The sequence below is a fragment of the Wyeomyia smithii genome, chromosome 3 (genome assembly GCF_029784165.1).
Source record: "Wyeomyia smithii strain HCP4-BCI-WySm-NY-G18 chromosome 3, ASM2978416v1, whole genome shotgun sequence".
Taxonomy (NCBI): domain Eukaryota; kingdom Metazoa; phylum Arthropoda; class Insecta; order Diptera; family Culicidae; genus Wyeomyia; species Wyeomyia smithii.
Genome location: NC_073696.1, coordinates 7,908,001 through 8,046,798, shown reverse-complemented (window position 1 = coordinate 8,046,798; position 138,798 = coordinate 7,908,001). Strand labels below are relative to the sequence as shown.

The 138,798-nt window shown below is 39.8% G+C and overlaps 12 protein-coding genes across 25 annotated transcripts; 8 read left to right on the top strand and 4 right to left on the bottom strand.

Moving 5' to 3' along the window:
- Positions 1-2,211: 2,211 nt before the first annotated feature.
- LOC129729390 (maternal protein tudor) lies at positions 2,212-9,884 on the top strand. Its single transcript, XM_055687938.1, has 8 exons — positions 2,212-2,374; positions 3,003-3,089; positions 3,381-4,709; positions 4,768-5,375; positions 5,453-5,611; positions 5,677-6,323; positions 6,391-6,613; positions 6,670-9,884. The coding sequence occupies exons 3-8, from the start codon at positions 3,423-3,425 to the stop codon at positions 9,170-9,172; spliced, it is 5,427 nt and encodes a 1,808-aa protein (XP_055543913.1). The 5' UTR covers positions 2,212-2,374; positions 3,003-3,089; positions 3,381-3,422; the 3' UTR covers positions 9,173-9,884.
- Positions 9,885-10,179: 295 nt separating this feature from the next.
- LOC129729410 (protein pelota) lies at positions 10,180-29,351 on the bottom strand. The gene is made up of 7 exons (XM_055687966.1): positions 29,092-29,351; positions 28,794-29,037; positions 28,324-28,731; positions 28,135-28,204; positions 27,874-28,066; positions 10,849-10,955; positions 10,180-10,769 (listed from the first exon to the last, which is right to left on the bottom strand). The coding sequence occupies exons 1-7, from the start codon at positions 29,130-29,132 to the stop codon at positions 10,672-10,674; spliced, it is 1,161 nt and encodes a 386-aa protein (XP_055543941.1). The 5' UTR covers positions 29,133-29,351; the 3' UTR covers positions 10,180-10,671.
- LOC129729417 (uncharacterized) lies at positions 22,817-27,858 on the top strand. Of its 3 annotated transcripts, none has more exons than XM_055687975.1 (3): positions 22,817-23,011; positions 24,894-25,955; positions 27,674-27,858. In XM_055687975.1, the coding sequence occupies exons 2-3, from the start codon at positions 25,240-25,242 to the stop codon at positions 27,801-27,803; spliced, it is 846 nt and encodes a 281-aa protein (XP_055543950.1). In that variant the 5' UTR covers positions 22,817-23,011; positions 24,894-25,239; the 3' UTR covers positions 27,804-27,858. The 3 variants fall into 3 exon arrangements, with proteins under 3 accessions (XP_055543950.1, XP_055543951.1, XP_055543952.1); XM_055687976.1 differs by lacking the exon at positions 22,817-23,011 and adding an exon at positions 23,021-24,282; XM_055687977.1 differs by lacking the exon at positions 22,817-23,011 and adding an exon at positions 23,021-24,308.
- Positions 29,352-31,534: 2,183 nt separating the features above from the next.
- Positions 31,535-32,867, top strand: LOC129729414 (uncharacterized). The gene is made up of 4 exons (XM_055687972.1): positions 31,535-31,739; positions 31,803-31,933; positions 31,989-32,579; positions 32,635-32,867. Exons 1-4 carry the CDS (start codon positions 31,676-31,678, stop codon positions 32,842-32,844), a joined length of 996 nt encoding a protein of 331 aa, XP_055543947.1. The 5' UTR covers positions 31,535-31,675; the 3' UTR covers positions 32,845-32,867.
- Positions 32,868-37,472: 4,605 nt separating this feature from the next.
- Positions 37,473-39,414, top strand: LOC129729403 (la-related protein 7). Its single transcript, XM_055687957.1, has 3 exons — positions 37,473-37,805; positions 37,875-38,652; positions 38,707-39,414. The coding sequence occupies exons 1-3, from the start codon at positions 37,619-37,621 to the stop codon at positions 39,329-39,331; spliced, it is 1,590 nt and encodes a 529-aa protein (XP_055543932.1). The 5' UTR covers positions 37,473-37,618; the 3' UTR covers positions 39,332-39,414.
- On the bottom strand, positions 39,347-40,933 carry LOC129729409 (zinc finger protein 671-like). The gene is made up of 2 exons (XM_055687965.1): positions 40,735-40,933; positions 39,347-40,678 (listed from the first exon to the last, which is right to left on the bottom strand). Exons 1-2 carry the CDS (start codon positions 40,764-40,766, stop codon positions 39,433-39,435), a joined length of 1,278 nt encoding a protein of 425 aa, XP_055543940.1. The 5' UTR covers positions 40,767-40,933; the 3' UTR covers positions 39,347-39,432.
- Positions 40,934-64,316: 23,383 nt separating this feature from the next.
- Positions 64,317-65,482, top strand: LOC129729421 (calcium and integrin-binding protein 1-like). Its single transcript, XM_055687981.1, has 5 exons — positions 64,317-64,540; positions 64,614-64,858; positions 64,921-65,030; positions 65,151-65,242; positions 65,301-65,482. The coding sequence occupies exons 1-5, from the start codon at positions 64,455-64,457 to the stop codon at positions 65,320-65,322; spliced, it is 555 nt and encodes a 184-aa protein (XP_055543956.1). The 5' UTR covers positions 64,317-64,454; the 3' UTR covers positions 65,323-65,482.
- LOC129729424 (putative oligosaccharyltransferase complex subunit CG9662) lies at positions 65,407-66,189 on the bottom strand. Its single transcript, XM_055687984.1, has 3 exons — positions 65,918-66,189; positions 65,791-65,864; positions 65,407-65,733 (listed from the first exon to the last, which is right to left on the bottom strand). The coding sequence occupies exons 1-3, from the start codon at positions 66,057-66,059 to the stop codon at positions 65,497-65,499; spliced, it is 453 nt and encodes a 150-aa protein (XP_055543959.1). The 5' UTR covers positions 66,060-66,189; the 3' UTR covers positions 65,407-65,496.
- A 3,141-nt stretch (positions 66,190-69,330) lies between these two features.
- On the top strand, positions 69,331-76,676 carry LOC129729407 (casein kinase I). 3 transcript variants are annotated; one of them, XM_055687963.1, is made up of 5 exons: positions 69,331-69,510; positions 70,219-70,333; positions 70,808-71,164; positions 71,263-71,464; positions 73,045-76,676. In XM_055687963.1, the coding sequence occupies exon 5, from the start codon at positions 73,100-73,102 to the stop codon at positions 74,393-74,395; it is 1,296 nt and encodes a 431-aa protein (XP_055543938.1). In that variant the 5' UTR covers positions 69,331-69,510; positions 70,219-70,333; positions 70,808-71,164; positions 71,263-71,464; positions 73,045-73,099; the 3' UTR covers positions 74,396-76,676. The 3 variants fall into 3 exon arrangements, with proteins under 3 accessions (XP_055543938.1, XP_055543939.1, XP_055543937.1); XM_055687964.1 differs by lacking the exon at positions 70,219-70,333 and having other exon boundaries at positions 70,811-71,164; XM_055687962.1 differs by lacking the exon at positions 70,219-70,333.
- Positions 76,677-77,096: 420 nt separating this feature from the next.
- On the top strand, positions 77,097-78,344 carry LOC129729415 (ribonuclease P protein subunit p30). Its single transcript, XM_055687973.1, has 4 exons — positions 77,097-77,309; positions 77,381-77,487; positions 77,547-77,965; positions 78,023-78,344. Exons 1-4 carry the CDS (start codon positions 77,219-77,221, stop codon positions 78,288-78,290), a joined length of 885 nt encoding a protein of 294 aa, XP_055543948.1. The 5' UTR covers positions 77,097-77,218; the 3' UTR covers positions 78,291-78,344.
- A 575-nt stretch (positions 78,345-78,919) lies between these two features.
- LOC129729389 (uncharacterized) lies at positions 78,920-126,422 on the top strand. Of its 10 annotated transcripts, XM_055687932.1 has the most exons (19): positions 90,345-90,770; positions 103,716-104,098; positions 104,364-104,681; positions 104,833-106,091; positions 106,261-109,970; positions 110,037-113,164; positions 113,229-113,316; positions 113,511-113,664; positions 113,722-113,977; positions 114,038-114,127; positions 115,770-115,976; positions 116,465-116,568; positions 116,674-116,855; positions 117,735-118,133; positions 118,374-118,549; positions 118,660-119,966; positions 120,027-120,587; positions 121,232-121,466; positions 121,536-126,422. In XM_055687932.1, coding segments are annotated over exons 2-19 (16,674 nt in total). In that variant the 5' UTR covers positions 90,345-90,770; positions 103,716-104,096; the 3' UTR covers positions 126,034-126,422. The 10 variants fall into 10 exon arrangements, with proteins under 10 accessions (XP_055543904.1, XP_055543905.1, XP_055543903.1 ...); XM_055687929.1 differs by lacking the exon at positions 90,345-90,770 and adding an exon at positions 78,920-78,968 and having other exon boundaries at positions 103,903-104,098; positions 113,511-113,977; XM_055687930.1 differs by lacking the exon at positions 90,345-90,770 and adding an exon at positions 78,989-79,304 and having other exon boundaries at positions 103,903-104,098; positions 113,511-113,977.
- A 3,250-nt stretch (positions 126,423-129,672) lies between these two features.
- LOC129729404 (tRNA-dihydrouridine(16/17) synthase [NAD(P)(+)]-like) lies at positions 129,673-136,139 on the bottom strand. Its single transcript, XM_055687958.1, has 5 exons — positions 135,770-136,139; positions 130,886-131,081; positions 130,579-130,827; positions 130,025-130,514; positions 129,673-129,960 (listed from the first exon to the last, which is right to left on the bottom strand). The coding sequence occupies exons 1-5, from the start codon at positions 136,137-136,139 to the stop codon at positions 129,751-129,753; spliced, it is 1,515 nt and encodes a 504-aa protein (XP_055543933.1). The 3' UTR covers positions 129,673-129,750.
- Between the last annotated feature and the right edge of the window lie 2,659 nt (positions 136,140-138,798).

Here is a 138,798-nt window from a genome sequence, read left to right as displayed (position 1 = left end):
GCTATTTTTTCATAGTTCCTCAGAACAAAGTATTCAAAAATATTTGTTTTATCGAAAGTAGAAATAAAAAGGAATTGATTCCATAAATAAACTCAAAATTGACAAAAATGCAATTGGGACGGACTTGCCATGAGCGGCAGTGCAGTACCACATATCAAAAGATCGGAGTAAGGCCTTTGCCATGCTGAACGCCAACGGAGCTGTTCGGTTGTCCGGCTTTTCCTAGAAAACCATTCCCCAGAAAATAAAGTGTCGAAGGATTTTCCCCAGAATGAACCATTTTCCAGAATACCAAATCCCAGAATATACTAGTTACCAGAATTCTAAACCCCTGAAAGTACTAGTTACCAGAAAACCGTTTCCTAGAATGCACCAATGCCCAGAAAACTATTCTCCAGCATCACCGTAACCCGAAAAAAAAACATTAGTATTCAGTTATTATATTGTTAACATTCTAAATTATTTGACATTTTTAATTAACACTTGCGTACCTGACCCCTCCAGAGCCGAAAATATGAAAATTCTTTTACCTGCCATTCCGCAAGATCTAAACCGAATTTGATCGAACCTTTTTCAAGGGATCACAAATTTATCATAGTATTTGGGACAGTAGGGGACATTTGTTCCGGATTTGTTATCGAGGGGAACGGTGGGGTAAGTACCCTTCAAGAGAGGCGGACGAATGGGCGGCCCACACCACTTGAGGCAGAAGCGCCGACAGGTCCACGGCGCGACAACCGCGCGAAGCGAGAGCACGACCGCAGACCCGCGACCCGGCAGCCCCGTAGCCCGAGTCATCCCAGTCTTCAGAGCCAATCCTTATCCCGAAGTTACGGATCTAATTCGCCGACTTCCCTTACCTACATTGATCTATCGACTAGAGACTCTAAACCTTGGAGACCTGCTGCGGATTCGGTACAAGCTGATGAGAGTTTGCATGCTCCAGTCTTCGATTTTCAAGGTCCAAGAAGAGAATATCGAAACAGCAATTTAATACCATGCTCTACTAGCCTGACCAACCATATCTCTCTATAAAAGATTTCCATGGCTAGTATGACTGTTAAACAGAAAAGAAAACTCTTCCGATATCTCTTGTTGGCTTCTCGAAGGAAAGGATTCATGTTGCCATGATTACAAAGGCGCTACCGTTTCCGGTGTGCACGCCAATGCAAACGTATACTCAAGCTCCGGAATTATAACCAGATTCATCAACCAACATAACCAACATCAACCCAGGAAAACGAACGAACATCTACAGAGGTAATTTCTGCAGGGGGCTGCTCCTCATGTGAACTAGATTAACCGAATTAAGATAAAAAGGAGTATTTTTGGATTTTTGGTCAAGGAGCCACAGAAATCAATTCGCTACTGTGTTTTTGTGGTCGACTTGTGATATTCCTTCAGTCAGAAACGATTACTGAAAGTTCTCTGATTTTATGACTAGGGCCTGGTGTCAAGCGCTTACTTATTTACTCCATGAAAGAACAAATGTATTAGTTGACAATAAGTTGATTCAAATGATAGAATCGTTAACACAAAGCTTTTCAGCCTCTCAGCTCGATTTTCATTTTTCTATGATTAAGCACATATACGTTTCAGATATACAAAAACTCAGTTTTAACAGATTTTCCATGTTAAAAAAATTAAAAATGGATATTTCTTCGATTCAGGATAAGTTTTTTGGAAAACGGCATTTTCTAGGAAATAGTTTTCTGGGCATTGGTTCATTCCGGAAAATAACTTTCTGGGGATTAGTACTTTCTGGGTAGCAGTTTTCTGGATATTGATACATTCTGGGATTTTGTTTTCTGGGGAAAAAGCTTCGGCGTTTTATTTTCTGGGGAATAGTTTTCGAGGAATTGTTATACAATCGAGCTGTTCATTAACATACGCCCAGGTACTCGCCCGATCGCTCGCGTTGGCGTTCAGCTTGGCAAAGGCCTAAGGCCTGAAACATGCTGAACACCAACGCGAGCGATCGGGCGAGAGCCTTGCCGTAGTTTAATGAACAGCCGTAAGGAGAGCTGTTCATTAACCTACGGCAAGAATCTCGCCCGATCGCTCGCGTTGGTGTTCAGCATGTTTGATTCAAACACAAGCTTTGCTTCAGATATGTGGTTAATCAAAATGGCAACACTGTATGCGATGTATCGCTTCATCTCGGCTGCGTCGCCGCTGTTCGCGACGGTCAACAGAAAAGACTCATTTTATTTGTTGCATTCTGCGTGGAAAGATCGTTTCGTAAATTCCTTTGCTCTTTCGATACGTACAGAGATATAGGTTAACAGAGTGAAAAAAGGTGCAGTTTTTACCGTGGCCGTGCTTTCTAGTGATAAAATCGTACATCTCAGTAGCTTATTTTCAACGATATTAGGTAAAACAACTTCTTTCGTATCGTAAGAAAAATTTATGTCAAGATAAAAGCGTAAAATATTCGTATTGCTATGGTGAACAAAAAATTGCTCAGCGCTGCTTCATACTTTTCTTTGCCGTATCCTCTTGTACAAAGAGTCGGCTAACACTTTTCTTTTGCTTCTTTGAAAAAGTTCAATATGTTGTGTGTTGGTGGTGATGGTAGGGTGAATAGATAACGCAGCGCGCAGGTAACTTGCGGTATCTCTGTTCATCAATTTTGATAGAGTTCGGACAGCTGTGATTTTTTCTCTTGTGCAATTTCTCGTTGTAAATGAAAGAATCTGTTACCATTTCTAATTAGATTGTTGCATCTTGAGTCGCGAGGTGTGAGAGATCCAAAATAATTGCTGTTGTGTGATAATAAAAGTTGAATCATTTCACAGTATCACATAGGTTGGAGGCTGAACAAATCATGTAGCCAATTTCTTTGGCTTTACAGTACCTTCGACTAATTTTGTTCATCATGTATAAGATTGAACGCGCCGCTGTAAGATTTAATCATACTTGTTCTCCTATTTTGAATTCTTATTGGATAATTTGCACGAGTCGTCTTCAGGAACTAATTGTCTCCATTGTTTTTATTTTAGCACATCAACGGTAATTTCCAAACAATTCCTTTGATTAAGGAATATGTTTTGAGAGTTGATTCATATGTCATACGAACAAGAGGTCATGTAAGTATTAGAATTATTCGACACATTCTTAAAAAATGTATAATCATATGAATACACTAGATCGCTTTTTACGCGGTTGGTTGTACTGTATTTAGAAGATTAGATTTGATATACCTATACTAGACTTATTTGATACCGCGTACAAATAATCTTCCGAATCGAGTAAAAATAATTCGCGTTATTGTAAAAATATCCCGTTTAAAAAAACGCATTAAAACAACCTACGTAAAAAGCGATCCCAGTGTAATGTTATAAATCGAACAAATTTCTAATATATATTTACTATTGCAGCATTGTTGTAGTTCACGACACACCTAGACTGTGGTCGAAACGATGAATACCTCCGGCCGATTCCAGTCGGCGAAAAACCTTCAGCCTGCACGGTCATTGAGAGATCCCGGGCACAACCGTCATGGTTCCGGTAATTTTGCACCAATTTCTGATCAAATTAGCGCCTACCAGCAGCTACCAACTCGCTCTCAGTTAAACGGTAACGATGCCTTGATCGGCAATGGAAGCAATTTTAGATCCCCTCCATCGTCAAATGGCAACAACAGCTTTGGAATGTCGAAAAACGGCCTACGCCGACACGACGTACTGCGTTCGGCAGATTCGAGCTTCGGTAGCAATGTGAGTCAGGCCAGTAGTGGTAGTGGCAAGGAAATTCATACCATTGTCACGTTCAGCTCAACCACATTAACGACCTGTTCAACGCATCAGGTGTATGTTTCGTATGTCGAAAATGGACCTAAGCTATTCACCGTGCAACTAGAAGCTTCGGAGAAAGCCCTTGCGGAAATGATGAACTCATTGGAGCGGGTTCCTCTGCGCAATCTCTCCCGCAAACCGACACTGGGAATGGCCTGCATTGCCCGCTTTTCGGAAGATCAAGTACTGTACAGAGCTCTGATAATGAGTATCAATGTGGACTCCTGTCTGGTATCGTACGTTGATTATGGTAACAGCGAAACAGTTGACTTTAAGAATCTTTACGAAATTCCCAAAGAGTTTCTAAAACATAAAATTTTCGCTATGAGATTCACACTGTCGAATGTTAAAAAGTTAGAAAACGCTAATGCCGATATTTCTGGCTTATTTTCTTCATTGGTATTAGACAAAATGCTTACAATGAAGGTGATGCCGCTAGAAGGTCCGGCTTTCGTTCAATATTGTGAGTTGTACGATCAGAACGAAAATATACTAGATAAGCTGTTTGATATGTGCAAGGCAAAGCCGCTCAAGTTTCCCGAACCAATTTCATTGGATCGTGGAACCAGCTGTATAATTATCATCCGATACATTGATTCATGCAGAAAGTTCTTCGTACAGCCCGTAGATAATGTACAACAATTCGAAGATTTTTTGGACGAACTTGCTGATTTTTGTCGTAAAAGTTCGGTTATGAATGTATTGAACCTGCGCGATCCTTGTGTCGCTTGTCTGAACGGCGAAGGAGACTATCGAGCGGAAGTGATTGAAAAGATCGGCGAAAAGGTCAAGGTTAGGCTAGTAGACTACGGAAACATCATGACTGTGGAAAAAAATCAGATCAAACGTTTATCACCAACGTTCGTAGAACGACCGCCGCAGGTTATCGAATGCTGTTTGGATGGATTTCAGGTATGGTATAAAACATGTATGAGTATGACATAAATTTGAGATTTTTGTTTTCTTGCAGGATGTGAGCGAAGATAATCTCTCCACAACTCAGCTGGAGATGTTATCCGAGAATGAAAATGGTGATCGCAAGCAGTTCAAGCTATCAGTTTTGGACGTTGTGAATGGTGTTTGCATTGTTAATCTGCTGGATGAGTCTCTTTCCCCAGTGTTGAATGTTTCAAAGCGGTTATTGAAGTTGAAAAATCCGGCTAAATTTATTAAGGATCAACAGCAGCAGCAGCAACAACAACAACAGAAAACTGTTTCGGCTGCTAAACCTACATTCCAGCAACCTCAGCCGGTTCAAGCTCAGCAAGCTCCCGTAATTTCCGCTCGCAATCCATTCCATTCAAATTGGCTAGTTTCGGACAGCTCCAATATTTCGCAAACATCGTCCGTACAAATGCCTGAGTCTGAGGTGATAGATCTAACCAAAGATGACAGTCAACCGCAGTATCCAGCGCCAGCGAGCAATAATTTCAATTACGCTGCCAGTCGTTCCGGACCTCCCAGCAACCGCAGCGGACGCGATAGTCACAACTCCAGTCGGGATGGTAACAGCAGCTTCGGTAGTACCAAAAAAGAGCGGTTTCAACGACCTGACATTCCTCGGTTTAATAGAGAACGGTAATAAATTTGCAGTGATTCGTTATAGCTGACAAAATGTTAAGATTGCTAGAATTTAATTGTTCCTATTGTTATAGAAATTCAACACCTGCCTACATAGAGCACGACGATCGCTGCGAGGATAGCAACAACTACGACTACCAGGATAATCGCCATGAACGAGAGAAAGTTGTTCCCAAGGAACGTCCAAGTGATACGGGAAGTGAATCAGGCTTCAATACACAATCTGCTGAAAGGTATGTTGTTACTGATAAATTTCTAGGTATTTCTAACTATTATTCCTCCTGTTTTTTCGCCACAGACCTAGCTCATCAATGGATAGCCTAAAATCTGCAGTTAGTCAAGATCTGCCGGACGATAATGTCCCATATACCTTTGAGCTTTCGGAGCAGATTGTTCCAATGAACATGAAGGTGGCGATTAAACTGACCTGGTGGGTATCACCGGAGGAGTTTTATGTTATACTAAAAGAAGATGACAATAAGTACGACGAGATGATGAAGCAGATTCAAAAGTTCTACAAAAATAAATCTCCAGTGGATGATGTTCCCCCAGTGGGCTCCACTGTGGTTGTCCGATACCAAAAGCATAACGCCTTCTACCGAGCACAAGTGCTGAAGCATAACGAAGTGCTCGGTAAATTTAAAGTGGAATTGGTAGACTGCGGCAACAAAACGATCGTCACCGGTGCCGATTTGTGGAAGCTGAATAAACGTTTCGCAACATTACCGAAGATGGCTCTGCGGTGTACGTTGACCAACATCAAGATGAACTGTGACGTAAAAGAACTGCAGAACAAAATCGACAAATATGTGACTAACGAGCGTTCTATCGAGTGTGTATTTTTGGAACGAAGCGAGCAGCGGCTCATTTGCGATGTCGAAGCGGACGGGGTAGATCTGAAGCTTGCGTTGCTAAAGGATAATTTAATTGCTCAAATACTCACCGGTAGGTGGATCACCTTTTTATCTGTGGAAATAATATCTATATGCTGCTTAATTTGTTTCGATTTCAGACATTGACCTCGACCGTTTGAAAGGTCAAACTCTTAAGATAAAACTGATTGAACTGATGGATCTCGATCAGTTCCGTGTGAAAATTGTTGGCAGCGATGCGGTTCTGAATTGCCGCCATGTAGAACATGCAGCCTACGAACATTCCGTGGTGGCTGACGTCAGATCGAATTGGCTCGATCAGTTCTGCTTTGCGCAGGTTGAAGATGTATCAAATGACGAAAGGTAGCTATCCAATAAAAGCAGAACAGAACATCATTTTATTAATTTGCTCATTTCAGATTGATACTAACTCTCATGATTCCACAATTATCGACTCAGATTCTACCCACGATCGTAGACATGCCTATACTGCAAAACAAATTCATTGCACTTGTGACATACGTCTACGAACCGAATTGTGTTTACGTACAGAATGTGAAATGGAGCACAGAAATTGGTAAGCTGCTGGATGATTTGTTCGATTACTACGAGCAACACGGTGAGGTTGTCCAGAATCTACAGGTCAACGAACTGTGTGCGTCGAAATCCGCTGACGGCAATTGGTATCGTTCGAAAATTATTTCGCTGCAAGATGTGGACAATATCGAGGTGCTTCTGGTGGATTACGGAAATCGCGAAAAGGTTAAACACCAGGATCTCAAAGTATTGGAAGCTCCATTCCGTGAGTACAGTGCTTTCGCACACCGTGTCTACCTACCATTGGCCTGCCTCAACGAGGGAGACGAGGAGCAGTTGAAACAGGAAATTGCATTGCTCACTGGCGGCTACGAGCTTGAGCTAACTGTCCTCGATTATCGGAACGACATTTGGATCGTTGATATTACTTCAAATGATTACAGTATTGTGAATGTACTCAAAGACAAGCAATTGGTAAAGGATTTGGACCACGAAGAGATTTTAAACCAAAAAACGGCACCGGTGTGCAACGAGAACAGTATGGAAACGATTCCGGAACAGGTTGAGGAGACAGAACCCGAGCCAACATCACAGAAAGTTAAAGCGTTTATTAGTCATGTTGACAATCCCAATCAGCTGTTCGTGCAGATGTGTTCTGATCTAGAGGATTTGGATCAACTGCAGGAGAACCTGCAAATTATCGCCCAAGCTTTACCGCCGCTGAAGGATTTCTCCGTCAATCGACACTGTATTGCTCCGTACTCTGCTGATGACCTTTGGTATCGTGCTCGTATTATCGACAGCCATGACGATTTGATTATCCAATTTATTGACTACGGCAACAGTGATGTGATCACTAGTAATAAGAAAAATGACCTGAAAGATGTTAACGAGAGTTTGATGAAATTTAAGATTTACGCTAAACAATGCTCTTTGCTTGCGATACCAACGGGAGGTAAGAAGAGCTGGAACGAGGAAGCAACTATGTTGCTGCGAGAGCTGGATGAGGTGGAGATACAATATCTGATCGAAGCACAAGGTGTGAATTACATTACGTTGAAAAGTGGAAACAGAGATCTGACAGAGGAGTTAATTTCGAAGCAACTGGCGGGCAAGATGGAGTTCGTGCCATCTGGTCAACGTTGTTTTACCAGTCATATTGAGTCGATTCGGGAGTTTTATCTTCAACTCGAACGTGATATTAATCCGTTGGATGTGATGTCAGATTACATGGCACGATTCGAAGAGTTTGCTCTAGTGGCTAATCCTCTGATTGGATCTGTTTACGTTGCGGAATTCCCCGATGATGGTCTTTGGTATCGCGCTCGTATCCTGCAGGTTAAAGAGGACAAGCAGTTTGAGGTCTTTTTCCTTGATTATGGTAATACCTTGCTGGTGCGAAATGTGCGCGAATTAGAATCTGGGGTAGCTGAACTACCATCTCTCTGTACAAAATGTACCCTCAAACTACCAGATGGTGTCAAGGCGTGGTCTGAGGAAGCTGAAACAAAGTTCAGGGACATTGCTGCAATGGGTGAAACGGTGTTCACGGTCCAACTTAATAATCCTGGCACGGTAGCCACCGTTGAACTTTTCCTAGAAGAGGTTAACATCAACGAGCAGTTGATGGATTTGTGTGAGAAAGGATCCGCCAACGTGATGAACTCCAGTTTCTATCTTAGCGAAGATAAAACAATAGATGACAGTTATCCTCTGGAAGGATATGTGTTCGTGAGTCACGTCAATTCTCCTGCAGACTTCTACATACAATTTCGCAACACGTTCGATGCACTGAAAAACATGGAAGAATTACTGGCGAGTAAAGCAGCTCAATGCGAGCGCCTGACACATGACGAAATTTACGAAGGCATGTACTGTTTGGCTTATTTAGTTTCATACAATAAGTATTACCGCGCCCAGATAATCTCTGCCGCGAATCGACAGTACAAGGTTCAATTGATAGATTACGGTTTCACGTCGTTTGCTACCGATCTCCGAAAAATGCCTTCCGGTATAGAGCAAATTTCGCTACTAGCCAAAAAATGCTGCCTGGAAACGTATTCCCCCAACGAAGAAAACGTCCTAGAAGTGGTCCAGAAACGGTTCCTTTCGCTCACCGACGCTGGACGTGCTAAATTTTCCTTCGAGATTGTTAGCAACGAGGGAGAGCCGAACATTGTACGGCTTTTCACCGAAGATGGAAAAAATGTCGAAGATCTGCTAGAGTGTGTTGACACTAGGTTCACTGACAGTGCTAACAACAATCACAGCAAGGCCACGGTAGCTGTTGCTCCTCCGCCACCAACTCCAGCCGATCTGGTAAAACCGGCTCGCTCAAGGACGAAGCAGGCATTCTACCGAGCGAAAAGTGACCTCGAAATTTAGAAACAGTATAGTTTCGAAGTATACTGTGCTATGCTTAGCAAATAAGCTGCGAATCGAGAGAAAACAAACACCAAAATCGAAACTGTTGTTACTTTTTAGTTATAACTGAACTGAAACTAATATTTAAATGTTCACTCTAGTTTGTAAATGAAGCGAAACATTAACTTACGAATCTGTAGAATCATTTCGATTCACCTCATTTGCCATGAGCAGAGCTGCTATCTTCGCGGGTTTTTATTTTCGCAATTTTTGTTTTGTTTTATAATGTTATTTTTTAGGCTTGTCCACTTATTCAATAACACAAGCAAAAAACACTTTCATGCAGGACTATTACTCATGTACATCACAGGTTCATTCATTTGCACCCTGATAAGCGAACTGATCTTATGATTACTACATATATATTGATATTAGACTCAACAATAATTGATAGAATAGATAATTCTTCCGGTATATTTATGAGAGGAAAATAATAAATCATTCGTCGAATAAACCAACTTAATACGAATCGAAAACAGTTATGAGCTAAGGATTTTTTTTTGTGCAATAGCACTGAGTACGCAAAGAAATAACTCACGCGGTATGCAAAGCAAGGCCTTAAACAGAATCATATTTATTATATTTGAAACAATAATTGTTATAACACAAGAGATGGACCTATTTTATGGTGAAATTAGAAGTAGAAGCAATAAATAAAACTTTCATATGCAAACGTGTTGTGAAGTGTTATTTTAAAGCTGCCTGTTGAAGAAATCGGGTTGAATAAATTTCAGTGCTGAAAACTTCCAGTCGCATAGTGTTTTTCTGACGTTAAATTGATTGTGAAGTATTCAAGCGAAGGGAAAAAATATAGGGTTTAAATTCGTTTTTCGCAGATTCAACTAACCATTGCAAGACTCAATTGAGAAACGTACCTAATAAATTATTATTTGGCTTAAGTTTTGTTTAGGAAAAAAATAATAAACAATAAGGAATGTGATATTATAAAGGTGTAAAACTAATTCCAATCCAGTTTATGTTTTGACGATCCTGTCTTACAAAAAATAGAACATAACGTATATACAATAAACAAATTTAGTAGGACATTTTGAGTCTATCTTGCACAGCACTCAGTCCACACGTAACATATAATTCCACGATTGATAAGCGACCAGAACATTAGTAAAACGGTAATTGTAATTTACGTGTGGTAAACTGATATTGAAATTTGTTTTAACTATGTAAATACCATAGAGTATGCAAAGAACAGAGTTGTTGGCATTTGATTGTACGACAAATGCAAATTAAATAATACGTATTTTTGTTATGATCGGTAATTTGCATCAGTACCTAAAATATTTAACTTTGTATTTGCTGCGAAACGTTTTGCAACAATTCTATTCTGCGTGTGGTACTAAATATACATTAAAATAATTTTAAGTGTTGTGTTTACACAATAATATCGATTGCAACGCTGAGTTGTAACAACATGATTTTTTTTTCAGTTTCGATTCAACATCTCAATCCGAATCCGAATCACTTTGCTCGTCTTCGCTGTCTTCTAATTCCGGCATGGGAAAACGTAGAATAGCGGCAACTCCCGTTAGCTGCGCAAGTTCTGAAATTTATCCAAAAGCAAAAAAGATTCGTTAGTCAGTTTTTGTTCTGCTTTAAAAACCAATTTTGGGTTTTCTTACGTTCGCCAGACACGTGCATGCTTGAAAATATTTTAACCTCGCCACCAGAATCGCGCACCGAATCCACGAGCTGAACGTATTGCTTCCGGGTTGCTACATCTTGGCAGCTAAACAGGATGTAAAGTTGGAAGCTATAATTTAAATGAATTGTTCTGTGGCCCTACAAGCGTAATTACAAACAAATGAAATTATTTTCTCTATTTCCACTGTTTCGACCTGAGCTGCCCTAACTTGCCCCACATGCACCAAACTGGCAGCATGTGAAGAATCACGTTTTCTCGTTTGGTCGCAGCATGCGTTTTTATTTATAGCATTTTCCTGTGTTTACACAATTTTCGTTTACTACAAGAAACAGAGCGGCGAAAAGTTCGGAAAATTCTGGTTCAATCCGTTCGTAAAAAAGGGCAGCTGCTTGTTTGATTTTTTTTTTTTGGCTAGTTGAAGCGCTGTGAATTCTTTTAAGCACTAATATCGTAAAGTTGAATAAATAATAAATTCACAACTAAAAACATTTAATTTTTAATCCACGTATGTGTTTGCATTTTAAATTTATGCAACGAGGAAAAGTCATATTTCAGAGCTGTCAGAATCGGTCAATGTTGGAGTAAATGGTCTGGAAAAGTGACTTACAATCGAATCTTTCCAGGTGGCTAAAGTGCTACTATTGGACATATGAAAAGGTGAAACAATCGTTAAATGTTAATTACAAGCATTCCGCCGCACTTAATGTGCACAATGCAGCACTTTATCAATAATGACTAATGGTGGAAGTAATCGCTACTAATGAGCACAACCGTCAAGAAGCTTATTCTGCACTGTTTTCTTATTGATTCTACTATTTTCCTCCACTTTGGTACTGTGTTAGAGTGGTCTTTCAAAACGGTACTATTTTCCATAACGTAATTTGCAATTCGGAAATTGACCTCGTATAAATATTCACCAAAATTTTGTTTTTTGCTTCATATACAAATGACTGACCAATAATATATTTATATCCTAAAAATAGACCACGAAAACATCGTTCTGATGTTGCTGTACACAGGCGGTGCGTAAACATAAAACTCGAATTGAATTCGTTTCACGCTGAGACGAGGCAACATGAAAATAGATTCTGATTTTATGACAGCGAGGATGTTACGCAGCATACTTTAAAGACACCCGGCTAGCTTTCACCAGCGCCTGAATCTTGCCATGGCAGTTATAAGTACCTGCATATGGCTTACTAGAATTTAGTCCCAAAATATCACAGTGTCTGCGGAGATGCTTTATATGTGGGGTGTTGGTAAACAAAAACAGACCGCGCAGTTCGATTTAATCAGCGGAGTCAAAGTGTGCAACGAGAGTGAGAATGTTTTGATTGAGGCTGCGATGTGCTGCTTATTAAAACTCCGATCGCTGATCGCAGACCGGTTAGCAGCGAACGCATGAGGGGATAGAGAATACAGAAAAGTGGATTAAGCGTTGAGTTTTTGAGAGAACATTATACTCGTCAGGCGAGCACACGAGGTGCCAGATTAAATTGATCAGTTCGTTTTGACGTAAAGTTTTCACCTTCTAATCGTATCTATTTTGTGGTGATCAATTAATTGAAGGATGGGCTAATCTGCCATTTTTACCAAAATCTAGAAAACAGTTTCTCTTGATTGTGACCAACCCAAACAACCCCACTATATTGCATATTGCATCGAATTTTTGCTTTTGACGTAGGACTACGTCTAACCGCACTATATTGAGATACATTCTGAGAAAACTAAAAACCAAGGTGTAACGCCGGAATGAAAGATTTCAAACGGTAATACTTGTGTAACCACCTGATGGATTACAATGATCAATATGTCGTTGGATTGATAAAATGATGGACATTTTTGTGATACTGCAGTGATCATTATTACTTAATTGTTCAACAGTGAAAATTAGTGAAAACTTTCAAGATCGAATTTCCCCTACAATGAACCAATCACGTGCGCGCATGCCTGGCACAGACTTCATGAGTAGACACAAACCATGGCGCATGTAAACGTAAAATTGATTCTTGAAATGCCACGTCGTGATTGATTTTTTGTTACGCTTTCGGACATTTTGAACAACTATTCCATTTAAAATACAGCTTCGAAAAAGTATGAATATCCTTGGTTGGATGAAATTGAATTAACTATTCTTATACATTTTTCAAAAGTCTTGAAAAAGACTGTTTCTGAACTGCTTGATAAAGTTGTGTGCTGGGCTTCGGCAGATTCCTTCGCTGCAGCAAATTTGTTTACTACAAGTACTGCCCTTCCAAGCATAGTTGTCCCAGCGTGCATCATCACAACTATTTTTCTCCGTCTCCAGTGTTAGCGCTAGAATCAGTCTAATGATTAGAGTTCGTTGTCTAATCCGAACAGGAACATCCAGCGTTCCACTAGCTCCAAACAGAAATGCTGCGACCGCGACGCGCACAGGTCTAGCTCAAAATGCGAAATGACTGAACGCGCGGACGGTTCTTTTCCTTTTATACTCGCACACTGGCAACTGATAAGCTCCGCCCGGTTTAATTTTTCTTTCATTTCCTTAGCTGCATATGTTCCCGCAATCACACGCAATGAGAAATTATCTCAAGCAATCTGCGGCAGGACAAATGAATTCAATTTAAGTTTTGATTTATGACGGCTTGCCACTGCTCGTCAGAACCCCCAGAAACGATTTTAAAACACTAATTGCCATGGAATTCGATTTTGATCTTACATTACAACAGTATTGCTGCCGGTTGAAACAAGCTAGCGCACCGTTTCTGAAGCAAAACGAACCTGTTATTATTCACTGTCCATTAACTGGGCTCGAAATTCCCATCGTTGAGTAAAATTAAATTAACTTTCTTTATAAATTTAATAAAAGTCTTGAAATAAAATTGAATTAACTTTCTTTATAAATTTAATAAAAGTCTTGAAAAAGACTGTTTGTGAACTGCGTGTTAAAGTTGTGCAAACAGGAACATCGGGAGTCCGCTAACTGGAAACAGAAATGCTGCGACCGCCATGGAATTCGATTTTGCTCTTACATTACAACAGTAATGCTGCCCGTTAAAACAAGCTAGCGCACCGTTTCTGAAGCAAAACGAACCTGTTATTATTCACTGTCCATTCACTGGGCTCGAAATTCCCATCGTTGAGTAAAATTGAATTAACTTTCTTTATAAATTTAATAAAAGTCTTGAAAAAGACTGTTTGTGAACTGCGTGTTAAAGTTGTGCAAACAGGAACATCGGGAGTCCGCTAACTGCAAACAGAAATGCTGCGACCGCGACGCGCACAGGTCTAGCTCAAAATGCGAAATGACTGAACGCGCGGACGGTTCTTTTCGTTTTATACTCGCACACTGGCAACTGATAAGCTCCGCCCGGTTTAATTTTTCTTTCATTTCCTTAGCTGCATATGTTCCCGCAATCACACGCAATGAGAAATTATCTCAAGCAATCTGCGGCGGGACAAATGAATTCAATTTAAGTTTTGATTTATGACGGCTTGCCACTGCTCGTCAGAACCCCCAGGAACGATTTTAAAACACTAATAGCCATCAATGATTTGAGCATGTAAAAATCAAAGATGTGGTAATTCTAGTTTTCTTTCCTCTTGCTCACTGTGTTGTGTGTCAATGAACGATTACTCGGAGTAGTCCTACGTCAATAATGCGGTTGTGTGTCAGATATAACCTTCTACTTTTTTACAAAGAATATTTGCTGCGACAAGATTTTTTTCAATGTTAATGATCCTATGAGTTGAAATCGTGACTGTTTTTTTCTGTTATGAATATTCACATTCTTAACCCTCTAGTTCCCAATACCGCCATTTGGCGGGCTTCAGTCGAAGTTTTGAAAAGCTTCAATATGTACTTAAAAAGTGTTTATAATGATTCATAGTGATTTTACCGAGGCCCGTTTAGAAATTAACTTGGGCGCTAGAGGGTTAAACCAGACCGATGTCATGGCAACAGTTTCCTGAAGCCGCCGCCGATGATGATGGCGCTACTGTTGAAAATATGGTCATAAGCTCCGTTCATTGCGCCGCATGTGTTACTGTGCGGATTGTTTTGCGTGCTTCTAACTACATTGAATGTAGGGCTATCCGGAACGTGTTGAAACATGTTTGAACGTGACTATTCATATCCTGCACAAAATCCATAAAACGTTCAAGACAAAACAATCGTTTTTCGCTTTCTGCATTTCTTCACACCATTTGCAGCAACAGTTGATCTCGCATGGACGGTGCTTAATCGGCTGTTTCGCAAGCACTGACAGCCTTTTGACGTATAATCGAGCCAGCGAGCCAGAGAAAAACGGCTTCAAGCGAAATGTATGGGGATGACGTTCGTGACAGGGATGTGGGTTAAACATGCTACCCAGCTCTCTCATTGAAAAAGAATATTGAAGAAAAGGTTCACGTTTTTTCAGATTTTATGAAATATAATAAGTAAGTGGATTTTGAATTCACTATGGATTTATTGTTTTCGTCATAATTATTTAATTTACAATAAAACGGCCATAAGTGGTGGTCTTCGATACTTCTCAAAGCATACACATTAGCCAAATTGCACGCGGGTTTGTCAACTTTTTTTGGCTTGATAATTGAAAAAAAAAACGGCTGCTGCGTTGAAAATACTAATTTGGCTGCGGATTTGTCTATTTTTACTCAACGGCAAGGTTCTGGCATACAAGAGGGGTTACTTAAGGCTGTATTACGCTCTTTGACCAAGCGTCAAATATTTGTCACTTTTTGACGGTCAAAGATTATTGTTTGTCACTCTCCAATTTTTACATGTGGCATATACGGGCAAAAAACAAACTTGATGTCAAATAAATTTGACCATTAGTCAAAAGGTCAAATTTTTGACCATTGGTTTAAAAGTGTAATACAGGTTTTACTCTCCTTGTGAAAAATCCCTCAGGATTTCACCTGCGTCACAGTGTTACGGCAACGCAACCCAACCACCTAGCTCGGTCGAATTCGAACAACAACAACAATATCGCACGCTAGCCTGGGTGGCTAATGCGGTCTCGATCAACTAGATTAGTGGAGAGAATTCGTTATCGATATTGTTTCGGTCGAATTGGAAACGAACACTATTTTTGTGGGATTATTGTTGCTTGCCGAAGAGTTGCGTATGGAGTCTTCGCCTCCATACGCCATCCTCACATACTCCGCCGAAGATGGTTCTAAGCACACGTCTTTTGAAAACGGCTAGTGCTTACATGTCCTCGAACATTATCCATGTTTCGTGTCCATAGATGACTACCGGTCTTATGAGCGTTGCACCATGTAAGCACTTGGTACGAGGGCGAAATATGCCAGACCTCAACGTCTTGTGAAGGCCGTAGGAGGCACGACTTCCAGCTGCAATACGTCTGCGAATTTTTCTGCCGCAGTTGTTGTTTGACGTCACCAATGATCCGAGGCACACAACCACCTCGAACTCCTCTCCGTTGATCACTACACTACTGCCCATACGAGCCCTATCGCGCTGGATACCCCGTGCTAGCACAACACTATGCGTCATCAATCCGTGGCCTTAATCGAGTAGTTCTCATATTTCACAGCTCTCACATTCTTGATGCAGACAGGAAGCCAATCTATCCGGCTCCAACTGTTTTGTTGTTCTTGAGCTGCTTGATAGCATCCTTAACTTAACTTATCGTGGGGAGGGGGGGTTGGTTTATTCTCTCTCATCCCTGACGAAGTCGTCCCTCCTGCCGTCTTGGCCCTCTGCCACTGCGCCATTCAGAAGTTTAGTGTAAAGTTGCTTTTACCTGTCGATCACCTCACATTCATTTGTCAAGATTCCTACAACACATCTCATCTTTATCCCAACACATCTCAGCTCGCGGCTGGTTTTACTTTCTTGTAGAATCTACGTGTTTCTTGAGAACGATACATCTGCTCCATTTCCTCATATTCCAGCTCTTCAAGCGGCGCTTTTTGTCCCGGAAAAGATGGGTCTGCTTTCTTCGTTTCTGTTTGTATCGACTGACGTAATGACGGGTCCTCTGATGCAGCATCAATGCCCGCGCTGCATTCTCTCTCGTCTAGAATCGTTTGACACTCTTTTTCGAACCAGCCAATACGTCGATACACCTCTCGACGCACTACAGCACCTTCCGCAGCGTTGTTAATGGCTGCTTTCACAGTACTCCAGCAGTCCTCCAGAGGAGCTTCGGTAAGCTCTCCCTTATCCGGCAACGCTGCCTCAAGGTTTTGCATGTACTTAGTGAACCATAGAGGCGACGAAGTTAATGAGTCGAAGGCCGTTTTCGTTCGTGAGCCGATGTGCACTGAATAACCGGTCTGAATTCCTCATTCTGACCAACCTGAGCGTTGAGATCTCCGATAGCGATTTTGACGTTATGTTTTGGGCAGTCATCGTATGCACGTTCCAGCTGCGCGTCAAAAGCGTCCTTATCGTCATCATTACTTCCTAGGTGAGGACTGGCCACGTTAATTGTTTTTACGGGTAACTTGTAGGGCCTGCATCAACCCCCAGTCTCGCCGGAGGACCACCTTAACAGAGCTGTTTAGAGTCCCACGCTGGCGCATTTGAAATGATATCTGAAATTATTCTTCAGGAAAACACACTAGTCGGCAAAAGCAAAAACAATGCCCCAAAGATTAAAAATAGTTGAATGGTTAAAAAGTTATAATCTTTAATTTTTATCCAATTTGAGCTCTAGGCAAAACCCGTTCACCGGCGATATCATCACAAGAAAGAAATCGAAAACTGGTTTTTACTGTTAACTAAATAAAAATGGAAAATTTATTCCAGATGTTCAGATGACAATATTTCTAACCGACAGACACTTTTTTGAAGTAGAATACTTCTCTCAGGAAGTTCGGCTACATAGGGATGTGAAATAAAAATCTAAAACTGAAAAAAGTGAGAAATATGTCCAATTTCAAATGCTAATAAATCGGTTAGTTTTTGATGGATTTCCTTCGTTTTTGCAGCAATCGATTAGAAAATCTTCTAAGATTCCTACCAGATGCATGAAATTGCAATTTTATTATTCAAACTATTGTACTATTGAAAATCCTTAAGCCTTGTCAAAACACAAAATTCGACCTCTGATTGGTCGTTATACGATTGCTTTCCCAAGCACGGTCTTCATCTACATGCATACTCTGACTATTATTACGTGTTACGTGCGTCGCTTAGTGTTTGTCTACGGTTATGCAGAACGCAAATAACGGCGCGATGCGATTCGGCAAGATGAAATGTGTTGAAATGTATAGCTCTACTTCGCCTTAAAAAGAGCTGTACATTTCACCACGGTAAGGCGAATCACATCGCGCCGTCATTCGCGTTCTGCATAACCGTAGCCTCTGTTCCGTTCCCGTTTAATGATGTCGTATTTAATGTGCATATTACAATTCGGCAGCACTTCAACTTCTTATTTGCACAAAATTTAAAAATATTCAATGAACTTCATTCAAAATACCAAACAAAAAGAAATTACAATACTGCCAATGAACGGTCAACGTTTATTTACTAGAAAAAATGACTGACACGCAAGCAGCCAGGTTATCTTTCTTGTAAAAGTATTCTACTTCAAAATTGCGGTCGTGGCTTTGCATACAACCTTCCTGTGATTTTTTACCCTTCAACGCATTTTATGTACATTCTTACTATATTTATTATAGCATTCATATCAATTCTCATCACCAGAACATACAAATTCAATCAATCTGCTTAACATGATTTTTTTTTTTTTTTTTTTTTTTTTAAGGGGGGATTTGTTAGTAGCTTAAGTATTTATGATAAATATTAGTAAATAATGAATATGTGTGTCCAATCACAAATGGTGACTTCTCAACACTGTTATTTCATTATTAGGATTTGTTTGCTTTCGCAATTAGGACTTATCGTTCGTAGGGATTTAAACCTACTTGTCAGAAAAGGGGAAGTAAACTTACAACTAACTTAATTGCTAACTTATTGGCTATAAAGAGAGCTTATCGTAGCAATTGAGGATTGCAACGATTTTTGTCGAAAATTGTTAATAATTTTATTTGACATAGCTTCTAATGGTTCAACACCAGTAAGTCTATGTAATTCGAGTGTACCAAACCAAGGAGGACGCTTCAAAATCATTTTCAGAATTTTATTCTGAATCCTTTGGAGCGTTTTCTTCCTTGTTGAACAGCAACTTGACCAGATCGGTACAGCATAAAGCATTGCTGGTCTAAAAATTTGTTTGTAAATTAAAAGTTTGTTCTTTAAACAAAGTTTAGAATTCCTGTTAATGAGAGGATATAAACATCTCGTATATTTGATGCACTTGGCTTGTATACTCTCAATGTGCTCTTTGAAAATAAGTTTTTTATCATAAATTAGTCCCAAGTACTTAACCTTGTCGGACCAACTTAAAATAACCCCATTCATCTTGACAACGTGATTATTGTTTGGCTTGAGGAAAGACGCCCTAGGCTTATGCGGAAAAATTATCATTTGAGTTTTAGAAGCATTGGGAGAGATTTTCCACTTTTGCAAGTAGGAAGAAAAAATATCTAAACTTTTCTGCAATCGACTGCGTATGACACGAAGGCTTTTTCCTTTTACGGAAATGCTTGTGTCATCGCAGAACAATGACTTTGTGCATCCTGGAGGCAAATCAGGAATATCTGAAGTGAATATGTTGTACAGGACTGGCCCCAAGACTGAACCTTGAGGTACACCTGCTCTGACAGGAAATCTATCAGATTTTGAATTTTGATAGACAACCTGCAGAGTTCGATCAGTAAGATAATTTTTTAAAATTTTGATAAGGAAAATCGGAAAATTAAAAGTTTGCAATTTCGCAATCAAACCTTTATGCCAAACACTGTCGAATGCTTTTTCTATGTCTAAAAGAGCAGCTCCAGTGGAATAACCTTCAGATTTGTTAGCTCGTATCATATTAGTAACTCTGAGCAATTGATGAGTAGTGGAATGCCCATGGCGAAATCCAAACTGTTCATTTGCAAAAATTGAATTTTCGTTGATGTGTGACATCATTCTGTTAAGAATAATTCTCTCAAACAGTTTACTTATTGAAGAAAGCAAACTGATTGGTCGGTAACTTGAAACTTCAGCTGGGTTCTTATCCGGCTTTAAAATTGGAGTAATTTTTGCATTTTTCCATAATTTGGGAAAATATGCAATTTTGAAGCAGCAATTGAAAATTTTTACTAAAAATTCCATTGTGCTCTCAGGGAGATGTTTGATTAGTATATTAAAGATTCCATCGTCACCAGGTGCTTTCATATTTTTGAAATTTTTAATAATTGATTTAATCTCATTTAAGTTAGTTTCAATTATTTCTGCAGGTAAAAAATTCTGGGAAGAAATTAAATCAAATTGACGTGTGACTTAATTTTCAATTGGACTCACAAAATTCAAATTTGAGTTATGAACACTCTCAAACTGCTGAGCAAGTCTTTGAGCCTTTTGTTCATTGGATACAAGAAAACGTTCACCATCTTTTAAAACTGGAATAGGCTTTGAAGGTTTCTTAAGAATCTTCGACAGCTTCCAAAATGGTTTTGAATATGGTTTCAATTTTTCAACTTTAGTCTCAAAATTTTGATTTCTCAGAAGAGTAAATCTATGTTTAATCTCTTTCTGTAAATCTTTATAAATAGTTTTAAAAACAGGGTCACGAGAACGTTGATATTGACGTCTGCGGACAATTTTCAAACGAATTAGAAGTTGAAGATTTTCGTCAATTATTGATGAATCGAATTTCACTTGAGCCTTTGGAACAGAATAATTCCTGGCATCAACAATTGCACATTTTAATGCGTCCAAAGCGGAATCAATATTCACTTCGTTTTGCAAATCAAGCTCATTATTGAAATTTCTCTCAATATGAGTTTTGTATCTTTCCCAATAAGCCTTGTTATAATTAAAAACAGAGCTCATAGGGTTTAAAACTGATTCATGTGATAAAGAAAAAGTTATTGGAAGATGGTCAGAATCAAAGTCAGCATGTGTGATCAAATCACTACACACATGACTTTGATCTGTTAGCACCAAATCAATTGTTGAAGGGTTTCTTACAGAAGAAAAGCATGTAGGACTATTCGGAGACAAAATAGAATAGTATCCTGAAGAACAATCATTGAATAAAATTTTTCCATTGGAATTACTTTGAGAATTATTCCATGAACGATGTTTAGCGTTAAAATCGCCGATTATGAAAAATTTCGAACGATTTCTGGTGAGTTTTTGTAAATCACCTTTAAAATAATATTTGAGCTCGTGTGTGCATTGAAATGGTAAATATGCTGCGGCAATAAATAAAATCCCAAGTTCAGTTTGAACTTCAATTCCCAAAGTTTCAATAACTTTCGTCTAAAGATGGGGAAGAGCACGATGTTTGATTCGGCGATGAATAACAATTGCAACTCCACCGCCGGAACCCTGAATCCTATCATATCTATGAACCACGTAATTGGGATCATATTTTAATTTTATGTTAGGTTTCAAAAATGTTTCAGTAATAATTACAATATACACATTATTTACTGTTAAAAAATTAAAAAGCTCATTCTCATTGGCCTTCAATGAGCGAGCATTCCAATTTAATATTTTAATTGTTTTATTTAAAATCATTGCTAAATTTTAAATTAGAAACAATTTTAATAGTAAAATTTGTGCCTATTTGAATGGCTTCAAACATTGATTTTGCCTGCAACATGGCGTTCATAAGATCGAACATTGCCTGTTGCAAAAAAGAAAGTTTACCTGCCGTAATAGGCCCCAGGCAGTTGACATTAGAAAAAATATTTTCGGTAGCAATATTAGCTGGAGTGATAGGTGTACAATTATTTTCTAGCGTGTTTTGCTTACCCATATTAACGGTCATTTTCGAACTACCAACACTAGGCGGTATAATGTTCGAACTACCTGTAACCTGTGCATAAGTTAAACGGGTATGCAAAGGAGTAGGTAAACTATGCGTCACTGGTACGCTTGGAGAATTTTGTTTTGAAGTTGGTTTTAATTGAGAAATTGAATTTTGTTTACCTTGCCTTGCCTTAACAATTGCTAAACGGACTGGGCATTGATAAAAATTTGACATATGGTTGCCGTTACAATTCGCACAGCGAAAATTTTTACTCTCTTTCACAGGACATGTGTCCTTTTTGTGAGAAGAGTCTCCACAATTAAGACATTTTTGGTCCATGTTACAGAATTTGGAACCATGGCCATAACGTTGGCAAGTACGGCATTGGGTGATATGCTTTTCACCTCCGCCATACTTCCTATAAATTTCCCACTTTACACGCACATTATACAAAGCATGTGCTTTTTCAAAAAATTTTAAGTTGTTAACCTCATTGCGGTTAAAATGAATTAAATAATTAACAAGGGAAATTCCAGTTCTCTGACTGTTTTCGCCTCGTGATTTTTGTTTCATTAGAATTACTTGGGTAGGGGCTAGTAATTCTGTTAAAGTAAGTTTGATCTCATCAACGGTTTGATCGTTGGTGAGACCTTGTCACTACAGACACTCGAAGTGTCAGAAAGAGATGCCTCTCTTTTCCTCCCCGCAGCGATGCGAGGTTTCTTTTTCCGTCCAGCCATTTCAGGTGGTACGAAAAAAGTTAAAACAAATGTTAAATTCAAAAGTAGGTAGTCTTGAGAAAGACTGATGGGAAATAACTTTCAGGTAGTCTTTAAAAGACACACTGACAAAACACAAACTTTGAAGCTATAGGCAGTCAAAGACCAGTCCACAAGCAACCGAAAAAACGTCTGACCTGTAGGACAGTTCAAGACGCACTGGAGCTTAACATGATTATTTCACTCATCACAAAAGCAATAAAATGATGTACACGTTTTAATAGACATCAAAAACTGCCAGCACTGCTTCTCAAGAAAAAAAAACTGGGGAGAGTCAAAGCGTGCGAGGTTTGCTACTCAGAGAAATGCACAAAGCCGGTTAGGCAGGAGCTACTCCAACTAAGTCAGTCAGTCATTCAGTCAATCAGTCGAATGCCAAGCTTCGCCTGCTGTACCTATGTACCGTCGCTGTCGTGAATTGATTCGAAGATTAAACCCTAGAAAGTGATCCGCGCGCGCGTTTAGAAAGTCGGAGCAGTACACCACATTCACAAAACCGACGAACGAATTTTATAGGAACATCGAGCTGGGGGTACGTTGAACGTTTATGCTACAATACGGTTGAATGGTTGTATAGTCGAATTTTAAAAGATCAATTATCATCCTACAAATTTGCTCTCGATAGAGGGTGGAAAATCTGACAAGCAACAACAGAGCTCCAACGCAGACACCGTCGAATTCATCGTCGAATACAAGACAAAAAGTGTCGTCCATGCAAATCTGAAAACAGTCAGCACCTGAATTAACGACGGAAAAAAATCGCGTATTCAAGCGACATAGCTTCGACGTTGGTAGAGTGTGTTGATCGTTGCATGTTATATAAACTATAGTGGGGCAGTCCAATAAACAAGATAGTATCGAATTAAAATACAAAAAGCGAGCACTTGGCGACACGGTCTAGAAGAGGAGGAACTGTTGCTGCGCTGTCTCTGGGGAGGCACGATTGGGTGCGATTGCAAGCAGGTCGTTAAGCGAAATCATGCTGAAATAAAAATTCCAACGAAAGATCTCCGGACGGACAGATCGAGAGACAGTGTCTTTTTCAAGCGAACAAGCACGCGGCCTGATTTGAGTTTCTTCTATGTTACGCAGAGAAACATGATAATTAAAAAAAGAAAGTTCAAACAAAATGATATGCAAGCGCTGTTGACAAGAAATGTGTACATTTTTTGACAATTTAACAACACAATAAATCGAACAGTTAATATTGTTTACGACATCCACACAATGACTCGCTGCGTTCATGGAATTAAGGTGCGTGATTACACGCTTATTTTGCAATTTGCATATCCTTTTTTGGGTCGAAGGGTAACCATAGTGGCAATGGTATTTCGAGTTACTGATTACCACGTATTAATAAGTATTATCCAGGGTTACAAAACTTCCGACCATCGATACTCTAGGTACCACTAACTGGTTGCGATTGAGAAGTGTTAAAAAGCATGTAAATCATCCGACATCAAGAAAAACCGGCTCCGTTTGTGGAAAGCGTAAAAAAGCGTGGCCGCAAAGGCCAAGCGGCCGGTCTTTTCTTGTTTCACGTACGTACTTTCCGCTGTTGTTCTCGTTCAGCTCGACCAGGATGCGGGTGGGTGAACTGTGAACGGACAATCAAACGCATGGAAGCGATGTAGACGCGGGAGCGGAAAAAATGTTGCAAGCTAAACGAGTTTATCTTGTTTCACGCAGTCGTTCCCTTAGACAGTGAATGTAAACACTATACAAATCAGTAGAGCAGAGTTCTTTTTTTTTTTTTTTTGGACAATCAAGAAGTTATTGTGAGCCCACGTCGATCAGCCAAATGTAGGTTTTCAATATAAATCGAGCAGGTAACATTACATTCCTTCACTCTAACAATATAATACCAGTGGAACTGAGCTGTGGTTATGTTCTTAAACTCACACAATATTACCAGCGGATCTGAGCTAAATTGTAATTGTCCAGTACTCTACTGCTGACGACATCCAACAATGGCTTCGCGGAAAATAAAACCGTGCCAAATAACTGCCAGGTTGGTTACTTGGTAATAAACATTTGAAACAATAAGCTCCACTTTTCATTATTCGTGCGTTAGCTCGAAAATGGTTTCATTTGCACTGGTTGCAAATTTGGTATCGTGGCCACATCCAGATTGTTTGGAGATGACAATGCCCAGAATTTTGTTGAAAGTGCAAACAGTTAGCTCTATGAAATACATTTCTTTTTTAAAAATTAATAGTATGCGTGAATTTCGGCATTTCAAATGACTGTAGCTCTGCGTGTCGAGTTTTTATGAATGACATCCAATCTACTTTTTGGGCGTATATGCCTTTTCTTATAGTTCAACAGTATACAGAAAAAATATTCCACTTGCAGTTAAGGTCTGTTTTTAATTACCTTCTATTACTGATCAGTATTTTATCTTTTCATAACAGCGATAGTTCCGAAAATTCAGCGTTGAGTACACCCTTACCCGCCTCATAACATACCGTAAAGAATAACGTTGAAACGTAAATCCAAAAATGGTCGTGGTGATGAACTCCAGCTAGAAGATAGTTCGTTACACATACGAAGAAAAAAAAGCACTGGAGCACTCTTACAGAAAAAAGTAGTAATCTTCAGCGGAGCACCTTGAAATTATCGAGGCGCGAAAAGAAAAGAAACCACATGAGGCAGCTCGGCAGCAGAAAAAATATCTTGCACTGAGGGCCTACTGGGGAGCTTGCTCTATATGTACTCCGCCCGAAGAAAGAAAAGGTAAATTCACGACAGTTCGAAGTGATGACGAGCGTTGAACTCAGCTGCAGACAGCCGGATTATTTTATTAAAGGTGACGGAATCCCACGGTTGGTGGGAAAATTTGAACACTCGCTGCAAAGAAAAATGAGTGTTAGCCACAACAGTAGCATTGTACCGGCGACCGATCCAATCAAGCTGAAAAAATGTTTATACAACATAACAGTTCGAAACAGTACCCTGGCCGTAGTGCACGGTTTCCGCAGCAGTAAAACCGAAAGTGATATAGCGATAAGAAGCCGATCAGGCAATAAATCAAGTTCATCCACTAGTGGTATTAACAGTAGTAATAGTAGTAGCAGCAACAGCTGTTCGGCACACGCAACGTCCCCGCCAGCGGTGTCTGTTTGCTTGGTTTGCTCGCACTCATCATCAACATCATCAGTATTGAACAACTGGAGAGGTTCGATTGCGTCACAAACGTCGTCGCGAAATTATGACGCGCGGTTGGACAATCGAAGAGTTCGCGTCAACTCGTCGTCAATTCCAGTGGAGCCCGGTAGAAATTATAACTACACTTGTAGAGCCACTAGACCATCAACCACCAGCAGTATCCCAACAGATAGCAGTAGCACTAGCATTAGACTTAATGGTGTCACCAATCAGTATCGATCATCAATGCTTCTCGGCGACCGACAGCGAACGAATGCAGACGGGGCAACATCGTCGACTGTCAATCGCAACCTGATGAGACAATGCCGGTGAGTAATCAGGGGATTTATGATGAAATCATTAAACAGTGTGATTGTATTACAGAAGTAAAGTATTCGAAGCATTTTTTTAAATTTACATTCATTTTATTTCCAAAGTAAGTTGGTATTGCTCTAACATGCCACTGCGCAGAGACTAACACAGTTTCGCATCGCCGCTCTCACTTACCGCTAAGCCTTAGTAGTAGCGACGCATTCCATTCCCTTCAACAGCTAGTTTGCCTTTGTTTCAACGCAGAGCCACGTGCAATCAATCAGTCTGTCTGGGCCTGAATTGCTCTGATCTCCGCACATCATTCGATCATTACCATCTACACCGGTATCGCAATGTATCGTATCGCATCCACGCATTATTCACGCTGCGATATAAGGTAATGTAGTCGCCGTGCTGCTCCATTAATTCCACCCGAAGCTTTTGATTCAATTAGGGCATATTCAGTCGGGTGACTTCCCCAATTAAGAATGATTTACATGTTGTACGAATTTATGATAGAAGTGTAGTTCGATAACTGAAGTAAATTTAGGCATATATTGGAACCCTACCCACTTTCGTGCATTGCCGAATTAAGATAACGTGAACTGTCTAGTTATGATATAGACCGAACCTTGTTTGAAAGTATTTGCATTCTGATAAGACTGGTTCTTATCAATATCTGACGAAGAGCGTCAACTGACATGGAAGCAATTACTCTTAATTAAATTTTCATGTACAATGATACAAATACATTTCTGCTCATTCAATCATTTCAAGAGTTGAACTACCTTCTGAGGGCGTAAACATCTATCGCTAAGTCACTTTCACTACCAAACTCAGCGTAGCTTCCGAGTTTCTAGTGCCCCTTGTAGAGACATATTATGTTACGAGATTCGTTCATTTTCGCTGGTTTCGAGTGGATGCAAGCGATAGCGCAGTCTGTTCGTGTCTGCTAAGCTTTATTGTCTCACTCATTTAGCGCTAATAATAATTCGACCCGGGCGTGTTCGACCAACCAATTGATAGCTGCATCATAATCAATTTCGCTACAGGCATAATTAGCCGGTGATTGACGCGAATGTGGCGATCGATGATCAGTGGGGTTTTGCGCACACGTGGTGTATGCTTGCTTTTTAGCTTCTGAGGGGGCGGAGCAGCGAGCGTAACGTTAATTTTCGTTGCAACAATTATGGGGTGTTGAATTGTATACGCTTTTGAAAATAGACGGCAAAAATTAATCGGCAATCAACTAATTTGGGACAATCATAAAAAGCAATTTTGGTATATATTTACGACTTTGTCCACCAAAGCATACAGTATAGACATCAGCATTAAGTTTAATTCCATCACCAAAATTTAAAGGTATAATAAGGTATAAACGAAAAATATATATTGCCTGGTCTGAATAACATGAAATTTAAATAAGTTACTGAAAGATGATGCAACGTTATACTGAGAAAAATTAGTTAAATATGTTTATCAAGCCGGTTTCTAATCATCAATAAAAATCGCTCCACCAGATTCGTTTTTGTAACCACATGCTTCTGTTACCAATACCCGACTCCGTTAATTACACCACTCTTACTAAACTGTAGATAGCATATCGTTTGCTACTTTTAGTATATCCCGCGATTTCTGCACTGATTACGATGTTCAATGACTACCACTGTATACATACTGCAATAAATTGGCATCAATTAAAGATTTTTTTTCTCTTCTTTTTTTCTCCCCTCAGGTTTACGGCCCGAACAGTAACTGCCGCACCGATGTCCGACAATCGGTTGAATTATCAGCGACAGTACGATCGTTCAGTGTTCGGTTATAACCGTTTGGATCAGTTTGTGCTTCCACCGTTGCAGATTTAGAAACACTCCATTGCACAAGTTAATAAATATCTGAGCAAAAAAAAAACTACTGCCTACTTGTTTGACTTACCGAAACAGATTATCCGATATCATCAGCGTTTCGATAGCCTGCGCTTCGGCCGCTTTGGTCACGTGTTTTTTACCGTAGAACGCTTTGGCCGGTTCGCACTGTAGCATGGTGTAGAATTGTTCCAGTGCTTTAACTTCCCCGGCCGCCTTGGTGTCGGACATTTTTGCCACAACTGCCGGATCCTGTAGCACCTCTGTGGAATGAAAAAAGGAAACGGGGCTGGTGAATACCAACAGAAAGTTAGGAAATAATGGACGCTACCTTTTAGAGAGTGTTTAAACCCGGAGGACGAATGGACCAACATAAATTTACTTTTATTGTCTAGTAACACCTGTAATAGATCGAAAAAAGCAAAAATTGAACTATTTCTTCAAAACAAACAATCGCTTTTTCGCCCAATTAGTTTGGCCTTCTTGTTAGGACAAACCCGTCTGGGAGATCACGTCTTACCTTGTTGTCAGTCTTTACGGCCTGCTGGAACATGTACTCGTAGAATTGATCCTTGACGAAACCGGGCGAAGCCAGAAGCACACACTTAACGATATCGAAGTTCACATGACGAAGTATGCTTTGGATCAGCGAATCGTAAAATTTAGCCAACCCCTTCTCGTGCTGCTGAACATTGTTCTTGCGCTTACGAGGAATCGACACATCAATTTTGCTGCGGACTAGAGTCATGCTGGCGGTAATTAGGCATACGTGCGCCAAACCATCCTGCATGATAACGGCCGCAACATCCGCACTCTGAGTTACATCGCATGCCATCTCGACGCGATCCAAGGCAACGGAATCCCACTCCGGTTTGGTGAGAGTGAACTTGCGATTCAACTCTAGATCCAGCGTATGGTAAGCACCCATCTGGGTAAAGCAAACGAAACTAGTTAATATTTCAAACTTAATACAGTGAAACTTTCAAATACCTTTACGAACTGGTTTTCTTCGATATTACGTCCTTTGAGGCGTAAAACTTGTGCCTGGGTGTCAAAGTCGATAGTTTCTACGCTGATGGTCAACGTGGTACGAACTCTACTACTAGTTGAAGACCCGGTGGCGGTTTCATTTTGAACCTTTCGGATAGTACCGCTTCGAACTTGGTCACCTTCAGCGATCAAGTTGTAAGCATGCCACATATCCTCAGGTTCCTCCGGGACAAGCGTGACGCTCCTAGAACGGTATACTGCTGTCAGCTACGTGTGCTAGTATGTTTTAGAACCTTACCCTTCGCCGGTCTTGTCCATGTTTTTGTAAACCAGTTTCATTTTTACTCACAGTTTCACTGCTACTTTTCACTACACAATACAAATTTTACTGAGATCTTTTTAGTCACATTAAGTAATTAGCTCGTGCATGCACTATCCAATGAAATTGCCTCATTTTACCGTGAGTTACGAGTTAAAAACTATTTTAAATTTGCAAGCAGTGACAACGGCAGCGCATTACTGCAAAAAAAACAAGGTGCCAAAGAAAGAACGTTGTTGGTGGATTTGTTTTTATGCTTACAAAATCGACGAAAGCTGTCAAAACACACTCGAAGCCGGCATTCCTCACCAGGAGTGCCAGGTAACTTTCCTGAGGCGGTTTCGGCAAGACAAAAAAAGTTACTTGTTATAGAGCTTTTTTCGTACGAATGTGTTAGTGCCACTAGTTTTGGAAAATATTTATAAATAGCAGTTTTGTTTGCAATGCTATGTTTTAGCAGCTGGACAAAAATTCAGTTGAACACTCATTATATGTTTTAAACTTGTTTCTGAATAAGTTTTCTCATTCGTGATCAGAATTCGGAAGAAGGCGCTAAATATAATTGACCAAAAATGGTGAAAAAGTGATAAAAGTCGAAGCAACGAGATGCGATGATTTACAGATTGAAAGAAACAAAAGCAACTTTACACGGGTTTATACGTTTACTAGTGTGCGTAGGTGAAAAGTCACTTATCTCTATTGGGGCAAAACTTTCTGAATCCATCCACAAATCACATATTCAATTCTATTAATACCAATTAATTCATATGACTATATTACTGAACTTTCAACTTGACTTAAAAGGCATGAGTAATGCAATATCCTTTTTTACGTTTCTGTTCTAAATCCAACAATTCCAATGTGCCAGATCAACTAACTTTATTGTATGAATTTGCCTTTTTGGAGCAATAACGTTCAATAGTAACGAAAAATAAATTTTGGAGCAATAACGTTCAATAGTAACGATTGAGGAAAATGGGTCTACTACGAAAGGCTGAAACTCAAAAGGCTGAAACACGAAAGGCTGAAATTCGAAAGGCTGAAATCACGAAAGGCTGAAAACTACATAAGGCTGAAAACTACATAAGGCTGAAAACACGAAAGGCTGAAAACACGAAAGGCTGAATCACGAAAAGCTGAAAAATCATAAGGCTGAAATTCACAAAGTTCATTTCTAAAAGAACACTCGCGGCCTACGGCCGACTTGATTGTCCGAGATGTATGCTGTCCTTACTCGCTATCGCTCGTTCGGACTAAACTAGGGGATCACCCCTACGAGTCCATAGACCTAGGAAAACGAACGAACCTATACAGAGGTGATTTCTGCGGGGGGGCTGCCCCCCCCCGCAGTGGCCGGCGCTTCCGACGGCGGGTCGCCGGCGCACACTCGCGGCCTTCGGCCGTCTCGCCCTGAATCATCTAGGAAACGTGTACAAGAGTCAAGTGTGTATAGATTCAAATGTTGCCGAAAATTAATTTTCCATTGCACAAACCAGTTAATACTCAAACATTGAACTCTGTCACCTTATAAAGGTTTGTTATCCATGTGTCCGAATTTTTCAACGATTATGATTCAAGTTACAAAAGTTTCAGCCTTTCATGTTTCAGCCTTTCGTTTATTCAGCCTTTTGTGGTTTCAGCCTTTTGTGCATTCAGCCTTTCGTTATGAAACATACTTTTCAGCCTTTCGAGTTTCAGCCTTTCGGGTTTCAGCCTTTTGAGTTTCAGCCTTTCGTTACTAACCCGACGAAAATATTTACAAATAGCTGTTTTGTTTGCAATGCTATGTTTTTAGCAGCTGGACAAATATTCAGTTGAACACTCATTATGTGTTTTAAACTTGTTTCTGAATTTTTTTTTCATTCGTGATCAGAAATCGGGAGAAGCTGCTGAACATAATCCACCAGAAATGTTAAAAAGTGATAAAAGTCGAAGCAACGAGATGCGATGATTTACAGTTTGGAGGAAACAAAAGCAACTTTACACGGGTTTACACGTTTACTAGTATGCGTAGGTGAAAAGTCACTTATCTCTATAGAGATAAGTGACTTTTCACCTACGCACACTAGTAAACGTGTAAACCTGTGTAAAGTTGCTTTTGTTTCTTTCAACCTGTAAATCATCGCATCTCGTTGCTTCGACTTTTATCACTTTTTCACCATTTTTGGTCAATTATATTTAGCGCCTTCTTCCGAATTCTGATCACGAATGAGAAAATTTATTCAGAAACAAGTTTAAAACATATAATGAGTGTTCAACTGAATTTTTGTCCAGCTGCTAAAAACATAGCATTGCAAACAAAACTGCTATTTATAAATATTTTCCACAACTAGTGGCACTAACACATCACTCAAAATAATTTTCCCTTAACAGTTACATGAATTTTCCCATACTTCCCCATTACTCATCATTTCTCGTGATTTATGTGATGTATATGGTTTCCACGAAAACATCTCACGAGAACTACGTTTTCATCATGTACTTTCAACGTGCACTGACAGTTGAGAAAAGAAGAAGAATAAAGCTTACGTGAATTTCCTATGTGAAAAATCAAAAATTCAATATGGCCGATAAATTGATTTCCGATTTGGAACTACCGAAGGATTTAATAAATATTTTGATGAACGGTAACGTATATTGAAAATGAAGGTGGAATTTTCCATTCATTTTTATATCATTTTTATTCTCAGATTGCGATCTCGGACTTTCCGATCTGATAAAACTTAATTTTGAGCAATTTCAAAGTTGTCTTGAGTCGACTGGGATCGATTGGTGCTGCAGGAATATTTTTGATAAAATAGATGCCTGGAGACAGCGAAATGTAAGGTTTTATAAACAATTTTCAAACTTTAAGGAATTAAATATATATTTTTCAGAGATCATCAATTCTCAAGTTGTTGCAAAGTAACCAAACATTAGAAGCTTTACCTGTATTGCCAGGCGCAGAAACCGACTTCTGTGATTTGTCCGTAGCAGAGGAAACAAACGGAATAAATCACAAAAATATTCCGATAGCAATCGAAGTATTACAACAGGGGTCAAATATTGTCGCAAATTCTTCGAAGCAGCTAGAAAAATACACGCAAGAAACTGAATGTATTTCGAAACTAGAGGTATCAGAGTCGGCATGTTTTATAAATGAAGAATGCCAAACAAGTTGTTTAACACCAACATGCCCCGTGATTGAATTTCTGGGATTTGAACATGAAGCGTCAAATACATACAGCACCGAAACAACGGTTAGACAAATATTCAGTCCTAAGGTTTTTTTGAAGCTGCTAGCAGACAGTGAAACTGGAAAAGAGATTGTGCAACGAGCGAGTGTGGGAGAGCTATCGGAGGCCAAGCAACTACAGCTGGCGGGAATTATAGCTAAATACCATCTTAAGTTGAATAAAAAGTTAACCTCTGATGACTTACAGAACTATAGCCTTGCCGTCGTTACTTTATTCAACAAAGAAAAACAGGTAACTTAAACTAATATAATAAGGGAATTAGGCTTTGAAAAAGAAACACTTGCAGGAAAACTACTACATACCACGAGGAGGGGACCGCAAAAACGCTGGCGGCAAAATCGCGAATAAGATTGGTAATTTGCGCCAAAGAAAAAGAAAAAATGATATGAGGGAAGAACAGCATGCAAAAAAATTTGAACCAATATCGACTACTGTTAGCAGTTCAATCAACGAAGCGACTCAATGGCTCATGCTAAATCAAGAACCGCTGTGTTAGATAGGTGGGCAGCAAGTTTCTGTCATCGGCAGCATTTAATGCAAGATAAGAAATAGACACATCGACTGTTACAGGACTTTCAACAATATAGAAATACATTTGGGTATCAATTGGTTAGTTCACTTTTAGGGTACCAAAATATGGATAATTTATTATAGTTTTTCAGATTGATCAAGATTTCGTGAAACTTTTCCCAGACTCGCCTAATGCTTTAGGCATACTTAAAACAATCAGTAAGGATATATCTGCTTTCTTTGAGTTAAAATCGGTGGATCCATCAGCAGCTGGGTTAATTAAACATCTTTATAGCCCATGCGAAGGTACGTCACTTGCATAATTAATGAAAATTTGTTAAAACTAAATGTTCAGTACTATTGTTTCCTATATTTCAATGTTTCTAAACAAATATTAGCTCAAAAATTAAACTCACTGCTATTCTTTGAGTTATACTTTTTTTGTAATGTTGATAATATGCATAACAATATGCCTAACAATTTGATAATAGAAAAGAATATTTATGCATTCACCTATATTGGTTGATTGATGAGATCCGAGATGAATTTGTATATATATCATAACCTTTTTCGACAAGGTTTCAGTTATGATTCAAGCCTGTCTGATAATCTGACGGTCGCTGCCGAAACTGAATTCCTAAAAGAATACGAATAACAAATTACCTGTGCAATTTTTATATTATTTAAATAATTACGCCAACATGTAGGTATCTTCATAGTCTGTAATCTACCTTTTTGATTTACAACTGAAGTCAATTTGGATGCATTACCACGATTACCACCAAAGCGTTTGCTGCCACTTTATTTCTATTTTGTTTATTTGTGTTATAGAGTTTGTTTTTATAGAAAAGAGGGGCAGATTCGTTGGTTTCATATACACCGTTTTAGGGGTGGGCGAAACGGCTCTTTTGCAAAAGCGGCTCTGATCCGCTCACTCACCGTTCCGAACCGACTCATATGAACGGCTCATGGTTCGCAACGATTCACGAACTTCGGGTTCGCGCGAACCATCAGTTCTGGAGCGCTCAAAGAACCGTGGTTCTTTTTCGTAAGCTATTTGTTTTTGCGCTCTTTTCTAAGAACCGGTTCATTTGAACGGCTAGTGAGCCGTTCGCCCAATGATTCTTGTGTTATAGTTTTGCAGCTTAAAAAATATATTAGAAGCAAAAAATACGAATTTTTTATTCTTGAATAACATTCTTTTCGGTGGCTTTCAGTTGACATATCCAATGTATTAACACACCTTTTTCGTTTATTTCTAGATACCAGAGTGTGTGCTTTTCTATTATTGTTAAATACAGTTCTAGTACCCATATCAGCTGGTGTCATATTCAAACCAACCATCTGTGTTGCACAAGAAGACACAATCATTTTCGCAAAGGACGAACAGGACATTTCACGTAATACTGAAAACGTTTACGCCGGGTATACCGAACGCGGTCTGCCAATCGTGCCAAAACTGGTGTTCTTAGGAACTGGATTGGAGAATCTCGGCGGTCGTTTCTTTATGCAGTATGGAAATTTGCGCTACGAGCTTTCTTCGGCAGCCAGGGCAACTGATGTATTAATTAAATTCACGGCAGTTTTGGGAATACCTTTCTCAAGACTTTCCAAATTGGTGTGGCATTTTATCAGTAGTGATATATACGGTATTCCGCAGCGTGAATCATACGCCAGCATTATTAGACTACGCACCTTTTTGAGTAAAACACAATCTTCAACGATTTTATCAGAACCACCAAAATAATTTCATGTATGCTGATTAACTGTAAAACTAAATTTACCGTACCGAGTGAATATCTCACGCATCTGAGAGAATACCATGCAGTACCCATAGAATTTCGATACAAATGCACAGTAGGAACATGCCGACAGATTTTTTCAAAATATTATCCGTTTAAAAAACATATAATTAACCATCCAAAGGTCATGTATTTGAATAGTCATAAACCAGCACACACAGAATGTATCGCATCGACGATTTTGCAAAGTGATATAGATTCAGCGCCAATGAAAAAACCTAGACTCATACTCGATAATCCTGAAATAGGAACGCACAACCTTTACTTAGACATGGTCGAGAAATCCGCTCTTAATTTTACGATGAGTTTACACACGAAAAATAATTTCACGAGAAAAGATGTTATCACAGTACAACACCAGGTATCCAATTTATTATCAGAATTATCAGATCACATAAGTACTTTGAATGTAACTTTACCAGATTCAGAAAATGAGTTTTTCTTTAAAGCAACTGTAAATAAAATGAAATCATTTTTCCAAACAATTAATTCAGATTATAAGTTGTTTAAGTATTTAAGTTCAACAACAGGTTTAGAATTACCATCGATTGTAACTGTTGATGATAACAAGCAACAAGTATCTTCTATTAAAGACTTGGAGATCGAATTGAATGATGATAAAAATTATTCAATACTCATGCCTATTGCAAGCCAGATAAAAGCATTTTTTCAAACCGATGATATTTTTGAACGAGTGATGAATAATCAGATAAATTTAGAAAAATCACTTTCAATTGAAAATTTTGTTAATGGTTCAGTATGGCAGGGAATTAAACAAAAATATGCGAATCACACTACAATTCCGATATGGCTTTATGCTGACGAATTTGAAGTAAATGACACTCAAAGCTCGCATAACAATAGACATTCAGTATGTGGAATCTATATCAATTTCCCGTCGATACCGGAAGAATATGCGGCAAGGTTGAGTAATATCTTTGTTGCTGGAATGCTCAGAAAAGTGGATATAAAAGATGTAGGTATAAAAAAATTAGTTGAAGCGTTAGTAAATAAGTTTACAGAAATAGAAGAAAAAGGTATTGAACTTAATATTAACGGCGAAGTAATTTTAGTTAAATTTGTTCTTTGTCTGTTACAAGGAGATAATTTAGGCATACATTCAATGCTTCAGTTGTCTAATGGTTTCAACGCCACGTTTTACTGTCGTTTTTGCAGAAGACCTAAAGAATTGCTCAAGGTTGACACTGTAGAACATGCAGACTGCCTTCGTCGCAGACTAGACTACGATGAAGACGTAAATTTAGGAAAGCATAGCGAAACTGGCATATCAGGATGGTCACTATTTAACAAACTGCCCTCATTTCACGTTACGGAAAACAAGAGTGTAGATGCGATGCACGATTTTTTTAGTGCTGGTATTTGCAAATATGGTCTTGTAGAAATATTAGACTACTGCATATACACAAAAAGATACTTTTCGTTAAAACAAATCAACATTCGTAGAAAAGAAGTAGGAGAAACATCTTTAGACAACGAGCTAACGCGAATGCCTGACATCACAGAAACTTACATTAGTAAAGAAAGACGGAAATCTGTTTCGATAAAAACTACCTCCAACGAGATGCAAATATTTTGTCATTATTTTCCATTGTTAGTAGGGCATTATGTTCCACAGCATGATCCGGTATGGAATTACGCGCTTCATCTGATACAGTTAGTCGATTTTTGTTTAAAGCATTCGTTTACGCAAGAAGACATTCAGCAACTGAAACATTGTATTGCCATTCATCACGACATGTTTTTAACACTATTTAAAAGAGAGCTGAAACCTAAACATCACTTTTTGGTTCACTACTCAAATATAATTTCGAATTCGGGGCCAATACGAAACATGATGTGCTTCCGGAATGAGGCAAAACATAAAGGTTTCAAACAATACGCTAATGTAATAACTTCTCGAAAGAACATATGCTATACACTTTGCGTAAAATCTTACCTGCAATTCTCAAACGACTTATTAAGTAATAATTTTTTTAAAACTGAAGAAGTGTCTCGTTTTCACGTAGCAGATGTTCGATACCGTAATTATTTCAAACAAATTATTCAACCGGTAAACATTGATACAAATTTCATGTTCTGTGTGTCAAGTTCGATAACGTTTAAAGGTACACAATATAAAACAGGGCAATTTGTAGCAAAATGCTGTTTCAATAATGTAATTTTATATGAGATCATAGAAATACTGTCACTGAACAACTCTTTTTACCTGATCTTACAAGTTTGGGAAGTTGGCGTTTTTCACGAGCACTATTTGGCCTATGAGGCAATAAGTAGTATTAAGTTAGTTGATATCATAAGCATTAATTTTTTTACCAGGCCACCATTCACGATCCACGCAATTGATCGTGTTATTAATGACGGATTAGCAGGAAAAAAAATTATGTTTAGGCTTAAGAATGCATTTTGCGTTAAATAAATGTTGGTTTTTATTTAGAAATAATAGCATTTATTATTTTGATGAGATTCATGTATTTCCAACATTAAATTCATGTGTAGCCTACATGCAAATATGTAGTAAATCACATAATCTCATCAGATCAAAGTTACGTGAAGGTTCATTGAAAAATACTGGATAATAATATAGCATGAAGCGGATTGAAACGTATCTTGAGCTGTATAATTCTTGTTAAGATCATATGACAGTCCTATTGTATCTACATGATAAGTAGGGTGGAAAAAAATCACATATATTTTCACGTAGCTATGAAGTGAATATTTTTTTGAGTGCATTGGTACGTAAAAAGCTCTATAGATATCATGTTCGACGCCAAAAGCTGGCAGCTCTGGTTAATCTGTTCTGAGCAGGTAATGAAAAACGCCGACATAATTTTGTTAGCAAATGATGTAAATTTTAAATCAAACATTGCCGCGCACTTTTCCAGTAACTTTTATTATTTAGTCGGTTAGATTTCTGTTCTTATCCAGGAAAACCGTACAATGGAATCAATACCTTTGACTGCAAGCGAAATACCGAGTAATGCGAAGGTTGATTCAGCTGAAAAGAAAGGACGACATCGCAAGAAACATAAGTATAATGCGATCAGATCTCAAATGGAATTCTATTTTTCGGATGCTAATCTGTCCAAGGACAGATACCTGGGCCAAAGTATTAAGAACGATCCATGTAAGTTATTTCTGCTAATGTAGAAATTTATTTTGTCGAATGGTAAGAAGGATCATTTAAAAATTTCAGTCGTTCCACTCTTGGAGTTTCTCAAGTTCAACCGGATTAAAAAATTAACTGAAAGTGTAGACGATATCGCTACAGCACTAAAGAAGTCCGATGTGCTGCAATTATCGGAAGATCGCAGCAAGGTGCGCCGAATAACAGAGCCTACGGAACGTCCCAACTGCGAGGCCTGCACGATTTATGTCGAATGCTTACCTCCTAAGGCAGATCACGACTGGGTCCGAAACGTTTTTTCTACTTATGGTAAAGTGGCGTACGTTTCCCTACCAAAGTTTAAGTATTCCAAGAAGATTAAAGAGTTTGGGTTCGTCGAGTTTGAGGAGGAATCAAGTGTGCAGAGAGCGTTGAAGACATTTCAAGCATTTGGTGGCGTGCTGACGTACGAAGGTACCGAACCGGATAAACTGGTTAGTATTAGCAGCTACAACAAGGAGAAAGAGGAGGAGGAAAAGCATAAAGAAGATACCGATAGACCAGGAGAGAACTCGGAGATGGAACAGGGAGAAATAACAAATAGCAAAAATAGCGATAATGAATTCTTGGAGCCACCAGCTAAGCGTATTAGAACAGACGATGGTGATAGTAGCGATTCGGATACTCAGAAAGATAGTGACACGGAGGATTTACAAAGTGAAAACGAAATGAAAGATGGTGGCGAAGAAAAACAACAGGATAGCGAACAGGATGGAAAGAAAAAAAGGCGTCGCCGCAGAGGACCTAGTGGAATTAAGAAAGAAATTCAGCAAGATGACAAAGTTTACGAACTAAAAATTATGCCTAAGTATGCACTTTGGGAACTTCACAAAGTTAAATTACTAATATTGATTTGTTTTAGACAAGAGTGGCGACGACTGCGCAACAAATATTTGAATCTGCAACGGGTAGAAGCTAAGAAACTCAAGAAATTGTTCGGGGAATCAAACAAGTTCAGTAAGCCTAATCAGAATCGCACCCCAAACCCAACTACATCACATATGACGAAAACAGTGAAATCTTCCCCACGTGTTAACTTCTACGGTGCCTTGACGGATGAGGAAGCAGCAGCAGAAGCTATCAAACTGGAAGAGCAAGACCAACAATGCAAGCAACCCCTTTTCCTGTTCGAGCCAGGCTTGATAGTAAACATTAAATTTCGCGTTCCTTGTGCAAATATCAAGGATTTCAAGGCGGAATTGCGACAGTACGCATATGTCAAGTACACCGATTTGAAAGAAGGTGACATGGAGGCATTCGTGCGCGTGGATAAGCCAAGCTCGGCTAACCAACTGGTGAAGGAGTACAATTCAGCGGAGTACAGTGCACAAATATTGAGCGGCGAAATTGAGAAGAGTTATTGGGATAAAATTAAACGAGACCGTGATGATAAGTTGAACAAAAAAGTAAAAGTGGAGAGGGTGCGTGGCCGAACTAAGCTGCTGAAAAAAGTAAATACACACGTTAGGTTTGAAGACGACGATTGATCGAGTTTTGAAACATTTGCGGTTTGAAATTTTATTACGAAACAAAATAAATTTGTTACAAGATATTGTGCAAATCGCAGCCAAATGTTGAATGTCTGATATTATTCGTCATCACTTATTTCCACTATTTTCGTTTCATCATCTTCTATAACGAAAGGCTCATCTGACATCATTAGCTGAGCGGGGCAATCTTTGTAGTGTTCGTTCAGATCCAGATCGGTGCGGAAAGCCAACAAGCATCCACTACAGGTAACAAACATTTCGCAACTGAAATTTGGCTCCTCGTCCCTGGTTATTGCTATGTTTTGCTCTACGATGTTATCTGCAACAGCACATAACGGAGAATACTGCTGGCCGGGCAACGGAGAAGATGTATTGTAATCCTGCTCATCGGCAGCTCGATGCCAAGCCTGATGTTTCGCCAGCGCTGAAGCCGATTGGAATTTTTCCCCACAGATATCACAAATATTGCCTCCATGCGCAACGTTGAGATGAAAGTAGTAGCTTTTTGGATTATTAAAACACAAATCACATACACTACAATTGTACTCTGTATATAAATCTAAAGTTTTGGTTCTGGTTGGCACGGCTTTCTTAATTGGGTTCTTTTTAGGTTTTTTACGCTTCAGTTGTGGTTCATGCATTTCAGCACGATGCTCAATTAGCTTATCAATATCATGGAATCCAGCCTGACAAATTGTACATTTGAAGAGATAATTTCCCGGTGTATTGAAACCGTTTTGTTCCGGTGGTTTATGAGTTTGTCTGTGTAACAATAACTCATCCATGTGATCGAAGATTGCGGAACAAGTTATACACACCAAGCATCGTGCCTCTTGCGCAGCCAAGTTTGCTGCTGCATTGTTTTGTGCTAAATTAGCATCCGGATGCATTTCATGATAGTGCTTAATGCAGTCACTTATATGATTGAAAAACAGATCTAGGCACAAAATACATTTGTATCGATTATCGTGCAGCCGTTCGAAAGGCAACGTAACTCTATTATTCACTGGAGGCTTCCTTTTCTTGGGTGCTCGTCTCCTGGTGCTTTTGTGCTTAAGGATAACTTGATTGGTTGCTGAGCAGGTACTCCTGTATTCTAGGAGACCTTCATCCCCCCATTCATCCAAAAGTCCATCATCATTGCTATATTTCAATTCTTCCAGTTTCTCCTCGCAAATCGCACAAATTGCACAGGGGAAATCTTCAGCTATCAATTGGATTCCAAGCTGTTTAAGGATTATCGGTATTAGACATGCTTCGACGGGGCCATTTGATGAAGTCAATGGTTTCAAACCACTTAAAGAAAAGCACAACCGACAATATAGTTTAGCATTATTTTTTGGCCTAAAATAAAATACTTCGGCTGCTGAGTTAGATCAGAAAGATATAACACTACTTACGGTTTCGACAATTGTGCAGCTTTCTGCGACATGTCTCTGAAGATGGGCCACGGCTTTCACAAAAAAGTGTACTACGATTGCAGAATTGGTTACTTCACTATGGAAATTGAACCTGAATTTAATTCTAACCAAACATCGAATTCATTCAGCGAAAAAAGTCCAACCAATCCAACTTACGACAATGCCCAGCAAAAACTAAAATGCATTATTGTCAAATCGGTCAAAACGTCAAAACACCCAATAAACAGTGAAGTCGATCAAAACGTTCAAAACCTATGGGGCTCCCAGACAGCCTGGAAAGGAGCGGCAACTAAATTTTAGCAGTAATCATTTGGGATGGATATGGTAATAAGAAATTTTTTTAAACCTAAAAATCTTATTTGTATACGAAACATCAGTCAAAAGGTAAAATCTTGGTTTGTTTATATATGGCACATGGGCCCTGTTCACATTTTTGGCGAGAAAAATAAGAGATAGTATGTAATTGCTTCCGTAATATGGGTAATATGTAAATGCTTCTCAACCTGTAAATATTATTTATCAAGAAAACTGGCACCGCTGCAGAAACAACTTTTGCATACATATACAAACTTGTGTGAATTCGCCCAACAAGAAACGTACCCAACAAAATCGTGAAATATTTCATTTTGTTGGGTAGCTGGTTTTGTTGGTTTAAATCCGGATTCATATATGCTGCGTGATTTTACCCTACGGAACTAAGCCAACAAATACGAAATATTTCAACAGAAGAAAGCATAGAATGCAGCGCTAATGGTGGGCAGCACTGAAACTAAAAATGTGAATTAAACCAACAAAATTGATAAGAGATAAAACTTAACAACTAATTAATAGGCAAGATAGAACAATATAATAAATTGGAAATGTAACTAGAACCCTAGAAATGTTGCAAAATATTGAGTTGTTCGGCCCAATTGACATTCCTGGTCACCAGGGTAGATATGGGAAAATTCAAGATTTTTCGATTTTTCCCCATATAAGCCTCCCCCTTATCGCATATAGCAAAAGTCTGCCTACTGAAAGGGAAATCTAATCGATTGGAGATGTTGACTAGGACCCTAGGCATGTTGGAAAATATTGAGTTGTTCGGCCCAATTGACATTCCTGGTCACCAGGGTAGATATGGGAAAATTCAAGATTTTTCGATTTTTCCCCATATAAGCCTCCTTATCGCATATGACAAAAGTCTGCCTACTGATAGGGAAATCTAATCGATTGGAGATGTTGACTAGGACCCTAGGCATGTTGGAAAATATTGAGTTGTTCGGCCCAATTGACATTCCTGGTCACCAGGGTAGATATGGGAAAATTCAAGATTTTTCGATTTTTCCCCATATAAGCCTCCCCCTTATCGCATATAGCAAAAGTCTGCCTACTGATAGAGAAATCTCATCGATTGGAGATGTTGACTAGGACCCTAGGCATGTTGGAAAATATTGAGTTGTTCGGTCCAATTGACATTCCTGGTCACCAGGGTAGATATGGGAAAATTCAAGATTTTTCGATTTTTCCCCATATAAGCCTCCCCCTTATCGTATATAGCAAAAGTCTGCCCACTGATAGGGAAATCTTATTGATTGGAGATGTTGACTAGGACCCTAGGCATGTTAGAAAATATTGAGTTGTTCGGCCCAATTGACATTCCTGGTCACCAGGTTGATATGGGAAAATTCAAAATTTTTCGATTTTTCCCCATATAAGCCTCCCCCTTATCGCATATAGCAAAAGTCTGCCTACTGATAGGGAAATCTTATCGATTGGAGATGTTGACTAGGACCCTAGGCATGTTGGAAAATATTGAGTTGTTCGGCCCAATTGACATTCCTGGTCATCAGGGTAGATATGGGAAAATTCAAGATTTTTCGATTTTTCCCCATATAAGCCTCCCCCTTATCGCATATAGCAAAAGCCTGCCTACTGATAGGGAAATCTAATCTATTGGAGATGTTGACTAGGACCCTAGGCATGTTGGAAAATATTGAGTTGTTCGGCCCAATTGACATTCCTGGTCACCAGGGTAGATATGGGAAAATTCAAGATTTTTCGATTTTTCCCAATATAAGCCTCCTTATCGCATATGACAAAAGTCTGCCTACTGATAGAGAAATCTAATCGATTGGAGATGTTGACTAGGACCCTAGGCATGTTGGAAAATATTGAGTTGTTCGGCCCAATTGACATTCCTGGTCACCAGGGTAGATATGGGAAAATTCAAGATTTTTCGATTTTTCCCCATATAAGCCTCCCCCTTATCGCATATAGCAAAAGTCTGCCCACTGATAGGGAAATCTTATCGATTGGAGATGTTGACTAGGACCCTAGGCATGTTGGAAAATATTGAGTTGTTCGGCCCAATTTACATTCCTGGTCACCAGGGTAGATATGGGAAAATTCAAGATTTTTCGATTTTTCCCCATATAAGCCTCCCCCTTATCGCATATAGCAAAAGTCTGCCTACTGATAGAGAAATCTTATCGATTGGAGATGTTGACTAGGACCCTAGGCATGTTGGAAAATATTGAGTTGTTCGGCCCAATTGACATTCGTGGTCACCAGGTTGATATGGGAAAATTCAAAATTTTTCGATTTTTCCCCATATAAGCCTCCCCCTTATCGCATATAGCAAAAGTCTGCCTACTGATAGGGAAATCTAATCGATTGGAGATATTGACTAGGACCCTAGGCATGTTGGAAAATATTGAGTTGTTCGGCCCAATTGACATTCCTGGTCACCAGGGTAGATATGGGAAAATTCAAGATTTTTCGATTTTTCCCAATATAAGCCTCCTTATCGCATATGACAAAAGTCTGCCTACTGATAGAGAAATCTAATTGATTGGAGATGTTGACTAGGACCCTAGGCATGTTGGAAAATATTGAGTTGTTCGGCCCAATTGACATTCCTGGTCACCAGGGTAGATATGGGAAAATTCAAGATTTTTCGATTTTTCCCCATATAAGCCTCCTTATCGCATATGACAAAAGTCTGCCTACTGATAGGGAAATCTAATCGATTGGAGATGTTGACTAGGACCCTAGGCATGTTGGAAAATATTGAGTTGTTCGGCCCAATTGACATTCCTGGTCACCAGGGTAGATATGGGAAAATTCAAGATTTTTCGATTTTTCCCCATATAAGCCTCCTTATCGCATATGACAAAAGTCTGCCTACTGATAGGGAAATCTAATCTATTGGAGATGTTGACTAGGACCCTAGGCATGTTGGAAAATATTGAGTTGTTCGGTCCAATTGACATTCCTGGTCACCAGGGTAGATATGGGAAAATTCAAGATTTTTCGATTTTTCCCCATATAAGCCTCCCCCTTATCGCATATAGCAAAAGTCTGCCTACTGATATAGAAATCTAATCGATTGGAGATGTTGACTAAGACCCTAGGCATATTGGAAAACATTGAGTTGTTCGGCCCAATTGACATTCCTGGTCACCAGGGTAGATATGGGAAAATTCAAGATTTTTCGATTTTTCCCCATATAAGCCTCCTTATCGCATATGACAAAAGTCTGCCTACTGATAGGGAAATCTAATCTATTGGAGATGTTGACTAGGACCCTAGGCATGTTGGAAAATATTGAGTTGTTCGGCCCAATTGACATTCCTGGTCACCAGGGTAGATATGGGAAAATTCAAGATTTTTCGATTTTTCCCCATATAAGCCTCCCCCTTATCGCATATAGCAAAAGTCTGCCGTTTGATAGGGAAATCTTATCGAATGGAGATGTTGACTAGGACCCTAGGCATGTTGGAAAATATTGAGTTGTTCGGCCCAATTGACATTCCTGGTCACCAGGGTAGATATGGGAAAATTCAAGATTTTTCGATTTTTCCCCATATAAGCCTCCTTATCGCATATGACAAAAGTCTGCCTACTGATAGGGAAATCTAATCGATTGGAGATGTTGACTAGGACCCTAGGCATGTTGGAAAATATTGAGTTGTTCGGTCCAATTGACATTCCTGGTCACCAGGGTAGATATGGGAAAATTCAAGATTTTTCGATTTTTCCCCATATAAGCCTCCCCCTTATCGCATATAGCAAAAGTCTGCCTACTGATAGAGAAATCTCATCGATTGGAGATGTTGACTAGGACCCTAGGCATGTTGGAAAATATTGAGTTGTTCGGTCCAATTGACATTCCTGGTCACCAGGGTAGATATGGGAAAATTCAAGATTTTTCGATTTTTCCCCATATAAGCCTCCCCCTTATCGCATATAGCAAAAGTCTGCCTACTGATATAGAAATCTCATCGATTGGATATGTTGACTAGGATCCTAGGCATGTTGGAAAATATTGAGTTGTTCGGTCCAATTGACATTCCTGGTCACCAGGGTAGATATGGGAAAATTCAAGATTTTTCGATTTTTCCCCATATAAGCCTCCTTATCGCATATGACAAAAGTCTGCCTACTGATAGGGAAATCTTATCGATTGGAGATGTTGACTAGGACCCTAGGCATGTTGGAAAATATTGAGTTGTTCGGCCCAATTGACATTCCTGGTCACCAGGGTAGATATGGGAAAATTCAAGATTTTTCGATTTTTCCCCATATAAGCCTCCTTATCGCATATGACAAAAGTCTGCCTACTGATAGGGAAATCTTATCGATTGGAGATGTTGACTAGGACCCTAGGCATGTTGGAAAATATTGAGTTGTTCGGTCCAATTGACATTCCTGGTCACCAGGGTAGATATGGGAAAATTCAAGATTTTTCGATTTTTCCCCATATAAGCCTCCTTATCGCATATGACAAAAGTCTGCCTACTGATAGGGAAATCTAATCGATTGGAGATGTTGACTAGGACCCTAGGCATGTTGGAAAATATTGAGTTGTTCGGTCCAATTGACATTCCTGGTCACCAGGGTAGATATGGGAAAATTCAAGATTTTTCGATTTTTCCCCATATAGGCCTCCTTATCGCATATGACAAAAGTCTGCCCACTGATAGGAAAATCTTATCGATTGGAGATGTTGACTAGGACCCTAGGCATGTTGGAAAATATTGAGTTGTTCGGCCCAATTGACATTCCTGGTCATCAGGGTAGATATGGGAAAATTCAAGATTTTTCGATCCTTATAGCATATAGCAAAAGTCTGCCTACTGATAGACACAATTTTCCATTAGGCCGGCCGTTCTTGGGAAATTCGATTTTTTCAATAATTTGCCTTGTATTCTTGTTGTGTAGGTCACTTATTCGACTACTACTCCACTATAAGGAAATTCCCAAAAATGATATTTTCAGGAATGGTGACCCACTAGTAGACCAACATTCGCTCATACTCACAATTTACCGCTAGGCCGGCCGTTGTGAGAAAGTGCGAGATTTTTTGTGTTTTCGTCATACGAAAGTAAAATTGAAGTTTTTAGTACCGTCTGCCAGGGTGAGATTGTGCCAAAAAAGGATATGTATTTGTTCCTTAGCTTGTAATGCACACATTTAGGCAATGAGTTTGATCTAAATCACGCCAGTGCACACTTGAATGTTTAGGTAACGACTGCCGCAAATATGGTTAAGTTACAATAAACTATAATTTTGCTAAAATTAAATGAACTTTGGCCTAATCTCACCCCTTCTATGGGGTGAGATTGTGCCAAAAACAAAAAGTTGAATTTAATACCTGTTAAATAAACAGTAGCGCATCTACGAATAATCCACATGAATAATATGATAAAACAGTGAGTATAGGGACGACCATAAACAACGTGGACTATTAAGGGGCTGTAGGGGGTTGACCAGAAACTACGTTTCATATGAATTATAAAAAAAAAATGTATGACTGGATCAAATCGATACCTGGAGTTACCAGTTATGAGAACGTGGCGTATTTTTATAAAAATTCAAACAACAAAACCGTTCTCCAAAATTTAAGCTCTGCATTTTTGCGGTAAGGTCTCCTAAATCCATACGCGATTAAACATTTATTTTAGCATGCAAACATTTTGAGAAAAACGAATTCAAATTCACCAAAGTACGTATTTTCATGAAAACCTGATTTTCTAAGTCTCCCACGGTAGGTTTCAACTTAGCTCCTCAATTTCAAAGCTCTATATTTCTAGAGTAACGTCTTCTGAATCCAAAGATGGTTAAAGATTTATTTAGCATGCACAGATTTGGAGAAAATCAAGTTTTCAAAAGAACTCATACTTCAGTGAATTCAAACTCGTTTTTCTCTAAATCTGTGCATACTAGAATAAATTTTCACCATCTTTGAATTCAGAAGACGTTACTCTAGAAACTTAGAGCTTGAAAATTGAAAATTGACCTAATGTGAGAGACTGAGAAAATCAGGTTTCCATGAAAAAACGTACTTTAGAGCAGCAACTATTCCTCTTGAATAAAATTCCAAGTTTTTCCAAATCGGCCGTTCCAGTTCTGAGAACGAGCATTTTCAAAAAACAAGTTCCGTCCCGGGTCTTTACGGGTTAAAGAAAATTGACTGTATTGGGGAGCTCCGTAGCCGCAAGGTTACAGAGTCCGCTTTGGTAAGCGGGTGGTCGTGGGTTCGAATCTTAATAGGATCAGGCCATTTGGTTGTCAAAGGACTTTAGCATGGGTTTATTCCCAGGCTCCCCACCACGTACCCTCCCTTCAATTTGAATTCTGCAGTACCTCTGTTGACTCTCCTCCTATCAAAAAAAAAGTCCCTATTATAATAAAACTGGTGTGAGTAACATATGAAAGTTCTCTCCAGGGAATTGTAACTAGGCGATATTGTTAGGATGGACAGTGGCTCGGTATAGTAGAGCAGTAAGCTTGAAACGGAAAGGTAATTACACACAAGCACTGATATGAATGATAAGCGTATCACTTACTTCAATAGTGTTACTGCTAATAATATTAAGTGTGTAAGTGTGCGAGTACAGAAAACACCTGGGCAATATCACAATAGATCTAAGCTCTGGTCGCAGTACTGAGTCCACACAGAAAAAAAATGAAAGATATTCATCAATGTTGAAGAGAATATTTTTTCTTCTAAAATAGAGTGCTGCAAATAAATAATCAAAATACAGACCCCGTTCGATTTTGCCAAACAAGACATGGCAGAATTTTCCTGTTGCCAAGATAGAACCATGCCAAAAATGAACGATTCTCTTTTCATGACGTTTTTTCATAAATATTTCCACCATTAAAATAGTTTTAGTTCCAAGTCGTTTGAGGTGTCGCTTGATGAATTGAAGCTGACGACCTAGATACTTGATATTACTACCCGAGTAATTAGAGGCTTAGTACTGCTTAGATCATGATCATTATATTACCGGCATATGTTCCGGTCATATTCCAGGAACCGTTTTACCGATTCCGGTCATCCGCTTCGGCAACATAAAGAACCAAAATACCCTTCTTTGGAACTAAGAAAACTAGGAAATGTGATTAGACATAATCGCTCGTTTTTGGCACATGTGTGCCAAAATCGAACCGTGCTAAAAGTAAAACGAGCTCAAATCAAACAGAGCCTCAAAGGGAAATATAAAACTATTGTAGTTCTACGTCAACTATGCGGTCGTATGTTGGATACCACCCTCCTACTATTTTATTTATTCTTCTATTCTGATGTGAATTTTTTCTAATTTTGGTGGCCGATCCACGCGATAGAGGTGGACGTGGCACAGTGTTCGGAAAGGGCTGAAATCAGGGCCAAATTAATAACTCCTGGGGGTTGCTTCCGAGATGAACGATACCTTCTCGAGTGTTGATCCTCAAACTATTGGGTAATTCAAAATTTCGCGCTGTCGCTAATTGCTAAAGGAAGCAAAAAAGAAGGATAATGTCTAAAGGTAGTTTGTAGAGAATACTATTTTGAGAAACTCAACACGGTATTGCTGTTTTTTACTTGCTTTCTTGCATTAGAGAATGAAGAATAAAGAGCTGTACATTATATTAATCGTATGAAATTGTGTGCATTCGCGTTGATGAATCTGTGTGCAATATAATACCGAACTTGATGTTGAACTCCATACCTATTTATGTCTTTTATAGCTTTTGAATAATTACTCTGCTCCCAGGCAGAGTTTTTGATAAATATGTTATATGTTCAAGGATCGTTATGGCACAAGTTCAAAAATATAAAGCCAATCATGATTACTTTGGCGTTTCGAGGATAAATTGGGAATTTTATGTTGTAAATAGTGTTGAAGCACTTTTGTCTAATATTTGGGCTTTGGATTCATGAATGTTGCCAAGTTTTTGAACTTCATAGGAATATTCTCCCGCGTCAACGAAGACAAGGCCAGTGTATATCGTCGTAATACTGGAGACGGCTATCGTGTTATAAAAAGATAATGATTGTGAATGTAGATGATATACTTCCGGATACACTAGGCAATTCAAATATTATTTCGATTCGTTTCGTTATATATAGGCTTCCCTTCAAAATATATAGAAAATTTTGTATTGAATAAAGTAATTCATTACACCGATGATACAGATAAGAGTGTAAACACACGTGTAAAAATGAAAATGTGTAAAAATATCTGACTGTTACAGTAGTCTGTTACTCATGGCAGCTGTTTAACGCGTGGACAAAAACGGTGAAAAAAACCACTTCGTTTAAAAAATCTTTGTTGAAAATTAAAAAAAAAATACCTCACTGTATTTTTTGTTACGAACCATGCACACGTGTGCCTGGCACCAACAGCATCTTCTGTTGTTGGTTTGGTAGAATCTAATACACTTCTGATAATTACTAGACAACACTAGTCCCAACAACAGATTTAGTATTTGTCGGTTTAATACGGTCGAAAAAATAAACAAAAATCAAATATTATATGACGCATTCCTCCCAAGTAAACACCACAAATTTGTAAGTGGTACGAACGACCTTTCGGTTGGACGTCGGTGTAAATCAGAACCACATCTTGTAGCATAACATTCAGCAGAACACTGAAATAAACCACTAACTAATAAACTAATAAACACTAACTGGAAGTGGCCCAAACAGCATTTGTACGCTGGTTGGAATCGGTTCAAAATCGGGTTGTTGAGCAGTTTTGTGCTCTAGTGAAGTAAACCACACACGCACGTGGTCTGTAGCCGTAGCATTTATTAGTAACTTCGAAATCAACATAACTGCTGGCGCCAAGATGTAGGCTAGCTATTTCGGTACACTTGTCGCAATCCCATCGCATAATTTCTCTCTAAGTGTCAGCCGCTCACAATCCCGTTCAGACTCACTTAGCACGAGAGTCTCTAAAGAAACCTCGAAGAAAGGTTGGAAAGGGACAGATAGAGCCAATTTAAGATTCCAAAATGAAACAGCCAAAAGAATCGTAGATTTCCGAAGTAACCCGAAGAAGTTGGCGGGACATTACGTATTTCCTGTAAGTCGTACGGAATCACCTTCCCTTATCTGAGGATTTACATTGCTCGTTCATTTCGTACTAGTCCGCCAAGCATTTCGGAAGTGTCGCGCGTGTGTCTGTTGTCCGCGTTTTTCCTTTGAGTTTCTAATAGTAAGGCATATAATGTGAACGTAGTAGAGTTGTATTAAATTTCTTTATTTTAAATTAGATTTCGAAGTGTCGATAAAGTGTGCAATAGTTTCGCTAAAATACAAAACGTGTGCAAGAAAGTTCAGAATAGGTAAATCTGCACGACGAACGAGAGGAAAGGGACAGCGAAAGGCGCACCGCGCACTGGTTTTTTTCCATTGGACGAAATTCCCGACAGCGCTACATCGTCGCAAGACACGCGGTATTCCCAAAACCCGCATCATATTGTGACATCCTGTAGACCGGAGCCCTCCGGTGAGCTAGTGTCCGTTTCAGGTCGAGATATCTCCCTGTAAGCGGCACTAAGGAAGCGAGTTTATCCCCGCCGCAGTTCATCCCCCATCGGCGTTTGCCGACCGATCGCACGCCCGTTGCCACATGTGATCGTCATCACCAGCAGCCAGCCGTAGCCAGCAAAGCAACTCACATCATCATCAGCAGCCAGCCGTAGCAGTATCCAGCGAAGCAACCAATAGCAGCAACAACAGCGACCGTCGCAGCAGTCTCGGTGAGTAGTATCGTTCTTTCTATCAAAGAGGCCTCCTTAAAGGACGCCCTGTAGATGCTGTAATAATTTTCCCGACTTAAGTCGGCCGTGACCGGCATGCTAACGCCGTGTCCTGAATTACAGGGTGAGCATAATTTAGCGTGCACGCAAATATGACAGAACCACTTTTATGAACGCCACCTTACCAGATTAGACACCCGGGTGCAAGCATTTGCTTAAGCCGGTGACGTCACTGCAGATTCATTATAAAGCAGCTGATTGAAATATAAAGCACATGGGTCCACGAGCACAGTAGGGAGAAAAAGCACACGAACAATAGAAGATAGGCCTAGAGTTAAGAACATATAGAGCAAAATCATTTCAAATCGCCTGAAATACGCGAAAATTTAATCGACCATTTTTGATTTGAATGAAACTTTGCACACGTATTTGGCCTAGCAAACTGAGCATTTTTCACAGGGGGAGAGATTTTTTACACCCATGAGTTACATTCTAAAAGGGCGTATGCCTTTTGGCATAGGTTTTATTCGAAGCATTGTAGCCCAGAAACCGTTGGTTGTATAGAAAAACTGTCTGAGAATGAGTTGTAGGGAATTGAAAATGCACCCTAAAAAAATATACACTGTACAAAAAAAAAATTTTTGACCAAAAAAAATTAAAAATAAACATTAAATTTCAATTAAAAAAAAAAAGAGTTGAATTTTTCTTTTATTTTTTTTTTAAAGAAACTTGACGTTAATACGCAACTTTTAAAAAAAAGTCCAGGATGGAGAAATGAAAAATAATTTTTTTATGAAAATTCTAATTTAAACATTTTTCAAAATATTTGTATTCTGATGATTTATTTTATGGTGATTTTTTTTATGGTGCATTTTCAATTCCCTACAACTCATTCTCAGACAGTTTTTCTATACGACCAACGGTTTCTGGGCTACAATGCTTCGAATAAAACCTATGCCAAAAGGCATACGTCCTTTTAGAATGTAACTCATGGGTGTAAAAAATCGCTCCATCTGTGGAAAATGCTCAGTTTGTTAAGCCAAATACGTGTGCAAAGTTTCATTCAAATCAAAAATGGTCGATATTCGACCATCGGTGATTTGGCGCGATCTTGCTCTAAACCAATACAACACACATGAAAGCATGCTAGTACTATAAAATACAAACCTGTCCTTTGTTGTCTCCAATAATCGGTTTGATTAGTTAAACAAATGATGTAATGTGTTTACTGGAAGGATTTAGTACGTTCTAATATGTTCACGTCATTCGTATTCGTGTAGTTCGGTTCGTTGTGTCTTCCGCGTGGCGGAATTTGAATGCCGAGCAAAGCTCATTGTTCGAGATGTTTGCGCCGTCTAGCGGCAAATAGCGACTTTGCCTGTGATGATATCATCAAGGTATGGGTGATTCCTTACCGCAAGCTTTCTATGCGTTTACGTAGGTGTTGAAAATTTCTGCCGGCTGATAGAAGGGTTTTCTACCCGCTTTTGGAGCCTTAAATTTATTAGCCTATCTGGTCCGATCCTGATTCCTTCTCTTTTTGGCAACTTTGACTGACCCGTAGGGGAGTCTTACCGGGCAAACATAGCGTGGCGTGCAGTCTCCTAACGGAGTGGCGCTTAAGCTGCACGCTGATTAGGGATCGACCAGGGCCGGCTACAGGTCCCTACAGCATTACTAATCTCTGCTAGTTTAAACCGCTATCAAATATAAATAAACCAAATTTGCATTTCTAATCAGCTGACCGAACGGAGAATAAACCGGTAATATTTCAAAAGCGCGAGTGAATGTATGATCGCATCACTTATCAAGTTGAATCCTGATCCAACTTACCCTTCCCAACTAACAACACCTCCTTCCCGTGACCTTTGTGGAGATGCAGAGATAAACACGGTTTCCAAATAGCAAGGGTCACACTAACATCCCTACCCTCTTCCTTCCTGATTGCAAGGACGTGGCCGGCGTTGTTATTGATCCTTTAAAGTATTGAGTCACTAAAACTTGTACAATGAGAATGGTCGGTGACTCCCAGCCCCATTCAGTTGATTCACTGTGCAATTTTACTGATTCGGATCAATCACGTAGTGCAACCATTGATATGTGCAGTCAGTCAAGCTAAGCTAAGCTTTTCGATGTTAGGTTGTGACCGAACTGAAGCTACATTGGAAGGTAAGCCTCCTTGAGCGCATTTTGCCGACCCTGAAAAAAAGAGTGACGCCGGGCAATCAAAAAGTAACAGGAAAAGGGAAGAAAATGGTGGGTGGTGAAAGGAGGGAAATCAAGAGTTGAAAAACCGCCAAACGATCAGAAGTACCGCAGCGTTCGTGTAAGAAGCAAGTGAGTAGAGATTTAGAGAAAAATATAAAAAAGCTAAGTGAGTACCGAATTTCAGCCAAAGAAAGAGTGCATTCAGGTAAAGAATACCACCCCACTTTAGCTATGACGTGCTAATAGTTTATGTCCGAGTAGGACCTTTTTTTCTGTTTTTTCACCAAAACGAATATTTTATTCGTTCGTCGTTCGCTCACTTCACACGAGTCGGCCTATGTGGTGAAATCCGCCTACGTCTAACCGTAAAGGAGTTCCGGGCAGCGACGAGCCCGCGGAATCCTCGGACAACTGGCCCTGATAGTAAAGGAGGACCCTTCTCGGTGGCGCCAAGACGGTCTCGTCCGTGGCCCATCGATTGAGTCAAAGGAGGAAGACGCTGAAGGACCTGCTTCCCCGCCAAACCACGCATCCGCCATTGCGATTTTGGTCATCATACTAGAGCAGCGTAAAACAGCAACGAGTTTTCCCCCTCCCCCGCAACCAGCAACGCAGCATCGCAGCAACAGCAACGCAGCCCAGCAGAACCAGAACCCTTCGAAGTATCCGGTACGTACCGTGAGAAGGAGAGTGATCCGCTAGCGCCACCCCCCCCCACACACACGCACCCCCTTAGATACGTAATTAAACAAAGTAAAGATTGAATGAACAGTTTTTCCATTTAAGGTCAAAAGAAACCTCCTAGGAATCCAATAGTTTTTTGCACAACTTTTCGCGCGTAGTCCCTCCGATTACCCCGCAGCAAGCCGACCCGGTGATCCAAGATCCACGGTCTCTTGCTCGGTGAGCTTTCTCGGGAGCACTATCTGCCCAAATAGTCATAGTGATATCGACAAAAGAGAAACTTATTACAAATATGTTCCCGAATATCTGTCAGAATCATGAGATCCATGAATGAGAGCATTTCCAGTTTCCATGCCTCGAAACCTGAACCTACCAAAATTATGTTATTCTTGTCTCATTACATAATAATTGACGTTAAGCATCTAAATACCAACATATTAAAAGCAACGATACTTCGAAATAAATATTTTGACGATGATGTCCCTATTTCGATAATATAAACCATTTCAAATGATTTCGTACTGTCCTTCCTTTTCGACAAAGCTCTTGGAGCGCAATGATGCCGAAGTTGCGGGGTTCTAGCTTATCCAGCAGAATCCAAATCGTCGTACTTATTTCGTCGGCTAGGTCATTGCCGGTTTTTCCGGTTCGTATTCAATTCATGATAGATGTATGTAGTATATTGATTTTAACATGCTCCTTTACTAGGACTGCGTTGCCTAGTCAACCGACGGAGCCGCAGTTTCGGGTGTATTTTCCCTGGTGACCACGAATGTCGATTTCAGTAGGCAGACTTTTGTCATATGCGATAAGGAGGCTTATATGGGGAAAAATCGAAAAATCTTGAATTTTCCCATATCTACCCTGGTGACCAGGAATGTCAATTGGGCCGAACAACTCAATATTTTCCAATATGCCTAGGGTCCTAGTCAACATCTCCAATCGATTAGATTTCTCTATCAGTAGGCAGACTTTTGCTATATTCGATAAGGAGGCTTATATGGGGAAAAATCGAAAAATCTTGAATTTTCCCATATCTACCCTGGTGACCACGAATGTCAATTGGGCCGAACAACTCAATATTTTCCAATATGCCCAGGGTCCTAGTCAACATCTCCAATCGATTAGATTTCCCTATCAGTAGGCAGACTTTTGCTATATGCGATAAGGGGGAGGCTTATATGGGAAAAAATCGAAAAATCTTGAATTTTCCCATATCTACCTTGGTGACCAGGAATGTCAATTGGGCCGAACAACTCAATATTTTCCAATATGCCTAGGGTCCTAGTCAACATCTCCAATCGATTAGATTTCCCTATCAGTAGGCAGACTTTTGCTATATGCGATAAGGAGGCTTATATGGGGAAAAATCGAAAAATCTTGAATTTTCCCATATCTACCCTGGTGACCAGGAATATCAATTGGGCCGAACAACTCAATATTTTCCAATATGCCTAGGGTCCTAGTCAACATCTCCAATCGATTAGATTTCCCTATCAGTAGGCAGACTTTTGCTATATGCGATAAGGGGGAGGCTTATATGGGGAAAAATCGAAAAATCTTGAATTTTCCCATATCTACTCTGGTGACCAGGAATGTCAATTGGGCCGAACAACTCAATATTCTCCAATATGCCTAGGGTCCTAGTCAACATCTCCAATCGATAAGATTTCCCTATCAGTAGGCAGACTTTTGCTATATACGATAAGGAGGCTTATATGGGGAAAAATCGAAAAACCTTGAATTTTCCCATGTCTACCCTGGTGACCAGGAATGCCAATTGGGCCGAACAACTCAATATTTTCCAACATGCCTAAGGTCCTAGTCAACATCTCCAATCGATGAGATTTCTCTATCAGTAGGCAGACTTTTGCTATATGCGATAAGGGGGCTTATATGGGGAAAAATCGAAAAATCTTGAATTTTTCCATATCTACTTTGGTGACCAGGAATGTCAATTGGGCCGAACAACTCAATATTTTCCAATATGCCTAGGGTCCTAGTCAACATCTCCAATCGATTGGATTTCTCTATCAGTAGGCAGACTTTTGCTATATACGATAAGGAGGCTTATATGGGGAAAAATCGAAAAATCTTGAATTTTCCCATATCTACCCTGGTGACCACGAATGTCAATTGGGCCGAACAACTCAATATTTTCCAATATGCCCAGGGTCCTTGTCAACATCTCCAATCGATTAGATTTCCCTATCAGTAGGCAGACTTTTGCTATATGCGATAAGGGGGAGGCTTATATGGGGAAAAATCGAAAAACCTTGAATTTTCCCATGTCTACCCTGGTGACCAGGAATGCCAATTGGGCCGAACAACTCAATATTTTCCAACATGCCTAGGGTCCTAGTCAACATCTCCAATCGATGAGATTTCTCTATCAGTAGGCAGACTTTTGCTATATGCGATAAGGGGGCTTATATGGGGAAAAATCGAAAAATCTTGAATTTTTCCATATCTACTTTGGTGACCAGGAATGTCAATTGGGCCGAACAACTCAATATTTTCCAATATGCCTAGGGTCCTAGTCAACATCTCCAATCGATTGGATTTCTCTATCAGTAGGCAGACTTTTGCTATATACGATAAGGAGGCTTATATGGGGAAAAATCGAAAAATCTTGAATTTTCCCATATCTACCCTGGTGACCACGAATGTCAATTGGGCCGAACAACTCAATATTTTCCAATATGCCCAGGGTCCTTGTCAACATCTCCAATCGATTAGATTTCCCTATCAGTAGGCAGACTTTTGCTATATGCGATAAGGGGGAGGCTTATATGGGGAAAAATCGAAAAATCTTGAATTTTTCCATATCTACTTTGGTGACCAGGAATGTCAATTGGGCCGAACAACTCAATATTTTCCAATATGCCTAGGGTCCTAGTCAACATCTCCAATCGATTAGATTTCTCTATCAGTAGGCAGACTTTTGCTATATACGATAAGGAGGCTTATATGGGGAAAAATCGAAAAATCTTGAATTTTCCCATATCTACCCTGGTGACCACGAATGTCAATTGGGCCGAACAACTCAATATTTTCCAATATGCCTAGGGTCCTAGTCAACATCTCCAATCGATTAGATTTCCCTATCAGTAGGCAGACTTTTGCTATATGCGATAAGGAGGCTTATATGGGGAAAAATCGAAAAATCTTGAATTTTTCCATATCTACTCTGGTGACCAGGAATGTCAATTTTCCAATATGCCCAGGGTCCTAGTCAACATCTCCAATCGATTAGATTTCCCTATCAGTAGGCAGACTTTTGCTATATGCGATAAGGAGGCTTATATGGGGAAAAATCGAAAAATCTTGAATTTTTCCATATCTACTCTGGTGACCAGGAATGTCAATTGGGCCGAACAACTCAATATTTTCCAATATGCCTAGGGTCCTAGTCAACATCTCCAATCGATTAGATTTCTCTATCAGTAGGCAGACTTTTGCTATATACGATAAGGAGGCTTATATGGGGAAAAATCGAAAAATCTTGAATTTTCCCATATCTACCCTGGTGACCACGAATGTCAATTGGGCCGAACAACTCAATACTTTCCAATATGCCTAGGGTCCTAGTCAACATCTCCAATCGATTAGATTTCTCTATCAGTAGGCAGACTTTTGCTATATGCGATAAGGGGGAGGCTTATATGGGGAAAAATCGAAAAATCTTGAATTTTCCCATATCTACCCTGGTGACCACGAATGTCAATTGGGCCGAACAACTCAATATTTTCCAATATGCCCAGGGTCCTAGTCAACATCTCCAATCGATTAGATTTCCCTATCAGTAGGCAGACTTTTGCTATATGCGATAAGGGGGAGGCTTATATGGGGAAAAATCGAAAAATCTTGAATTTTCCCATATCTACTTTGGTGACCAGGAATGTCAATTGGGCCGAACAACTCAATATTTTCCAATATGCCTAGGGTCCTAGTCAACATCTCCAATCGATTAGATTCCTCTATCAGTAGGCAGACTTTTGCTATATACGATAAGGAGGCTTATATGGGGAAAAATCGAAAAATCTTGAATTTTCCCATATCTACCCTGGTGACCACGAATGTCAATTGGGCCGAACAACTCAATATTTTCCAATATGCCTAGGGTCCTAGTCAACATCTCCAATCGATAAGATTTCCCTATCAGTAGGCAGACTTTTGCTATATGCGATAAGGAGGCTTTTATGGGGAAAAATCGAAAAATCTTGAATTTTTCCATATCTACTCTGGTGACCACGAATGTCAATTGGGCCGAACAACTCAATATTTTCCAATATGCCTAGGGTCCTAGTCAACATCTCCAATCGATTAGATTTCTCTATCAGTAGGCAGACTTTTGCTATATACGATAAGGAGGCTTATATGAGGAAAAATCGAAAAATCTTGAATTTTCCCATATCTACCCTGGTGACCACGAATGTCAATTGGGCCGAACAACTCAATATTTTCCAATATGCCCAGGGCCCTAGTCAACATCTCCAATCGATTAGATTTCTCTATCAGTAGGCAGACTTTTGCTATATACGATAAGGAGGCTTATATGAGGAAAAATCGAAAAATCTTGAATTTTCCCATATCTACCCTGGTGACCACGAATGTCAATTGGGCCGAACAACTCAATATTTTCCAATATTCCCAGGGTCCTAGTCAACATCTCCAATCGATTAGATTTCCCTATCAGTAGGCAGACTTTTGCTATATGCGATAAGGGGGAGGCTTATATGGGGAAAAATCGAAAAATCTTGAATTTTCCCATATCTACTCTGGTGACCTGGAATGTCAATTGGGCCGAACAACTCAATATTTTCCAATATGCCTAGGGTCCTAGTCAACATCTCCAATCGATTAGATTTCTCTATCAGTAGGCAGACTTTTGCTATATACGATAAGGAGGCTTATATGGGGAAAAATCGAAAAATCTTGAATTTTCCCATATCTACCCTGGTGACCACGAATGTCAATTGGGCCGAACAACTCAATATTTTCCAATATGCCCAGGGTCCTAGTCAACATCTCCAATCGATTAGATTTCCCTATCAGTAGGCAGACTTTTGCTATATGCGATAAGGAGGCTTATATGGGGAAAAATCGAAAAATCTTGAATTTTTCCATATCTACTCTGGTGACCAGGAATGTCAATTGGGCCGAACAACTCAATATTTTCCAATATGCCTAGGGTCCTAGTCAACATCTCCAATCGATTAGATTTCTCTATCAGTAGGCAGACTTTTGCTATATACGATAAGGAGGCTTATATGAGGAAAAATCGAAAAATCTTGAATTTTCCCATATCTACCCTGGTGACCACGAATGTCAATTGGGCCGAACAACTCAATATTTTCCAATATGCCCAGGGCCCTAGTCAACATCTCCAATCGATTAGATTTCCCTATCAGTAGACAGACTTTTGCTATATGCGATAAGGGGGAGGCTTATATGGGGAAAAATCGAAAAACCTTGAATTTTCCCATATCTACCCTGGTGACCAGGAATGCCAATTGGGCCGAACAACTCAATATTTTCCAACATGCCTAGGGTCCTAGTCAACATCTCCAATCGATGAGATTTCTCTATCAGTAGGCAGACTTTTGCTATATGCGATAAGGAGGCTTATATGGGGAAAAATCGAAAAATCTTGAATTTTTCCATATCTACTCTGGTGACCAGGAATGTCAATTGGGCCGAACAACTCAATATTTTCCAATATGCCTAGGGTCCTAGTCAACATCTCCAATCGATTAGATTTCTCTATCAGTAGGCAGACTTTTGCTATATACGATAAGGAGGCTTATATGGGGAAAAATCGAAAAATCTTGAATTTTCCCATATCTACCCTGGTGACCACGAATGTCAATTGGGCCGAACAATTCAATATTTTCCAATATGCCCAGGGTCCTAGTCAACATCTCCAATCGATTAGATTTCCCTATCAGTAGGCAGACTTTTGCTATATGCGATAAGGGGGAGGCTTATATGGGGAAAAATCGAAAAATCTTGAATTTTCCCATATCTACCCTGGTGACCACGAATGTCAATTGGGCCGAACAACTCAATATTTTCCAATATGCCCAGGGTCCTAGTCAACATCTCCAATCGATTAGATTTCCCTATCAGTAGGCAGACTTTTGCTATATGCGATAAGGGGGAGGCTTATATGGGGAAAAATCGAAAAATCTTGAATTTTCCCATATCTACCCTGGTGACCACGAATGTCAATTGGGCCGAACAACTCAATATTTTCCAATATGCCTAGGGTCCTAGTCAACATCTCCAATCGATTAGATTTCCCTATCAGTAGGCAGACTTTTGCTATATGCGATAAGGAGGCTTATATGGGGAAAAATCGAAAAATCTTGAATTTTTCCATATCTACTCTGGTGACCAGGAATGTCAATTTTCCAATATGCCCAGGGTCCTAGTCAACATCTCCAATCGATTAGATTTCCCTATCAGTAGGCAGACTTTTGCTATATGCGATAAGGAGGCTTATATGGGGAAAAATCGAAAAATCTTGAATTTTTCCATATCTACTCTGGTGACCAGGAATGTCAATTGGGCCGAACAACTCAATATTTTCCAATATGCCTAGGGTCCTAGTCAACATCTCCAATCGATTAGATTTCTCTATCAGTAGGCAGACTTTTGCTATATACGATAAGGAGGCTTATATGGGGAAAAATCGAAAAATCTTGAATTTTCCCATATCTACCCTGGTGACCACGAATGTCAATTGGGCCGAACAACTCAATACTTTCCAATATGCCTAGGGTCCTAGTCAACATCTCCAATCGATTAGATTTCTCTATCAGTAGGCAGACTTTTGCTATATGCGATAAGGGGGAGGCTTATATGGGGAAAAATCGAAAAATCTTGAATTTTCCCATATCTACCCTGGTGACCACGAATGTCAATTGGGCCGAACAACTCAATATTTTCCAATATGCCCAGGGTCCTAGTCAACATCTCCAATCGATTAGATTTCCCTATCAGTAGGCAGACTTTTGCTATATGCGATAAGGGGGAGGCTTATATGGGGAAAAATCGAAAAATCTTGAATTTTCCCATATCTACTTTGGTGACCAGGAATGTCAATTGGGCCGAACAACTCAATATTTTCCAATATGCCTAGGGTCCTAGTCAACATCTCCAATCGATTAGATTCCTCTATCAGTAGGCAGACTTTTGCTATATACGATAAGGAGGCTTATATGGGGAAAAATCGAAAAATCTTGAATTTTCCCATATCTACCCTGGTGACCACGAATGTCAATTGGGCCGAACAACTCAATATTTTCCAATATGCCTAGGGTCCTAGTCAACATCTCCAATCGATAAGATTTCCCTATCAGTAGGCAGACTTTTGCTATATGCGATAAGGAGGCTTTTATGGGGAAAAATCGAAAAATCTTGAATTTTTCCATATCTACTCTGGTGACCACGAATGTCAATTGGGCCGAACAACTCAATATTTTCCAATATGCCTAGGGTCCTAGTCAACATCTCCAATCGATTAGATTTCTCTATCAGTAGGCAGACTTTTGCTATATACGATAAGGAGGCTTATATGGGGAAAAATCGAAAAATCTTGAATTTTCCCATATCTACCCTGGTGACCACGAATGTCAATTGGGCCGAACAACTCAATATTTTCCAATATTCCCAGGGTCCTAGTCAACATCTCCAATCGATTAGATTTCCCTATCAGTAGGCAGACTTTTGCTATATGCGATAAGGGGGAGGCTTATATGGGGAAAAATCGAAAAATCTTGAATTTTCCCATATCTACTCTGGTGACCTGGAATGTCAATTGGGCCGAACAACTCAATATTTTCCAATATGCCTAGGGTCCTAGTCAACATCTCCAATCGATTAGATTTCTCTATCAGTAGGCAGACTTTTGCTATATACGATAAGGAGGCTTATATGGGGAAAAATCGAAAAATCTTGAATTTTCCCATATCTACCCTGGTGACCACGAATGTCAATTGGGCCGAACAACTCAATATTTTCCAATATGCCCAGGGTCCTAGTCAACATCTCCAATCGATTAGATTTCCCTATCAGTAGGCAGACTTTTGCTATATGCGATAAGGAGGCTTATATGGGGAAAAATCGAAAAATCTTGAATTTTTCCATATCTACTCTGGTGACCAGGAATGTCAATTGGGCCGAACAACTCAATATTTTCCAATATGCCTAGGGTCCTAGTCAACATCTCCAATCGATTAGATTTCTCTATCAGTAGGCAGACTTTTGCTATATACGATAAGGAGGCTTATATGAGGAAAAATCGAAAAATCTTGAATTTTCCCATATCTACCCTGGTGACCACGAATGTCAATTGGGCCGAACAACTCAATATTTTCCAATATGCCCAGGGCCCTAGTCAACATCTCCAATCGATTAGATTTCCCTATCAGTAGACAGACTTTTGCTATATGCGATAAGGGGGAGGCTTATATGGGGAAAAATCGAAAAACCTTGAATTTTCCCATATCTACCCTGGTGACCAGGAATGCCAATTGGGCCGAACAACTCAATATTTTCCAACATGCCTAGGGTCCTAGTCAACATCTCCAATCGATGAGATTTCTCTATCAGTAGGCAGACTTTTGCTATATGCGATAAGGAGGCTTATATGGGGAAAAATCGAAAAATCTTGAATTTTTCCATATCTACTCTGGTGACCAGGAATGTCAATTGGGCCGAACAACTCAATATTTTCCAATATGCCTAGGGTCCTAGTCAACATCTCCAATCGATTAGATTTCTCTATCAGTAGGCAGACTTTTGCTATATACGATAAGGAGGCTTATATGGGGAAAAATCGAAAAATCTTGAATTTTCCCATATCTACCCTGGTGACCACGAATGTCAATTGGGCCGAACAATTCAATATTTTCCAATATGCCCAGGGTCCTAGTCAACATCTCCAATCGATTAGATTTCCCTATCAGTAGGCAGACTTTTGCTATATGCGATAAGGGGGAGGCTTATATGGGGAAAAATCGAAAAATCTTGAATTTTCCCATATCTACCCTGGTGACCACGAATGTCAATTGGGCCGAACAACTCAATATTTTCCAATATGCCCAGGGTCCTAGTCAACATCTCCAATCGATTAGATTTCCCTATCAGTAGGCAGACTTTTGCTATATGCGATAAGGGGGAGGCTTATATGGGGAAAAATCGAAAAATCTTGAATTTTTCCATATCTACCCTGGTGACCACGAATGTCAATTGGGCCGAACAACTCAATATTTTCCAATATGCCTAGGGTCCTAGTCAACATCTCCAATCGATTAGATTTCTCTATCAGTAGGCAGACTTTTGCTATATGCGATAAGGAGGCTTATATGGGAAAAAATCGAAAAATCTTGAATTTTCCCATATCTACTCTGGTGACCAGGAATGTCAATTGGGCCGAACAACTCAATATTTTCCAATATGCCTAGGGTCCTAGTCAACATCTCCAATCGATTAGATTTCTCTATCAGTAGGCAGACTTTTGCTATATTCGATAAGGAGGCTTATATGGGGAAAAATCGAAAAATCTTGAATTTTCCCATATCTACCCTGGTGACCACGAATGTCAATTGGGCCGAACAACTCAATATTTTCCAATATGCCCAGGGTCCTAGTCAACATCTCCAATCGATTAGATTTCCCTATCAGTAGGCAGACTTTTGCTATATGCGATAAGGGGGAGACTTATATGGGGAAAAATCGAAAAATCTTGAATTTTCCCATATCTACCCTGGTGACCACGAATGTCAATTGGGCCGAACAACTCAATATTTTCCAATATGCCCAGGGTCCTAGTCAACATCTCCAATCGATTAGATTTCCCTATCAGTAGGCAGACTTTTGCTATATGCGATAAGGAGGCTTATATGGGGAAAAATCGAAAAATCTTGAATTTTCCCATATCTACCCTGGTGACCACGAATGTCAATTGGGCCGAACAACTCAATATTTTCCAATTGCCTAGGGTCCTAGTCAACATCTCCAATCGATTAGATTTCTCTATCAGTAGGCAGACTTTTGCTATATTCGATAAGGAGGCTTATATGGGGAAAAATCGAAAAATCTTGAATTTTTCCATATCTACCCTGGTGACCACGAATGTCAATTGGGCCGAACAACTCAATATTTTCCAATATGCCTAGGGTCCTAGTCAACATCTCCAATCGATTAGATTTCTCTATCAGTAGGCAGACTTTTGCTATATGCGATAAGGAGGCTTATATGGGAAAAAATCGAAAAATCTTGAATTTTCCCATATCTACCCTGGTAACTAGGAATGTCAATTGGGCCGAACAACTCAATATTTTGCGACATTTCTAGGATTCTAGTGACATTTCCAATTCATTATATTGCTCTATCTTGCCTATGATTTAGTTGTTAAGTTTTATCTCTTATCAATTTTGTTGGTTTAATTCACATTTTTAGTTTCAGTGCTGCCCACCATTAGCGCTGCATTCTATGCTTTCTTCTGTTGAAATATTTCTTTTTTGTTGGCTTAGTTCCGGAGGGTAAAATCACGCAACATATATAAATCCGGATTTAAACCAACAAAACCAGCTACCCAACAAAATGAAATATTTCACGATTTTGTTGGGTACGTTTCTTGTTGGGCGAATTCACACAAGTCATATACAAAATCACGAAACAATTTGTATTGCAAAACAAATCACCTGCACAAATTTTCCACAAACATTTTCTAGGTGATTCAGTTTCCTACAAAGGTGAATAAATACACAGAGTGACAGATGGGCCAAGTTAAGAGCCAGTTCACTGAAGAGGAACTGCAGGACTACGAAGATCTGACCTACTTCACCAAGAAGGAAATTCTATAGTAAGTAATTACAGCCACTCCCTGATCCAACATAATTAACATCTTTCTTCCTCTTCCGAAACCTGCACATCAGTGCACACAAGAAATTTAAGAGTCTCGCCCCGGAAAAAGTCGGACACAATAAAAACGCTCGTTTATCAATGAATAAAATTCTGCAGTATCCGGAGCTTCGTGTGAACCCATTCGGTGACCGAATTTGTAAGGTTTTCAGCTCTAACAATGGGGAGATTTCCTTTGAAGACTTCCTGGACATGATGTCGGTGTTTTCGGATGCCGCACCCAAATCAGTGAAAGCTGAACATGCATTCAGGATTTTTGGTATTATTTAAAAGATTTAAAAAAAAACTGTGAATAAATTCAATATATATTTTTCTTGTCAGATTTTGATGGAGATGATATGATCGGGAAAAATGATCTCAAACAAGTGATACAGAGGTTAACGGGATACAACAATGCCCTCGGTGACGGAGATATTGATCAGCTGATAACAGTAATAGTTTATTAGAAAAAAAAATCTTGTTTCTTTTAACTTTATTAAAGAGGCTTTCAGCCACTAGGCTGGTTTACCTCTGAATCTTGTTTTTTTTTATATCTTACTTGCATATTTCAGAACATTCTTGAGGAAGCAGACTTGGATGATGATGGGGCTCTTTCTTTTGCAGAATTTGAGCATATAATTGACAAATCTTCAGATTTTACCAAGTACGTGAGATTTTTTTTCATAGAATATTGATAATAGATAATGTAACTCATATTTCAGCTCCTTTCGTATTAGACTATGAACATCCGTCTCAAGTAAATAGGATATATGACATGTAATCTCTTCCACATCTCATAGCGACGAAATTTACTCGAATATACAAAACTTTTCGTTTAGATCTTTTTATTGCTATCTTTTTTTCTGTTGATTGTGATTTACAAATAAATGCTAGCGGCTTATAATCGACGTGTTTCATTTACGGTTGCAGATAGCCGGGTAATTTCATTCTCATAAAAATCCAAGTGGTAAAAAATGACACTAAGATGAAAATGAATCCCATCGCAATAAGTAAAATTTTATTCAGTTTTGGCTTGCCGGGGCTGTGGGTTTGGTCCATTATAATGAAGCCCAGTCCACCAATCGTGAACAAAAAGCTGCTTGCAAGTCCTTCCATGATATACTGGCCATTGACTCGATAGGGCATGAAAGCGACCTAGTAGAAACCCGTAATTGGTTAATGAGGAATAAAATTTTTATTGTCAGTTCTTACCGGCCGGGAGTGACCGTGTTCATCGGTGGTAGAACCGACACTAGGAGGTTCTACTATCACGTCGTATATGATTCCTAATAAAATAATGATAATTCATTGTAATTCCGTAAGTAAAAAATTCTCTCACCTCCAGTAACAAGAAAATATGACAGCAGAACAAATGAGAACACTGTCATTGCCGAAGGCTGCTGAAACCAGGAAGGCCGTTTTAGTTTTAAGTTCGGCACCTCAAACAATAAAAATGGAACACTATACAGCGATTCGATCATGGTTATAGTCTAATGAAAATTAATCTATGTGTACACCGGCAGCACCACAGAAAATCCAGCAAAACGACACGAAGTTTTTTTTATGCCAGCAGATGACATTAATGACAGCCAAGCGAAAATCAAAAACACCAACATAGTCAGCGCAAGGTCTATATGCATATAGGTATGGCATATTCGTACACTCTAAAAATATGCACGTTAAATCTACCTAAAAAACACGTAAGTGACTGATCTTAAGGTGTTGAACCCACCCCTTTGGCATCACGTCATGTTTCAAGGGCTAACATCTCTACATATGTAAAAACGAGATAGCATATCACCGCTTCTTTTCATACATCTTTATCTCACTTCTGACAGCGGGCACAAATTAATTTGAGCCCAGGACATGAGTTCATTGTCATTCACTGTTACTCGGCATGGGATGCCAAAGGCTCGGTTGAACCCATAAATGGCCGACTTCGAGCCACCACGTGGTCGACTTCGAATTTTCAAATGCTTACCACTCAGTAATAGTTGATACGTCACTTGTGGAAACATATCATCATGTTTGTTATAGCGACGAAAACATACGAAAACGTTTTCGTAGCTAACGCATTAACTATTCGCAAGTCTAGTGGCACTGATAATTCGTAGCCGACCACGTGGTGACCACGTGATGGCTTCTACACACTACCACCTTAAGGAAATCTGCCATTTTACGTGACATTAGTAGCATTTAACAGAACATTCATTGTCAATTCACATACAATCGATCAAACCGTACACCGAGTTAGCATAATCACTAAGACAGCTTTGAAGAATTTGATGGATTTTTTTGTTGACTTTACTACCAATATTATATATACAGGGTGTTAGGGAGCTCACTAGAAATTCTTTAAGGGGTGATAGAAGACCCTATTTGATGAAAAACAATTCTTCTACGTATATGACCAAATTCTAACTACTGCATAGTTATTCACTTTTTTCAGTTTTCGGTTATGTTAGCTAGGATCGAGTCCTGTTGTTTTCGTTGAAAAACTGCGAAAATTTCGTAATCAATAGTGTCTTAAGAACATCGATGTAGAGAGACAAACATGGGTTTTGTTGTTAACTAAATTAAACTTTGTAGTCTACTCTACAAGTTGTTTTTTGACACCAAGCATCTAACTCTTTTAGTTTAGCTGTTGTTTCAAAAGTTGCGCCTTTATTTTACTGTTGTAAGGTTCACATTTTCTGCCCCTATGTTTACGTAGACGCGTCTTTGAATGAATGCGCAGTTTATTGCTTTTAAAGTGTAATAGCAGTTAAACTAAAAAAGTTAGATTCTTGGTGTCAAAGAACAACTTAAAGAGTAGACTTCAATGCTTAATTCAGTTAATGACAAAATTTATGTTAATCACACATTTCAGAGAGAAAATTGCAATTGGGGTTTCAAAAATCATTTGATTTCACATTTGTTCCTTTCTAAGTGCTTTTATTCTATTGAGTTTTATTGAACTTGCTATCATACTTCTTGTGCTAGACCGCTTTATTCGCTCGATTTTGACCCAATTCGCTAATGTCGTTTTCGTTTTCGCGGTGTAGCTACACTCAAACGACACTTTTGACACCGAAAATGTTTTATTCGATTTTTCGTGCTACCCTTTCTCTGTCTCTCCCTACACTTTTTTTGTCACTGATGACACCCGAAAAAAGCAGAGTGTACTGTAGGAAGTTACCAACACATTCACACGTATGTGTCAAAACTGGTTTGTTTTGCTTTTCGTTCCACGTGGTAAAGTGTCAGGTAAATTTTTTCTCAGCACATTTGCGAGATGGACATATGAAATGGAAACGAGACAAAATGACGAATGCGATATTGACCAAAACAAAACGAATTGACAGCTATCCCATTATTACGCATACCAATGCAATGACACTGAAAATGTTTTATTTGAAGCTGCAAAGTATAGCACGGAAAAAGGGTAGCTACACCGCGAAAACGAAAACGACATAAGAGTTTTAGTGAATAACACAATATAAACACTACACACTTAGAAAATATCACCGAGTACGGTGAAATGAATTACCGAGATTTCAACAGCTGAGATTTCGGTAAAAATCTCGGTAACACATCAAAATACCGAGATTCTGTAAAACCAACAATTGACAAGTTGTCAAACTTTAACGAGATTCTCGGTAATATTTTACCGGGACTCGGCAATTTCAACTGTCGAATTATTACGAAAATTTCGGTAAAATTTACTGGAGTACGCATTTTGCGATTTCTCAGATAAATCCAGGAAATGATGCAAACGATTGATTATCCGTATAATTTTATTGATTATTTTGTCGAATGATTCAACTAATTACAGCATTGGTAGAAACAGAGGAGTTGTGTTGCTTCCTGAAAAAAACAACACCCATCACTGCAACTTCCATACTACGAAGCGAGTCGTTAACCTACAATATTGAGTAAGGGAAGAAATAATTGTTTTCTTTTAGTATTATATTTGCAATAAACACAAACAAGATCTGAGAAATAATACTGTATACTTACTCAACATTTTAGGTTAATCTGAATATTACAGATTTCTTCGGAATGATAATTAACCACGAAACCTGTTCCTTTTACATCTAAACCGAAACACGAACAAAACTGATAGTGAAGCTTTCGTTTTTTTGACAGTTTTATTTTTCGGAATCTCGGTAAGAGCTTTTTTGGTTCAACGAGATCTCGGTTAAATGATGTCAAGCTTCCGAGATTCGGTATTTTAGTTTACTGAACTCGGAAATTTGCTGCTTTACGGATTTTTTCGGCAAACAAATTTTCAGTATTCCGGTAAACAAATTTGTTTTCCGATTTCTCAGTAATTTTGTTACAGAATAACGGTAAACGAATATGTTTTCAAGTAGTTCGGTATTTTACTTTACCGAGAAAACATTATGCAGTTAAGTGTGTAGGGAATATGCTTCGACATTATTTGGAATTTCTGTTTTTCAAGGAAAAGTTGGACAATGGTACGAAAACAGCAAACATATCATGATTGGGCAGAGTTACGTCAAACGTGCGTTCCTCAGATGCAACATTTCTATCCTTTTTTTTCGAGTTAATTTTATTGATTCTCAGATTAGATATATTTACACGATTAAAAAACAAATGTTTTGTGTTCAATTGTACTTCCGTTTAGTACATCATTTTTAGCGTGCTAGTTTGAGATAGGGTAGGTGATAGTGAAAAAATGTGTTCTATATTGTATAGGTTTTTGGAGTGTTTGTCAAGGCACCTGTGTGTGTATGTGAGATAGGAAATTCACAGTCTGCCTCAGCAGTGGAACAGCTCGTGTTTTCGGAGGTTTTTTCTTGTCCGTGACGGAGGATTATCGTATTTTTTCCTGGTAAAGTGTTGCTTACACGTTCGAGATGCTTGAAATCCGCTGCGCGAGTGTTCGCAGATTGTGATTGCGGTGGAATTGAATGTGACAACGATTAGGTGAGCGGGAAATTTTGAATTTTCTTCCACCTTTGAAAGGGGTGCTCATGGTGCTCTTTTCTTCGCCATCACCATTGAATCGTCCGTGTGTCAGCCATAATTTGCTGCTTGCAGAACTGCTTTCCCAGCATACGTACACTAGTATGAATTCAGGGCATAGTCTTGCACAAATACTCTCGCCAACTGCTGTCAAATTGACCTGATAGAAAAAGGCTATTAAATAAAGTATAATCAAGTAGCGTAAATAGTGTTGCATACAATGGGAACTTCGTTATTGGACGTTTTAGTCACAGTGGGCTCAAAACCCGGCACCTAGTGCAAAGAACAGTGATGGCTTTCTGTAAAAGCTGCAGACAAGTGGTTCAAAAAGGAATAAAGGATACGTAATGTTTACAGTTTCTAACAGGCATCAACTAGTGACGTTCCCGCATATGGTTCCCGTGTTGTATCTGAACTAATATTTGAAATTGATAAAATATATAGCCTACTTGACTATTCAGAAAGGTTCTTTGAGTTTTGTGTACTGTATAAAAAATAGAAATGCCTAAAAAACTTCAAAGGACGTTGTTTAGTTCGAAATGTTCTGTTTATAGCAGCCAAATTTTTTTTATTGCGAAACCTGTCTTTACCAATGTCAAGTGTACATAATTAGTGATTTGAAATTGCTTGTTTAACAATTAAAAAATCTATTGAGGAAATAAAGTTCAGGATTGTTACCACAGTTCGCCATTTACTAAATGTTAAAAGTTTGAAGTTTTGTTCTCACTCGAGACGTACGGAATAATTGTGGTACATGTTGTTGACTCACTATTCACTAACCGAGGTAAGATGCTGCTTTTTCGTTGCTGGTTATCTTTTATTAACTTGAGAAGTCTGAACAGTGGACAGAAATTTGTACTGGTGTTCTGATATTGAGTGAATATTAGTTTTCATAACAAATATGGCATTGTTCCAAATTTGTTCTAGTGGCACCAGCATGTATATATTTTATATTGAATACAAAATCGTTAAAATTCACATTTAAAGTCGATATTGAGAAAGTATCGATTTACGTAAACATATTCACAGCTGCATTGAAATTAAAGTTGATTTCTAAAACAAAGGATGGTAAAAGTGTACCAAGGAAGAAACGTATTTTTGTTTAAGAACAACTTTATTTTGCTGGAAATAACATCTTTGGATAAGATGTGTTTTTTAACTATCGCTCTCATATTTTTAAGCTAAGATTTCTCTTATCACTTATCAGAAATTGTCACAGATGAAATTTTATTATTTAATTCTTTTCTCTTTTCAACAGCAGAGCGTTGAAAAGCTTTGTGTTGGGCACACAGTTGGTGGTAGTGGTGCACCCCCCCCCCCCCCCCCCCCATCAGCTTGATAGCGCGATAGGAGGATTGCGATTGTTTGCGTGTATTTGCCGCCGTCATTTTCACTGTGGTGTCGTCGTCGTATCGTCCGTCCGTCTGTCGGTCGCTCGTTTGTTCGTTCGATACGAAAACGATACGTGCGCTGCGAAAGAAGACGGCCCATCTGAACAAACCAGCCACACAAGAAATATAGATCGAGTGCGCAGCGATTTTTAGAGGGGCAAACATTGAAATTGAAACAGCCTTCGAGTTATCCAGTAAAATAATTTGCAATTGGAAAAGCAGTGGTAAGCAAAATTTATGCAGCACTCTTAAATCATCTGAAGCGCAGCTTATCGACGAAGGCAATTCTAACCTTGCGTTTTTATTTTTCGTGGCTGGACAGAACTGATCTCGTGAAGCAACATTAGCCAGCTGCTGCCGTGTAGTATCAAGAGAGACAGATATCCACATATAAAAATTACCATCGTCGTAGTTTCTCCGCTGTCAAGGAAACGTAGAAGCAAAAGGAAAAAAATTCCTGAGCAGACCGAAGGGCTAAATCGCAGAGGAGGTGACGTAAAACCGAAACAAGCAACCGGAATAAGGTAAGCGTTTGTGTAGTGTGCATTTTTAGGTATAAAAAATACAAAATTACTCATCCTCCCGTTCCCAACCGAACACATTGAAGCCACCGACAAAAAGTATTCTTTGTGTATGTTAGGTTTTATAGGCTTTTCGAATTTTGAAGCAAGCCAGATTGAATGTGAGGTGCAGTGAGGGTCTTCGATTGCGCACTTGTTTCGATTCGTGGAATCATATTTAGGTGCTCTTTATTATTGAACCTTCTCTGTTTTGCACTTTTATGTTATACTTCAACATCAGTTGTTTAAAGTTTTTACATTGTAAACAGTCGCATTTCGTTAACAATTGTTTTGGTGAATTGTATATAAAATTATTAATATACCATATGTTGTTATGTGAAGTAAATTTTTTTCTCGGACTGACACATGAAACGTCAAATTCAATATTTAACTGTAATCTGCATTTTTTATACTTGTAGCTATCGAAGCTTTTTTATAACACAAAAGCAAAACCCAGTCTAAATTCTGATTCGAGTGTTGACTTTCTGTCCATTATACTTCTGTTTTTAGTCTGAAAATAGTCGCGATGGTTTTCTTGTTTGCGCCAAATCCCTTTCACTCTAGATATGAGAACAAATTTTTTTGCGCCAAATCAGGAAAATAAGTTGGGTTGGTGAGTAGCTATTTTGTTATTGCTTTTTTTGGCCAATAAGGCCTTTCCTATCGCAAAATAGATGACTTCAGTCGAAGTTATATGAACCGATATTTTCATTGTTGGTTCGTTCACTTTTGGTTGTAAATGTCGATAGCAGTTTCTGAATGTGGTAGATAGCAATTGTTCAGCGATAGCTAGGCAGAAATGGGATCGCATTTCTGTGTGTTTAGCAAAATACAAGGAAGCTGAACAGCCGAAATATTATATGTACCTATTCCATATCTTCGCTAGAGTAGACCCAGCGATGAGAACAATTGGTTTTACGCGTAGATCTCTTAACTAGAAGTTGCTTGAAGATTTCTTTCATAAAATCAGCTGGAGGAACCTAACCCCCGAATAAGAACATCACAAACATGCGCTTCTTACAGGGTGCGGATATTGGCCAAAACCGCGCGCACACGAAGCACTACCTTCCATTGAAGGGTTGGGCGCTTCGGTCCTTGACGACGGACGGTCATCGGGAATCGCAGTTCTAGATAAAGTAACCACGAACCCACGAAATTACTGATTCGATAAAGAACGCCTACTAGCAATAAAAAAGCTTTGGACAAATTATCTTAGAGTAGGAGGGTAAACGCAACTGGACAGTAGCTTATAGTTCGAAATGTCAGTCATCGGACGCATGAAACGATCCATGGAATTTTCAATAGACTAGCAATATTATTTCGTGTTGCTTTTGCAAGTAAAATAACACCTTGATTCCCTGAATCAGAATGCAGCTTCATAAATTTTCCTTGATCAAATGCAACGCATCTTTATTCAGACTCTTCTAGAAAGACTGCCTGAGTCATGAAATATGCAACACAAGTCACTCATCAAATGTCAGCTATGATAATTTGACTCAAGCAAAATAGAAAAATCAATTTGTGTTTCTTTTTCCTATTTTCAGCGATATTTGTGACATCGTACATCGACAACTAGGTTGAACCAGTTAGCCCAAAATAATGGAATTGCGTGTTGGTAACAAATATCGGCTAGGCCGAAAAATCGGTTCTGGATCATTTGGCGACATCTACTTAGGCACGAATATTTCCACTGGCGAAGAGGTTGCGATCAAGCTCGAATGTATCAAAACGAAGCACCCCCAATTGCACATAGAGAGCAAGTTCTACCGGATGTTGCAGGGTGCGGTGGGAATTCCGACCATTAAGTGGTGCGGATCGGAAGGTGATTATAATGTGATGGTGATGGAACTGCTTGGCCCTTCGCTGGAAGATTTGTTTAACTTTTGCTCAAGACGTTTCACACTCAAGACTGTGCTGCTACTGGCAGATCAGATGATTTCCCGCATCGATTTCATTCACTCGAGAAGTTTCATCCATCGAGATATCAAACCGGACAATTTCCTGATGGGTCTTGGAAAGAAAGGAAATCTGGTGTACATAATCGATTTTGGCTTAGCGAAGAAGTATAAAGATTCCAAAACAATGGCACACATCCCGTACCGGGAAAACAAGAATTTGACCGGTACGGCACGCTACGCCTCGATCAACACGCATTTGGGTATCGAACAAAGCCGTAGAGATGATTTGGAATCATTGGGATATGTGTTAATGTATTTCAATTTGGGAACATTGCCATGGCAAGGTCTAAAAGCGGCGAATAAACGCCAGAAGTACGAAAGGATCTCCGAGAAAAAACTATCGACACCGATAGAAGAATTATGCAAAGGTTTTCCGCCAGAATTTGCCTCCTATTTATCATATTGTCGTCAGCTGGAATTCACTCAGCGACCAGATTACTGCTATCTGCGAAAAGTATTTAGAACGCTGTTTGCCCGGCAAGGTTACTCTTATGATTACGTGTTTGATTGGAATATGTTGAAGTTTGGAGGATCTTCTCGTCATAATAATACCAACGAGCGGACCAAAGGTGGTGCGGTGGTACAAACGAACGATCCTACAGCAATCGGTACCAGCATGGTGGCCACTGGTGGTGGAACAGGAATGGTTACCACCGTTACTGGAACCACTGCCTCGATCGCGAAAAATGATTCCTGCAAACAGCTCGCCAATCGACTGGTGCAAATGATGGCTCAGGCACGACCCGGTGCGGACGGACAGCCACTGCCGGTTCCAGGAGCGCCCCAGCAGCAACAACCGCCCCAACCTACTCATAACAACAACGCCGGGAGTGCAAACCCGGAGCCGATTCCCGCGTTTTCCCGACACGATACCCCTGAACGTCGTTCATCCATTCGCTTGCGCGGTCAAAATCTAGACTCACGAAACATTGAATAATATTAAATCCCTTCTTTTAGTTTTTTATTTACACATATATAAAATTAATTTTATATACATGCAGCAACATTTCGTTTATAGAGGAACTGCGATAATTGCTTGAACTGAATGCAATTTGAATGCTACGAAATGAACGTCAAGTGAAAAAAGCAGCTGCAAGAAAATCTTCGATCCTTTTTTGACATCTTTACTCACCAAGGAAGGGTCATTAAAATATACATAGACTAGTTAGAGCAAAAATTTACACCCAAAGGCAAGTTGGTATAAAATGAGCTAAGCAACCGTTAAATATACGTTTCATGCTCACTCGAATGAGAACTAGCTGCTGATGAAAAAGAAAAGATAAGAAACATTATCAATATATAAATAGTTATAAATGAATTATCAATTAATTCGTTAAAATAATAACAATATGTTTGTAAAGCGAGTGAAAAAGAAAGAATGAAATCAGAATACAGAAGATAAAAAAAAAACAAAGCATATTTGCATTGAACACTCCCTCACTTTTACAAAATAAATGTCGCCAATCACACAGTCGCATACCGAATACCGGAAACTTAAAATCTTGTACGTTACCTACGTACACTCACTCAACACACACAATATACAAATCCAGCCAGCAGCTGTAAAGTCGGGTAAAATTCCGCGACATTGAGAAACTAGTAACACTCTAAGGTATATCAAACGGTTGAATTAGAAACAAACACCCGTAACAACTAACGATTTAGTCATAGCCTGTAATACTACAAATTCTTTCATCAGAAAACGCAAGAGGGTGATACAAGAAAACAGAAAAACTAAAAAAAAAATATTCGTCAAATCCTATCTTAAACACCCGTACCGATGATATATGTTAACCTTGTTTTTTCTTTAAATGGAAATTCCAATTGGTATATGAAAATAGTAAGTGTATAGAAAAAATATTGTTCGAACATATTAATACATTCGATCAAACCTTACAATTGCTGTTGACTTTTTCCTGAAATTTGAACTAGCCTTCTTTTGCTAAATTTCAATTGTTTTACCTTTGTACAAAGCTTAAAATGTCAGAAAACCAACTTTACGGCCTAACCTGCCATTCGACCGGAAGCGAATCCTTGAAAGTTTGACAAAAAACCCTAAATGGATGCTGGGGCGTTTTTGGAAGAAAACGATCGATTCAAAAATTGCAAAACGAAAATTTAGAAATCCATGACTTGAATGAACGGTGAAATATCGTTCCAAGAAAATAGCAAAATAAGCTAGACGTATAGTTTTGACAAATGTACTCACGAGTGCGTGTGTGATTCGACTAGAGAGGTGTTTGTCTAATTTTCTTTATTTCGTAAAGTGTGAATGTAACAATTATTCATTGTTTGAAGACCTGCAAACAAATATAATTTAAATGGTAATTGAATTGAGCGAAATATGTTGGCTTGGTGGTAAGAAAAGAGCATTAAACTATTAGAAAAGGTTAAAAAACAAGATATAATGGTAAAACATTAACAGCTAAGAGTAAATAAGAAATACCTATACCAATCGTGATAGTAGAGAAGTAAAGATACAAAAGAAAAACGAACACATTAAAAAGTGTGGAATAACAAAACTAGTACTACTAACAAGCGCGTTGATCTGGTGAAGCATGACTTGCCTGCATCCGAAGAACGTCGCGTCATAAATCGTATCGAAAGATTAACCGTTTGCAACTATTTGTACAGAATAATCTAAAACGTTGCGATTTATTCAATGACTCTAATCTATCATTTCATCATCTTATCGCAGCAGTAAATCAATCGTGCGGCGCAAATCTGGATGTATGGAGTCAATATTAATTATACCATGCTGTCAAATATATATGAATCAAGTGAAACTGAACAGTAGACATTTCAATAAGATTATGTAAAGACAAGGAAGTAAAAATAAACTATGCGGAAGTTACGCAACACAATTGCCAAGTGGATTCAAAGCTTCTGCGTCTAACCTAATGCGATGTTTATCGATAAAAATGAAACAATACCTATGTAAACATAGTATATAAAATATAAACAATGGTATGATGAAATATCTCTAGTACAGAAAAAAAGTAAAAGCTTGTTTCATGCCAGATTTACAGCAGGAGGGGACAAGTTCTAGGAGCAAAATAAGCGAAAATGAAAATTTTTTAGATGGTAACAGTAATGAATAATTCAACCATTTATTGCCGTACGTATAGAAAAAAAAACAAACAAATAAAAATAAAAATGATCGTTTGTTTTCAGTTTTATTTTACACTTTCATTAATAAACCATAAAACAAAACTTCATTGGAAAGTGTTTCTGCCTCGAGTAATTAATTCACATTATCCATCATGCTTTCTCCCTTCGTAACACCTTGTAATATGTTGAAATGCAACTTTCAAGTCTTCGCTCAGTTCTATGTTTTATTTGTCTGATATAAATATATAATTATTCTAAGAGCTTTAACGTTTGGCCATGTGGGAGAGTTAACCAATCGATCTTCGATCGATAGTGCTTTGATGACACAAATTTGATGAACAACTAGTGAAGTTTACCCTTGAGTAATTCACGAAATTTCAATTAATTGATTTGTATTGGAACACTTGGCGTTGAACGGTTAATGATTGAAAAAAAAAGATCGATGTTACGATACTCCATCGATTTGATATTTTCGCAATACCCATATGGAAGCATAATATAACTGGCAGCCCTGTTCGCACGTGCTAAATGCTGTCAGCCCGATGTAAACAAAATACGGCGTTAGTTGATTTTTCCTTCTTTTCGTCTGTCTGTTACACTAAATTGTTAACTGAAAACTGTTTAATGTGTTTACTGCTCATTCAAAACAATGAATAAGTTTAGCGGATTTTGTGATCTTTGTGTTCCTTTGAGTAGCTCCAGTAAAGATATGCTTGAAATCTTGAAAGAACTCCAAGAATGTAAGAGTTTCGTCTATCGTACGAATACCGTCGTGAAAACAACGTGTACTGATTTGGTATTTTTCCAACAGTAGGTTACAAAAATGTAGCGATTGAGCAGATATACGACCATATCAATCATCCCGGAGACAAAAAGAATGATCCGATCCCTGTTGCTGCGGATTTAAGTTTGTTTAGCGTAAGTGAACAGTCCGTCTAAGTTCTACTGCAAAAGATTTATTTCTATTTGAATTGTAGAAACATTTGAAGGGCCACCTTCGTTTACTAAATCGGTTAACCATCATCTATGCCGATGCAAGCATAACAGTGCTAACGAGTCGTTCTACTAATTTACGGCGGTATAACTTAGTGTCTGTAATTCCGACAACAGAAGAAGCTTTTCAACATGCTTGCCAAACAATGCCATGCGACATAATTTCTTACAACTCAGATTCGATACGGGGAAGGATGTCCAGGAAGTACTACTTTATTGCGGTGCATCGAAACATCATGTTCGAGATTAAGTATGCTCCTGCGATTGCCAGTTCTAATGATCGAAAGGATACCATCAACAGAGCCCACCGATATCACTCCTATGGGAAATCGAAAAATGTGATCATCAGCAGCGAAGCTCGCCATAGGTTTCAAATAAGAGGTCCGTACGATATTGCCAACCTGTAAGACTTTTCTGTTTTGTGTTTCTAAGTACACATATAATAACACTATTTTTTCAGTGGTCTAATATTTGGGCTCAGTGAGGAGCAATCGAAACATGCAATCCTTGGTGCACCAAGGAAGATACTAACAGCCGCGGATGCTCGACGGCACGGTAAAGCTGGTGTGGTGGTGAGCTATCGTAACAAGGCAATTGACAGTGATGACTACTCAGATTCAGAGCTGGAAGAACCGTCTAGCGATGATCAGGAAGAAAGCGAGGAGGACTCCGATAATTTACGAATTGAAGAACCACCGAAGAAAGTAGCTAAAATCGATGAAAGCTAATAAATTTGATGTAGATTGTTCGCTTAGAACAAATAAATGGAGAGTTTCATATCAGCTACCCATTTTCTATTCCTGGTTTTATGTAATTTCACTCGTAAAACTGTTAATAATTGTAAGGGCCTGGATGAGTTTAACATAAGATAACCCTACAAATTGCCTGTCGGCAAGCATCTATTAGTACATGAACATTGATACGAATTTATCACGGAAGTGGCTCCTGCAAATTAAATAAAGTATACAACATATCTGTGGACCCCTTCAGGATAGTTCATTTGTAACGGAGGTCTTAACCTTAAAAAAACCTATAAAAGGCTTAAACCACGTTAAGTTTCCAGCATCATTTAGTATCGCACTTCCTGAGTATATTTGTCTTTATTTATTTACAGCAACTTCGAATAGAACTATTTAATTTGGGCTGATAAACGAATCCACCATAAGCTGATTGAACTGACATTTGTATGTTTTTCCGCACCATTTTTCTATCATGCCGTCTCAAGCTGTCACTCTTTTTTGTATCGGGACTTCTTTGATCGACGAACAGACTTCAACAATGCGTGTGTGTGAGTGAGCTTTCGTCGATTTCATATGCATCGTCTTTTTCTGCGGCCTGCAGCTAGAGACCAAAGGGAAATCGAAATCCAGTATGTGTGTGAAACAAAATGGAGGTGTTTTATAATGGTGCGTAACTTTTCCCGTCTTACTTGAAAATTATGCCGGAAAAACGTTCCGAAATAGGTTAAAAATGGTGTTGATCTTTGGCGGAAGTAATTTGGAACATTTTGATAGCGTTTTTCGGTCCAAATTAATCAATATATGGGCAAAAAAGTGCACCTGAAAGTTACGGAAAAAAGTTTTTTGCTGCGCTGGGGCTTCGGGTTCATAGTGAAAAATGAAAGAAGAACAAAAAAGTACATCACTCTGAGAGCGAAGTGATTAAAGAGAAGAGAGCGAAGAATGTGAAGAAGCGACAGGAGCATTAATTTAATCGCATTTTTTTACAATTTGATGTCCAATGTAATGGTTATTGATCAAAAGCTGAGACTGATTTTATTTCGTTAGTTTTTTTTGTTGCTGTTGTTGGAATAATTGCGACTTGTGAAAATGAAACACTGAGCTGGTGACGGAAATTTTTGACAAGATGGTGTCAGCGTAGGAACATTCAACTTTGAAGAAGATGTATAACTGTAGCATGTAGTCTATGTTATTAAGTTCAAGAAACGAAAGTAAAGAAAAAGTGAATATTACCTTCTATGCCGGTAAGTAAAATCACTGCATTATTTTACTATATATTGTAAAAACTCAGTTTCTGAAGGTAAGCAAAAAATGGAGCAATGTTTACAGATAAATGATAAATGTTTTCAAAATTCGCTCAATTTTCAGCCTTTTCTCAGATCAGTCAGATTTTTTTGAAAAAATTGAGATTTTTTTTGTTTTTGTGGCCATAATTTTACATAACAACCAGAGTTTTTACTAATCGTTGAATGTATAAATCAAAATAAAATTAAAAAAAATCAAAAAGGCATTAATTTAGTTAAGTTTTGTTCGATTCGATTGTTATTGGAAAATCTAAAACAGAATATGAAACTAGAAAAAAAATCAATTTTACCATATCGATTACTCCGGAATAGCTGAAATAACTTAGTAACGATTGAAAGTCAAGTTATCTTCATATATAATTGAAATTAATGATAATTGAAAAATCTGCTCAAAGGTCTATCGTTTATGGTGTAAATTCAAGTTTTACTCGCATACAAAGAAACGTTTTATGTGAGGGTTGGAATTTTTATAATTGTACAAAAAAAACGGATTTGCATGTTTTTTTTTCCTGGTCGAATCCTGTATTCAATAATAAAACATTGTTTGTCATAAGAAGTATTGTAATCAAAGAAAAATTTCAAGGTCGAGTTAACTACGAACGAGCACGCCATGCCCAGACGTCAAGAGTGGACATCTACTGACTACTGTGACATTTTTTTTACTGTGCCACAGAATAGTTGTTCCAAAAGGCTACTAACTGTTTCCTATCACGAGACTAGACCGATTTAAAGTCCTGGAGGTGAAACATGCAATTACAATTTGAGTACACTAAGGTCGCTTTCTACGCGGTTTTTTTACGCGGGTTTTTTTTTTACATTGTTTGTCATAAGAAGTATTGTAATCAAAGAAAAATTTCAAGGTCGAACTAACTACGAACGAGCACGCCATGCCCAGACGTCAAGAGTGGACATCTACTGACTACTGTGACATTTTTTTTACTGTGCCACAGAATAGTTGTTCCAAAAGGCTACTAACTGTTTCCTATCACGAGACTAGACCGATTTAAAGTCCTGGAGGTGAAACATGCAATTACAATTTGAGTACACTAAGGTCGCTTTCTACGCGGGTTTTTTTTAAATTGTTTGTCATAAGAAGTATTGTAATCAAAGAAAAATTTCAAGGTCGAACTAACTACGAACGAGCACGCCATGCCCAGACGTCAAGAGTGGACATCTACTGACTACTGTGACATTTTTTTTACTGTGCCACAGAATAGTTGTTCCAAAAGGATACTAACTGTTTCCTATCACGATACTAGACCGATTTAAAGTCCTGGAGGTGAAACATGCAATTACAATTTGAGTACACTAAGGTCGCTTTCTACGCGGTTTTTTTACGCGGGTTTTTTTTACGCGGATTCCGGAATTTACGCGTTTTTTTACGCGGATTCCGGAATTTACGCGGTTTTTTTACGCGGATTCCGGAATTTACGCGGTTTCTTTTTACGCGGATTCCGGAATTTACGCGGTATTTTTTTTTTGGCCCGGATTTCGGTTCCCCTTCACTCGGAATGCAAAATTAACGATGGTTTTTTTACGCGGATTCCGGAATTTACGCGGTTTTTTTTACGCGGATTCCGGAATTTACGCGGTTTCTTTTTACGCGGCACGTATCCCCCGCGTAAAAAGCGACTTTAGTGTACTGTTGCTCTGTTGTATTTGCACTTTTTTTTGTTTTTTTTTTCATAAATTATCGATTTGAAACTCAAATTATTCAAATCGATTATTTGAATTTATGTTACATACTCCTTATAAACGAAAACAAACACATGAAAAATGCGTGTATATATCATACATATTCAGCGGACTAGCATCCAGCAGTCTACATAAGAATGTACAATCGTATATTTTCATAGCGAGTAGAAGCAAAAAAAAAACATTCAAAACAGCTCACCCCATTTGCTTTACATTGAACATACACGCAATTATACAGCCATTACCAATCTTAGTCATATCCACTTACTGATTCATCATTTTGGCTTGTGCTGATTAAGAATGCCACTAAAGATAACTGCTTAATAGTTTTGAATGCTCGGTTACATTCAATGGAAAATCGAAAAATGGGAGCGACATGATGCCCCAGGTCCAATTTTGTGTATATCAAGTTTCCAAATTGAAAGAAAGTTAAATTGATTTCAATCAACTACACCATCCACAACATTATCATCAACAATCAAATCAAGTATAATTTAATTGATAAGTAATATTTCGGTTTTTCTAAAACATTGTTAATCTTCCAAATTTGGTGTGTCGTGTCGCCAATATTCCGCTGTCAGAACTTGACCTTTCGTCGTTTTTCGACATAAACCTTCATTTGTTAGACCAGTATCTTACGTCGAAATAAACAGTGGATTCTACATATTCTAATGTCATAATTTAGTGTTTTAAATTGGCGCTTCCGGTTGGCTGCGAGACAAAACACTAATTAAGCACTAGCACCATTCATGGCATATTCAAATCCCGTTCCGTAGTTATTACGGAACAACATACAAGGCGAACATGGCAGGTGGGATGACCGTTGCTGATTTTCATATGAAGCTGGTGATATTTGAACATATTGTTCTAACTAGTCATACGCCAGCAGAATGTTTATAATTTCGTGATATATGGATCAAAACAACAGTCACATATTAAACCAGATGTCCATAACTTTCCTGACAAATGCCTAACCTGCATTGGATACAAAGAAATTGGACTGTGTTATCTCCCTGCTTATATTTTACTGGAAATCAATGGAAAATCAATGTATGGTTAAATACAAACATAAGTACATTAGTTTGTTCATTATCCTTTTCTCTGTCAGCACTAACCTTCAGATTATGAAATTGATTTGGCAAACCTTAGAGTAATCAATTAAAATTCTCAATCGAGGGAACCTCTTTTAGGCAGTTTGCATCTGTTTTGCAGGGAGTTGTTCTACAGCAATTAGAAAATAGCTACAATTTTGGTTGATTTTTTGGATTGATGTTCATTCAAAAAAGTTTCTGTGATGAACGGTACCATATGTTCGTAAAGGATGCGTAGCGCGTGGAAACACGTTAAAAAAAAGCGCGTAAATTCTAAAACTCGTAAGAAAGCTTGAAACTTGGAAAAAGTTTCTAATAATTTCAGTTAAATGATTGAGGAAGGCTCAAGAGCAGTGCTAATCAAGATGAAACCACCGCTGAAAAGAGACTTCATTGCCGGAAGAAACGTCAGCATTGGGAGCGTGCTCTTGCGGAGGCGGAGGGCTGCTTCCCCAGGCACGATACGAGGAACTTCTACAAAAAGATTGCCGGAATCAGGAACCGAAACGTGTCTGCCCCTGTCATGTGCAACAACAGAGAGGGAAACCTGAACACCGATAAATCATAGGTAGCTAGGCGTTGAAAACAACGTTTTACTGTTTTGTTGAACGGTGAGGAAGGCAGAGGAGAATGATGGACAAACTGTGGATCCACCAACCATGGACGAGGTGAAGAAAGCAATCAAAGAGTTGAAAAACTACAAGGCAGTTGGGCTTTTTGAAATCGGAAGCGAACAGCTGTATCGACAATTCATCGGATCATGCTGAAAGTGTGGGTTTGATGAAGAATTCGGACTGGTTGGAGGATCTCATATGCCCGATCATCAAAAAAGGCCACTGTCTGGACTGTAGTTACTATCGGGACATAACTCTTCTCTATACCGTGTACAAAATTGTTTTCCGCATTATTTTTTATTGACTGAGGCCGTTGCAGGAAACCTTTGTTGGCGAATTCTAATGTGGTTTTCGACGGGGACGCTCCACCACGGGCCAAATGTTCATTTTGTAACAAATCCTCGATAAGATTCGAGAATTCAACTTGCAGACTCACCATCTGTTTATTGTTTATAGTGCAGTGTACGACTGAGTTGAGAGAAATCAGTTATGGCAGATAATGCTCGAGCATGGTTTTCTAATAAAACCAATTAGACTGATTCGTGCTACCCTCAATGGTTCCACATCAAGCGTCATGGTAGCCGGTGAGACGGGCGCTTTCGTGACGATAGATGTTTTGAAGCAGGGTGGTGGGCTGTCAAACTCATTGTTCAACATTGCATTGAATGGTGCTATACGGAGGGCTGGCGTGCAAAGAAGCGGCACCATCATGACACGAAGTCTCAAATGCTCCTTTGTGTATTTCAAGAAAAAAGCTGCGAGAATTGGGCTTGTCGTGAACTCTGCCAAAACGAAGTTCAAGTACATGGCTGATAAAGATTGTGGTAGTCAGTCGGGTGTTGGTGCTGCGGTGGTGATGGGGAATCATTTGGAGTAGTCGAAGAACTTATTTACCTCGGTATATTGGTGACGTCGACAATGAGGTTAGCCGTGAGATAAATAGGCGGATAGCGGCCGCAAACAGGGCCTTCTACGGGTTGCGTAACCAGCTGAGGTCATGCAGCCTGCAAACCCGTACCAAGCTAGCATTCTATAGGACACTGATTCTCCCGGTGGCTCTCTATGGCCATGAAACATGGACATTGAAAGAGGTTGATCGGCGAGTTCTTGGTGTGTTTGAGCAGTAGAATCTGACGGATTTCCTTGGTGGCAAACTGGAAAGTGGTGTTTCCGAGGGATTGTCAAGCAGATAAAACACGGCAGGCTACAGTGGGCTGGGCTTATAGATGAAATGCCGGAGGAACGATCAGCAAGAACTATATTTAGCAGGAATTTTTATAGAGGCGGTTGACTTCGGGGTAGACCCCGCACTCGTTGGAGATGTGCTATCGACGAGGATGAACGCTTAATAGGTGCTAGAGGTGACGAGAATTTGAGCCCAAGACCGAGTGATATGGCGAAATATTCTGGATTCAGCACTGGAACGATAATCAATCTGTCGTCGCAAAAGTAAAGTAAATGAAAATGCAAATCAAGAAAAAATGGTAAGACCTGGACAAATCAGTATATGCATGTATAAACATAGGGAAATTTGATCCAAGAAACTCATCCGCCAATCTGATAAATGATTTGAAAATGACAAACCTTTAGAAACATACCGCGTCAAAAACGACTTTTCTGGAAAATGAATGTAAAAATATTGTGTAAACTCCAGAATCTGAGAAATAAAACGCCTAAAAATTGCCACGTATATAATTTAAAGTTTACAATTACTGGTTGTGTGGTTGCCACTAAGAAAAAGTGTGTTACTTCTCAGTAGCTCAGTGGTGCTTCAGATGTGTAATTTGTCCGTAAACGCGGCAGAATGTAATAGTGCGGGTAAGGCCTAAAACATAGTGAACGCCAACGCGAGCGATAGGGTGAGATTCTTGCCGTAGGCTTATGAACAGCCGTAAGTAGAGCTCTACACGAGTACGAATTATTGGTATGATCGCATCATTTATCAAGGTGAATCCTGATCCAACGTAACCTTCCCCACTAACAAAAATTCCTCTCCTGTGACCTTTGTGGAGATGCAGAGGTTAACACGGTCTCCAAATAGCGAGGGTCACACTAACATCACTCTCCTCTTCCTACCTGATTGCAAAGACGTGGCCGGCGTCGTTATTGATCCTTTAAAGTATTGAGTCACAAGTTTTAACTTGTAACTCATTTTTAATGGACGGTCACTCCTAGCCCCATTCAGTTGATTCATTGTGCAATTTTACTGATTCGGATCAGTCACGGAGTACAACCAATGATATGTGCAGTCAGTCAAGCTAAGCTAAGCCGTAAGTAGAGCTCTACTTACGGCTGTTCTTAACCTACGGCAAGATCTTCGCCCGATCGCTCGCGTTGGCGCTCACTATGTTTCAGGCCTAACATTGATAGCACATGATGCATGTTTTGTTTCAAGACATCAGTTTTTATTAGGTTCTAACAGCAGGTTAACAAATTGTTTAAGGAAGAGGGCTGTTTAGAATTTTTTGAAAAATTTTTACCTTCGAAACATCAGCGTTCATTAGAGCAAATATACATTCGCCTTTTTGATCGGTAGGACTGTCAATTTATTTAAGCTGATATAGTGAATGTCATGGTAAATGTCTATTCATGTCCTCTGTGCTAAGCATGATCGTCGCATATGATTTATCCATTGTTCGCGTAAATTTGTTTATGAAACTTTTTATCAATTTTCACCGCTGAGCAATAACTAACGTATTACAAAATTGTGCAACATTTTATCTATCCAACAACATATTGGTTATGGTTATCCATCATGTGGTTATGCTGTTAGAACGTGGATAGACCCCCTCCCCCTTGGAATTATCGACGAAAAACGGTAAACCAGAAATGATCTCAAATGTGTCTACGTGGTTTATGGATAGCTCATAGACAAAATATTACCTCAATACATTTCGTAACTCATAAAAATTTAAACCTTTCTCACACTTTCCTTTATTATTCTGCAAACGTAAAACTAGTCACAGGTTACAAAAAAATCAATAACATAGTTAAACAATGTTGAAGGATTTTGTTGTCGTACATTGTATTCTATTTTAGTATATCCAGCAGTACTTGTTTTTAGAACGTGATACCCGGAGAGTTCCAGTAAAGCGTACACTGAGGTCTTTTTTTACGCGGTTGATTGTTCCACGATTCAAAGATTAGACTAGGTTTTTTATACTAAACTTATTTGATACCGCGTACAAATGATCAACAATAATCATTCCCAGAATAACCTACGCCTCGTTAGTTTGGTGGCCCAAAATTACTGAAACATTCACTCAAGCTAAGCTAGCTAAAATCCAAAGATTGACCTGTGCATCGATTTGTGGAGCTATGAGAAGCACTTCATCAAAAGCCCTAGATGTAATACTTCACCTTCTTCCACTTCATCAGGTGGTTCAACTAGAAACGGAAAAAAGTGCTCTGAGGCTGAATCGACAATACAACCTAAAAGAAGGAGATCTAACAGGACACCTGAGAATACTGGAAGGTTTCCAAATAAATAATCGAATAAAAAGTAAGGAGGATTGGCTGGAGAGTAAACCTAATTTTGAAATTCCCTACAGAATATTAGAGATAGAACGAGAAAGTTGGCAACAAGGTGGACCCAATATTCGGGACGGTTCACTTTGCTTCTACACAGATGGTTCTAGAATGAATGGTCCCGCGGGTGCGGGATTCACAGGACCAGGAATTAATAAATTTTTCCCTTGGGACATTGACCAACAGTATTCAAGGCGGAAATATACGCGATAATAGAATGCACGAATACGTGTCTGAAAAGAAATTATCGACACGCAAATATTTGCATTTTCTGAGTCAGGCAGTATTTAAAGCCCTGAATGCTCCTTTCTGCCACTCTAAACTAGTGTGGGAATGCATACTGTCGCTCCGAAAGTTAGCTATGAAAAACCAGGTTAACTTATACTGGGTTCTTGGTCATTGTGGAATCGCAGGAAACGAGAAGGCCGACTCACTAGCCAGACAAGGGTCATCCACTAACTTTGTTGGCCCAGAACCTTTCTGTGGAGTCTCCCCGATTGCTCTAAAAGCTGAACTCGGTGAAGGGGAGAAAGCGACCGGGAAAGTCCCGGTGAGGTAATAAACTTCATACGAATTGCGTTGCCCAACTGGGATAAATGTGCAATGTAGCAAGGACATCAACTCGCCAAATAGTGATGTACCTGCTGTACGCACTTAGAGTAAGTTGAAGCAAACCACAATAGATCAGAAAATGGTCGCAGTGGTTTAGTCTTCTACAAGGGGAAAAAATGTATACTTTTTTATTTGAGAACCTCTTTACCTAAATGTTACTTATAATTCGAGAGCTTTCAGTAACGATACAGAGTGGACTCAACCGGTTAAGCCGGCACCTAGAGATTATTGTTGACGAAAAATCTATCTAGTAAAAGAAAACAAACGTTGACACCGATTCGTTGGTCAATGGGCCGTTAATAAGGTCCTGAGAAATAAAAGAGATTTTTACAGAAAGGAAAAGTTTTTTTTATTGAATCTACTATCAAATTTCGAATAGTAGAATTTGATAGTGTTAATCATCATCGTTATGATAACTGTTAGCGATTCGGAACTTTTATTGTCACGGCTCTTTAAAAACTAAAAACTGTTGTTATATAAAGCGCGTGAGGAAATCCCTTTTACTAAACTGCTGTTTTCCCCTTAAGCGGTAACAACAGTCGCCTTTCTCTATACTAGTACTAAAGTAACCTGGAGAAACAATATTTACGTTTGTTCATACGATACATTCAAACATTTCTCAAAAGGACCTAAGTAACAATGAGAGATCCTCTCTCTTTTTAATATTAAAATAATTTTAATTGTTGATCAAATTCGACATTAATTTCCGGAACATTTCGCAATAACAGTTTGCGAAGGTTAATAAGGTTTCATGAGTAGACTATACAGCATAAGATTTGTTGCCAACCAATAAACCAACGAAGTTATATTATTGCCTAAGGAACGCTATAACGATCTCTGAAGATCTATTACAGTTAGGCGGACGACGTCATAAAACTCTGCGTCTGTCAACGAGCTTTGCGTGATAATAATAAAAAAATCCAGTATTGATATGTTCAATGTTTTACTCTCACAGACTCACCAACAAATGATTTACTTGTGGTTTGAAGAATGATGAGACCATCTGTTGCTGTTTTTTTTAACAACACTAATGAAAGTTTTTTTCATTAATGAAGTATCTTGTTTCAATGTTTCAATTTTCTTCATTATTGAAAATTCGTTGATATGCCAAAGTTTTTCACAATTGTCATCCTGTGCTGTGAATACTGAGAGATTTTTCCTCTCTTTGATATTTAAATAAAAATAGTGTCCTACGCTAGTTTGTAATTAAATATAAAACATTGAAATCAGACTCTAGTTACTTTAGGTAAGTAATTTGATAAATTTTGCATTCACGATGGATGTATGATTTCAAGCTACTGCCATTTTCTGCCGACAATGGCGGAGATACCGTGCGTCGCATTGACAACGGTATCGTATCAACGTGAACAGTGAAAAAAGTAATTAATTCTTTGGATTCCGGTTCTGACGACGGTTCGCTGGGATAAGCTCTCTGATATACCTAGCTTGGATGAAGCTTTGTCTATCGGGGAGCAAGCTCCCTTTGCCAGTTTTAAATCCAATAGTTTCGTTGGCCCAGCCGCTGTATTTGTGATGTAAACCCGTAGATGTACATATGTGCATAATAGCCAATATGATATTTGGTTCTATTTGAATATGTATTTATTTCTGAATCTAAATTGATAGCATGCCGGCAGTGCTGCAAGATATGGTTTCAAATGTTTTGTTGCGGCATATTATTGACAAGCTTTAAATCGCTCTAAGAATATATTTTTTCAATAGAAGTGCGAAAACTATTCAATGTTATTTAAAATTTTGTCCAGTGTAACTATTGTACTCTAAATTATCATCAACATGTATCCGTATCATTTCGTTGAAGATGAATTACTGACAACAAGGCAGTAGACATTTTGCATCCAGCAGCAGTACACTGGAGCAGGGAGTTGTTTTATATCACTCCGCCCGCTCAAGACCAATGAATCGAAAGGAGCTTTTGCGAATTTGTTCGATTGCTCGTGCTGAGAATAACTGTTGCACCAATACATTCGTATTCATAAATGCTCTAGATGAACAGTAGAAGTTGAAAGCTTACGTCGCTAACGTTCCATCCGTATTGAATAGTGAAGGAGATGCGGAATAAGTAGAGTGTCATTATGCTGACGTTGCGACATGCAATTCACAAAGCGGAGAACGCAGAGATGTTCAGCCATGATATCAATAGAATAGTCTCAATAACTTTTCCTTCTAATGCTAAAGTAGGTAATTACAGAAATAGAGCGTAATAAAATCAAAACTATAACGGCTGTTAAGCAACCAGCAATTTACTACAAGACATAAAGTTATACTTTTTTTATATTTATATTGTCCTGGGGTCTCTGAACTCTCCATTGAATAGATGAGGTACTCTTTTGTTTGTATCAAAGAGGATAAATGAGCAAGCAGGTAAACTATCTCATGTCAACGCTGTCTCATATATTACAATTTAGAATATAAACATCTGGAGTTAGCTCTCTTGCCTGGATTCTTACCGGTTTTCATAAGCTTAAGATTGTCATTTGGAGGTCATACTAGATATTTCAAGGCTTTACTGTAAAAAAAAAATGTTTTTAAATTATATCGGAAATATATTTCTCTAGAAGTCAATATACCTAGTTAATGAAATGTAACCTTTTATTTGTTTATTTTGTCGAATTCTTAAGTGCTGCCAGAACTCAATATTGTTAATTGTCAACAAGTCAGAACTGATCATGCGATTTGGTTCGTCCTCGTGAAACGACAAATGTCTCAAAAAAAAAAAAACTCGTACAAAATAAAACGGTTTTTAAGCCTATCTAGTCCATTGACTGTAGTGCTAACCATGATGTATATACATCATGGTGCTAACGATAGTTAGTGACGTATGGGTGACTAGTGGCGGTAACGAAAAATGAATACAAAATAAGTGAATTCATTCTGTCGCGCCTGCAAGCAATGAACACCATTTGACAGTATGTCACACTAACACCGGGGAGTCAATGGCTGATAGTAGGTGTGAGCTTCTGTCTGATCATTGGTCGATTTGCCGACATCTGAGGCAAACATTATACAACTACTGCCACATTTGCCGCTTCTTCTCAATGAGACTATTCGAACTACCCACAAGTTTCTATTCAACCGTGGACACACCAACACTGCGCAGCAAACCATCGTTTCATGGTATGCGTTGTCAGTAGCGCTTTGGTCGGATAATAATTATTGAATTGAAAGTTTTTTTTTCGCCACACTCGTCTCTCAAAGAGGTACAGAGAAACAATGATGTCGGCGTATGTTTTAATTTTAATTGTGAGTTGAAAGTTGAATTCATATTTGGCGAATTGAAGGCCACGGAAATTGGTCAAATGTATTGCTAAACGATAGTTATGTTGGTTCTGCGTTACGGAAAGATGGAATTCGTCCGATTTCGGACTTGGTTTAATAGGAAAGTGGTGATGAAAATTAATCAATGAGACAAGTCGAGTGCTCTTCTCGTTCGCCATCATTCGGTTATGTTAATGGTGGAGCAAAAGGCAAATGGAAGAAAAAATCTGATCATTTGTTTCGAATGTGAAATCGAGTTTTCGTGCAGTGCGGTGACTCGGTCTGAAATTATCATTGATTTTTCTTGATTTGGAAGTATGGTGATGTACGCTGTGAGATTCAGTAAATGTAAGTTTGTTTTTGAATGGTATGAGATTTTCCTACTACTTTGTTCTACCTAGTACATAAATTTCGATTTATTCAATATCAACATATATAATGTGTAATGTGTGAAAAATAGTTGTGTGTGCATCGTGTTTGTTTTTAATGTTGTTAATTGTAAAATGGTATGCTTTCGGAAATTAGTTCAAAACAGTGAAGAAAAATTCCTCCATCACGCAAGAAAATCGATTGCATGCGGGTGACATTTTTAATTGGAAAAGTGAGTTTTGAGGTTAGAATCAACTCGAAGTGTCTCGAGAGTGTTGGCAGCAGCAGCAACAGCAGCAGAAAAAACAGCGACACGGAAAGCAAGAGAGAAAAGTGTGCTTTCGAAAATCATAAACCTTTATACGTCGTTTCTGCTCGCCGTTGGTAATGTAGACATGGCATGACAGAGGGACAGTAATAACACAAACAAGAAGTATCTACAGAAAAACCTCATGTTGGCTACACGGAAACAAGTAATAGCCGAGGAAGCGAGAAGTAGAAGAAGAAACCTTTTGATGGCAGAAAATACCGTATAAATGAGTGAACTCCGTTGACGCGGCGCGGTTATAAATTGGAGTATATTCTTACAGTTGTTGTGTGCATATAATAGTGATGAAGTCGGAGTCCAACTTTGTCAGTATAAGAAATACGAGTTGAAAAAAGAACGTAGGTATAATGAAGGCTTGATTTCAATTGCCGGAAGAATAGTAACGATGGTACAAATAAATCGAAAAAATCGCAAAAACAGTTGAATAAATTGTTTTGATGTGAAATGAAAATGTACCACCGTGAAACATTCAAGTGTATGACGTTTTCCAGTTAACACGAAATATGTAGGTACTATAGAAGCAAAGCTCATAGAAAACAAGTCAAATCAAAAGGAACGTAAGATTTATACTTCATAAGTAATTGAACGCAATATAGGGTGGCAAAAGTATCACTTCTGATCATTGTTATGCAGCTTTTATTGGAAGATAATCGAACGACGGCAGCAGAAACAAGAAACCTTTTTTTAAAATCAAGAATTTATCAGATAAAAGTTGTTTTGAATAAGGTGTATAGATTTTTTGCTATACATACATATTTAAAATATCGTGTTATCTAAATGATGTATGACGTAATGGTTTTAGTTTCACTAGTAACAGTACAAGTTAACGTTCACCTTTCTCAAACCTTGAACGAAATTGATGTCCTGATAGTGGAGGTCTGTTACAATCTTCTCTTCTGATCATTTTAACGATATAGGTATATACTTTCTGCCAGTTCATGTTGGATTACACTTATTTTCGTTCATTATTTATTTCCTAATGGGTGATATGCAGTATTTTGATGGAAACCGGTGGCAGTGACTAGTTGATTTTGCTAAGACATCATAATAAAATAATGGTTAGGCAATTGGTGCTATCTGAATTGTTGGCTTTATTTCAAATTTTGATATTATCCTCTGAGCTGAACCTCTCATCTGGTAATCGAATATCAAATAAAAGAAACTTGTCTTAGCAGCAATCAGTTTTACAAATCACGAGAGTTTAGAATGTAACTCATGAATTGAAGATGCGGGTAGTGCTTAGGAAAATGCTCTTCGGCGAATTGCGTAACCTACTGAGATCTTGTAGGCTACGCAGAATGACAAGAAAATTCACTCTATAAGATGTTGTTTTTTGGTAATTTATGCTTGGGACAAAGCGTATACCATCAATAAACAGTACCGTACTGCATAAAATTTCGAACACTCAAGCTATGATGTATCTTTTTGCACTAAAAAATTCACGAAAAATGAATTTTTCTCGTCGATCTTAAAGGTTTAACATATTTTATATTTGTTGCAATTAAGTGCTATTTAGATAGATTCAAACATGTTTGCTCATTAAATTAACGAGAATTGAGGAATTCGGCTTTGATTCTAAGCACTAAGAGATAGATAGGCAAACCGTCCCAACACTGACTGTAACTTTTTTCAACGCCTACTGGTTCCCTGGAAGGGGACCTACAGTGAAGAGCTATCCATTACTGGGTGAAGAACATTCCGAGGAACGAGATGGTGTATAGTAATCATACTGATTTTTATTCTGATGTGTTCGAAGTTTGAGACTGTTCAAAGTTTGAATCAAAACGGTATGAACGACCAAAATTTCGGTGGCAAATTGAATGTTAATATGTAGCTTGATGAACTGCGAGTTGGTTCACATGCATTAGGTGAACCAAAGTAACATTTCAGGTTTCAAAGCCAAGCGGAACATAAGTTTTAAGACAATCTCCAAGAGTATTTCAAAACATAAATTGTTACTTATGATAGAGTAAAAAACTACTAGTCACTGTTTTTTTTTCACGTTGTCGATATTAATCGTTAGCGGAAAACTATCAAGTGCATGAGTCACAGAGTTATTTGATATGCAAAAAAAAATTTCTTGGTGACGTGAAATTCATCTTTCATGCTTATACCAAAAGTCTGATTCAATTTTAATTTCGAAAATAAAGTTTTTTAAATAATTTGTTTAATTTATAGGATTAATCGGTTATAGATCATTGATTTCATGTTTCTAGACAGATATTGTAATGTTTTGTTCCTTAAATTAGTTAAAATAGTAATTTGATTCCTTGTTAAAATCTCCTAGAAGTGTAATTGAAATTTTTGGTATTTGATGATCTTTTCGGTATTTACTCTCTGCTAGCTGGATTGTGATTGTTTTCCTTAAACGTTTTTTTAAGCTAGCTGAAGATGACGAGGAATGAGTTGATAAAAGTATGTTATGTATGTACGTATATTACATGGTTAAAACTCCGACGTTGTTACAATCTTCCGAATCGGGATATCTTTGAAAACCATTTTTCTTCAATTGGATTTTTAAAAAAATTGACAGCTATCACACAAGTTTTGATGAGAGTTTAAGAATATATGGGTGAAGCGAGTTTTGAGTATAAAGTGAGATTTTTGTTTTTAAAGTTTTTTTTTTCGCAACGCACTGATTAAAGCTTGGAGAACAACGACGCGACATAAATGGCCGCTCGTAATGGGTGTCGTTTGCAGGTGATTCGAACGTTTTGTGTGTAGAGTACACTGCCTAAATGGGACATTCGCTGTTTGTGGGAGAGAAAAATGTACACGTAGATAAAAATCGTATAATCCCCGAACATGGTCGCCCAACCATCATTTTCGGTGAGCTTGAGCATAATATCAAGCTCGGACCCGGCATGATGCCCAAGCGCGCTGAGAGCGAGGGAGAATGAGCAAAAGTATCACAAGGTAAGAAGACAATTGGGAAAGAGCGCACTGTTGCAAGACGCGCGCCTTTCCGTTTACCTTCCCTCCTCTAACCCTGCAATCGTCTACTGGATGCCACATTTTCGTAGTCAAAGGTTTGATTCCATTTTCTTGCTTCGTTTTGTGTGCCTGAAATGTGTAGTTAGTTACACATGTACACTGACGACGAGGGCGACTAATCGAAGCTTTCGGAACAGTGGCGGATCGATGAAGATGAATTCGACTTTTTCTTTTTCTCCCTCTGGCGACTCAAACAGTTATTGAGCTGGCAAGATAATATGTGAGGTAATAAAATTTTCTCACTGCCAGTTTTGCATTTTATGCCTGTGCCTGCACTGTGCTTCTTGATATGTATTTGTGATGTGTTCCTGCTTATAGCTCTGTCGGAATAACTCGCAATTACGTAGTATGTAGCGATAGTCGATTTCTTCTCTGAATGATATGTTGGACAGGATAGCCTCAATATCAAACATCGAAATGTAATAAATCAGTTAAGGCATTTTCTAGAATGTGCCCTCCTGTTTGTATCTGTTGTGTAGTTTCAAACTTGCCTTCGATGAGTAAATGTACAGTTCCGTTCACTGGACTCCAGTCTGTCAGGACACAGATGAGCATAATGTGTATTATGATTTGCATAGTTTTTCTCGCTCTCGTGTCACATCTAGACGTCCATTTTATAGACGTTATGATTCCAAAATAACAAAAAAAAACAAAGCTCGCGATATGTTACTTCCGACCCATTGCTGCTGATGGTGGTTACCTACTAGCTTCAGCACCAGGTGTGTATGTGTCGCGTGCTCAAATCTTCGAAAGAAGCAAACTTTGAGGTCGTTGCCATTCTCCTTTCTTTTCTTGGTTCGCCTCTTACTGATTTCCGCCAATGAACGAAATGCGAACAAACTCGCATAAGCAGAAAAAAGCATGTGGGCAGCCATCTTAGATCAAAACACCTGCAGCTGCTGTTGACCGGTTGACAAGCGAATTTACCCGGACTTGAGTTCCCATTAATCGATTTTACCCTGTTTCCGTCTGATGTCTTGTAACTGTCACCTAAACGGATTCTCCTTGTCTACTGCGTCCTGCACCGGCCACTGCATGGTCAATTCGCATGTACAAACCGCTCAGCTGATTCTGAATCGACTCTACAGTTGTTGCAGCCGTTCCACGAGACCCAACACAACACCGTTGCCACCGTAGTAGTCGTTATTATCGCTCACGCCGCACCACCAAACAATACTGCTGCTCCCTCATGACAGAAACGAGCAACGTCCTGCACCTCTTGTCCTCCTCTACCAAAACCCTAACTGGTGGCAGTGGTTGCGTCGTTATGGATCCTCGTATGAATTCGAGCCGTACGGTGCGGGTGTGGCTGCCGGCATGACTTTCAGCGTTGAGTCTGCGGTCATCAACTTGCACCAGCCGCCAATCTACCGGTTCCTCCGGTATACTACTGTTGGTTTCAGGATAATATTTCGGACGGAATAGTGGAAGTTGCTTCGTTTCGTAGCATGATCGGTTGTTTGCAGTTTCTTTGCCGCTGTTCGCCAGGCGCCGAGGGTGGGCACTCTGCTCTGCTTGCTTCCTTCCTTCCCTTCCTTTCTTCCTACGTTTGCACGTTTCTTCCACCGACGGTATCGCATTATAGCTGTTCTCTCGTGTTTTATACATATATACGTTCATACTTTGGCGTGCTGTACGTGTATACATAATGGCTGCCAGGCTGTTTGGTAGTCGTCGTCATCGTCGCCGCTGTCGTCGTCATCATCATGCCATGCCCGCACAGCACAGCACAGCGCTACACATATTTTCAGAAATTTTGTTTTTATTCCGCACCGAATGAAGCCGGTGCCGGCATCACTCTACGGTTTTGCTTGCTGTACAAGCGGCTGATTGGCTGACTAGTACGCGGCCGACGGACGGGTTTGAGTTTTGTCGGATGGGTCGGTTGTTGGTTGGATCGTCGAAGGTTCGTTGGCTGGTAGAGTGACTAAACGCCAGTGACGTCAGACGAATTGTGTCAGGGAATCTCCCGGCGTTGATGTCGACGTCGTAGTCGTCCTCGCCTCATGTGTTGTTTGGCTGGTTGGCAGTGGTGGGTTTGTTTTTGTTTTGTTGCCTCTGCTACTCTGACGTTTTGTGTGTACTGTGCGGAGGAAACAGTTTGCGTAGGGGGTAGAAACGTGATGTTGATGACAAGCCGGAGAACTGTCGGAGGTCGGAACGGAATTCAGGGAGTTCTCGGGCATAGACAGTGTAGCGTGCAGCACAGTTTCGTGCGTGTACGATGTTTAAGGTCAAGGACGTTTCAGGTCGTTCAGCTCTGCTTGTTTTTTTTTTTTTTTTGCAAACTTTACCCATTCGTATCTTTGAGAATTACACGACACTTAGAGAAAAAGTTTCAATTTAAGCAGAAAGGATGATTTAGATTTGGTTCGCGCTTGGAGAGTTTCGTAAACGTCACTCACACCATTCGCCTTTTGACTCTTGGCAATCGTTGAGGATAGTAGAAACGACGTCGATACTGTTGATGATGATGGTCTTTCGTTCGATATAGCAAAGTGAAGCATGAGTATTACCACCACACATATAAATACCTTTCGAATGAGAAACACCGCGCAGAGAGCACCGAGTGTACGCGAGCAGTGCGAATTAAAATGGAGGAAATGAAAGTTTACGTTCGTGTTTAAAATGTTTTTACATTTTGCAAGCAAGCAGATAGGGAAGGGTAGTATAGTATCGCTGCTCTCTACTTGTGCAGGGTCGAATGTCAGTTTTTGACTAATGCTGTCGTACAACAAAGTTGGTATTGCCGAGCCCTACCCTGTAGTCGCTTATTTTTTTTTGATTTTGCGATTTTGACGTTACGTAAAAAGTGACACAGGTTTTCGAGTAATGGCCGCTTTATTCTGCACACTTCAATCGGATCGAATCTGTGCCATTTTAATCGACAGTCATTACTTCAGCGCTGTACGTTGCCAAGAAAAGGAAATTATTTCTGAAACTAGTAGAGCTTCATTTGTAGATGTGGCATACTCTCGGATTGGACAGTATTTCGTTCAAGTTGACGTTGAAGCATGTTTATCGATTTGGCTTTTAGCAATTGTTGTTTCATTCTCGAGTGTTTTAGTGTTGCCACATAGCATTTTTTGCCTCTTCCCTTGCTCTCACTCGTTAACCTCGGCTCAGCATATTCAACACATACCACAGTATTGTGTGACTGTTAGAGCATGTTTTTTTTCGGTGCTGCTTTCTACCTTCCCATGATTCGGTCGCAATGCTCTCAACTGGGATGTGGATGGGAGGCTTGCAAAGTCGAATCAAAATGGATTTCAGGCGCTTGATTGAGGTTGCCATGGAGTAGCAGTGACGTGTAAAGTTCAACATGACGAGAGGGAGTTTTATACGAGAATTTGTGTACTAATTCCATACAATCGATATTGAAACCTTCTCGTGGCTCCGTCCAGCACATTATAATTGCACAATTATCGATCGGAAGAGGAACTTACAGAATTATTTACAGAAATTGTCGTTCTTTTTGTTTGTCCAAATCTGTACCTTATGTCGAGGAACATGAAAAATCGTAAGGTTGAGGGGAAAATTTGTTAAACATACTAACGGTTAATATGGTTTGAAATTAAACATTTAAATTTAGTAGATTTAGTAACTCAGTTGAGACCTTTGCAATTCTGCTATTGATTTTTTATTTTGTTCTGAAGCCCCAATGTCACCATCTCCTATCCACGCCCATGTCAATCCGGACGCTACACCGTTATCGTGCAAAGAGCTATGATGAATCAAAGGCGAATCTGAGCTCCTCTGCCCTAATTTCGTGAGTCGTTGTCTCGTACTAGCGTTCTGTTGGGCCAATTTTCATTTTGAGGATTTGCTTTACTGGGGAGCGCATAAGGTAACGAGCTTTGGCTCTTCGGGATCCCTGTGGTATGGAAGTTGAGCAATGTCGATGTCTGTTTATTCTGAGCCTTTGCCTTGCCGCCGGTTGCGAACGGCACCCTAATGATAATATCGAGAAAGTACCAATTTCTTGGAGAGGCCGCATCACCCTTTCGATTGCGCCTGATCTGCTTCCAGGGTAATGGCGACACACTTGCTACTGATAACCTGTCCCATATCTCACCCCTCTTCTATGCTGGATTTTAAATGAAGATGAAAAATCGAAGCATGGATGTGATTTTTTCTCTGACACTGGCGAGGGATACAAATGAATTATTGTTTAGTTAATTTTTAAGCATGCGCATCAGTGCTACTGTTCGTGTGGCGTGGTTTGAAATGCCCTGATGCTATCATTCGAAATAGTCATTTGCATTATGATTAGGCTGCAAACAGTAAAAATTTCGAGTGTTTTAATTTTTTCATCAATTATTTTTCGATTTATTGCGTTCTCTTAAATATGGAACATCATTGAATAATTCTACATATATGGGATTTAACATCATTTGATTCTTTGATTGCGGTACTTTAATTGAGTTTAATTTTTATGGTAAATTAAGCTTTGATTGTAAAAGCGAATTGAAAGTTTAATACGAAAGAAAAAACATGGCGAATCACGGTTTGTTCGTCAGCTCTGCCAGCAACCTCTCCGTTGGTTTGTCTGTGTATATGGCATTCTCCGGTTGACATAGCAAAGATAATAAAACTAGGCGTTCATCAGTTCGCGATTGTAAATGCGACATCGGGTGATTTCGGTCTACGTTCACCAACTGCCAACCGATAATCTTCTGTTGACTCGAGCGGGTAAATGGAAACAGTACATGCACACTTAATGCGCGCTGTGTACACAAATGGCTGACTGAGCTGTAAGGCTATTAAAACGACAAATACTCTAAGCGCACATTGGGATAAAAGAAACATACCCAAAAGGTGGTCTGAAAGAAGATGATAAAAAAGATGAGACGTAAACTCGAACGCATACATTGCCAGCAGGCTTGAAAAGTACAGTTCACTCAGACTTTGTTCAGCAGTGTTCTACTATTCATGAGTTATTTCGATTTGCTCCAAGCTAACAGATTTTTTGTGCAAAATGAAATAATGCTTAAAATAGTTTAGGATTTTTTCTTCTTTTTTGTGACAAGTGAACTTCATTTTGTAGACTGAAAACGGATATCAAAATTCTAAAACATTGACTTACATACAATGACACTGAACGATAATGCATTTTGCTAATTGGTTGGCCATTTTGATTACATGCTATACAGCTCAGTTCGAATAGATGGAACACTCCATGAAGTAGTCTCAACTCTCGGGTAAAATCATATGAATATTTACCAGTGTGAAGGAGAGATGAGTAAACTGAGTGCGATTGAAACGACGAGGTTAATAAACCTCTCTGCTCTGCACAAACTGTAGGTTGGTATATATTCCTTGTGCCTACTTCCAATTCAATTTAATTTCATAATTGTGTAAGCGCTGTAGCATGGCAATCACATATTTTGACTGCCATCTCTGCTGATGGTGCGTGTCTGGCAAAAATGTCAAATTTGATATTTTTTCGATACTTCTGGCCCCTGGAGTAATCAATTCAAGTTCCAAACATGTCGAGCTGATTTTTCTTTGTTTTTTTACATTCGTCTTTTGTCATCTAACAAACAACATCAAAATTCACGTATTCATATGTGTGAAATAAAAAAAAATTGTAATGCTATCTTGCTGACTGTTAGTTAGTTTATATATGCCAATTAACAAGTTATGTTATACATGAATTAGCATGTATTATTGATAAAATCTTTTATCATAATAGGTTTCGATTTCAGTTCACTAAAATATTCATATGTTTACTCATTTAAACGATGTCTTCGAGCCGCTCTCACACTCATTGAAGTATCATCATTACTAAGTCGAAAAATTCATGCAGTGAAAAATTAATGTACATAGTTAAACTAGCTTAGTGAAGGGATAATTTTGTAGGTTGTCGTGTTTTAGTTTTACAGTCTTGATCAAGGGCAAATTCTGAAAGGGGAAATCCTGTACGCTCTATGTTAAATTCGAGATATTCATAAGCGTATAGCTTTTCCCATTTAGCGTTTGCTTTTACAACAGCAAAAAAGTGGAGATTCATACTTTCGTTTTCCGAAAAATAGCATATAGAGTGAGTCTTAGAGTAGTTGTATAATATTGTAATTATCAGATCTGTGAGACACTCCAAAATAGGAAAGATTACAAACGGGACAGGTATAATCAAAGATGCAGCGTATATGGAACAAATTTACAAACAAGTTTACAGGTCTGTTGTCACCGTTCTAGGAAAATCAGGATACAAACGATATACAAAACACAAGACGGATTTGTGAGGAAATGGTCAAATATTCGATTTTGTGTTTAATTATTTATTTCCTCCATAACCAACAATTTTGCCCCTTTTTCGAACATTTTTACCCGCTTTTGTAGTTGAGACCGGTGCGTTAGAATGACATTAGACATGAAAACATTAGACATTGCACAGTGAAATTATCGTGTCCTTAAAAGTGAGTTATTTTGGGTTATACCTAGTACAGTTTTCGCATTTTTAATTTAGTACAAAGTACAACAAAGCTTAGCCGTTCTAGTATAAGCAATGTTTTATCGAGCCATTGGCCTGTACCGAGTAACAGTGAATGACAATTATTTTGTGCCCGCTGTTAGTTGTCATATGAAGGGTGGTGTTGATATGTTATCTCGTTCACACATACGTTGAAACATCTTGCGACGTCTTAGGGCTGTGTTTTGTGAGTACCGTGCGTACTTTTCAAAAACCTCTAGATGAGTTTCTACAGGTGAATTAGTGTTGCCGTTCTACACTTGACAGAATGTTGAACTTTATTTGTTTAGAATAATTGAAAAAGTTTGTTTATAATTGAAAAAGTACAAAAGGTATATTAGGTTGTTTGCCTTTTTTTTTCCCTAAACTCTATGAGAAAGGTAAAACAAGATTTCTCATTGATTTAAAGCGAATTGTGTTTTTGATTCCTTCATCTAGCCTCAAGTTACACATAAGATGATGAATCTCGGCACGATTTATTAGCGATACTTTAGTTTTTCAATGAATGGGTCTAAGAGATAATTCACAGGGTGGCCACTCAATCGGGAAAACGGGAAATGCGGGAAAAAGTCGGGAATTGAATTACATCGGGAAAAATGCGGGAAAAAGTCGGGAATTTTTTTCTTTAATCGGGATTTTGTTACCAAGATTTTTCAAAGTATTGTGTATGATGCAATTACAAATGATGGAGAAGTTGGAAGTGCAGAACTGCAAGTTGATCCATTAAAAGTTACATTTTTCTTCAGCAGTCAATTTTTTAACAAAAAAGTCACTAAACTTGCTTTTTTTGATCCGCTGATCAGCTGACTACTTTTATCAGGCCTGCTTTTCAAATGAAATAAATGTTGACACCAAATGTCTTAGAATAGCATAAAAAGTCTAAATCTGGTGTTATCTAAAAAAATGAATGGACTCTGTGGGACTTCTCAGGATTTTAAAGCGAATTAAAACCGGGGTCGAAAACTGGTCCGGAGTCTGGGAATGGAAGTTGCCAGTTTGTCGAGAAAACGTTTTTAGCGAAAGAATCAATCATAAATTCTCATAGAAACTGTTTCAATTTCTAGTAGCAATGGAAAATAAGTTTCACTGTACAATCTTACTAACATTACTAGTTATTAGTAGTTATTTGAATAAACAAATTGAGGATAAAATAAGTGGTACACAGTTCTGATTCTCCAGTTTTTTAAAGACTTTTATTTCAGCTAGTCTTTTAGAAGAAATATTTGGCGAACTCCAGCGAAACTAGCTACCATTTCTGCTTAGAAGCTCAATGCTGGTGGAAATTTGGGTTTGAGATGAACTTGCTATGCGGAGCAGTTAATTGAAAAAACATTAAAAACTTGCCACAAAATAGAGCAAACATTATTTTGGATTTTTTTTAAACTAAAGTTTGTACATATTTCAAATTCGTATTTATACAACTTAACTGTTAAAAAACTATTTTTGAGGTAAATGCAATCAGAAATGCTTTTAGAAAACAGCATAGTCGTTTGCGAGGTTTTTAAGAGAACATTTTATTTATTTTATTTGTTTCTGCATACGACTTTTTACATGCTTGTTTTTGTTCAACATTTATTTGACACGGCACAACACAAATCAATGTTTTACGGAGGTGCTTGTTGTTTTGTAACTGGTCTTACGATGCTGGCCTAACTAGTCAGTCGTCGTGGGTTCGTGTCTCGGCTCGAGAGAGACTTTTAGTGTCTGCAGGATCGTAGTGCTAGCCCTGCAATCGCCCTGTGCACTAAACAGTTGGCTACTAAATCTGTGGCCAATAAACAAAAATACTTTAAATATTTTAAAAGCCAAAATAATTAGCTTGATTGATGTGATGTTTCCGGCAAAGCTGTAGATAGTAGTTCTGTTGAAAAAAATTGATTGAATATCTCAAAAAGCTTATTTTTTGAATTCTAAGTTGCCAAATGTTACAACGTTGATTATTTGAACACGGAAGAGGTTAAAATATCTGAATTTTTTTTTCGAAACCAGAACGATTTGTTTGATTGGTGCGATGTTTTCGCCAAAGTTGTTGATAGTAGTTGAGTATTAAAAATATTCTAAATTAAACATTCCAAAGAGCTGATTTTTGAAAAATATTAATGTATTTTTTAAAAACTGCATAATGTAAACTGTACATTTACAAGAACAAGATCATGGAGAAATGAAAACCAAAAATTTTTTAGAAAATATCCTAATAAAAAGGATTTGGGAAAATTTTAGTAAAACACTTTCAATTTGAAAAATAATAGTTTAGGATCATTACTCTGATTTCCAGGTTATTTTTTTAAGTTTCGAAACCACTTATTTAGAAATGTTGGTCCCCAATATCATTTTTTTCATCAGTTCGACCATTTTGAGCGCTGGATGCAAAAAAGTTGAATATGTTGGCAGATGACCAGAGAGATGCAACTTTGATGGACTAGATGGACTAACAAACTATGAGGGGAACAACAACAAACAAAACTGCACTTTTCGTACAAAAAAAAATTTTCCTTTGCTCAAATCATCAGAAAAAGTCATGGGAAGCTAAGGGTAAACATAAAACTACTAAACCTAAGAGTAAAAAATATTTTGTTTTAATTGTTTTTTTTTTCAAATTGGGGTCGCTTTTTACGCGGTTGGTTGTACCGCATTTAAAAGATTAGATTCGATATATTTATACTTAACTTATTTGATACCGCGTACAAATAATCATTCGAATCGGGTAAAAAAAATCCGCGTTATTGTTAAAAATATCCCGTTTAAAAAAAAAACGCATAAAAACAACCCGCGTAAAAAGCGACCCCAGTGTAATGTTATCTTACGTTCAGGAAAAATACTGCGATTTAACTGTATTTCGTTTATCACGCGTTACATAGATTCTGAAAACTTTTCAGAAGTGAATTCACAACTTTTTCAGCATTTTGATTCAAATCGGGAATTTGTTGCAATCATGCGGGAAAATGTCGGGAAAAATGCGGGAATTCGAAAATGTAAAATGAGTGGCCACCCTGGATAATTTTAAGAATATGGAATGTGTTTTATAAATTTATCTCAAAATAATCGATAGCTTTAATGAGAAAGTCATGCGATGTAATATCGAGATAGTCTGTTGCTTTAATACTTTCTTTTTCTTTGTTTGTCATTCCAGGTTCGAAAATCCGTCACCAACCCAACAAACTCGCAATTTTCCAGTAACTTTTTATTGTAAATGCACTCACTCTGCATTGCAATGTTTGAGTGCTACAACTCTCCTATCGAACAACGAATTTAGAACGATACGATCAAACTGAAAACATGTGTTAAATATATATTCCGTAAATCGATTTTCTATGCAGGAAAAGCACCGACATCAGCAAATGTGTCAGTCAGACGCAGCGAGTGAAACCGCTAGCATTTTATCAGTAAATTGCTAAACGTTTTATAAACAGCTAAAACGGCAGATAATTCTGTCAATACTAACTGTAGTGTTAAAATTTAAAACAGGACTTCGATAGTCTCCAAGGAATCCGACTTTTTTGTCGCCTGCAAAATGTGAGTATCTACAGTGAAAAATCATCAAATTTCGTTTCATGTACAATTGCATTAAATGGAGACGCTTGTTACGAAATCGTTCAGGCGGAGTCGAGCAATTTAACCTATTTTTAGCCAGATCGATTGTTGTTAGAAATCACATGCGAGAGGATGTCGATGTGGTTCGGTTAAAAATAGTACTTATTTGTCACATTCATCCATAAATGTTCTGATGCTGATGGCTCAACTTGATGTCTATATTTTTTCTCTGAAAATACAACACTAGGGATGCATACTATCGATACGATCCAACCGCTCCCCGAGGTATGGGGCCGCCGGGAAATGCTGGTGGGCCGTACGCACGACATAGAGCACCACATCCGATGCAGCAGCAACAGCCTCAGTCGCAATACCCTTCGTACCAGCCGGCTACGGCCGACAACATGTACTCCATGCCAGATCATAACACTGGCATGGCTGGTATGAGCGATGCGCTGTGGGGTGCTCAACCTCCTCCACCACCTCAGGCGAATCCATACGGTGCACCGATGGGATACGGTCATCCACAGGCACCGCAACCAACTCAACGACAAGCACCGACTAGGTACGAACTGTTGTAACTGTTAAACAAAAAATCGAATTCGGTATTCAATATATGGGCAGTCATTAAACCTTGAGCCTGTTTTGTTCCGATTGAACTCTTATATTTAGTGAATGTATTCACCTTGTGATAATAATGGATTGTTTTCGTACAGCTACCGGCAACATATGACTGGTTATCCCCAGCAGGATTCATCAAAGCTGCAGTACCCCACACAGCAAGCAATGATGAGCGGTATGATGCCACAGCAAGGATACGGATCGTTGAGTCAACCGCAGCAGCCGACCCAACAGCAGCAACAACAACCGCAGCCACCCCAGCAGCAGCAACAGCAACGTGTTTCACAGCACTATCCACAGGCTGGTCATTCGATGTATCCGGGCGCGCCGGTTGTCCAGCCACAGTCTGCGACGGCGCAAACCGGATACGCGTCATACGCACCCACAATGCAACAGCATGCTAGTCGATCGAGTCAGCATGTCTACAACCAGCATCAGATCGACCAGTCAGCCTATGCGCAGCATATTGGCGCTAGCCAGGTCCCAACAAGCCATCATCAGATGAACACACCACAACAACAGCCACCAGGTCAACTTCCTCAGCATCCACCCCAGTCCCATTTGCCATTGCCAGGTCAAACACCGCAATCGCAACAGCAAATGCATGCCAATCAAATGCAGCCTGTTCAACAACAGCAACAACAGCAGAGTCAGCAACCAACTCATGGAAGTCAGCCAACACACCCGCAAAGTCATCCGCAGCATCCCGGATTGGCAGGTTTAGGTCAACAACAAAGTCAACAACAGAGCAGTTTGCTGGCCAATCAGCACCCTGGTATGCTACACTCACAGCAACCAAATAGTGGTGGGCTAATGCATGGCAGCAGTGCTCTTGGAGCATCAATGTCCCAACCGCAAGCGGGTCAGCAACCTGGAAGTCATCACGGCACTAATGCATTAGGTGGACATCAAATGTCACATGGTGCGCTGTCGAGTGTGCCGGGTTACGGTGCGAGTGCTCCACAGCAGCAATCCTACCTGCCAAACGCTACAAAGCAGCAACCACAGCAACATGGAAGTAGTCCTCAGTATCGAGCACCTTTTCCACAGTTGTCTCCACAAATGTCGCCACGACCACCGCAAATGTCTCCCCATACGCAGATGTCCCCACGGCCGGTGATGTCTCCGGCGAAACCTCCTAGCAGTGTAACATCGCAGACACCTCAGACAACGCTTCCTACAACAATGTCACCACATCCGCATATAGCCAGCTCGGGCGGTAGTATCCAAAGTCCTCGGTCGCAACAACAATCCATGCCAGTAACTAAGCTGACGACGTCTTCTGCCTCGGGTCCGGTTAACACTCTGCAGGCGCTGGAACAGATGGTTATGCCGCCGTCTGCTACTGCTGCAGGTAATTTTAACTGATCCTAAAATTTCTTCATACTTTTTCTGGTAATGATAAATAATACTCCCTAAATACTGCTAAAAAACTTAGAAATACTAGTCTACAAATAGTCCCGTGCAAACTGTTTTGCTATGGCATGGATTGTGTTGTGATATTGGAAATTGTTTTTTTCCAGGTATGGAATACTCCCAAGCCGCTGCTTACCGAGGTCCACCACACCAACAACAAATGCAAAACAATCCACTGTCTCCGCTTGGACCACGACTGCCGATGTCCCCACAACATCATCAGCAGTGGCCACCGATGGTTCAGCGACCTGGCAGTGGAGGTCTCAACGGTACCGCTCATCATGGAATGCCACAGCAATCCCCACAGCAACAACAGCAGCTAGGGAACCAGCATCTGCCACCAATGCATTCCCATGCTCCGCATTTACACGTGTCACAAGCTTCCCATCCGCTTCCACCACACGCTCAACAGATCTCACAGCTGAACGACATCTCCAGTCTGATACCACCTGTGTCGCAAACAATGTCTGTGATACCACCTACCCCAGGCCCTCCAAGTGGGTTGCAATATAGTAATTTGGACGACAAGAGTCTGGTCGATTCAGTTCCACAGCAAACACCCCAGCAACCACAACAGCAACCTGTACATAGTTTACATCAACCTCATCTTTCCCAGCCACAGCAGCAACAGCAACCTCCTCAACAACAGCTGCCTTCAATGCATCAACCGCATCAGCATCCACCTCAGCAGCAAACACAACAGCAGCAGCCAATGTTGACGCAGCTTCAACCACCATCTCATCTGCAACAAATGCACTCACAGCAAGCATCCCAACATCAGAGCCATCTAGCAACGATGCAATCGTCTTTGGCCTCTCAGCAGCCTCCACAAAGTGCAACTGTTCCTTCTCCACATTCAATTTCACAGCAGCTGCAATCACCGTCATTTAATGACGAAATGATGATGTCGCCAAGCGGCCAACACCAGCAGCAGCAGCACCAACAAATCCAACAACATTTGGTGCAAACCATTCCCACATCAGCTCAGTCGCCAGTCCCAACACAGCCGTTGGCGCAGCTTTCAATCCCGATATCGCAAGCGTCATCACAACTGAATGACTTACAGAGTATGCAAGCATCAACTGCGACGCTCGCCGTGCATCAACCGCTTCAGATGCAAACGCAACAATCACATCAGCAGCAACAACAACAACAACAGCAAAGCTCAGCTTCCTCGATTGAACTTCCACCGATTTCAACACTAACAACGGCTGAACCTGCAGCTGCGACCAGTGTGGAAACTGTGCAAACTCCAAGTACCGAGTCTCAACAACCGTCGACAGATCTTAGTCTTATTGATAGCCTAGCTTCGAGTAACGCCAACGAGGCACCCTCGAGTCTGGGAGCGGCGGGATCTATTCCTGAATCAGCAGTTAGTGAAACCGATAGTTTACAGCAACGAAACTCCGCTTCCGAGCAAAACAGTAGCAATGAAGAGTCTCGAGATAGTATCGTTCCAGCACCAGCAGAATCCAATACTGACGAAAGTAAATCATCCAGTTCGCTGATGTCCGGAACAGATTTCGAGAATATGAATCAGGTAAACACCGGAACGGGAGGTTCCCTTCTTAGTTCAGAAGCAGTGCTTGATGAAACTATCCGTGAAGGACCAACTCTTGGTCTTGATAGTGCAGCAACAGAAGTCAATGAGAAACGGGACGATATTTATCACTCGGACAGCTCCAATCAACAAGCACCGATTGTTGAAACAAAAAAGACTGAACTTCTAGCTGAGCCAGCAACAGTTCCGGAACCAATCACTTCAGTTGCACTTACAGAGCTGCAGGAGCCCGAGGTTACTACTGCCACGACTGCGAGTCCGGAACAGACACACTCTGTTCCCACGTCCACTACGACCCCAACGATTCCTACTACTACTTCGTTGTCATCCTACACGAGTCAGATGCCAACAGAGCAAATGCCGGGGGAGCCGGTCATTTCGACGAGCACTCCAGCTACAACAATACCGACAAACACTACTCAAATTCCACCGACCTTGCAACATTCGCAAATGCACCCGCAAATGCATCCACAATATGGACAAATAGGAGCTCCTGGTATTCCTCCAAGTCAAGGTCAGCCGCCTCCGATGTATGGCATGCATATGCCATCAGGTGGCCCGATGATGCACGGCCCTCACGGTCCCGCAATGCACGGTATGATGGGTACAGAGATGATGAATCCCTATCAATCCACATACCAATCACATGCACAAGAACGAGCCGCAATCCAGCAGCAGTTGCAGGATATGTATAAACTTCCAATGGCGGACCAGCAGGAGAAAATCATGCGCATGCAAGAGCGAATTGCTATGCTTCAACAACACGAAACCGCTGATGGCTGCCTGGGTGGACCGCAGTGCATGATGCAGAACCATTCTATGTATTCGTCCGCCATGATCGACAGTCCTCAAGTTACAAGCACAACAGGCCGCCGTGGACGAAACCCTTCTAATAAACCACGGAAACCTCGTGTAAAGAAGTCGGAAAAACTGGCTCAGGAAGCGGCAGCAGCTGCTGTGATTACAGCAACCGTTACACCGGATTCAGGACAAACGCAACCTCCTCAGCAACCGCAGATTACGTCTGGTGATGAAACGTCGCAAACACCCGTTGCTCCTGTTACGACACTGCCTGTCTCCGAGGACTCCGTCACGGCAGGTACTGGGCTATCGGAGATAACTTCCGAAAGCTTCAATGAGACAATGAATGAAACAGAATCTCAAGATAATCTTTCCGTTGGAGATCTTGACACCTCGACTGACGCCAGTGGCAAAAAACTGAAAAAGCCGCGAAAACCACGGGAACCTAAAAAACCCAAAGAACCCAAGGAAACAAAGGAACCCAAGGAGAAAAAGGAACCCAAGAAAAAGGAACCGAAGGAATCCACAAAGACGAAGAAAAAAAGCACTAAGAAAACTATCAGTGCTCCTGATGGAGACAATTCTATCTCGATGGATAATGCTAGTCAAGATCAAGACCACCAGGATCACTCCAAAGCGACGAGCGAAGGCGATGAGAATCAAACACTTGCTTCTTTGATGCACTCACAGAATTCCACTGATGCAACTTCTGGACCAGAGAAGGAATCGAAAATCGAGGGTCCGATGGATAGTGAGGTGACAGACTTTGACGATATTCCAGTGTCTAAGATTCCCATCAAAAGCCTGCTGATTGAAGCAGAAAAGAAAGAAAATGAGCAGGAGAATGGTGAAAGTGCTGGTGACGGGGGTGAAACAGAAGGTGAAACGCCCAAGAAAAAGAAGAGTAGTAAGAAAAAAGAACCAGGAAGCGGCGAAAGCAAAAAGAAGAGTTCCTCTTCAAGTGCTTCTAGGAGCAAAAAATCATCTGGTGGCAGTTCGAAGAGTCGATCTCGTTACCGAAGAATGATGACTGAATCAGATGGTGAAGGAGACGACCTGATGAGTACTCCACCACCATCGCCTCCTCCAGATGCTGAAATTGATAGCTCTAAACGCCGATCTGCTCGTAACACGCAACGCAAAAAGTATGTCGACGATGTCATGTTGCGATTTTCGGATGATGAATCGGGCATAATATCTCCCATTCCAGCGAGCCGACGGGAGAAGAAATCCGAATCCGATAAAAAAGATGCTGACAGCAGTGGTGAAGGTGCCGTTGTGGGTGATGTCACCGCAGCTGATGGCACTGTGGCAAGTTCAAGCTCGCTCGGAGCGGAAGGCGATGAGAAAGTGAGCACATCAGATGATAAAATGGATATCAACACCGAAATAAAACCGGACGAGACTAACAAACCAAACTACGTATACGTCAACACCGGTGATGAGGATTCTATGGTGGGTATTTTCGAATGAAAGAAAAAAGTTAATGTTAAATAACCTTTGTTTATTTTTATCCACCAGGTGGTGCAGTATGTGCTAGCAGTTCGAATGGGTAAACGAGAACTGAAGCCAGATCCTCCACCACCGCCGCCGAAGGAGAAAACTCCTGAGCCGGATGAGAAGTCTGGAGCTGTGGAAGATGCTAATGGTGACACAGAAACAAAGAAGTCTTCAGAAACAGATGTAACCGAAGAAGATGCAGCAGAAAATAAACCAAGTGCATCCAACTTGGAAGGAAAAGCACCATCGGAAGACGAGGAAACGCAAGCTGAAGAACGAAAAGATAGTGATTCAGAAAAGGTGGAAACGAAAGAAGATGAAAAAATGATAACTGATGATAAATCAGAACAAAAAGAGGTAGACTCAGATATAAAACCTCCCGAGATATCGGAAAGTCCGTCTGAGGAAAAAATGGAGGTAGACGAAGAACAAAGCGAAACGAAAGAAGTAGATGAAATAGCTCCACAGAAAGATGAATCGGATAAAGCCTCTGAACTAAAAGATCAAGATGTAGATGAAAGCAGTGATGAGCAAAATGATGACGAGCATACTAAGAAGGAGAAAAAGACCGAAAAAGATGCAATTAAGGTGGAAGAGTACAAAGATGCCGAAAAACCCGAAGAGAAGAAAGATCCTGTGTTTATTGACGTTGAAGAATATTTTGTAAAATATCGAAATTTTTCATATCTTCACTGCGAATGGCGAACGGAAGATGAACTGTTCAAGGGTGATAAACGTGTAGGAAATAAAATAAAGCGTTTTCTACAAAAGCAACAACAACACCTTAACATATTTGAAAGCTTGGACGAAGAGTCATTCAATCCAGACTTCGTCGAGGTCGATCGGGTTCTAGATGTTTCGGAACACACGGACGATGATGGTAAAACTGTTAAACATTATTTGGTTAAGTGGAAGAGTTTACCGTATGAAGATAGCACATGGGAACTTGAAGATGATGTCGATCTTCCGAAAATTGATCAGTACTATCGATTCAACAAAATCCCACCTAAAAGTGAGTGGAAAACGAAGAAACGACCTCATCCGGACCAATGGAAACCACTATCAGAGTCCCCAATTTATAAGGCAGGTAACAGTTTGCGTCCGTACCAGCTGGAAGGTCTGAATTGGTTGCGTTACTCATGGTATAAAGGAAATAATTGTATTTTAGCCGATGAAATGGGCTTAGGCAAAACCATTCAGAGTTTGACATTCGTTCACTCTATTTTTGAGTACGGGATTCGCGGGCCTTTCTTAGTGATTGCTCCACTTTCGACTATTCCCAATTGGCAACGTGAATTTGAAAGTTGGACTGATATGAATGTGATTGTGTACCACGGATCGGCAACTAGTCGTCAGATGATTCAGGACTACGAAATTTATTACCGATATGAAAATGGAAAGTACATCAAAGAAATTAATAAGTTCAATGTGTTGATTACAACGTTCGAAATGATTGTAACCGATTATCAGGATCTAAAGCCCTATAACTGGAGGGCTTGTGTGATAGATGAAGCTCATCGACTTAAGAACCGCAATTGCAAGCTTCTGGAAGGTCTCCGACAGTTGAATCTGGAACACCGAGTTTTGCTTTCAGGAACACCATTACAAAATAACGTTAACGAACTGTTTTCTCTGTTGAACTTCCTGGAGCCGAGTCAATTCTCATCGAATGACGAGTTCCTGCGAGAATTTGGCAGTTTGAAGACTGAAAGTGAAGTCCTAAAATTGCAGGCGCTCTTGAAACCGATGATGTTACGGCGACTTAAGGACGACGTAGAAAAATCACTGGCTCCAAAAGAAGAAACCATTGTTGAAGTAGAATTAACCAACATCCAGAAAAAGTATTATCGTGGAATTTTAGAGCAAAACTTTTCCTTCTTGATGAAGGGAACTACATCGGCAAATATTCCTAATTTGATGAATACTATGATGGAGCTTCGGAAATGCTGTATCCATCCGTATCTATTGAACGGAGCTGAAGATCAAATCCAATATGACTATAGGCAGCAACATGGTGAGGATGCGGAAGCTTATTATAAGAATTTGATAGTATCATCGGGTAAGATGGTTCTGATTGATAAGCTTCTACCAAAGCTCAAAGCCAACGGGCATCGAGTACTGATTTTTAGTCAAATGGTTCGTTGTTTGGATATCCTTGAGGATTATCTGATCTATCGCAAATATCCTTTCGAGCGTATCGATGGACGAATTCGCGGTAACTTGCGACAGGCGGCGATTGATCGGTATTCAAAACCAGACTCAGATCGTTTCGTTTTTCTATTGTGTACAAAAGCCGGTGGTTTAGGAATTAATCTTACGGCTGCAGATACGGTTATTATTTACGATAGCGATTGGAATCCTCAGAATGATTTGCAGGCGCAAGCTCGCTGTCACCGTATTGGCCAGCAAAAGATGGTTAAAATCTATCGACTGCTATGCCGAAACACGTACGAACGGGAAATGTTCGATAAGGCCTCACTTAAGCTAGGTCTTGATAAGGCTATTTTACAAAGCATGAACACTGCACAGGGTAAGGAAGGAACTAACAAACAATTGTCGAAAAAGGAAATTGAGGACCTATTGAAGAAAGGAGCCTACGGTGCCGTTATGGATGACGATGCGGGTGACAAATTTTGTGAAGAGGATATTGACTCGATCTTGCTGCGACGAACGCAAGTTATCACGATGGAAAGTGAGAAAGGGTCAACGTTCTCCAAGGCTTCATTCGCCGCAGCGGCCAATCGTAGTGACATTAATATAGACGATCCAGACTTTTGGAATAAGTGGGCCAAGAAAGCAGAAATCGATCCTGCCGCTTGTGAGAAGGATGAAACGGAAGATTTGGTCATAGCAGAACCGAGAAAACGTACGCAGATTAAGCGGTACGGACACGACGATGGTGTTATGGATATGTCAGATGAATCATCTGGTGAACATGGTAGTGAAAACGAAGAAGGCGGAATGGGTTTGAAAACCAGAAGCAAGCGGAACCGTGGGAAAGATAAGAATAAAAAGCAACAGATCGAACGGGACGATTACATTCCTCGTGACAGAGACACTTTGGCTGCGCTTGGATTTGACGAGGTATCGTACGGAAATTGGGCACGGTCTGAGTGTTTCAAGGTTGAGAAAGGATTATTATCACACGGGTGAGTAAAAAGAAGGAGTGCTTCTGTGATGGTGACTTGAGTAATTATTCTAATCCCTTTCCAGTTGGGCTCGCTGGACGGAGATTCTAGAACAAGGGCAATTCAAGAGAGGTTGGCGAGAACAGGATGTTGAGGACTGTGCGCGTGTGATTGTAAGTATTATATGATGTATACTTTTGTTATGTACATGACGCATGATGTTACTATGCTAATATTGAGAAAACTTTAGGTTTTCGCTGAGTAAAACAAGTTAACTTCTCGACTTACATACTGATACTCTTTGTTTTTTTTCTTCCATACATACGAACGACTTGGACAACGTAATTATAATATTTCTATTTTCTAGCTCCTGTACTGTCTGGACCGATATCAAGGCGATGAAAAAATCAAAAACTTCATTTGGGATTTGATAACGCCGACGGAAGGCGGCGAGCAGCGAGAAATTGCTCGAAACCACAGTGGTTTGCACAATCTTGTCCCGAGGGGTCGTAATGCTAAAGGTATAGTGCTCATCAAGGATAGGTCGCAGAACTGTTTCTTACATATTTCTTCCACAGGACGCAAATCTACCAATCCAGCGTCAGCGTCGGGAACGCTTCGACGTGAAGGAAGTATCACCGAAGTGAACGAAGATGCATCATCAAATTCTTCCGGAACACAGAAGGAGACGAAGCCTACAAAATCTGGATCTGATACTGGTGGATCCAATACACCAACTAGTGATCCTCATCATTGGAGCAAAGATGAGAAGTACGATGCTGATAATTTATTGGATATCAACTACAAGAAACATTTAACCAGACATGCTAATAAGTAGGTTTTTATTTTCTGTAAATCAACAGAGTTCTATAATAACTTATGATATTTCCACAGAGTGTTACTGCGCGTCCGAATGTTATACTATATAAGGCACGAAGTTCTCGGAGACTTGGTGACGCAGATTCATGAAGGTGCCAGCGCGAGGTATTTAATTCATTGCAATATAGCTTCCCTTCATCCCAAACTCTTATTGCTAATCGTTAAATCAATCTCGAAATCATTTTTTCATTCTCATGTGCTATCTTTTTCTGTTTTCCGTGTTCTAATCGTTTTTACCACCACATGAAATCTATTCGTTGCAATTTCGCTGTTTTATTGACTGTTATTTATGCCAACACGGAATTCTTTTCAAATGTTCCGGGAAGCAAAAGCTGCATGGGTCAACATCAAATCATTTACAACACTCTTCAGCAGATCATGTTGCCTTTTAGCGATTTAATGGTTTTTACTGATCAAAGACTCACACACGCTCATGTGCATACACAAATCATGCAATCATTCAGTTCCCTCAATTAAAACTGATTGGCTCGATCACCAAATTTTCTTTTTTTTTTTCAACTTGTACAGCTGTGTTTTCTTTCTGGTAATTTTTTCATGTCTTGGATTTGTGACTGTTGTGCCTATATTTTTTTTCTATTTATAATGAATGTGCAAATGAATTTAGATTTCCCTCGAAGGTAATTAGTAGTGCAGGTTTGGATTTTGGTTATCAATCAATCAACGTGAGCACCGACATTTCTACAATCGAAGTGTTTTCTATTAGGTTCTATAAAGATAAATCACTTTTGAAATGAAACATCGGGAGGAAATTTCGACTATTTATATTTATTGAAAATCTTGTTAACTTTTGAACTAAAGCGCTAAATTCTTTATCGGGCGATGAAGATGCCCTTCAGACGTCACGTAGCTTGTCCGAACGCAATTTATTCTTCAATGTCCTACTCGTACTGTGCGTTTTTACAAAATAAAGTTTTGGAGCTGAGTTTATTACTAAATCGACGAATATTTTCTAGATTTATTTTCTATATTTTCTAGATTTTATACAGTTGCAACCACAATATCAAATGCTCTTAAAAGTAGTACTGCTACCGTCCGTAAACTCAAAAAAAAAAAAAATGATAAGGTGGAGCAAAAAAAATCATTTGAATTACCCAGATCGCAAACATAGATTTCGTTATGATACTGCTGGCCAAACAATATCTTCAAATACAAAAACATTATTGAATTAATATCATATTAAATCATATACCAAGAACTTTTCACTCTTCCTCTGATAATATAATTGAAACAAGATGATTGTTTTCTGATAGTACGTTTAAAGTGAAATAAATATAAGCAGCAATTTTGGTTTAATGGGCGTCCGGACAGAATTTCTGGAAATTGTTCAGCGTCGATTAAGGTGGAAGAAAGCATTTTGTCTTGATTTTCTTCACACCAGTGACCACTTTCACCAATGAGCAAAAGCAGAAGGCGAATCGGGGCGTTCCGTGCTACAAATTCAAGATTCTCAGCTTTCGAATTCGGACTAAAATTTAATTCGGCCAGTTTACACTGTCATTTTTTAGTTTTCCCTCATGCTTTAGTATATGCAGCCAAACTGTTTCTTACTGCTATTATATCAGGCATTTTAAGTTGTATTATTCAATTAATTATAAAAACGATTAGCAAAATCAGATACAATTTGATTATCCACATCAATCCCTTCTATTTTTCTTCTCTCTATTTCTCTCGACAAAAACAACCAAAAACGCTCTATTTCTTCTTCCCCCTCATTCACCGAATGTAGCGATCTTCCAATTCGCCCGCCGCCGACGCCCGATCAGCTGCCGTGCTCATGGTGGAATCCAAATTGTTGCGATCGCAGCCTTTTAGTCGGCACATATAAACATGGCTGCGAAAACTACCGTGTGATGCGAGCGGATCCTATGCTTTGCTTCCAGACTCACTGTGGTCCCGGCGATGGAGCCGTTGAGGAAACAACGATTGTCAAAGAGTAAGTCCACTTTTTCACTACCTTTTTTTCTTTCCTTCTCCCGTGCGCTCTTTTTCTCTGTTCTCTTCGTTAAAATATCGATTCGGTCTGTTTTAGCGATCAATTATTTCGCAGTTAGAATGTTTGTTGAAATTGTTTATTTGAATTATTCTGAGTGTATTTGCAATACAATGAACTCCTCTACAAAGTCTTGTTAATATAGAGTAAGTATTCACTGTACGGAGACCATTTCCCGGTGATTTAAATTTTGCATGATGCTTCTCCGTAATGCTCAGTATTGACTAATTAAATACATCGTTTCATTTCCATAAACATTTCCCGTGATATCATTGAAAACTAACACTCGTAAAAATTCAAAAGACAAATTAACATTATACTTTTTATATCAATCATACACATACAATATAACAACTTCTTTAGTTCAGTTAATTCTCAACACTCATTACTGAAAATTTTCATTGATTGTTTTCATTTCTCGCTCCTCTTAGAACCGATGACGATGCCAACTCTAAGCAAGGTGATAACGAGGACGATCCAGAAGATGGCCCATCGGAGGCTCGCTCCTCATCCGCTGGCGTCGAATCAAAAGATGGTAAGTCACAACAATCAAGCAACTTGATTTTCTCCGATAGAACACACCGTAGTCCTTGTAGTAGGTTTGTTTTGTTAACCAATTGCTCAATAAACACTAATCTAGATGATGAAGAATCCACAGCTGGTACGACGCCCAGTGCCGCACCAACACCGGCGCCATCAGAGACAAACCCCGAGCTAATTTGGCCCACCATGCAAGATTTGAATACACGTTTGCGGCGGGTGATCACATCCTACCAGCGCAACTACAAAAAAGAAGAGTTGAAGCAGCAACAGAAAGCGAAGGTAAGCACCATTTTAAGCCTTATTTGACGTAGCTTGGATGCAATCGTGATCAGTCAGAGTTCATATCTCTTGTGCCATCGTATGTGCATGTTATTTCACAAAAAGATATTACACAAATAGTTCAGAGCATGATAATTGTAATTTATGTTGGTATTGATCTTTCTTCATTCGAGTCATGTCCGGTTGAAGTATATGTTTGTATTTTGTCCTGTAGTTTTATATTGGATTTGAAATTATGAGACATACGCAGGCCCTATTGTGTTGTATTGTTAGATAATTGCTGTATCGGCAAATTCCTAAAGCACATTAGCACACAATTGGTAAGCACTCCTAGTAGCATTTGAACAAGTGCGTACAGTATCACTTGCTAACGTAACATATCGTATAGTTACTAATAATTTTCAACCACCAGATAGAAACACTTGTTATTAATCCGAACATAATTTGTATTGCAATGTTCAACATCCGCATAGAAAATCAGGAAATTCCGCCAAGCAAAAGCGTCAGTTTTATCAGTGCGACAGGCACGATAAATGATTTCTCTGTTCTGGATTTGCTTAAAACAGCATGGCTCTTATTTTATTCCACTTACGCTTGGTCTGACTCAATCCTAAACCAAAATTAGCGTTGAACCTCGCCTGGTGTAACCATTTACATATTCTTTTCGTTTTCGTTTAATTGAACAGTTCTCAATATGCTCTGAATTATTTGTTACTCGCCCCCATCGTTCACTCCTCATTTAAATTCCATCGCGTGTCATTCATTACTCGAGCTCATAATCTCATAAACAACTATAAAACAAATGACAAACAAAATCTCCTTTACAACCTTTTCCGTCAATGCGTTCCGTGTGTATCTCGCATCGCTCGTCAAACGCAGCTTCAGGCAATCGTTCCATCGGTATCGGCCATGGGTGGCCAAACATCCTCTTCACCATCAACTCAATCCTCCACACAAGGACCTTTACTAAGCGGTAGCCTAGTATCACAACATCAGCAATCTCAATCTGGTGCTCTGACAGCGCAACAGTTAAGCCAGCAACAGCAGCAAAGCCTGATGTCAGGGCATGGCAGCATGGGTAATGCGTCTACGTCATATGCCGGCACTAGTGGACTAAGTAAGAGCCAACAGCAGCAAGTATCGAGTGGAGTTGCCCCAACTGGTGGCATGCCAACGGCTGCCGACTTCAGTCTCATGCTAAGTCTGGGATTGGGTCTAAATCCGGCCGATGCTTCGCAGTTGGCCAATCTCGATTTACAGAAGTTGGCCATGTACTTGGTTAGTATGAAATGGTGGGATCGGACCATTGTTACTCTTTTAGTGTCTATCTCGTTTCGTTTCGTAATTGGTTGAAGTATTTTTAGTTTATTTACTATTTGTTTAGTACTGGTACTAGTTTAATCTTTTGGTTGTTGTTTTGTTCCTTTAAATTTTTACTTCGTTTGATGGTTTTATTACTTAAACTTACACAAACAGTATCAAGTGACCGCCAGATGATTAACCAGAAATTTGTTTTAGAAAATGGAGCGTCGAGAAAAAACCGAGCAGGTTATGCGCGAACGGGAACGCTTGCGCCTGGAGCAGATACCGAAAAAGTGGACCCGACGTGAAGAGAACGAGTTTATTCGAGTTCTCACTGGATATGGAATTGATCTTCTATCCAACACAGCAGTTCCGACCCCTGACTGGTCAAGGTTCGTACTTTTATCATATTTCAGGTTACATTCCACAGACCCCGTTGTTGTCCTATCTCTTGTTTCTTATTTTTTCCCAACATAAACGAGTCTTTTTCGTGAATTTCCAGATTCAAAGCTTTCGCTAAGTTAGACAAAAAGTCAGACGAAAATTTGAGTGACTTCTACAAGGTATTCATCGCAATGTGTAAACGCCAGGCCGGCGTTAAACTGAACGAGGACGAAAAGAACCTGGAAGGACTTGTGGATGATGTAACCGAGGATCATGCCAAGTTGATTCTGGATCGATTGGAGTTGCTCTCGAAGGCACGTGAAATTATTAAACATCCGAAGTTGGACGAGAACATTAAGCTGTGTGAAAACAATCTGGACACACCAGATTGGTGGATCTCGGGTAAACACGATCGGGAACTTTTACGAGCGGTGCTGAAGTACGGCATATATCGGTCTGAACAGCTGATTCTGGCGGATCCGGAGTTTCCATTTTATGAATCAGCGAAAAAATACCTGCAGCATCTGGAAATGCAGATTCAGTTGCAAAATCAGCAACTTATGAAAATGCAAGCTGCTAAAGAGGAAGCGTCCGAAAAGTCGGAAATGTCTGTTAAGTTGGAAAAAGGCGATGGTTCGTTGAAAATCGAAAAGCTACCAATAAAGAAAGAATCATCGACAGTGGATGAAGTTGCACAGAACCAAAAAGCCCTCGATGAAGATGGCGAAGCCATTGAAAAAGAGCAAGCAGTGAAACAGGAAAGTGTCAAATCAGAAACGGAAGAAGCGAAGGTTGAAGTAGAAAAACCTGATGAACGCAATTCTGATGTCAAAACTGAAAGCAATGAGGATGAAGCAGAGGAAGCCATGAAGGACGATGACAAAACCAAGGAAGAGAATGATCCAAACACGGCCGCGGCTTCGACCAATACGAAAACAGAGACAGATAAAGGATCGTCTGCGCTCGACGTAGTTCGAAAAACCGAGAATGATACTGTGGAATCAATGGAGGTTGATGATGAGAAGAAATGCGAAAAAGAAGACATGGATTCTGATCCCAAGGATCAAGAAAAAGAATCTGATCCCAAGGATACATCAAGCGAAAAAGATGTCACCGAAACAGGCGAAAAATCGGCACCAATCACCGATTCTGTGGAAGCAACTGAAAAGCCAGAATCTTCCAGTGAAGCACAAAAAGAAGAATCTGAAGCAGGTAAATCTGAAATGGAGCGAGAATCCTCCCCAGATGTGATCATTTTGGATGAACAGAAAATTACTGAAGTAAAGCCAAAGGTTTTGAGTGAAGAAGAAAAGTGTTCCAAACAAGCAGCAGAATTGAAAGCACGTTTTCCTGATCTGGAGGTATTCCAACCGCTGATGAAATTGAAGCAACTGGACAATAGCGTTTCCAAAGAGGATTTTAAGAGTGAGTCGATTAATAAAGCGTATGTGTGTGTAGAAGTTACTAATAATGATTATTTCGCAGATATCAGCAAATTTGCAACTATGATCGATACATCGATGATAGTTAAGTGGTTCCGTGATTTCGCTTTGGAGCGACGGGTCGGTCATATCATATATTGCATTGAGCATAGTGAATGGCCCGTAGGAAAGTCATACTCCGCTTACACAGGTTGTCTGGGAATTGACCTAGACATCCCCTTGCACGAAACGATCAAGAGAATCATTCCGTTGGACGGAGATCCAAGACGATCAACTTCGAGCACACCGGATGTGATAACAATCACTACTGACCATGCTGGAGCGAAACAAATAAGCCAAGCAGCATTGTCCGCACAATCGGCAGCCGCTGCAGCGCAGGCTGCCCTGTCCGCTGTTGGTCTCGGGGGTAGTGGTAGCGGGTCCGGGGTCGGCGGTCCTCAGGGCATGAGTCAGAGTCAGATAGCAGCTGCAGCTGCTGCGGCCGCTGCTGCAGCCGCCGGTGTTTCGCTCTCGTCAAGTAAGAAACGAAAGAGACACATTGCTATTGATGTTGAAACTGAAAGGGCCAAATTGCATGCTTTGTTGAATAATACTCAAAGTCCAGGTAAACATAATCAATTGGCTTACTATTTTTGTTTGTTTTTTGTTTTATATACTTTAATTTCACTGCAAAAATTGAATTATTAAGATTTTTGGCGAGCTTAAGTACATTGAAGAAGTATGAATAATAAGTTTGGTTGGCAATGATAGTGTAATTAAATAAAATACCTTATTTCCGGCAACATTCGAAACAAATACTGATCCCCGCAGCTCTGTAATCAACTACATATTGATCATCTAGATCCCACAGAGTTTAAAATCTTTCACCTTTAGATTATCTTACATCTCAACCATAATTATAGATTCAACAAAACCAAACAATTAGTATTGAAGCCATAACGGCGATTGACGAATAAGAAATATTACTATATTCAGTGTGGTGTAAGCTCGCAGCAATTTTTTCTCTGTACGCGTTTGACCTAAATTCCAAATTAGTCGCTTTTTGTTATGTGAGAACCGAAATTTAATCGATGTCGTATATGTAAACTATAGCGTATTCTAACAGTAATAGAGGCAAAAGTTGAGCTAAATTAAATCAAACCCGTTTCCATTCTGTATTCGGATCGGCTTTTGTCGTAATACTGAACTAGTGATGCCGTTCTAAATATGCCGAGCTGTAGATCTAACGCAAACTAACTCTATTTGTAGTGTCAACGTCAAGCCCAAAAGCACAGCCACCTCCATTGCAATCGTCCGGTGGTCTTTCCTGGAATGACGATGAAATTGTTGACGCCCGTCGTGGTAGCTCTGCTTCCAGCGGTTCGAATGTATTGCAACCACCACCCGCTCACCAGCATGGCCCCAGGAATCAAATGTCATATTCAAAACCGACTCTGATTCCTGGAACTTCCAGTACTTTGACACCAATTGATTTATCTTCCAGGTAAGCAGTATTGTGGTCGTAAGGAGAAGTTGATTAGTTAGCTATATCATTATTCTTGTTTAATTTCAGTTATGCACTTCCGAAGGTGAATATGGCGGACATATTAAAAAGTCCTATGGATTTGAGTGAAGTGCAAGACTTCTCAATCAGCAAGAAAAAGGGTATGGATGGAAGCGGCGGTGTCCGTGGATTATCATCTACCAGTATTAGTATCACAAACGCTGGAGGTGGCAGTTCATCCATGCCCTCACCTTCAGCAGCGGTTGCAGCGGCAGCTGCCGCGGGCAAAGGCAAACTTAATGATATGCTGTCGAAATTGATGAAAAAGAATAACGTCAGTGTTCCAATAGAGGAACCTCCGCTTGGTAAAGAGAAAAAACGACGTAAATTGGACGAAATTGTGTTAGGTTTATCGGCTGCCAAAGAACAGAAGTCGATATTTGGAGATCCAACACCTCCGGGTGGAAGCTTCTCTGGCAGTTCCATGAAAAAGCCGCAAATTCCGCCAAGTGTGTCTGTTACTCCAGCTAGTGCTCCATCATCAGTAAGCCAACAACCTCCACAGAAACCGTTTACCATCACAGTCACTAGTGTTCCGGGAACATCTAAAAGCGGAAGTGGTGGTCAAGGCTCTTCAAGCTCCAGTTCCAGCAGTGGGCTAGCAGCATTGCAGAACATGTCAGGTATGGGTGCTTTATCCTCGAAAGACAGTTTAAGTGCTCTGTTCGCTCAGGCAGAACAGGCGGCCTATTTGAAACAACAACAAAAAATGATTCAAACGCTTCCGGCTAATTCACCACAACGGAAAGCTTATGAGGCAATGTTGGCTGATATGAAGCAAGCCGCAGAACTAAGCTCTAAGCTAGGCCAGTATGGTTCTTCGCACGAAGCTAAGGTCAATAAGTGGCTAGCAGAACAAACGGCAGCTTTGACCGAGCACGCTATGAGCTTAGATTATCTTACCCGATCTTCAAGACGATCATCTTCTTCAACTTCGCAATCTCAAGCAACGACGCCGACTTCTTCGAGATCGACTCGAAATTCTAACAGTCTCCAGCAACAACAACAAGCACATCACCATGCACAACAATTGCAGCAGCAACAGCAGCAGCATCAGCAACAGCAACAACAACAGCAGCAACAGGCAGATAGTAAATCAGCTGCCTTCAATTGGAATAATTTAACTGGTGAAGAATACGTATCTGTTATCAACAAAATTAATGGTAAAAGATTGACTGGAAACAAAGCCCCTCAACTAAAGCGGCTAACCCAATGGTTGGCGGATAATCCAGCATATGAGATCGATCCAAAATGGGCCGAGTCAATAACACTGCCGGGGTCATCAAAGTCGTCACAATCGGACTCGGGAAGTCCATCAGCTGCCGCCAAGCAAATGCGTGCATCGGCTTCCGCATCGTCGTCAATGGGGGCCCAAGGTAGTCAATATGGAAGCAGCGCTAGTAGTGGTAGCCAGCAGCAATCTAGTGCATCATCGTCAAAGAAGCACAGCAGTAGTAATGCAGCCAACATGCAATTTCCTGGTCTTGCAGGACTCAATCCGAATTTACTATCCAGTCTCTCCGGTTTGGGTAACTTCGACCCGAAAACTAACCCACTGCTAATGCCGTTCGGCGGAATGCCTAGCCTGGCTGGTCTTGGTGGATTGGGTAATTTGAACAACATGAGCTTATTTGCCAGTTTGGCTGGTTTGCCTGGTTTATCTGGTATGGATGCACAAGGTCTAGCAGCTATGATGGCGGCGGCCGGAATAGATCCTACAGCAGCTTTAGCTGCAGCGACAGGTGGTACTCCAACGAAGGGTAGCGGTAATGCAAGCAAATCGCGTAAATCGGTGAATGATGCTGGCACTAGTAGTTCATCTAGCTCCCAGCAGAGTTCTAGCAAGAACTCAAACCAACAACAAGCTGCAGCCGCAGCAGCAGCGGCTGCAGCGGCTAATAGCCAGTTTCCATTTTTCTTCCCCAATCCAAGCTTGCTGTACACACCGCTTGGGTTAGGAGGATTAAATCCATATGGAATGCCTGGAGCCGGAAGATTGGGAACAAGTGGAGCCTCAACGAGTACTTCATCATCTACAACAACGTCACGACAATCTCAATCAAAACAAAGCAGTTCTCGAGGAATGGGCGGAGGCAGCCAGCAATCTGCTTCTTCGCCAAGCAGTAAATCAAGCAGAAGCTCTAGCCTAACAAGTCAACAGGCAGCAGCACAGCAGGCTGCTCTGGAAGCGGCACAGTTACAACAACTTTTGCTACCACATGATAAACATATGTTGGATTCGTTAACTCGTTCGGCCGGCATGGATATCACGCAAAGTTTAAGAGGAAGCAGTTCTAGTTCTTCCGATAAGCGTGCACGGGAAAGTGCAGCTGCCCAACAAGCAAACAAACAGGCATTTGAGAAGATCGAACGCGAAAGGAGAAAGCTGTTGGAACAACTTCAGCAAGGAGCGTTTCCTTCGGAACTAGCGGCAATCCAAGCATTTACCACTGGAAAAATGCCAGGAATGTCATCTTCATCATCGTCTGGGCATGGTTCGTCATCAAAAAGCAGCAGTAGCAGTAGTGCCGCTGCCACGGCCGCTGCGAACGCGTCAGCAGCAGCGGCGGCGGCGGCTGCTGCCATGAGTGCAAAAGATCTGCAATTACCACTGCCTCCGGAATTTAGTCAGGCATTGCTAGCCGAAATGACTGCCCACGCGTTATCAGCAAATGCGGCAGCTGCAGGTACTGGATCATCATCATCACCTTCCTCTGCTTCTAAAAAATCGCGCGAACAAGAGCTGAAGGAGGCATTTGATCAGTTGAGCAAAAATCCAATAGAACTACTAGCTAGAAGTTTGGGTGTCGGTCCTGCAATCTCGCTAATTCCGACTTCCTCATCATCAACGTCCTCGACACCTGATTCGAAGAGAACCTCATCCTCGTCTCGACATGACCTTCAGCAACAGCAAGCGCAACAGTTACAACATCATCTGTCGAAATTAGATCCAAAAACATTAATGCTGGGTGCCACATCACAGGAGGAAATGAAGAGTCCTCGAACGAGGTCTTCGACAGATTCTCTGGCCAGCTTGGATAAGGTCACGTTGACACCAGTGGCAGCATCAAGCATAGCAGCGTCACTGCCATCGCAAACAACAATTTCTTTAGCATCGCCTATCGGAATGCCTGGTGCTTCTTCTAGTGGATCGTTGAATCTCAGTGCTAAAAGTCCTGCTGCATTATCCACGTCTTCGACAAGTAGCATGGGAGACCGTGAAAAGGATCGCGAACGAGAGCGGGATCGTAGCGAACGGACGGAACGAGCCGAACGGTTGGAGCGTGCTGAACGTGCAGATAGAAGTGAAAGAAGTCTAAGATCGACAGATGTAGCAGCGGATTTGAGCCGTGGCTCAATGACCTCTGTTTCTGCAACAGTGACATCGACTACGGTATCGTCTGTTGTTCCTCAAAATCTCTCAACTGCAACGGGAAGTTCGTCCAGTTCAACAACACCGTCTGCATCGGTGACTGTCGTAGACACCGCCCATAACCAAGAGATGGACCTGGAGGATCTGATTGCCCCCTCTAAGCTGTCCAAGTCAGGCAACGTTTTGAGCGATGAAGATGATCCGCAGAAACAGATCATGCTTTTGAAACAAAAACAAAAGCTACTACAGCAAGAACAGATGAAAAAATTGCAGGAAGCCCAAGAAGTGCAACGTTTGCTGGAACAACAGCGAATAGCGGAGCAGAAGAAATTAATAGAAGAACAACAACAGCAACAGTTAGAACACGAGCAAGAGCAGGCACACGCTCGCGAGCTTCGGCATAAACGGCGTCGAGAACGAGAAGAATCCGAGCGTGTAATGAAACGGCAAGAACTGGAAAAGGTTGCACCCGAACAGGCGGACGAGTTCGTACATCATGCAACTGCCGCGCAGCAGGAAGATTCTACCGTTTCGACAGAACGTGCACAGGATGCGGCTGAGGAGTCTCAACACCACGAACATAACATGTCCCAAATGAGCACAGACCAACAAGATCAACATCAGCAGATGGAAGACCTCGAAAGGCACGAACGGCGCGCCTCGAGACGAGGTCATCACAGCACTGGTGAACAGCAATCTCAACTTCATTCGCAAGAAGAATCGAGTAAATCAGATTTAGAAAAAACTCCCGACTCGGCATCATCGTCAGCGGCACCGACGCGAAAGTCAACTCGTTCCAGCACTGACGCAGCCAATTCGTCGGGTGGAGAATCAAGCAGCGCACCGCCGACTACTCCCTCCACGGGTGGTGGTGGACGGCGGACAACCCGATCGAAACGACGCCGCAGCGGGGACGATTTGGATTCATCCGCGGCACTGGGAGTACCGGAGAGGAAAAGAGAATTACGGTCCAGCGCTGGCCGACAGGCGGCAGCAGCAGCGGCTCGAATGGCTGCGGAAGCAAAGGCTGCTGCAGCTGCGGCGGCTGCTGCCGCTCAGTCCGAAGGTTCTTTGAATCTGTCCAAAGATCAGGAACAGAGTGCAGAACAGCGTGACGAGCAGCAACCAATTTGACTAAAAATGAGTAAATGACGCTTATAATTTTAGGTTGAAAGTTAATATTTTGTTCACGTATTTCGTATAGGCAGTTTTAGGCGGTTGATATTAAGAAAGCTATTGAAATACGAAGCCGTAAGGCTGATCAAGAAATACAAACAAAAGGCACGTACAGACAAAATTAAAAACATGAAAACAATGACGTGGAATCAAATGCTTTTGAAATTAAGGAAGCTGTAGAGAAAAACTGCTTTTGAGGATGATCTGATGTTGCAATTGCTGTTAACATCGGTGGGGGATTATTTTCAAGACCGGCCATTTTTCTTTCTCTTGCTGAACTAAGTAAGCAAACAGCAACTTCATCAATTTCAAAACCGTTAGCTTCTCAGAGAAACAAAAAAAAACAAGCAACGCTGTTATATGTGTACTATAATCATATGTCCCTAGCATTGTAGAGGTAATAAGGTAGACTACTAAGAAAACAAAATTTTAAAGTAAAAACTGTGTAAATTTATAAACTGTCGGAGTTGTAGGTAAAATTCGAAAAAAAAGTTTTTGTTTTTTTCATTAGGTCGCAATCGGAATCGTTTCGAAGTGAACGAAAAATCACACTCTATTGTACTATTTGGTAAGATAATAGATCAAGAAAAAATATCTGCTGCATGTTCAATTGCCAACTGGGCAGAGCAAGCGGGGTGAAAGGCGAACATAGCGATTCCCCATCCCTTTAAAAATAACATACAACTATGCAAACTTATAAATAGTAACGTCAAGCAGACTTGTGAGTAAGTGTTTAGCTTAACTAAATAGCGCATAGTGTTAAATCAAACTAATTTATTCTCAGTTTCTCGTTATTTTGGAACACTGTATATAGTAAAATTTAAATCATAGGTCCTTACTTGACTGTAGAGAAATTGACGACTAATCTCGATAAAAAATCGAAATAAAAAAAAAATCTAACGAACGGTACGAAATAAAAATGGAAAAAAGGGCAAAAGAACACAAAATGAAATAACCTGTCTTTAATTATTTTTCGTGTATGAACACGCATAAGAAAAGAAAACAGAAACGTGATCCATCAAAACAAGAAAGGACATCGTTTAAGCTGTGTACACATATTTGGTTATTTGTTTTAGAAACATCGCTTGTAAATCTGTGACATAAACTAGCAGCGTTAAAGGCTGCGTAGAAAGCTAACATGTCTCCTTTGTAAAGAGTGTTTTCTCATTGAAAGACAGAGGAAACACATTAGGAATGCTGAGCTAGATGAATGAACAAACGAGATAGACTGAAATTTAAAAATCTTCACTAGAAAAGTTTAGTTTTCCGTAAAAGGAACACTCACCTAATCAGAAAGTATAGTTTTTGGCGATGATTGATAACGAATAGTTCTCTAGCAATTCGATTAAAGTCAGTAAGTCACTAGCTATCGGTGTTAAAGAAAACTTCTGATTATCTTGTTTCATCACCCTACCCTAATCCCAAATACATTCTCACTAATAGGATCATAAACCAGATACACACACACATAACACGACTGGCGGGTGTGTTCATCGCAAATAAAACTTTACACAGATTTCTAGATACAAAATTAAAATGGTGGCATAATACACGATGGGAAGCAACTGATGTACGAAGGAAAACGGACGGAACGGCCAGTAACAACATCCTAATTCGTGACTGCTCTCCTGGTGGCCATGGGGGGTCAGTTGTGAAACTGGCAGTTTCCGTTTCAGTTCCACTCGAGAAACAACGTAACACTCTCCGGTAGAGTCTTCGACGAGTAAAAAGTGGGTTAAATAATGACTGCTTTTGAGACCGAAATGTAAACAGCAACAAAACAGAGGGAAGAAAGTGAAATTTAGAAGTAATAGTAATTTATCTCCAATACAAAGTTTACAAAAAAGTATAAATATTATAACTAGCAAGAAAAACTCACGTGACAATTATGAATAAAAAAAATCAGCAAAAAAATATAAATAATGAAAATTATAACAAATGTTGTTTTTTTCTTGAGAAATTCATTCATATCCGAACGTAATGTTTGTTAAAACAAGCCCATCAAAGGGTTGCCAGTACCAAATGCAATGATTTTGCTTGTTTTAATATCACATTTTGAAGCAGTTTCGACGGCGTAGGCCATGCTTTTCAGGGATTATCAGAATCTGAGAATCAGAATGTTTTCTGTCGAGAACGTGCTTTCTATTGTTAAAATCCAGTAGTTGCGTAATATATAGTTTTACTGCATCAATAAAGGTAAGTTTGTTTACTGTTGTTTTCGCAGGAAAGTTACAAAAAAAGTTGAAAAACTAATGATAGAAGCAAGAATGTCTTGCCCTTTTTTGTTGCTGAATAATACTGTCACAAAAGCAAAAAAAAAAAACGGTGCCCTGAAGCTCGAAATAGCTGCCCTAGAAAGGTTGATTTCTAATCATTCCTGTGAAATTTGGTGCCTCTAACCAGTGTAGAAATGCGTCAACTTACGTAAAAATGTCGCATAGTAATTGCCCGTCGGGGAAGCGCTTCAGCGTTATGTTTAGGAGAAAACTCATTTAAGTTTTTAAAAAAATTTCGGTGGCTGGAGGCACCAAAATTCACAGAAATGGCTCAAAACCTATAATCTTTCATTTTATTATAGTTTGAGCTTTAGGACACACCTTTGTTGACCAGTGAAATATTCGGTATAGTTTGCCCTATTATGGGGGTTTCCAAATGGCTGTTTACGCTGTGGAGGTGCGTAATCGGTTGTTAGGTTTTCGGGTATTACTCAGGAAAAAACACATTTAATAGCAAAAAACTTTTCCTTGACTCAGAAAATATTTTTGTTTTCGATTGATTCATCTCGAACATAACAATGATTGCACCAGTTGTTTCTCGTGTTAACAAAATCGGTAAACAATAAGGCCTGAACATTTTTTTCTAGAACTGCTATAATTCCATTCTCTTAAAATTAAGCTATCGAATCTAAAAATTAAAACCGCTAGTACGAGAACTAAGATAAAAGAAAAATAAGTTCAAAACAAGCTCGGCATAGCTTGGCGTGCAATTAAATCAATAGAATGGGAAATTCTCCAATGGATGCAATGTTGAATCTACTATCAATAAGAATCGGGATAAAGTGTATTAAAAAAAAAAAAAAAACATCAACCTGAAGAATTTTGAACTGAACAAGCTAGAGATATTCGAAGATGAGAGGCAATAAAAGGCCAATGCACTTGAATTTACTGGTCCAGAATCGTTCTGTGGGGTATCTTCAAGTGCACTAGAAGCAGAGCTCAAGAATTGGGAACAAAGTTAAAGCGTTTTATCCAAACAAACGATAGAAAAGAGCCCATATCTACTTGGTACAAATATAAAAATTATAACCACCTAAACTAACGAAAAAGCATATCTGCCGCAAGAAAAAGTCCTATGACAAAACTTTGCAAAAATTAAATTTTATTAAATAAAATCTAGGAGTCCATATTTTTTAAACGAAATGACAGCCTAGCCTTATCTTTTTCGTTATTTCTGTTCAAAAGTTTTTCTGTTCTGGGTACAATTTACCGTATTCGTCCAACGAATACGTCATCTACTTCAGATAGCAAAAGGTCAAGATTCCACCGGATATAGTACCATAATTTCTTCCAATTTACTATGCAATAATAAACCGCAACACACTGGTAATCAAACGTTTATTCGCTAATTAACGTGCAAAATTTGAAAACTTTTCCGCTTTCTGTAGCATAACCACCATCAGCTGTCGAGCGTCATTTCGCCGTCGCTGGGCTGCTGCTGATCGTTGTTGTTATTACCCTTTGCTTGCTGCATTTCCGCTTCAGTTAATGTTTTCGCCTTTTCACGACGGGACTTAATGAAAATTTTATGTCCCACGCAGTCAAGGTTCTCGTGAAAGCATCGGTTTCGACAGCAAATGCGGCATAAACGAGACGCACACTTTAAGCCCTGTAAAACAAGAAAATACGCCAATGAAACTTTCTGTTACATTGGATGCTACGAAAGGATTTACCATCGGATTGGTGCAGTCGGTTTTTGCATTCTTACAAATTTCATCAAACCTTCGCCCGGGGTCTCTTTCCGGATCACCCGGAAGCAAACCCGCCCGGTTTGGACGACGCTGTACGCGGCGCATCTTTTTCATCTTTTTGCGCGAAATTTCATTTCCTTCCTGGTCGTAGAATTGTCGCTTTTCACGATCGGGATTGGCCGCCAGCCGACTGGCTTCCTCTAGTTTCTGGCGGTGCACCTCCGGCGGTGCACGGATGTACGGCTGACACAGCCAAGGTGGTAAGGCAAGATTAAAGCTAAGATGATTCGCTGCAGCTTCGCTTTCGGATTCTAACACAGGTAAACTAGACTCTTCATTGGTCCACACCTGTCGACCTTCGTGGAAAGGAAGATACTTTTCCTCCAGCAGACCGACAATGGCTCGAAACTCTGATACGTTGCGACAGGTTGCCATTTGCTCTCGTAATGCAGCGTTTGGTGTAAGGTTCATTCTGAAAGGAAAAAAAGTATAAGTTTAATTGGTAGAAAACAAAGGCAACAAACGATGAACTTTACAGATGGTGAAAGATTTTAAACAGATGCCCTCGAACGTAGGAGATGGGGGCTGGATATTTTTCCACAATGTCCAGATATTCGTACGCTACGGTCCAAGCAGGAGGGTTGAATCCTTCGAACAGAAATGGATTAAACAAATTTCCCTCGGCAGTCATAACTCCATTGGCACCCGTTTCTTCCAAACAGCGATGAATGTCGTCTACTGACATGATGTTTCCGTTGGAAAGAATCGGTATTTTTAAAATCCCTCTGCAAAAGTTAGGATATTGTTATTCAGCATTAGTACTGCTGCAGCACCTTTGGGTACCTCAGAGTTTTGACATATCGCCAATCGGCCACCCCGGTTAGTGGTCCCTTCTGTTCGCGAGTTCTTCCGTGAACGGTTAGCATTTGGCAGCCTGCATCTTGCAGCATTTTAGCGTAGCGAATGGTTTTAGCCAAATCTTCAAATATACGGATCTTGCATGTCACCGGAACGCTGAGATGTTTGTGAAGGGTAGAAACTGGAATGGAAAATTATCGAACACACTCTGTAATACAGTTTATTGGTATTAGCATTTGTGAAGAAGTTATTTATGAAGAAAAATAGAATGGAAAAAACTCAATCTAAATATTTCGACAACTGGCGTCGTACATTGAGACCAGCTGAGAATCAAGCTAAAAATATACATAATTGTTATTGTGTGTATAGTTCCATCAACTCGTAGTACTTTTTTAATTATTTTGTCGTTGTTCTACAGTATTTTTAATATACTATATAATAGCTTATTGGTCGGCATGCTTTCATACCTACAAAAAGGAGATTTTTGTTTATTTGTTTTCGATACTTTGCCATAACTCATAAATTTTACCTTCTGTTTTTGCACCATTTTTCATTTATTTTCATCAATTATTTGCATTTGTTTAATATTTCCATACCGAATTTTCAAACCAGCTTATGCAAAAATTTATTATACATTTAATTCATTGTTGGAAAATCATATATTGGAGAACTACCAAGATAACAAAGATACAGAAACATTGAAGTTTAGAAATAAAAGTTTTTCAGTATTTTTTGTTTTGTTAAATGGTCTATTTTTCATAAAAAAAAAAAACAAATCATTTGAATAGTGTAATAGAGAATTTTTGTTATAATAATATTATAAATTCGTCAGCGTTAGTTTTGCTAGTAGTTATGCATTTTGAATGGAAGGCCGAAACGAAAAAAAAGATCTGTGCTGCAACTTGCACAGCACTCGAAAGCCGAATTGATGAATTACCGGCTCAGCTACTGGAATACAATAAAATGCGACGCTTCTATCTAAAATATCTGATATCATCCAATTTTGAACATTTTCTGCATGAAAAAGCCTAATCTCACTTACAGACAACGTTGAACGAATGATTGTCCAGAATAAATGAGGGTAGCGTAGCTTACGATCCCTAACAAAGGTAAATGATATCATTCGTACTGCTTTTACTGTTATTTATTACATATCAATTGGAAAAAAATCAGAAATTTTCTCCGTTCAATATCACGCTGTCCACATGAACATGATATTTTTGAGGAAGGTAGAATGACACCAGCGGAAATCGACGAAACATCGCAAACTCATTGGTAATGAATATTGCATCCAAGTTAGCGAATATTAATTTTTTCTCGTTGTAGCGATATGTCAGTAGCATTATGTTGACTTTTCGCTGCTCTGGTTTCGTTACGAGCCAACACTATATTGCTGTGTTGGCTATCCCAACGAATTTTTAAATTAAAACTATCTGGATTACCACCACACAATTTGCAGTTCAAGGTTGGATCGGTAGCCATAATCTGAGAGTTATAATGTTGTGGAGTATCAATAATAGTTAAATTTAATGATGATGATTTGCGAATTTTACCTGTCAGGGTTCTATTTACAGTGAATTATCATAAGCTTGTGTTGCTCGATAATTTTATTAATTCAGATTTTCTTTATTGGACAGTCGGTTGACCCAAGAAAAATCACAAGGATTGTGTGCAAACCCACGACCGCAAGTTTGACGTAGAACTTAATAAGGTTGTTTGTTACATTACTTGTATTGAATATGTTTAAAGTTTTGTGCAGAAGAGAAGTTTTCAAGTGCTACCGAATTTCAGTTCGCACATATAAATTCGACATCATTGAACAGAAACGGAGCAAGCACTATATGACGCAAACAAGTGTTACCAGTCAGAGTATTTATTGTTTATTGTTTATTGTTTCTCGTCTTCGAATAAAAATCGGACAGACTAATTATAGCTTATTATAATTTCTAATTCTATTTTTAAAAGCCGTTTTCGTCATACCCAGTTCATGGAGGTCACTGACATCGTTATATGCTTTCAGACAAGCATTATATGCACTATCACGTTCGTAACTAGTTCTTCGGAAAGGTAAATTAATCGTGGGATAACTTCGGAGGGCTCGCGGGGGTACATTAAAATTGATGTGTCTTAACAGTTCTGGACAGTCAATAACATTTTCTATTATGTCGAAAATAAACGTTCTCTGCAGCTTGATTCGACGGGCTGCGAGAGTTTCTAAATTAAGAAGCATGCAACGCGCGGTGTAGTCAGGTAAATTCACCGGATCATTCCACGGTAGTTGGCGTAAAGCATACCGAATGAACTGCTTTTGTATCCGCTCTAATTTCACGGCGTGCGCTAGTTGGTATGGTGCCCAGACTTGAACTGCATACTCAAGGATGCTCCGAACCAATGCACAGAAGAGGGTTTTTAGAGTGTATACATCAGTGAAATGGCGCGACTGCCTTCGAATGAGTCCGAGCACTGCAAACGCTTTGGCTGCAATGATTGAGACATGATCATGAAATCGGAGTTTAGAGTCTATTGTGACTCCTAGATCGCGAACAGAAGTGACCCGCTCCAGGACGTTACCATCGATGTAATATGTATGGTTTACAGAGTCAGAGCGTCTTGTGAATGAGACAATTTTGCACTTCGCTGCGTTCATTTTCATGCCATTTTGTGAACACCATAGCGAAAGTTCGTTGATGTCGTCTTGCAAAGCCAGACAGTCCAGAGGTGCCGATACTACTCTATAGAATTTGGAGTCATCAGCAAACATCTGCTTCTGGGACTTCAGTCTAGTGCATATGTCGTTTACAAACAAGACAAATATAAGCGGACCCAGTACGCTTCCCTGTGGGACACCAGACGTGAGGACGAACTCTTTGGAACACACGGAGTTCACGCAGACTGAGGCTTTACGGTTAGTGAGGTATGAGTGTAGCCATTCGGTGATGTGCTCTGGAAACCCCATACGTTTAAGTTTTTCGAGGGCATAATCGTGTGGTACAACATCAAAAGCCTTAGAGAAATCGACGTAGACAGCATCGACTTGTTTTCTGTTCTCAATTTCAGGAAATAGTGCGTTTGTATAACACATCAGGTTGGAGGTTATGGACCTTTGTTGCACAAACCCGTGTTGGTATTCTGATATAAGCGATCGTGCTACTCTTTATAGCACGACATGAACTAGCGACTCGAATATCTTCGCAAGTGAGCATAGTATCGATATGCCACGATAATTGTTGACGTGGTGAATATTGCCAGTTTTGAGAATCGGTACAATGCGTGCGGTTTTCCAGGCCGTTGGGAAGACCTTCAAAGAGAGCGATAAGTTGAAGAGGCATGAAACAGGGTGAGCCAGTGATGCTGCGCAATTTTTGAGAAGTAGAGGCGGAAGCCCGTCCGCTCCAGCGCCTTTTGTGGTGTCGACATTTTCCAGTGCTTTTCGAACCTCTCCAATCGAAAACCTTATTTCTGGTAGACTTATGTCATACGAATTTACACTCTGGAAGCATTCGGGACGTATCGCAGGGGACGATGTACTATAGACACTTTGGAAGAAGTCGGAAAATAATTCAACAGCTTCATCAGTCGTATTTGAGGTTTTACTCGCATGTTGTAAACTGGACGGTATTCTAGGGCCAGCCTTAAGTGACTTTACATATTTCCAGAAAGAGGCCGGATTTTGCCTTAGGTTTTGTTGTACATTTTGCAAATACGCCCTGTGAGTATCAGCAAGAAGATTCTTATACGTAGCTTCCATATTCCGAAGCACCCTACGGTTTTCTTGGGTTTTCGACTTGAAGAAGCTTTTTCTCATTTTACGAAGCATGTTCCTTGAGTGGCGAAGTTCGGGAGTCCACCAAGACCTGCGAGTTGATGCGTGGGGCGCACGACGTACAAGCGGAACATGTGTGTTGATTACCTCAAAGAGTTTATCATAGAAAGTAGACATATCCAAATCGACGGATTCGTTAACCAGATGCTGTTGTCAGTCGATAGAGGCAAGAGCATTATTCAGCACATTAAAATCGCACCGCCTGAAATTTAGCTCCACTTCGGCTGGTCGATTCGCAGCTTTTAACACATCGCAACGAGCTTCGAGCAATACAACGAATGGTCTATGATGACAATCAACTGGTAGCAGCGGGTGTGGGGGCTCGTCTACTTCGACTTCATCCGGCATGTTACTGAAGAGCAAGTCCAGCCAGCGCCCATTCACATTTGTGAGATTGTTCAATTGAACTAAACCACAGGCGAGTAGTGTTTCAGTAAGTACTATCTCTTGTTCAGACGATGCATTACTGGGCAAATAACCGTTCAGATCCGCGTCACATTGCCATCTTAGGTGTGGGAGGTTGTAGTCCCCTAGCACCATTATAACGTCAGTATTGTCGACCTGATCAGACATTGCCCCGATTGCTGCAGAGTGAGAAGCGTACACATCAGCACTGGAATTTGGCCGTAAGTATATACAGCAGATGTAAAGTGAGCGACTTGGAAGGTGGACCCTAACAGCAACCTGCTCAAGATGGCTACTGTTCGGCAGTGAGATCAAAGTGCTTGTGATGTTATTTTTGATTGCAATAAGCACACCACCACCCCGCGATAGTTCACTGGTACGCTCACTGCGGTCACATCTAAATAAGGAGTAGTCGGATGACAACTCCGAATCAATGATGTCTGGTCGGAGCCAGGTTTCAGTGAAGACTAGGACATCGTAGTCACAACTGGAAAGCAACAGTCTCAGCTCGTTTGTTTTGGTACGTAGGCCCCGCACGTTCTGGTAGTACACAGTCAGATAATTTTTTACGGTGGTACTCTGTGATCTGGAAGCGTAGTGCGGATCAGTAGTGCATGCGGAAGAAACGGAAGTGTACTTGCCGTGACTAACATTTTGGAAGCCCCGTTCCCCGCTACCACACGCAAGACCGGGACGACTGTTGAGCGCTGGCGGCAGTGGCACGACTGCGGTGGGGGGTTCGGAGGATTCCACAATGCTAGAGTCGTTGCGTCCCGGAGTTGTCAGCGAGTCGACCGTAGAACGCCGTGTGTTGGAGACTGGTGGCCGAGGGTCATGTTCTAGCGGGCTGGAAGCGCAGTGCTGATGAAAATGATTACCGTAAAAAGATTTGTACTTGCCATTGATGAGTTCTTGGAAGCCCCGTTCCCCACTTCCACACGCAGGACCGGGACGACTGTTGAGCGCTGGCGGCAGTGGCTCGACTGCGGTGGAGGGGTCTGGGGCTACCATTATTCGAGAGTCGGTGCGTCCCAGTGGCCAGAGAAATGTGGTTGTAGCTGGTGAAAAATCGGTTGATGCGTTGGTCTTCGTGTCTACGAGGTTTCCATTTGCGAAGAGCCTACTTCCGTGCTGGGGGGCAAGAGATCGCTTGTTGGGGTTACCTCTATGCGGGGAGCATTCGGTGTCTTTTCTTGAATTTGTGGTGCCCAGAAGTTTTTTGCATTAGTGCCGTCGAACTCCAGGAACACAACGCCACGTGGCCAGGTTTCCACGTCAAGCGCGATATCGCGGTATTTTTTGTCCATTCCAACTTTGAAGGATATGAAGTTCATCGTGCTCAAGTCGGCGTTCCTTTTCAACAAAGGAATTACTTTAATTGGCTCGTTGCACTGTAGACTCTCTTTAGCGAGCTCGACAATAGCTTTAGTTTTGACACTGGGATGAATTCTCGACAAATATAACCAGAAAAGTTCCTTTGGAGGTGAGACTGTCATTATCGTCTGTGAAGAAGATGACTTCGTTCCGACTAGAAGTGGTGGATTCGTTTTCGTTTGTTCCTCGCGGCGACGTTTTTTTGGAGGCTCTCTAGCTTCATTTCTTGAAGAAAGTGGTGTGGATGCAGTTTCAATGACCTTCTTGGAAAGTTTTTCCACGTGTTCACCATTGGCTTTAATTGCCTGTTTCAATTCGCTAAGAGCTTCGGCGTGTCGATCATGGGTTGATGAAACGGCACAGCTAACAGATGACATAGCTTCCTTGAAGCGAGTCATTTTCATGAGCTTTACACTCGTCGCACATCCAGAAGAGATTTTTCCTTTCGCGAAGAATTTTCAAAAAGGACGAGTTCATTTTGGCACACATAACATGGGCGATTTGGTTGCAGAAACCCATGCATCGAATATTATCCCCATCGGCTTGAGCCGGCTTAGCGCACTGGTCACACACATTCTCCATTTTAGCGAAAGATTTTCGTTCAGTGTAGCAAATGTGTAAATTTAAAACGGCGGTGGATATGACCTTATCCTCGATGGCGGTGGCGCAAACGAGCAACAAAAACAATAGGCGGTGTCAGTGATTAAAATGAAACTTGGCAGCTTAAGAATTAACGGAATCAATTAAACTTCACTTTTCTTTGGTCACAAATCACTTTGGAAAATAGATGAGATACAACACATAGCAGACGAAGTTTGAAGTTGAAAGAAAAACACAGTTAAAAATCTACTCGAAAAAACGCTGAATGTAAACAACAGAAACAGATTTTTTGTGAAGTATGTACGTGGATAGAGAAAATTAACTTTTGATTAAAACGCAAAACGAGAAACTATTAAATCTTCAATAATTTATTTTATATCGTTATAAGGACAACTGTTGTTTGTTGTTCCCTGCGATGAAACTGAATCATGATGTGGTGCATGGGCTTATAGACAAATCGGTAAATGAATGGCGGTCACATTCACTCCTGAAAGTGGGTTTTAATATATATATGCAAAATGTTCTAAAACTTCAAGTGGGAAAACGGGGAGAAATTCTATGTTATGTGATTTTCGCGCTGTTCAGAAAGTGTTTAACTTTACATGACTGACATTATATGTATTATATAATGCATGAATATCATTAATATAATTCAAAGAGAATGTATTATTAACTAACTCTATTAAAGGTTTTTCAATTTAGAACATCTGGTATTTAGTTGAGTATTCATATAAGAATGATGCATTTCATATTTGCAAATAAATCTCTACTTATTGTTTTAAATATTGTACCAGACATGTCTTATAGACTGGGACACGGTTATATGGGAAAAAGCGATGGTGTTATTTTTTCGCTCCCATGCACTTTTCGTGTTCCTTCTGGCTCCTACAACTGTGTAACTTTTCAGATCGATCGGTGAAACGTCCGATTTGCTTTCATACGATTTTATATGGGAAAAACCACTTCTTCTTGTTGAATTGATTGATACCGTCCTTAACGGATTAAGCCGTTTTAATTGGTTCTTGCTGCAATTAAGACGTGCTTTCTATTGAAGGGCCGAAAGGGCTCAGTAAGGAAATTTGGTATAGTAATCGTATGATTATGTTATCAATTTCCTTGATACCAACGCTCAATAAGTAGTTAAATGTATTTGTGTACCCTTCTTTACAATTACTGGATACAAATTCGCACATTCTTTTGTTTTTCTTCTCGTTACCACATCAATATTTCGCCCATACCATTGAGTTGTTACGACGACCTGAAAATCTTGAAGAAGAGCACCTTTGATAAAATGAAGAGGAAAATGCAGAAATTTATTTGAGATAAGTACCCATGTTTCCACTTCATATTTACTCATTGTCATGCATCATTTACATTTGCGCTCGATAACGTGCGTCCGATGACCTTCGGTCAGGAAACCTCCAGAATCAATTCGCTACTGTGTTTCAATAAGTCGCCATAGGCTTGTCTCGTCAGGCATAAATGATTCTTGAAGGCTCTCTGACTCGACGACTCGAGCCTGGTGTAGACCTGGGCACACTGCGCTATTCTGTTTCTGGTGCCGGAGGGATTATTGAAAAAAATCGTTTCCAGCCCATTGCAATCTAACCAGATGTGCAATGGAAGTCTCTCCTAGCAGCGCGTGCAGCTCATGGTTCATGCGTCTACGTCATTCAGTCTGTACTCCACCGTAGAT

What these genes read in the sequence shown, in the direction of transcription:
- LOC129729390 (XM_055687938.1), top strand. Translation starts at nt 3,423, where the DNA reads ATGAATACCTCCGGCCGATTCCAGTCGGCGAAAAACCTTCAGCCTGCA. An exon ending in CCTCGGTTTAATAGAGAACG is followed by an intron (nt 5,376 to 5,452) that starts GTAATAAATTTG and finishes CTATTGTTATAG; the next exon opens with AAATTCAACACCTGCCTACA. An exon ending in AATTGCTCAAATACTCACCG is followed by an intron (nt 6,324 to 6,390) that starts GTAGGTGGATCA and finishes TTTCGATTTCAG; the next exon opens with ACATTGACCTCGACCGTTTG.
- LOC129729417 (XM_055687975.1), top strand. Translation starts at nt 25,240, where the DNA reads ATGACGAGCGTTGAACTCAGCTGCAGACAGCCGGATTATTTTATTAAA. An exon ending in AACCTGATGAGACAATGCCG is followed by an intron (nt 25,956 to 27,673) that starts GTGAGTAATCAG and finishes TTCTCCCCTCAG; the next exon opens with GTTTACGGCCCGAACAGTAA.
- LOC129729410 (XM_055687966.1), bottom strand. Translation starts at nt 29,132, where the DNA reads ATGAAACTGGTTTACAAAAACATGGACAAGACCGGCGAAGG. An exon ending in CCGTAAAGACTGACAACAAG is followed by an intron (nt 28,205 to 28,323) that starts GTAAGACGTGAT and finishes GATCTATTACAG; the next exon opens with GTGTTACTAGACAATAAAAG. An exon ending in GTTTAAACACTCTCTAAAAG is followed by an intron (nt 28,067 to 28,134) that starts GTAGCGTCCATT and finishes TTCATTCCACAG; the next exon opens with AGGTGCTACAGGATCCGGCA.
- LOC129729414 (XM_055687972.1), top strand. Translation starts at nt 31,676, where the DNA reads ATGGCCGATAAATTGATTTCCGATTTGGAACTACCGAAGGATTTAATA. An exon ending in AATAAATATTTTGATGAACG is followed by an intron (nt 31,740 to 31,802) that starts GTAACGTATATT and finishes TTTTATTCTCAG; the next exon opens with ATTGCGATCTCGGACTTTCC. An exon ending in ATGCCTGGAGACAGCGAAAT is followed by an intron (nt 31,934 to 31,988) that starts GTAAGGTTTTAT and finishes TATATTTTTCAG; the next exon opens with AGATCATCAATTCTCAAGTT.
- LOC129729403 (XM_055687957.1), top strand. Translation starts at nt 37,619, where the DNA reads ATGGAATCAATACCTTTGACTGCAAGCGAAATACCGAGTAATGCGAAG. An exon ending in AAGTATTAAGAACGATCCAT is followed by an intron (nt 37,806 to 37,874) that starts GTAAGTTATTTC and finishes TAAAAATTTCAG; the next exon opens with TCGTTCCACTCTTGGAGTTT. An exon ending in GAACTAAAAATTATGCCTAA is followed by an intron (nt 38,653 to 38,706) that starts GTATGCACTTTG and finishes GATTTGTTTTAG; the next exon opens with ACAAGAGTGGCGACGACTGC.
- LOC129729409 (XM_055687965.1), bottom strand. Translation starts at nt 40,766, where the DNA reads ATGTCGCAGAAAGCTGCACAATTGTCGAAACC. An exon ending in GCTGCACAATTGTCGAAACC is followed by an intron (nt 40,679 to 40,734) that starts GTAAGTAGTGTT and finishes ATTTTATTTTAG; the next exon opens with GCCAAAAAATAATGCTAAAC.
- LOC129729421 (XM_055687981.1), top strand. Translation starts at nt 64,455, where the DNA reads ATGGGCCAAGTTAAGAGCCAGTTCACTGAAGAGGAACTGCAGGACTAC. An exon ending in ACATGCATTCAGGATTTTTG is followed by an intron (nt 64,859 to 64,920) that starts GTATTATTTAAA and finishes TTTTCTTGTCAG; the next exon opens with ATTTTGATGGAGATGATATG. An exon ending in AAATCTTCAGATTTTACCAA is followed by an intron (nt 65,243 to 65,300) that starts GTACGTGAGATT and finishes CTCATATTTCAG; the next exon opens with CTCCTTTCGTATTAGACTAT.
- LOC129729424 (XM_055687984.1), bottom strand. Translation starts at nt 66,059, where the DNA reads ATGATCGAATCGCTGTATAGTGTTCCATTTTTATTGTTTGAGGTGCCG. An exon ending in ATATTTTCTTGTTACTGGAG is followed by an intron (nt 65,865 to 65,917) that starts GTGAGAGAATTT and finishes TTATTTTATTAG; the next exon opens with GAATCATATACGACGTGATA. An exon ending in AACACGGTCACTCCCGGCCG is followed by an intron (nt 65,734 to 65,790) that starts GTAAGAACTGAC and finishes GGTTTCTACTAG; the next exon opens with GTCGCTTTCATGCCCTATCG.
- LOC129729407 (XM_055687964.1), top strand. Translation starts at nt 73,100, where the DNA reads ATGGAATTGCGTGTTGGTAACAAATATCGGCTAGGCCGAAAAATCGGT.
- LOC129729415 (XM_055687973.1), top strand. Translation starts at nt 77,219, where the DNA reads ATGAATAAGTTTAGCGGATTTTGTGATCTTTGTGTTCCTTTGAGTAGC. An exon ending in CGGATTTAAGTTTGTTTAGC is followed by an intron (nt 77,488 to 77,546) that starts GTAAGTGAACAG and finishes TTTGAATTGTAG; the next exon opens with AAACATTTGAAGGGCCACCT. An exon ending in CCGTACGATATTGCCAACCT is followed by an intron (nt 77,966 to 78,022) that starts GTAAGACTTTTC and finishes CTATTTTTTCAG; the next exon opens with TGGTCTAATATTTGGGCTCA.
- LOC129729389 (XM_055687929.1), top strand. An exon ending in CAACGACAAGCACCGACTAG is followed by an intron (nt 104,682 to 104,832) that starts GTACGAACTGTT and finishes GTTTTCGTACAG; the next exon opens with CTACCGGCAACATATGACTG. An exon ending in AAAGGATTATTATCACACGG is followed by an intron (nt 113,165 to 113,228) that starts GTGAGTAAAAAG and finishes ATCCCTTTCCAG; the next exon opens with TTGGGCTCGCTGGACGGAGA.
- LOC129729404 (XM_055687958.1), bottom strand. Translation starts at nt 136,139, where the DNA reads ATGGTAGCCCCAGACCCCTCCACCGCAGTCGAGCCACTGCCGCCAGCG. An exon ending in CTTCCAAAATGTTAGTCACG is followed by an intron (nt 131,082 to 135,769) that starts GCAAGTACACTT and finishes TTTCCATTCCAG; the next exon opens with TTTCTACCCTTCACAAACAT. An exon ending in CCGACTGCACCAATCCGATG is followed by an intron (nt 129,961 to 130,024) that starts GTAAATCCTTTC and finishes CTTGTTTTACAG; the next exon opens with GGCTTAAAGTGTGCGTCTCG.